At 43.1% G+C, this 144179-nt stretch overlaps 1 protein-coding gene across 1 annotated transcript; it reads left to right on the plus strand.

Moving 5' to 3' along the window:
- Window positions 1-2107: 2107 nt before the first annotated feature.
- On the plus strand, window positions 2108-72109 carry FAS (Fas cell surface death receptor). The gene is made up of 15 exons (XM_063433831.1): window positions 2108-2241; window positions 39542-39674; window positions 43304-43441; window positions 44098-44215; window positions 45728-45783; window positions 51438-51515; window positions 51627-51646; window positions 55702-55737; window positions 62072-62081; window positions 62320-62438; window positions 65782-65799; window positions 66330-66404; window positions 67708-67842; window positions 69852-69873; window positions 71666-72109. The coding sequence occupies exons 1-15, from the start codon at window positions 2209-2211 to the stop codon at window positions 71983-71985; spliced, it is 1311 nt and encodes a 436-aa protein (XP_063289901.1). The 5' UTR covers window positions 2108-2208; the 3' UTR covers window positions 71986-72109.
- The last annotated feature ends 72070 nt before the right edge of the window (window positions 72110-144179 follow it).

Here is a 144179-nt window from a genome sequence, read left to right on the forward strand (position 1 = left end):
GGAGAGCCTTATGTCGGGCATATTGCGGGATGTTTGCGTGAACGATTTTTTATTTTTTCGCCCCATCATATCAGCTGGGTGGGGGGTCGTTGTTTGCTGCTTTTGGAGCTTTTTTAAGGGGTTTTGTTTTCTATTATTTGGTTTCTTCGGCGGAGCTCCGTCTAAGCACGTCTTGCTTGCTGCTCAGTCAGCCACGCCCCCCTTTCTATTTTTTTTTTAATGTACACTACTGTTACACCAGATATGAGTTGCACTGGTGTGACACTGTGCCCTGGCAGGCCCTGAAACACACACGTGTGAAGGAAACTGACTGCTATTATTTCACAGTCAAATTTCTATTTTTTTTTTATGTACACTACTGTTACACCAGATATGAGTTGCACTGGTGTGACACTGTGCCCTGGCAGTCCCTGAAACGCACACGTGTGAAGGAAACTGACTGCTATTATATTACAGTCAAAAAAGTTTTCATTTTTATTTTAAATACAAGCTATTGTGACACCAGATATGAGTGGTGGCACTGGGCGAGTGGGCACAGTATACGCTGTGAGCCTGACACACACGCTGGCAGGCAGGCAACTGCAATTAAATTACACAGAAAAAAAAAACAGATGTTCTAGCCCTAAAAAGGGCTTTTTGGGGTGCTGTCCTTACAGCAGAGATCAGATGAGTCCTTCAGGACTGTAGTGGACACTGAATACACTAGCCTAGCAGCAGCTACACTGTCCCTCCTCTCACTAAGAATGCAGCTTCCGAATGAATCTAAAATGGATGCTGACCAGGAGGTGGGCGGGTCTGGGAGGGAGGGTCTGCTGCTGATTGGCTGGAATGTGTCTGCTGACTGTGAGGTACAGGGTCAAAGTTTACTCAATGATGACGAATAGGGGCGGACCGAACATCGCATATGTTCGCCGTCCTTGGCGAACGCGAACAAGCTATGTTCGCCAGGAACTATTCGCCAGCGAACTTTTCGGGACATCTCTACTCCCTACCACTTTACTCTTCAATACTGACAGAGTTATTCACTAAAGTGAGAGTTCAAAGTAAAATTCAAATGTAAGATCTAAGTAGCTGAACAGGAAAAACGTAAGCCAATTTGCTTTCAATTTACCTACTGTGGCCTTAAATTTTAAATCACTTAGAATTCTCACTTCAGTCAATGACCCTATAAGTTTTACACTAGAAATCATTATAGTTTGCATAAATAAATATTGCATTACTTTATCACTGCCAGTGATTACATCTAGACCCATAGCCGTACCTAATATTTGTTTCGCATAGTTTTACAGTGGAACTGTTTCTTACGCGATCTCAGTATTTTTATTTTTTTCAAAGTATCCTCCTTTCTAAAGTAACATATCCACTAAATAGTGGCATGTGCGGAACTACAAATGGAGGGCGTACGGCAGACAATATAAAAATAGCTTTATTCTATATCAGGGCTGCCCAAAAGGTAGATCCCCAGATGTTTTTAAACTACAGCTTCCATAATGTGTTGTCATTCTACAGGCATGCAAAGTATCATGGGAGTTGTAGTTCTACAACATCTGGGGGTCTTACTTTTTTGGGTACCCCTGTTTTCTACCATTCGTTTGGGCATATTTTCACAGAGGTGCTAAAGCATCTATTGCAAGCAGCGGGACATTGTTTTTTTTTTTTATAATTCCTGAAGGTGTTTATAAGAAAATATAATATGCGTGGATTTAAAGGTAGTTTTAATAAATATTGTATTAAAAAAAAAAAAAATTAAATGAATAAATAATTACATAAAAATAAAAATAATTTTTTTTTTCTCAGACCCATGCTGGAAATGTCCACCCTTAACTAGCAGTTTCAGCAAACTGAATCAGTGTGTGAGGAAGAAAAAAAAAATAGAAGCAATAGTTTAGTTTCAAGTTACATATTGAAATCACTAACTTTCTGCTAACCTGTAATAACCTGTAATAAAACTATTTTAGGTCAAATACCCCCAAACTCCTTCCCATCATGCCCTAGCTACCCATTTGCTTAGAAACCTCACAAACAACAAGTACATGCTAGCAAAGGTTTAAGATAGCTTAACTTCCTGGAAATTCCCTGTCATTTCATTTCTTGACAGTAGAGTAGACTCCTCCTTTGGGCCGAGACAAGAAGTGAAAAAAAACAACATTCTTTTTTCTGTTTGTCATGTACAGACATCATCGATGGAACTCTGCTAAAACGTAAAACATGAGGACTCTCTTGGTTATTCTTCTTACAGTGGTAAGTCCGTGTGATTGTTTTTGCTAACAGCTGTTTGTCACTGATGCTAAAAAGTTTATTGAAAATCAAGCCGATTCCAACTTTACATAACTTGTGAGAGACCGTCTGCCCTATAGTTGTTGCTGTGTTATGCAAACATTTAAAAAAAAAAAAAAAACTATGTATCCAAGCTGTCAAATACAACAAAGCATGCAAGTGAGACAGCCAAGAATACTAAACTAACAGGGTTACTGAGAGAAAACCCATCTCTTTAAGAAAGCTTATGGCCTCCCAGAGTAACCTCTACCTCACATACCTGTCTCTCGCTCTCTCCTAAAGGGCAACCCACCTTATTTGACTGGAAATTCCTGTCCTAATGTGTTTTACACCCCACCTCCTATAGCATGTAAACTCGATTGAGCAGGGTCCTCTTCAACCTATTGTTTCCGTAAGTTCTTTGTAATTGTCCTATTTATAGTTAAATCCCCCTCTCATAATATTGTAAAGCGCTACGGAATCTGTTGGCGCTATATAAATGGCAATAATAATAATAATAAAATTCTAAGTGAATTTCACGTTTATGGTGGACTTTGAATATGTACTTGTAGGGTTATTTGCTAAAATAATCAACTAACAGATCGTACGTGATACAGCAATATTACCTATATCTAGTCACACAAGTCAATATAAGTCACCTTAAAGTGTGTCCCTTAAATATGTAGCATTTATTTTGCATAAGATCTCGGATTCCCTGGCAATTCATGGAAACTAATACTTTGGTTTAGTAAGAAAAAAATGCAATATATACTATATATTGCAACGGTAGACACACTTGAGCATTCCAGATGCTGTGAACTACATCTCCCTTGATGCTTTGCCAGCTGTAAGAGCATTATGGGAGATGTAGTCAAAACATCTAGAGGGAACAACTGACTGAGAATGTGTGTGGCCTGTCTAGATAAAAACCCAAAAATTATACGTGCGTTAGTGTGTGTTCATATATATATATATAATATATTAACTATAAAAACAGTCTTTATTATTGAATGCAAAATGGTTACATATATTAATCTTTTGTGTGCATTATTGCTATTGCATGCTATTGCATACATTTATGTAAATGCTTTTTTTTTTGGGGGGGGGGGGGGGGGGCATTTCCTGGCTTACTTTGGTTGCTGTGGTCACACCCATTTTAAAACTTCTATGGTTAAATACCATGCTATATGACCAAATGTCTTGTTCTCATCTCACAGGGTTATTTTCTGAAGTGGAAATTGTCTTGAATTCTCTAGCAAACTCTAAATTTTAGGCCGATATAGCGGACATGTAAAAAAAAAAGTCTGCTTTGTCCCGACATGTCCCTGTTTAGTAAATAACTAGGGGTTTATTTGCTAAACAGGGAATAATGGTGAATTGAAAATAAAATTGCAAACAACTTAGGTTTAAGTAGGTTGTCAATGAACCAAACCCTGCTGTTTAGGAAGTCCATCCAGCTTATGTACCAGAAGCAATACTGAACAAGCTTCTCAAATATGGAAATCTTGTTAAATTTATCTTAATGCAGTTTAATGTGGTTGTTTTTTTTGTTTTGTTTTTTGTACATGATACTAGATAAACACGATGGGCGCGTATATGTACTTATCTCTGTTACAGATATAGCTTCTATTAATTTGGTTTGTGTTACTGTTTATAGTAAGGCCAAACACAGTTGATTGACGATGTGTTCCAAGAAGTTGTGCAGAATCTGAGACAGTTTTTTTTTTTCGGTGCAGGACTTTTTCATGTTTGCATTGTACTATCCAACTTTGACAGAGCTTTAGAGTGTATCAGCCATGCTAAATAGAATTTTATACTCTTTAAAAAAACAAACCATACAATACTACTCCATTAGAGAAAGCCATATTGGTGAAACGCGTAATGGTTATTTTATATTGTGTATTTTAAAGGAACACTATAGTCACCTAAATTACTTTAGCTAAATAAAGCAGTTTTAGTGTTTAGATAATTCCCCTGCAATTTCACTGCTCAATTCACTGTCATTTAGGAGTTAAATCACTTTGTTTCTGTTTATGCAGCCCTAGCCACACCTCCCCTGGCTATGATTGACACAGCCTGCATGGAAAAAAACTGATTTCACTTTTAAACAGATGTAATTTACCTTAAATAATTGTATCTCAATCTCTAAATTGAACTTTAATCACATACAGGAGGCTCTTGCAGGGTCTAGCAAGCTATTAACATAGCAGGGGATAAGAAAATCTTAATTAAACATAACTTGCAATAAAGAAAGCCTAAATAGGGCTCTCTTTACAGGAAGTGTTTATGGAAGGCTGTGCAAGTCACATGCAGGGAGGTGTGACTAGGGTTCATAAAAAAAGGGATTTAACTCCTAAATGGCAGAGGATTGCGAGGTGAGGCTGCAGGGGCATGTTCTTTACACCAAAACTGCTTCATTAGGCTAAAGTTGTTCAGGTTACTATAGTGCCCCTTTAAGATCAATTAAAAGTTTTTGGTTACTTACTGTGCCAATTCTCTTTTTATTGTATTTTTATGCACTTTTACTATTTTTACTTTCCTGGCTTTTTACTGTTGCCCCTGCACTTAAAGAAATCCCAGGTGGGGATCATACCACCAAGGCTTTACTAATAGAGGCAGTGTTTCTGCTCTATACTTGTAAGTATTATTGTAGTTACTTTTATCCAATTGAGAACACTATCGTCGCCTTTTTTTTAATCCCCTGTGGAGCCTTGGATGACCAGACGGTGTTGACAAACGCACTCCTTTCACATATCCTATAAGCAAGGATCATATCACTGCACGCCATTCACACTAGAGCTGGCCATAGCTCTTTTAAATGTGAGTTTTTCACCCCCTACTATTATTTTACCCTCTGAATTTTAGACATATTGCACTACTGGCTGCCCCGGTCTCCTTGTTTTTCATATAAACACCCTGAGACACTAGGACGCACCTACTTCTATTCAAAAGTCTACCCGTCTATATCCCATCATATATTGCTGCTCTAAGAGAGACTTTATTGGACTATTTTATTTTATTTATCTATTATTTTCTGTTGGCGCAGCCCTACCCCATTTCTCAATACTATAAATACATTTGTGCTAGCATATTTATAGTTTGAAAGAAAAACCTATTTAAAAATAGGTCTTTCTCCCACCTCTCATTCCATTTTTCTGCATAGACTATGACAAGGGAGAGCAGAAAATACCTCACACAGACAGACCTTCTGCTCTCCACATATAGTAACTACAGTGCATGCGCTGTGGTTGGTATGGACACTTTCTAGCGGATGCTCTTAGTGCTAACTAGGGAGCATAGGAACCGCATCACTCAGAACTGTCCCCAAGCAGGGCAAGTTATAGAAGAGAATGGGTGGGGTGTAAGCGGATTGGAGGTGGGTGTTAAAAGAAGATAAACTCCCACAAATCTAAGGACATGGCAGGGCTGGAACGGGGCAAGGGGATTATTTCTCTAAATTTTACATTAAATACATTTATTATTATATATCTATCTCTGTGTTATATGATGTATTCAATGTATTGGGGCAATTTATCCAAACTTTCCAAACAGGTTCACTTTAAAACGACATTTATGCATCCCATATCTCCCTTCAGACACTCTTCTTTTCTTCATTAGTTTCTCCCTCTGACAACCTCTCTTCCTTCCGAGTCTCTCTTTTTTTTTTTTTTTCTTTAAACTGGAGTTGTCATGATGCGTAAAGGGTCCTTTTAAGTGTGTGGATGCAGTTGTTTGTGTGTAGCGGATCAGTGTGTATTAATTTAGGAGCATATTGTATGTAATTAGAGTGTCATTCTGGGTGTGAAAACACTGCAGTAATGATATATTTATGAAGAATGAAAACCCTGGTTGGTTATGTATATGAACTTCACCTTGTCATTCTTGAAGTGTTTTAATTTTTATCGGTGGACCTGTAATGTTACAGGTTTTTTTTTTGCTGTCGAGAGTTATCATCTATAGAATAAGCCTAAATGTTGTGTTCGAAATGTTTATGTTGCGTGACCACTAGAGGTGACATGTCTACTCTTTTGCAGTAGCTTGCTTGTTGTTGTTTTTTGATTACATAATTGAAGACCTGTTGCATGAAACAGAAGATATTTTTGCAACGTGAAGAGTCAATTTGGTAAGAAAGACAGGAAGGAAATGAGGAAAAAAGTAAATAAATTCAGAAACATTAATTGACGGCTTCTCTACACATCCTGTGTGTTGGCTTCATTGTGTACTAATGCATTTGGGCGTATGTCAGCCTACAATGCCCTTTCAAATGCATAGGCAGCAAACCTTTGTTACTGTGTATGCAAATCTGACAGTGCTATTTATTAAATAAACATTCAGAGCACCAGAACCACTGTGACAGTAGTCAAACCTTTTGGTAATGGTATGACATCGTACCTGGGGTGCCCCGGCACTGATCCCTGTCTGAGCTAAGTCTGGCAGTGCAAGGTTTAGCCAGGGCCGGTGCAAGGACTTCTGTCTACACAGGCGAAGACACATTTTGCTGCCCCCAAAATTTATCTTCACCTGTCTGTCTAATATTCCCACTTTTGCCCTTCTTACCCATTTTTTTGCCCCTTTTGTGCAGTTTACTACCTTTTTCTCTTGTTTTCCCTTTTTGTATATTGTATCCCCTGTCTGGCATTCTTTTTGATGTGTTTTGTGTCTTCGTCCCACTTTTCTTTACCCCCTTGCGTCACACACTCACTCGCTCATACACATACACATACACACACTGACCGTTACACACATACTGCTTACACACACACACACTGCTTACACATACACACACACACACACAGTCTCTTACACACTTGCACTGCTTATACACACTCACTGGCTCTAACAGACACACACACACTGACCATTACACACATACTGCTTACACACACACACACACACACACAGTCTCTTACACACCTGCACTGCTTATACACACTCACTGGCTCTAACAGACACACACACACACACTGACCATTACACACATACTGCTTACACACAAACACACACAGTCTCTTACACACTTGCACTGCTTATACACACTCACTGGCTCTAACACACACACACACACACACACTGACCATTACACACATACTGCTTACACACACACACACACACTGCGTATGCACACTCACTGGTTCTAACAGACACACACAGTCTCTTACACACACTGCTAATACACAGTCACTGGCTGTAACACACAGTCTCTCACACACACACTAACTAACTCTTATACACACAGACACACACACACACTAACTCTTACACAGACACACACTGGCTCTAACACACACACACACTAACTCTTACATGCACACACTGGCTCTAACACACACTAACACATACTAACTCTTACACACACACACACACACACTGGCTCTCACACACACACTAACTCTTACACAGACACACACACTGGCTCTAACACACACACTAACTCTTACACAGACACACACTGGCTCTAACACACACACACTAACTCTTACACAGACACACACACTGGCTCTAACACACACACTAACTCTTACACACACTTACTGTTTCTTATAGTTGCTTATAGGTCCCGCTGCACTGTTGTAGCTTCCCTCCTCTCTCCACAGCAGTTGGCCGCCGGGATATGATGTCACATATCCCAGCAGCCTGTAGCTTAGGAAGATATTCGCCGCGGTCGCTCCTCGTTGTTCCGCCCCCTTTCCTCAGTGGCTGCAAGTTTCCTGGGCAGATTGCTGCAGAAATTGACCGGCGGGAGCGGAGTTCTCCGTGCTCCTGCCGGTCACTCAGACATTTTTGCACCCCTCGGGTCCGTGCGCCCTAAGGCGGCCGCTTGTGCCGCCTTATGGTAGCGCCGGCCCTGGGTTTAGCTCATTGGCTGAGAGCAATCAAGTGATTCATTGCACGACTTGGCTCAGAAGAGCTAACGGAAGCTCCTATCAGGAGCTTCTCTCTCTCAGCAAAAGGAGAGTAGCAGGGAGCAGAACCCCTCTGCCCCAAGTAAGAGGTCAAACAGTTACAAATCTATGACTACTTACATTGGGAACTCCTAGCCTTGTGTGCTGTAGTGGGTGCTTAAGTGGCTATAGTTCTTAACGCGTTCCGTTAAAGTGTGAATAGTCAAGAATTCAAAGTGAATTTCAAATTTTAGGCCACCATAGTTAAATTTAAAAATATAAACTCAATAAAACAAAGTTCTGTTTTCAATCTGTTTATTTTGGCCTTAACATTTTAATGAAATTGCTAATTTAATTGTAGTAAACTGAAATCCAAATGGCAACATTTAGTGTAAAAATACAACTGTGACTATAGCCAACCTGGAGAATGTTTCTCTTTCAAAGATTTTTGTCTACATTTTTTTTAACTTTCATTATTACATTATTAAAATTACACTCTAAATCTGCAAAAGATGAAGAAGTAAAATTAAAATCTGAATTTCTGCAAAAGTATGATTTTTCTTGTTCTTAACAAATAATGTTATGTGCTAACAATACATTCACTATTTCTTTTTAATTGCAAGGTTGCACTTTGTCTTTCATTTTATCCTATTTAATACTGTTTTTAACCAAGTTACTCATACCTCCTGTATTTAGGAGGAACAGTCCCTAGTTTGGGCCCTTCTTTTCTATCCTAATGTCCCTCTTTTCTAGGACTTCCATTGTTGGTGTCTGAGTGTATAACAGATTCACTCAGCAATAATACTCACAGTAATGTACCTTACTGTCTAAACACATTATAAATGTGTTTAAACATTAGTATGTCTGTGTAAATAATATATGTTATTCTTATTCTAGATTACATTTTAGTTGCAAAAACAATAACAAACAAAAGACAAACAAATTCAATAGGGCAAAGTCAGGCAACCCAAGGTCAAAATCCACACAGCAGAGGTACAGAAACGGCGAGGCAATCAAATGTCAGGTAACAGGTATTCAGTAAAACAAGTAACACGTAATAAGGAAGTAGCACAGAACAACTTAGCAATGAAGGCTCAGCTTGTCTAGGTTTAAATAGGGTGCCGATTTGAAAGCCCACCTACTTTGACAAGCTTCCATAACACCCTATTGGTGTATGGGGCTGTCTATCATCCGAGGTTGCCATGGGGAGTGACTGCCTCATAATATGTTCTGTGGCGTTGAACGGTCGTGCATGCCTCCCAGCGTCTATGGTTGCCTGGGAGACGCGACCGGAGTTCCTAGGTTGTGAACCGCCCCCTGCCATAGCGCATGTGTGCGTTCAGGCGGCTATGACCAAGAGATGCCGCCGGAATATTGAGAGAATGAAGGGAAGTCGTGACATTCCCCTATTGAAAACTGTCCATTTGTAGCTGACAGTTCGGCACATAGACTAAGGAGATTCACTCCCATTTACATTATAAAATTGTGCCATCATAAAACTCCGCCCCTTTGAATAATAGTAAAGATAATAATTAAAGTTTAACAGAATAGAGACCCCTTATCTATAGGGAGTTTAAATTGTATCTATAAATAACTAGAGTCTGAGGCAAACAGCCCTTGAAATGATACTGGATTCAATGATAGTTGAAGCAGTGGCGGCTTTAGACTTTATGAGGCCTTAGGCGAAAGTCAAACAAGAGGCCCCCACTAACACTCATAGTAAAAAAAAAAATATAGGGATTGCATCGTGTGTATAATGAGCTGCTGTTTACTCTCTTTATTCACTGTTGGGGTGAGTGTGGCACGGTTGAAGGAGAAAGTGTACCAGGGCGAGGGTAGGTGAGAGTGACAGGATGAGGGAGGGTTATGTGACAGGGTGAGTGTGGCATGTCTAGGCAGGATGAGTGACAGGATAGGAGAAGTTAATGTGATAGGGTGATTGTGGAAGAGCGAGGGCCGGTAATTGTGGTATGGATGGAGAGGGTGAGAGCAACAAGATTAGGAGAGGTTAATGTGAGCGAGGCTGGGTGAAGGGGGCATGACAGCATGTGGGGGGTGACAGTGTGGGGGTGGCTGTATGTGTGTGGAATTGTGACGGTGGGTAGGTGAGAGTGTGGGAGGCAGTGTTGAAAAGGGTGACAGTGTGTGCAGTGACAGTGTTGGGGGCTGACAATATGGGGTGCAAGTGTGTGAAAGGGTAACAGGGTGAGGGAGCAGTGTAGAGGAATGTGACAGTTTAGGGGGCAGGGTGTGAGTGGGTGATAGTGAGGAGGAAGATGACAGTGTGGGGTGGCAGTGTGGAGGATGGTGACAGTGTGTGACAGTGTGGGGGGTCAGGGTGTGTAACAGTGTGGGAGGGCAAGGTGTGTGGGACACAGTGTAGAGAGGGCAGGGTGTGCGACAGCATGAGGGGGCAGTGTGTACGACAGTGTAGGGGGGAAGGGTGTGTGACCGTGTGGGTGGCAAAGTGTGTGGAAGACAGTGGAGGTGGCATTTTGTGTGAGAAACTGTGTGGGGGCAGAGTGTGTGAGAGACAGTGTGTATGACAGTGTGGGATGATTGAGTCAGTGGAGGAGGCAGAATGTGTGGGAGACAGTGTGGGGGGCAGGGTATGTGATGGTCAGTGTGGGGGGCAGGGTATGTGGGGTGCAGTGTGGGGGTCAGGGTATGTGGTGTTCATTCTGGGGGGCAGGGTATTTGGTGGTCAATGTGGGGGACAGTTTCTGTGTTGGTCAGTGTGGGGGGCAGTGTATGTGGTGGTCAGTGTGGGGGTCAGGGTATATGGGGGACAGTGTGGGGGTGAGGGGATGTGGGGGGCAGTGTATGTGGTGGTCAGTGTGAGGGGCAGGGTATGTGGTTGTCAGTGTGGTCGTCAGTGTGGGGGCAGGGTATGTGGTTGTCAGTGTGGTCGTCAGTGTGGGTGGCAGTGTATGCGGTGGTCAGTGTTGGGGTAGGGTATGTGGTTGTGAGTGTGGGGGGCAGTGTATGTGGTGGTCAGTATGGGGGCAGTGTATGTGGTGGTCAGTGTGGGGGGCAGTGTATGTGGTGGTCAGTGTGGGGGGCAGGGCGTGTGAGGGCAGTGTATGTGGGGGCAGGGTATGTGGCTGGTAGGGAAACGTAGGTGCAGTGTACGTGGTGGGCAGGGCAGTGTGGGTGGCAGGGCAACATGGGTGCAGTGTGTGTGGGGGGCAGGGTATGTGGGTTGCAGGGCAGTGTGGGGGTGGGATGGCAGTGTTGGGGACAGGGCAGTGGGGGTGGGAGGGCAGTGTTGGGGCAGTGGAGGTGGGAGGGCAGTGTTGGGGCAGTGGAGGTGGGAGGGCAGTGTTAGGGCAGGGCAGTGGGGGGTGGGAGGGCAGTGATGGGGCAGTGGGGGTGGGAGGGCAGTGTTGGGGACAGGGCAGTGGGGGTGGGAGGGCAGTGTTGGGGGAGAGCAGTGGGGGTGGGAGGGCAGTGTTGGGGCAGTGGGGGTGGGAGGGCACTGTTGGGGCAGGGCAGTGGGGGGTGGGAGGGCAGTGTTGGGGCAGTGGGTTGGGAGGGCAGTGTTGAGGACAGGGCAGTGGGAGGGCAGTGTTGTAGCAGGGCAGTGGGGGGTGGGAGGGCAGTGTTGGGGGAGGGCAGTGTGAGGGCAGTGTTGAGGCAGGGCAGTGGGGGGTGGGAGGGCAGTGTTGAGGCAGTGGGGGTGGGGGGGCAGTGGGGTAGGGAGGGCAGTGGGAGGGCAGTGTTGGGGCAGGGCAGTGGGGGGTGGAAGGGCAGTGGGGGTGGGAGGGCAGTGTTGGGGCAGTGGTGGTGGGAGGGCAGTGTTGGAGCAGGGCAGTGGGGGGTGGGAGGGCAGTGTTGGGGCAGTGGGGTGGGAGGGCAGTGTTGGGGCAGTGGGGTGGGAGGGCAGTGTTGGGGCAGTGGGGTGGGAGGACAGTGTTGAGGACAGAGCAGTGGGAGGGCAGTGTTGGGGCAGGGCAGTGTTGGGGGAGGGCAGTGGGAGGGCAGGGCAGTGGGGTGGGAGGGCAGTGTTGGGGACAGGGCAGTGTTGGGGACAGGGCAGTGGGATGGCAGTGGGGGTGGGAGGGCAGTGTTGGGGCAGGGCAGTGGGGGTGGGAGGGCAGTGATGGGACAGGGCAGTGGGGGGTGGGAGGGCAGTGGAGGTGGGAGTGCAGTGTTGGGGCAGTGGGGTGGGAGGGCAGTGTTGGGGACAGGGCAGTGGGAGGGCAGTGTTGGGGCAGGGCAGTGTTGGGGGAGGGCAGTGGGAGGGCAGGGCAGTGGGGTGGGAGGGCAGTGTTGGGGACAGGGCAGTGGGGGTGGGAGGGCAGTGTTGGGGACAGGGCAGTGGGAGGGCAGTGGGGGTGGGAGGGCAGTGTTGAGGCAGGGCAGTGGGGGGTGGGAGGGCAGTGTTGTGGCAGTGGGGTAGGTAGGGCAGTATTGAGGACAGGGCAGTGGGAGGGCAGGGCAGTGGGGGTGGGAGGGCAGTGTTGGGGCAGGGCAGTGGGGGGTGGGAGGGCAGTGATGGGGCAGTGGGGTGGGAGGGCAGTGTTGGGGACAGGGCAGTGGGAGGGCAGTGTTGGGACAGGGCAGTGGGGGGTGGGAGAGCAGTGGAGGTGGGAGTGCAGTGTTGGGGCAGTGGGGTGGGAGGGCAGTGTTGGGGACAGGGCAGTGGGAGGGCAGTGTTGGGGCAGGGCAGTGGGGGGTGGGAGGGCAGTGTGTGTGGAGGCTGTGACAAGCCTCCACACAATTAAATACCTTATTTTTGACCCTGGTGGTCCGGTGGGATAACTGTTCCGTCTGCAGCTCCGCGAGAGCTGCAGACCTTGTTCTCGCGAGTGCCTATCAGAGCGTTGCCATGGTAACCCGCGGCAACGCTCTGTGTGCTCGCGAGAACCACATTTGATCTGCAGCTCTGCACTCGGCGGAGCTGCAGATCTGAGGGCAGACCATGTGGAGGGGCCACCCGGCGGCATACTGGGCAAGCCGCCGGGCCCCATCTCACTGTCGGATCCTCGGTCATGGACCGAAGATCCGACCGTTCAGTCTGCCCTAAGGCGAGTTAGGCGGCCGCGAGGCCCCAGCAAGCGCGAGGCCTTAGGCGGCCGCCTAAATCGCCTAATTAGAGAGCCGCCTCTGAGTTGAAGTGACCTAAACAAGTAATGTAAATCTGAATTGTTTTGACAGATTCTATAGCTTTTAGCATGATTGTATCAATATGCCGTGTGCTAACCACTGTGTCTTTATAGATGTAGTACAAGTGTCGTGTTCTTCAAAAATTTGAAATATGAGTTTTCAGTTTAGTGAGATTGTCTGTGCGATCTAGCAATGCTTCATTCATTAGCCATATACCCAATCCACGAGCCAGGTAGGAGATATTTAAAGACCCCGTAAGTGATGCGTGGTCCGACCCCGTAATTGGGCCTATGTTGACGTAGGAAACATTTGCAAGGGTTATTTTATCTATCAAGCAGAGATATATTCTGGAACATGTCACAAGAACTGGTGAATAACGCCATACATCATACTCGGCTTTCACAATCTAGTTAAAAGGCAGTGACATATCCCTTTTACCAGTGTTCCTGTTGGCACTGAAAAATAAAGACTAGATAAGTCACTGGATACATTGTAAAGTATTATAAAACTGCTGTTAATTTGTATCCATTTCTCTGGATATTCTCTACTGATTAAAGGAACAATATTGTCACCTAAATTCCCAGATTTTACTAGTAACATGACGTAAAGTCATGATTTTATTAAAGACACGGAGGCGAGTATTATGCATAACTCTTTCTTTATTTCCTCAGCAGCAAAGATAGAGGAATATAAATATTGTCAAAATGAAAGAAAAAACTGAACAGGCATAACAGTCAGCCAATCACATAACAGAGGAAGTAGCTATATAAGTCCTGTGTCTCCCACAATCCCCCTCTTTCTTGCGAAAACCGAAGACCAGGTAAGATAACGATGTCCCACTTGATCCAAACAGGAAACGGGAAACAATACGAAAACTTCAAGCTAAAAAAGATAGAAAAATATGGTAATTTCCAAACTCAAAACTGTAGACTTACCAAACATAACCGTGAGGAGCCATACAAAAAACTGTATTCTGAAATAGAAAATATATAAAATAGGATCCAGCATAAAATGGTCAAGATCATCCAAAACATGATGCAAATACATGATATAAATACATGATATAAATACAGACCTAATTGAAAAACATACCTGAATAGCACCGAAGCATCTCATTTCCCAGAATCCACACCGGGAGGGTGGGCGGGAATAATACTCGCCTCCGTGTCTTTAATAAAATCATGACTTTACGTCATGTTACTAGTAAAATCTGGGAATTTTATTAAAGACACGGAGGCTCATATTATGCAAGTTCAAAGCTGTGCCACTACTCGAGATGCGATGTGTTCAATTGGTCTGAAATAGAAATCTCGAAAGGTCGATTCCCTGGACCAGTCCGCCGCTCGCATAATGTCTTCTAGACGACATCCGACTGAGGATGCTTTCGAAGCCATCGCGCCCCGCACAGAATGAGGCGTCTATACCTGCAGAAGATAGTAGCCAACGCACCCAACGTGCCAGAGTAGGTGTCGAAACTGGCCGGTGAGGTGACTTAAAAGATAAGAACAAATCATGTAGATCAGCGGAGCGAAGGGAATGTGTAGCATCCAGATAAACTTTGACGCAATCCACTGGGCAGAGTGCCGGACAACCAGAAAACCTCGGGTAAGTAAACGACTTGGATGCAGACTTCGTCCTCCTGGATATGTCAAAAGTAACACCTTCTGGGGTGAATGCAACGGCGTCCCAATCCAGGGCCCTGACGTCAGAGACCCTCTTGCAAGAGATCAAACAGAGTAACATCACCAGCTTGGATGACAACCGTTTCAAAGTCAATTCATGGTTAGGGTACCATGATGAGAGGAACTGCAACATCACGTTGACATCCCAAAAGGCAGAGAAACGAGGCCGAGGAGGACGTGCAAGGCGAATGCCCTTGAGAAGGCGACATACGAAAGGATGTCTGCCGACAGGGGAACCATCCAAACCCCTGTGTCCGGCCGAAATAGCCGAGCGAGACAGGTTGATCGTGCGGTACGCCTTGCCCGAGTCAAACAGGAACGTGAGGAACTCCAGGATCAGATGTAGAGGGGCAGATACGGGATCCACTGCCCGTTCCATGCACCAACCAGACCACGATCTCCATGAAGCTCGATAAGCCGTTCGCGTGCCTGGGGCCCAGGCGTTATCGAGGAGCAGGAGAGTTGTTTGCGGAACGTCTGAGACAACCCAAGGTCCCCTGAAAGGAACCATGCTATCAGGGGCAACTGGTGTTGCATCACCAGGTCGTGTGAGTTCCCATCCGGATCCAGAAGGAGGTCCTGGAAGACTGGTATCAACCGAGGGAAATCTATTGACAACTCCATCAAGCGAGGGAACCATGGTCGAGATCTCCAGAGAGGGGTGACCAACGCCACACGACAGTCGTGGCGAACCAGTTTCGAGATCGTGCGTGCGATCATGTTGAACGGGGGAAAGGCGTACAGGTGACCCTGCGGCCAGTCTTGGAGAAAGGCATCTGTCGCCGCCGCCGCCGGGTCCGGCCTCCAACTGTAGAACTTCGGCAGTTGAGTGTTCAGCCGAGATGCGAACAGATCCATCTGGAATTTTCCCCACAACATGTCCAGGCCCTGGAACACTGAAGCGTGTAAATGCCAGTCGCCAGAGTCTCTTAAGTGTCTGGAATTCCAATCCGCTCCCGAATTGTCCAGACCCGGAATGTGTTCCGCCGTCACTGAGACGTTGTTGTAGAGGCAGAACTGCCAGAAATCTTTCGCTAGAATCGCTAACATTTTGGACTTCGTGCCGCCCAGGTGATTTATGTAACGGACCGCCGACACGTTGTCCATCTTGAGCAGAACGCAGCAATTCGCCCGCCCTGGGGTAAGGCTGCGTATCGCGAATGCCCCTGCCAGAAGTTCCAAGCAGTTGATGTGTAACGACTTCTCCACGTCGGACCATCTGCCTCCTGTGGAAACGTCTCCACAACGAGCGCCCCAGCAGTGCAAGCTGGCATCGGACTCTATCACTACGTCCGGGACGGAGCCGAAAATGGCTCTCCCGTTCCACGCCTCCATGTGTGCCAACCACCATTCTAACTCGTCTCTGGATTCCGCGTCCAAGCGTATCCGGGATTCGTAGGAGTGGCCCAGTCGAAGGTGTGAACCTTTGAGCCGTTGGAGGGCTCTGTAATGTAGTGGGCCCGGGAAGATCGCCTGAATAGAGGCTGCGAGGAGGCCAATAATTCTCGCCAATTGTCTTACTGACAAGTCCGAGACACGAAGAGCCCTCCGGATTTCCTTCCGAATGGCCTTCATCTTGGAATCCGGTAGAAATAAAAACTGTTGGACGGAATCCACTTTGAAGCCCAGGAATTCTATCGACTGGGCGGGGGTCAGGACCGATTTGTCCCAATTGATCAGAAATCCCAAACCTTGTAAAAGGTCGGTCGTCCATTCTAAGTGTAGTAGGAGGTCCGCCCTTGACTGGGACAAGATCAGAATGTCGTCCAGGTAAATAATGAGGCGGACCCCTCGGGTTCGGAGGAATGCCACTACCGGCTTCAAGAGCTTGGTGAAGCACCAAGGAGCCGAAGAGAGACCAAAAGGCAGGCAGGTGAAGCGCCATCGTCGGCCATGCCAAGTGAAATGCAGGTAGTCCCTGCAGTCCGCAGCAATGGGAACCGTGAAGTAAGCGTCCTTCAGGTCCAGTTTGGCCAGCCAGTCCGACTGGCGTAGAAGGTCTCTGAGGCAGTGTATGCCTTCCATCTGGAAATGTTGGTAACGCAGGAAAGCATTGAGAGGGCGAAGATTTATCACGGGGCGAACTCCGCCCCCTTTCTTTGGTACTAGGAACAAGTTGCTCGTAAAGCCTCTTGCGGCGAACGGCAGTTCCTCTATTGCGCCCTTGGACAACATTTCCACGACTTCCGCGGAAATCATCTCGTCCTGATCTGGTGGAAGAGACAGTTCTCTGGGGGGACAAAACTGGACAGGCATAGAAACGAACTCTAGGCGATATCCCCTTACACACTGTAGTACCCAAGCATCTGATGTCAGTGCCACCCACCTGTGGTAAAACAAGGCTAACCTCCCCGCTACCTGAACCTGAGCGGGAGGGGAAGAAGGGGTACTCACCGTAAGGACGTCTGGTTGGAGCGCCACTGCGGGGGTATCTGGAGCCCCAAGCCCTGCCTCTGGCTGGGAAGAAGGTGGGTGCTCTCGGGTCTTGGAAGCCTCGTGACGGAAAAAAGGAACCTCTGGGTGCTCGGAACGAGCCTCTGTAACCGCGGCCAGGCGGACGGTTCCTGCTACGCCCGGCCCCTCCAAAAACCTTGGGCGCGAACATGCGCTTCATGTTCGCTTGCGCCTTATCAATTGCGGTAAAGGTCTTCACATAGGAGCCCATGTCTTTGAAGGGGCCCCAGAGTATCCAGGATCTTGTCCTGGCACCCTTTCAGGGAGTGGTCAAGGCCCTTCTTGGGCTTCCAGCCCGACTTATTGAGAAATTGGGCAATTTGGGGATCAATATCCGGGGTTTTGCCGGCGGCGCCGGGGAGGGAAGGCCTCGGGCATTCGGCGTGCAGTTTATTGCGGCCTTCTTTAGAGAGCGGGGTGCGAATACGCTTAGCCACGTATTGGGCAATATGGTCTGGGGGAACCCACTCAGCGGACCTGGGGTGCCGCAAGTCGTCAGGGTCGAACAGGGGGTTACCCTGCGGGTCAAGAATCGCCTTGGTATCCCCAGAGGCGTCTAATAAGTGGCCACTGGCCTTGGCAGAGGAGCCCGAGGGGGTCACGCCCGTAAGGGGCAAATCCTCGCCAGATTCACCTTCGTCAAAGGAGTCATATCCCATATGGTCGGACTCATCCTCCACACTCCGGTCGGTATCCGACCCATCATCTAGGGCTCTGGCCCTTTTCCATAGTCTAGCCTTTTTAGCCCGGCCAGGGGCTCTTTTGCGCGTGGGGTGCGCGCTATCAGTGACCGCTTCCTGCGTGTCATTCATGGCAGGTAGCACCTGCATCGAGGAGTGGGAGCCGACATTTTTGGATTTGGCCTTAGCCTTACGTGCCCCAGGCACTGTCTGGGCAGGGGAAGGGGACCCCCCACCCCGGGAAGTTGGGGTGGTTACTGCAGGTACAACCATAGAGTGCAGGGAGTGGGTAAATGAGGAGGAGACAGCCCCCATGGCCGAGGCAATAGCCTTCTGCAGGGAGGAAGCCATAGTGGCTTCAAGCAATGCTTGAAATTCCTGAGAGGCCATAGCACTCTCAGTAGTCTCCATGGTAAAGTCCCTTGAGGGATCTGTAGGCCCATCATCCCTATCCTGCATGCTGGCTATAGTTTGTAAGAGCAAACTTTAGACTAACGAAATGGGGCAGGAGAGAACTAAAAAGGGTTGAGTAACCCACAGAGAAAAAGCAATAAGAAATAGTCAGACCGTTAGTGTGCCCGGGAGGGATCGAGGCGACCGACTGCACGGCAACTAGGAGGCAGACCGCATGGAGGTCCGTCCAAAATGGCCGCCGCACGCGAGGGAAGTGCTCGCGGCCGTGCACCCGTCGGGGGAAGGGGCGCGTGCACTCTGCCCGCGCGGTAAGACCGTGGGCGGGCAGGGAAGTGCACGTAGCCGCGGTCGTGAAGCAAGGATCGGCCGCGGCAAAAATCACTGTTTGCACCCGCGAGGGAGCAAGGGAAAGGCAGGGAGAGAAAAAATCTCCCGGTAAAGGGGAAAAACCCCCAGGGATCCCCAAGGCACACTAAGAGCACAACAAATAAAAACGATGCATATACATTTAAACAAGGGATGCATCAATAAACACAACACCAAAGTAAAATCAGTAAATGGCAATAATAACAAGAAATACCACAATCAAAGTACAACAAGTAAGAGAGCTAAACATGGATACTTAGCTGTCTGAGGAAGCAGCAAAGAAAGAGGAGGATTGTGGGAGACACAGGACTTATATAGCTACTTCCTCTGTTATGTGATTGGCTGACTGTTATGCCTGTTCAGTTTTTTCTTTCATTTTGACAATATTTATATTCCTCTATCTTTGCTGCTGAGGAAATAAAGAAAGAGTTATGCATAATATGAGCCTCCGTGTCTTTAATAAAATTACTATAGCTAAATAAAGCAGTTTTAGTGTATAGCTCATTCCCCTGCAATTTCACTGCTCAATTCACTGTCATTTAGGAGTTAAATCACTTTGTTTCTGTTTATGCAGCCCTAGCCACACCTCCCCTGGCTATGATTGACAGAGCCTGCATGAAATAAAAACTGGTTTCACTTTCAAACAGATGTAATTTACCTTAAAGGACCACTCTAGGCACTCAGACCACTTCAGCTTAATGAGGTGGTCTGGGTGCCAGGTCCCTCTAGGATTAACCCTTTTTTTTTTTTATAAACATAGCAGTTTCAGAGAAACTGCTATGTTTATACTGAGGGTTAATCCAGCCTCCAAAACCTCTAGTGGCTGTCTCATTGACAGCCGCTAGAGGCGCTTGCGTGCTTCTCACTGTGAAAATCACAGTGAGAAGACACCAGCATGCATAGGAAAGCATTGTAAATGCTTTCCTATGTGACCGGCTGAATGCGCGCGCGGCTCCTGCTGCGCATGCACATTTAGCCGATGACGTCGTGAGGAAGGAGGAGAGGAGCAGGAAAGCTCCCCGCCCGACGCTGGAGAAAGGTAAGATTTTAACCCCTTCCTCTCTCCAGAGCCCGGCGGGAGGGGGTCCCTGAGGGTGGGGGCACCCTTAGGGCACTATAGAAAACGAGTATGTTTTCCTGGCACTATAGTGGTCCTTTAAATAATTGTATCTCAATCTCTAAATTGAACTTTAATCACATACAGGAGGCTCTTGCAAGGTCTAGCAAGCTATTAACATAGCAGGGGATAAGAAAATCTTAATTAAACAGAACTTGCAATAAAGAAGGCCTAAATAGGGCTCTCTTTACAGGAAGTGTTTATGGAAGGCTGTGCAAGTCACATGCAAGGAGGTGTGACTAGGGTTCATAAACAAAGGGATTTAACTCCTAAATGGCAGTGAATTGAGCAGTGAGGCTGCAGAGGCATGTTCTATACACCAAAACTTCTTCATTAAGCTAAAGTTGTTCAGGTGACTATAGTGTCCCTTTAATTACTCTGAAGTGTCAATTTTGTTCATTTCATTACCAGTTGTTGAATCCCGTTCCTGGGATTATATGTTTTTTAAGTGTATTATACAGGGTTCAAACCCAGGGCAGGGCTGGTACTATCCGCACTGACCAACTCTTTGTTTGGTATACTCGCCATAAAATGTTTTTTACAAGTGGATTTATGAATTTCAAATGTAAAGTTCAAAATAGCTGAACTGGTAAAATTCTCCAAGTCAGCTGTGCTTCTAGTTTAGCTATTTTGGGCTCTAATTTGGAATGCACTTTGCCTGCTTGACAATTTTCACTTCAGTGAATAACATCTCAGCGAATTGGTCTGGGTGAAGTGCCCCTGTCCTCTTAACCTTTCAATGTTTTTGAGAAACTGCAATGTTTACATTACAGAGTTAACTGCTCCTCTAATAGCTGTTATACTGATAGCCATTAGATGCACGTCCATGACACAGACCAAGTAAAACTGGGTCACGTAACATGGAAGGCTCATATGAAAGCATTGATTGTTTGCCGCAAATGCACATTACGTCCCCAGTGCTGTGAGAAGCATTTGATTGGACCCCACCCGAGGAGGCCTTGCCTGCTTCGTGATGGTTCCTTGGGAGGAGGGCTGAGAGTGCAGAGGGAGCCTTGGAACAAAGTTCGGAGCTCAAAACAAAGTTAGTTAAAAAAAAAAAAAGGTTGAGTACCGTGCGGAGGGGGCAGGACACACCTAATAGAGATACAGTTACCTTGTTTAAAAGCAGTCATTGTTACAGTTGACCTTTTAACAGAATGTTGCTGTGACTATCTAAAATGGAATTCATCTTCCCCAAATACTGTAACTACTGCTTCCTTGAAAGGGGACACAAGTGAATGTTTACTGCAATTATGAAAAAAAGGTGTACAAAACCAAATACAATAGAATGCTCCTAATGTCAGATTTGTTAAAGTTGAAAATTATGAAAAAAAATCCAGGGGACCCAGTCTAGAATATTCACTTTCTGCCAGATGGTCTTGCTCCTCATAGTAGTTGAATATTTTGTGAATACCTGTAAAGAGACAGAGAGAAAAGAACAATGGTGCAGTTAGCAGTATATTGTAGTACTTGGAGGAAACATAACAGCACTGTGTGAATACCCACTCACATGTAATGGAGCTTCAAACCAATGGAGCACAAACTTAGTGTGCATTAGTATAATCCCCACTTATGGGTACATGTGTTTCATGTGTGACTTTGGTGGTATTCAGTGATGGTTATATAATAATACACAAGGGAGGGAGAGAGGAAAAAAAAGTGCATTAATGTGATATTGTAATTTTTAAGTGAATAATAAATCAGATAACAAATGCACTCACAAAGGCAGAGCTTACATCGTTGTAGTGTCAGTTTTCTTCATACTGAGAAATTATGCAAATGTTTACTATGGTTTCCTGTGTGGCATTGCATTCATTGATGCCTGTAACTATATTGTGTGAATAAGAAAATATGAAATTGTGAAGAGCCATCTTTGCTAAGCATGTTTTATTACGGTTTAGCTCTGTAGTTTTTATTTTATAGGTTTGTACTAGATTTTTACGTTTGGCGGAAAAAATAAATAAAAATAGGGAACACTGTGCATACGCCCTGTGTGTACAGGGGTGTGGTAACCCAATTCACTTGTCCCTCATGACAAGCTACTTGTCCTGACCTACAAAATAATTTTAATTAGAAATATTAATAATTTTAATTAGATATACCGAGAGCGGCTCTTCCCGTTTCCTCCCTCATAGTGTGCTGGCAGTGTGTAGTGTTTCTGGCTTTGTTTAGTATGTGTGTAATAGGTGTGTGTGGTGTGTGCAAGCTGTGTGTAATGTGGTGTGGACTGTGTGTAACGTGTGAGGGCTGCTGAGCTATTTGTATGTAAGGGTGTTCTTTGTATTGCCCCACTCCTGCTTACCTGTATTACAGGAAGGGGGAGCTGTAACCCCTGGTAGAGCAGCACAGACTAAGCGTTTTGTGGGAGCCTGTAGTTTGCAGCTCCATCGGGTGCAAAGCACAGTAATGGCTCCCTCACATTCCAGTGCTCATTAGAAAGTGCAGGTTTGTGAGGGAGCTATTACTGTGCGTTGCACCGAATAAAGGTTCAAACCACACTCTTCAGAGAAACTGCTATGTTTACATTTGGGGTTAAGCCAGCCCCTAGTGGCTGTCTTCCGGACAGCCACTAGAGGTGCATCTTCAACGCTGGAGGCATATTATGCCTCCATTGCGCAGAGCGTCCATAGGAAAGCATTGAGAAATGCTTTCCTATGGACACTTTGAATGCGCGCGCAGCACTTGCTGCGCATACGCATTCGGCTCCTGTGACGTCGGCAGGGGGAGGAGAGGAGAGGTCACCAGCGCCGAGGGAGCCCGGCGCTGGAATAAGGTAGGTAAGCTGTTGAAGGGGTTTTATCCCCTTCAGCACCACGGGAGGGGGACCCTGAGGGTGGGGGCACCCTCAGGGCACTATAGTGTCAGGAAAACCGCTTTGTTTTCCTGACACTATAGTGATCCTTTAATAATAATTTATGGAACTAAAATGTAATTTAGAATAACAAAAATGTATCTTATTTACACAGGCTAATTTCTAATCTAATTTATTATAGTTTAAAGGTGCCTTACTGTCAGTAGTATTGTTGTGGAGCTCTGTTAAACACTTAGACACACCAACAATAATGGAGCTGCTAGAAAAAAGGGACATTGGGATAGAAAAGGGGGACAGAGGTATTTGGACTTAACTTAGAGACTGTCCCTCATGAAAAAGGACATTTGGGAAGTATGCACACTCATAGCTAGTACAAAAAATACCAAAACGGCAATCTACAATACAACAATGAGAATAGACATAGGGCAATATTGTTTGCAAAAGTTATGGGTTAATGGATAAGAATGATTTGCACTCACAAACCCAATTTGATTGTAGGCATATCACTAGAATCAATGTAGCGACTTCAGGACCTTGGAACCTCAGTAGCATGCATAGGAAGAATAGAAAATAATAATAGTGCAGAGTATCTCAGTAAAAAATATACATTTTATTAATATCACACTTACAGGAACGAAGTGTCAAATAGGCACATCAGGTGGAAACACTTTGATCCGAAATCCACAAGAACAGAACAGCCAAATAAAACAACATAAAAAAAAAATAAAATATAAAAAAAATATATAAATAGCTAAATACTCTGTACACTAAAAAAAAGAGTATTTAGCTATTTATATATTTTTTTTTTTATGTTGTTTTATTTGGCTGTTCTGTTCTTGTGGATTTCGGATCAAAGTGTTTCCACCTGATGTGCCTATTTGACACTTCGTTCCTGTAAGTGTGATATTAATAAAATGTATATTTTTTACTGAGATACTCTGCACTATTATTATTTTCTATTCTTCCTATGCATGCTACTGAGGTTCCAAGGTCCTGAAGTCGCTACATTGATTCTAGTGATATGCCTACAATCAAATTGGGTTTGTGAGTGCAAATCATTCTTATCCATTAACCCATAACTTTTGAAAACAATATTGCCCTATGTCTATTCTCATTGTTGTATTGTAGATTGCCGTTTTGGTATTTTTTGTATTTGCTATGAGGACATGAGAGGAGTCCTTTCATCTACAATACTTTCTAATTAAGGGTAATTTTTGTGTGTTCTCCCTCACTTATTACCCACTGTGTGTGTTTTGATCTGCACACAGGTGTATTTGCATTTATCTGTTGTATATTCTTTCTGTTTTTTACACTCATAGCTAGACATATCCATCTCCCTCCCAGCACAGGTAGCATGGCTGAGTTCTTGTAGAGCTTTCCTGCTCGGTGTGAACGGACAATGTCAAGTGGCAACCTTCGACTTCAGAATGCTGGAATTGCAGTAAAGAGGCTAGCTCGAGGATAAAGAGATAGAGAGATACCAGTTATTAATTAAGTTGTACTCCAAAATGTTTTCAGAAGAAAAGAAAAATGCCTCATCATTTAATTGCCTCCATAAAATGAATTGCCAGGGTCCTGGAACGGACTTTCCCTTTTCTTAGTAGAGGTCATTTACATGCAGAATACTCCTTGACACATCTAGTTGATCTTGGAACAAAAACACAATTGTTTTTTTCCAGAAATAATTTTTTGTGTTGAAGAAAATGTATCTACTAGAACTACACTACAAAATAGAAGGGAATCTCCGCTGACTAATTTAGAGATTACATTTCTGTTTTGTTAAACGAAGCATAGTTAGATCTGCAGTGCATTAATCCTATTTTGGAAATTACATTTTTTTAAGGGACTTTTTATAGTCCGTTATAAAATGTTTTGCTTATTCTAGATAGTAAATAGCATTTTGGTGTAAACTTTCACAGTTCTAAAAAGCAACCCCCCTCCCCTCATCCCACACTAACCTGGCAGGATGTAATATGTCAGTCTGTAAATGTTTATATTCTTAGTATTTGGGGCCTATTCATTCCCCAAAATGCCAAAAGATTAATTACAAATACTTATCAATAAAACTAAAGTACTCGTGATATCCAGATTTTATTTTCTACTGAATATTTTAATTTATTTTTGTCTTTGTATGCTAAATTTCCTGACTTCCCTTTGAAGGACTGGGAGACAAGGTTATGTGGTATATTTATTATTTTATACCCATTCATATTTTAGCAAAAGGATGACTTGATTAAAAAAATAAAAAATAAATCTGAGATTCTGTAAATTTTTATAATGTTAAAATTATTAGAATGTACGTACTGTCTACACATCTCAACCTGAATGGATGTGACCAGCTTACAGTACTGACCTTAGCCGTCCTAATGTCATGATTTGGGAACCTAACACGCTAACAGGTCACAGAAAGTAAAGGGTGCAATACCGGTCCTTAGAATGGCCGGGTTAAGCACACTAAGAATAGCCAGGAGACAAGCCAAGTAAAGGGAGCCAGAAAACAGGACAACGAGAAACAAGCCGAGGTCAAAGGAATGGAGAATACAGGAAAATCGGAATAACAAGCCAAATAATCGGTAACCAGAGAGAAAACTGCAATACAGGTATCACAAGACCACAACAGGGCACTGAGAGACAGGAAAGGTAAGTATATAAATCCTGTGCTTAATTCTGATTGGATAACTTCCAATCAGAATTAACAATCACACGTGGGAGATATTTACACCTCCCACTGTGATTATGGTACTGTGGCTTTAACGCCGGGTCACGTGACTGACTGACCCCGGCGTTCGCATAAATGCGCGGGCTCCCAGCGTGCAGCGTTATACATGCAGCCGCTGGGAGGCGAGGAGGAGGACGCATAAAGCTGTGAGGACGCCGCTCGTCGACAGGTAGGGGAAGGGGAGACCGCAGGCGGCAAAGGACTGAGGGTGAGTGCTGCAAGTGGATTGCAGCCTCCCCTCACAGCCGCCCGCAGAGCCCTAACACCTTAGCTCTACTTGTCAATCTCTTCCATCCACATTGGACAAAAGAAGGATTGATAATGTGGACGTGTTAATTCAGCATTATCCTTGCAGTTGATGAGGGGCGGTCCTTGGGTGCAATGGAGAGACCTAGTTTTTTCAAACCATTCCTAAATAATATTACATAAAAACCAGAGAGTGGCTCCCAGAGACTTTCGGTAACGTTACCACTACATTGATCTGTAGTGGGTCCTGTAATTTGTTTTCCTAAAAGGTCGATGGATTATAGAACGTATACACCTATAATTCACCCTTGTTCTGAAACACGCCAGCCTGTGTATAAATCTCCAATACCTGTTGCTGTTAGTATCCTTTACTTTCCAATATAAGTTAAATGGTGTCTAAAGTGAGAATTCCAGGTGAATTAAAAGTGAATTTCAAATTTAATTTAACGTAATAGTGAAACTGGAAACAATCACCTGTGCTTTCCAATCAGCTACTGTGGCCTCAATTGTGAAGTTCACTTTGAATTCTGACTTTATTGAGTAACCCTCATCATGATATAATTAAAGTTGGTATTTACAGAAGTGTCTTTATATATTCATTAGTTTTTGTATTCTCTCCTGCTATTCCCATGGGGTAAAAATCTTTTTTAAGATTTATTTTGCCGTAAACTACACATAAAAAAAAAAGCTATCATTTATTACAACATTCGAAAACGGATGTTAAAACAAATACAATGTCATTTTATTGCCACATGTATTTTATGACAATTTTAAGCAAAGTTCTATGTAATTATGATTTTAACAATATTACAATAAAAGAGAATGTTTATATCATTATTGTGAACCTGATTAAAAAGTTACATTTATTTTTGTAAAGTTTTAAGAAAACAAAAAAGGCAGAACCCTTTCCGTCCAGGTCTGTCTCGTTTTACGCAGAGCCAAAGGACAAAACCCTCCCGCCCGCGCCACCCCCACCCAACCCTTCCCCCGCCACCCCCACCCAACCCTTCCCCCGCCTTCTAAATACACACACATTCGCTGACAGATACGCATACACTAGCTAACAGAAACACACACTCGCTAACAGACACACACACACACTAACAGACACACACACACACACACACTAACAGACATACATACACACACACTAACAGACATACATACACACACACACTAACAGACATACATACACACACACACACACTAACAAACACACACACACACACACACACACACACACACTAACAGACACACACACACACACACACACACACTAACAGACACACACACACTAACAGACACACACACACACACACACACACACACACACACTAACAGACATACATACACACACACACTAACAGACATACATACACACACACACACACACACTAACAAACACACACACACACACACACACACTAACAGACACACACACACACACACACACACACACACACACACACACACACACACTAACAGACACACACACACACACACACTAACAGACACACACACACACACACACTAACAGACACACACACACTAACAGACACACACACACACACTCACATATTTAACACATATTTGTTTTTTAAATGTAACCCCCCCAGCCTCCTTACCTTTGGAAATGCTGGGGGGGTTCTCTTCCTCCCTGGTGGTCCAGTGGCTGCTGGGGGGGCAGCGTTGGCGGGCGGGCGGCTGGCGAAGGAGCACTTCCCCTGAGCTGTCTGCTCAGCTCCCTCGCGCGTCGCAGAGTGAGGCTGGGAGCCGGAATATGATGTCATATTCCGGCTCCCAGCCTCACTCTGCGACGCGCGAGGGAGCTGAGCAGACAGCTCAGAGGAAGTGCTCCCTCGCCAGCCGCCCACCAGCGCCGCCCGCCCAGCCCAGTAGCCCGCCGGCATGTCTGTTAGCCGCAAGGCTAACAAGACATTTGCCTTGGGCATTTGGGGGCGGATTTTTTTGCCGCCCCCTGGAAAATGCCGCCCAAGGCAAATGCCTTGTTTGCCTCGCGGCTAATACGCCCCTGACTGGCCTGCCTCCTTTATCTCCTCCAACTAGTGTCCAGATTTTCGGACTGCCGAAGTTGGGAGGTATGGCAAATTAAGTTACAAAAGGGTAATTTTGTGTGTAGAGCACAGTTCTTTGATAGCGATAAAATGTAATATTAACAAAATCATACATTTTACTTTAATTTTTTTTTTCAATTTAAATTTTATTGAAATATTGTTTTCTTTAAACATCTTTGTCAGAGTATGAGTAAGGTAAGTAAACATTTGTCATGCAACAACACATTTGACATTGCATGACTTATAGATATGTCATAGGAAACATGGCTTAGAGCATAGTATGTCCCAGAGGATAGTGTTCTGAGGGTCACAGTCTCTTGTGGGCACTCGGTCTGTTAGATATCCTGCAGATCTTTTTCACGTCCCATTCCTTGTCAGAATGCGAGTGCTCCTTTGTGTTCTCATGTGCTGTCGGCTGTATCTCCATGGGTTCTGTTGCTTCCTGGTGTTTAGCTAGCAGCCCAAGGGTTTGGAGAAGTGTCTGTGGGTCTTCAGTGGAGGAAAGGGTTAGAGTGTCTTTCCCCCGGGGTACCACCAATGAGCCCCCCGCATCCCAGCGGTATTTGATAGCATTATCTCGTAGTCGTTTGGCTACCTGTGTCAGTTTTTTCTTCTCCACAAGGACTTGGAAGGGTAGGTCGCAGTAGATCTCAACTGAGCGTCCCTCAAGCCTCACTGTGCCCATCTCTCTGGAGCGTTTCATTATCACGCTGCGTGTGGTTATGTCTCTGGTCACTGCGATGATATCCCTAGGTGCTGTTTCTGGGGCTGTCGCTGATTTCCGTATTCGGAAGGTTGCTTTTATGTGGGGGGTTTCTGGGTTATCTGTTGTGCCCATGGAGGCTATCAGCCTCTTCACAGTTGGGAGTAGAGCCTCGTCTCCTACCTCCTCAGGCACTCCTCTAAGACGTATGTTCCGTCGGCGGTGCCTGGATTCCAAGCTGAGCACCGTTTTCTGCAGCTGTTGGACCTGATTTGTGAGTCCTTCTAGCTGGCTTTTGGTATGGCTATTTTGCAGGTCTCTGGAGACTTCCCTCTCCTCCACCTCCTGTACTCTCCTGCGGATGTTGCCAATTTCGTTCTGGGTCTGCTGTATGTCAGCCTTCCAGATCCGCTGCATGGCCGCAAGGAGTCTTTTTATATCTCCCTTTGTTGAGGGAGAAGAGTCATCTTCTGTCATGCCTTAATTATGGTATCCTCTTACTTCCGGGTTCCACGGAGCTTAGCCACACCCCCTTATGACACGGTCTCCTTACTTAATGCGACCGCACCAGCTGATAGACGCTGGATTATTGAACTACGTTCCGTACTCACGAACCGGCTACAAACTTCGTTGTGAAAGCCATCTGTTACCGGACCGGACTGGAAGACTCTTCACGTTCCCTTCACCTCTCCTCATCCACGACTAAAGCTGAACTCTTCACATATCTCATTTGATATAACCGCCTCTGAGGAGAACTCGGGAACCTGTTTTCTAATTGCCGGAAGCTAAGTAAAACCTCTGTGATAAGAATTACATATCAAAAGCCTTTTTTGCCTGTTACCAACGTTTTACTATAAACCAACCCAGCTACAGCTATCTTCAACTTATCCACTATTCAAGTTAGCTGCACCTGCCTTGCTTCAGATAAATTCTATGGAACAACTATTGTAATTGCTTATCACCTAACTTGTTAACTCACTTGCTGACTCTAATTGATTCAGAACCTGCTAAATACAACCGTCTATTATTTAAAGCTACAGTGCCTGTAATTCTGGACTTAAGAAACCGTTTATTAATTAAAGCTACAGTGCCTGTAATTCTGGACTTAAGCAACCGTTTATTAGTTAAAGCTACAGTGCCTGTAATTCTGGACTTAAGCAATCGTTTATTATTTAAAGCTACAGTGCCTGTAATTCTGGACTTAAGAAACCGTTTATTATTTAAAGCTACAGTGCCTGTAATTCTGGACTCAAGTCACTATATCTTCTAATTGTTAAAATAAATATTCAAGCAATAAGAAATCTGCAGTTGTGTTCCTTCATAACAAATGTTTAAACGTGACATCTTCTGATTCTGAGGCTGACGTTGCTCCGCCCGGGTCCAGCGAGGCAGGGGATTCTCTCTCTGCCTGACGTCATAATCTGGCTCCCGGCATCAGCAGACAGCGCGCAAGGGAGCAGAGCAGACAGGTTAGAGCTCCCTCGCCGCCTCTCATTAGAACACTGCCGCCTGCCGCACTGAAGCCCCACTGGACCCCAGGGACAGATCCATGCCAGCTCTCCAGGTAGGGAGGCTGGGTGGATATTATTAATAATTTGTGTATGTGTGTATGTGTATTTGTCTGTGAGTGTGTGTCTGTGTTTGTCTGTGAGTGTGTGTCTGTGTATGTTTTTGTTTGTGAGGGTGTGTCTGTGTATGTGTTTGTCTGTGAGTGTGTGTCTGTGTCTGTGTTTGTCTGTGAGTGTGTGTGTCTGTGTTTGTCTGTGAGTGTGTGTATGTGTCTGTGTGTGAGTGTGTGTCTGTAAGTGTGTGTGTGTGTGTGTGTGTCTTTGAATGATTGTATGAATGTGTGTCTGTCAGTGTATGAGTGTGTTTTGTCAGTGTGAGTGTCTATCAGTGTGTGTTTGTGAGTGTCTGTCAAATCAGTGAGAGTATGTTTGTGATTGAGTGTGTGTCTGTCAATGAATGAGTGTGAGTCTGTGTCTGTCAGTGACGTCTGTGTGTTTGTCATTGACTGTGTGTGGCTGTTAGTGTGTTTACACCACTGAGTGTAGCGTGGCGGAGCGGAGCGCAGTACAGGAGCTTCTGTTTCCTGTACCTGGCCAGACTGACAGGAAGGGCTCACTGAGAGAGGACTTCCTGTCAGTCCAGCCAGGTACAGAAAACTGAAGCTCCTGTAGAGGATCTGCTCCACAATGCTACAAGACAGGTAGGAGGCACACCAGGAAGGGGAGTGTGACCGCTATGAGGGTGGGGGGTGCACCAAGGGACAGGGAGGGGAGAGAAACACCAAGGGACAGGGAAAAGAAGGGGGAGGGGAGAGGAACACTAAGGTACGGGGAAGAGGGAGGGGCTGGTTAGGAGGCACATAGGTGAAGATGTTAATTTTAGAGGGAGGGGGGCGCGGAAAAATGCATCTTCGCCTATGTACCCAAAAATCCTTGCACCGGCCCTGTCTAAAACTACACTATTTTACATTGCTGGGCTTAGGGGGACTGGGGCACTGCACCCAGACCACTTCAATGAGTGGTCTAGTTACCTATAAAGACCCTTTAAATTTTAGACTTAGTGGCCAGTTTATTTCAAATTTATTTTTATTTTTTTTATTTTTTATAATTCTTTGTTTTTGACGTGCATGAGAGGAACAGGCTTTCTCACTATGCCACAACAGCAAAAGTAAGACAAGTGATGACCGTAAGTTTAACAGCATAGGCATATGAAAGGACTGTGCAAATTTGTTTTTTTGTGTGTAAATCAAGAGTGGTACACGGTTAAAACAGTTATTAAATAAGAAAGATAACAGTAAGATCCTATAGTTAGTTCTAAATAGGTTGGTATCCCAGGTTTAAGATACCGTGATGAAGGTATAAGAGTTATCTCGTGATAATAGAGCAGAGTCAAAGCATCTATAGTTCTACGATCGGTGTGTGATTTGAGTTCTGCTGTCTCTTGTAGAGATCTTGCCACAGAGGGCTGCAATTGCTTGCTGTGGGTCTATGTATGGGTTGGGGGGTGTTGTGTGGGTATGGAAGTCAGGTAAAGGTGCGGTCCACAGTTCAATACAGTTCAATACATCACCCAGTAATAAAAGACCGTAGGCACATCCGCGTGTCACAGACGTGTATCCCGGCGGTATCAGAGCTTTATGCCCAGTGTGAGGGCAGCTCGACTAGACTAGGCTCACTGTCCGTCGGTACGTAGGTCTACACCTCTAGTGCCTTGGTCTGTCAGGGAGTGAGTCGGGCTTGGTGAGGGGAAGGGGGGTGGTCACCTGCACTTCAGTCTGGGGTGTGGGTGGAATCTCGTCCGTAGCAGTCCTCTGGCAGACCTAGAGTTGAAAGTAGCATCTCCGCTCCCTGTAGGTCTGTTACTGTGTATGTCGCATTGTTCCGCTGGACTTGCAGAGCCCTTGGTGTGCGCCATCTGTATGCTATGCCGCTCTTCCTTAAAAGCCCTGTGAATGGTTGGAGGGATCGCCGCCATTGTAGGGTGTCCCCGGATAGGTCAGCATAGAAGGTAAGGGCTGAATTCTCGAAAACATATGGTGTTTTTCCTTCGAGGGTCGCTTGGACCGCTGCCCTGTCAGCGCCCGTGCGGAATTTCACCACAACGTCTCCTGAGGCGGAGGCTGGGGCTCTCCGCGGTTTAGGGACCCGGAAAACCGCCTCAATGGTAGCATTCCTGGCCTGTTTCGGCGTTAGAAGCGCTCCGATGAACCTCCGCGTTAGATGCGGGAGTTCCTCCGCTGGGATATCATTTGGGACGCCCCTTATTTTCATGTTGTTGCGGCGTCTGAGGTCTTCAAGAGCTGCGAATCGTTGGTCAGTGGTCTCTTGGTGTTTTTAAGTGTCTGCACTTCTGTCCGGTGCTCCTTTATGACCTGTGCCTATTTGTCCAACAAGGCCTCCAGCACCCCAATGCGGCCAACCAGACCTGTCAAGTCCGTGCGTAGATGGGCCACGTCGGCCTGCAATACTCTCTGAAAGTCACCTAACATGGATCGCAATGTGTCTGTGGTAACTGGGTCGGGTGGCCCCTTTTTGGGGTTGGCTGCGTAATGGGGCAAAGATACTGCCAGTGCAGTCCTCCAGGCTCAGGTTGTCCGAGGAGTCTCTATATTCAGTGAGGTCAGCGGCCATTTGGGCCCATGTGCCCCTTGCGCCTGCCGGAATAAACTGGCCTGTTTTGGGTTTGTCCGGTCTCTGTATTTTAGTTTTTCTCCCCATATCCCCAGTGGGTCCGTAGGGTAGCCTTGCAGCAGTTTGTTGTTGTGGAAAAACGGGTTTTGAAGCAGTATGTACCGAGAGCCCATCTATGTGCGTCTGTCTCATTTGCTTGCTAGGCTCCGCCTCTTTATTTCAAAATTTGAATAATTTGGCTGGTAAATAAATACAGTAAGGTTTTCATGTGTTGACTGCCTGTTTCCAAAGTTTAGGCCAGTATAGCACAATTGATATCCAACTCGGGTATTTTGATCAGAATATTACGAGTTGGATCTCAGCTCGCTTCAGGTGACAATGAACTAAATTTGACAAGCAAATATAACACTGAAGACAAACTTGACTATTAGTACATTGTAGTATTGGTTAATCTCCATGTAACCATGTTTCATAATTACAATACATTGTACCTGAATACTGCCTATGTAACTCATGTTAACTTTTATTTCAAATTAAAATATATATATATATATATATATATATATATATATATATATATATATATATATATATAAAAAACAACAACTTTAAAACTAAAAATCCAAGTAATGAGAAAGGAAGTGACGGGCATCTTCTCTGTACCTGCTTGGCTATTTTAATGTAATCAGTCCTCTTTGAGTCTCATTAGTGAGATGTTGCATATACCTCTCTGGACACAGTGAAGAATAAGGTCCATGTTTGGATTAGGAAAAAATGAACAATGCTAAGGTAGTACCCCTTTAAAGGGGGTAGTTTCCAAGCAAACTGGTAAGGTGTAAAAGAGAACACTGATCTTGAATGAGCATTACCTAGGGCTTGGTTAAAGTCAATAGGAAAAATAATTGAATACAAAAATACTAGTAATTAATGATAGATAGAGGTAAAAGGAGAAAAGAGATGCTAGCCAATAGGAACACGATACCAAATCCCTACATCAACAGTGCTACATATAAACGTTATTCACTGTTATGTAGAAGGGATACAGTTGGGACCAGTGTTGCAATAAAGTAGCTTCTAAGCTCTGTAATAAGCTGTCTTAGGTGCATAGGTAAGTCGTAGTACTACCTGTTAATATTGGACAGGTTAATGCAATAATCTCCATGAAATTCAATTTAAGCAAGTATGAAAGTCTATCTATCAAAAAAACACAGAATAGTAGAGGGAACAGCATAAAAAATTAGGAAGAATACTATAGAAGCAGTAGTAGGAAGGGAGTATCATATAGATACAAAAGAAACAGTGGACAAAGCACTAATAATGTCTGATCACGATGATCTAATGAAATGCTGCTATATGTACAACTGTATTCTAAATAATGCCCTATATTCTGCTAATAAACACCTTCGTGGGTGTTCTACACTAAGAAGGCTGCCTAACTGCTGTTCCTCTATTGGTATTACTCTAAACTAAGACGACCTAAAGATTATAAAGTTATAGTAACCAAAAGTGAAAAGAAAAAGATTCCCATTAGTGCGTGGTGATGTGCACGGTGAAGTGCCAGGGTGAGGTGAATGGGAATCACGCTGAGACCCGACGCGCGTTTCGAAGGATGAGACTCCTTCGTCAGGGGCTGAAATTTGCCGCCCAAACCTCCCACGGTATTTGAATGTTGGTTGACCTATCACAGGTAAGGTCCTGATGTCATCAGCGTATCTGCTTAATGTGGGCGGAGCTAAATGTCCGTTTACATCAGATGACTGACGGGATTCTCTTCGGTGAGGGGACTGCCTCTTTGTTCTACTAGATATGCATGTATGTTTATAGTGTATCAAAATTCATTAAAAGAAGTAACATTATACAGCTGCTTAGGTTGTAAAGATCCCTAAGGTAACTGTTCTAAATGAATATGATTATTACCCCCAGCATATTATGAAGAGTAGTAGTACTGCATTAAAGTAGGGGGAGGGGATAAGAGTCGAGGGGCAAAGATGTATATGTAAAAGAAATAAGGGGACTTTTAATGTCCCCTAGATATAGTGTATTAAGTGAACCACTATAACTTAAAAAGTCCTATTAAGGACAAAGAAAATAATTAACTAGTCGTAAAGCTAACTAGGATATAATTGATGGACTAATTATATGTGTTCGAAATAATATATTATTGAGAGACTTCTAAATGAATGGAGAGTATGAAAAACCTTCGCTATGTCCCCTAGGGGACAAGGTTTTTTTTGGGCGGTAGATCCAATAGCATTCGCGTCTCCTTAGACGTTGATCCCAATTGCCTTTCCTTTGGTCAGGTTTAATTAGTTCAATACCTGAAAATTTGAGGACAGTAGCGTCTCCATTATGAACTGTTTTAACATGTCTGGAAACCGATGTTTCTATATTCCTTGCTGTTTTCCCTGAGTTTATATGTTCAAGAATTCGTTTTTTAAACGGCCTGAAGGTTTTGCCCACATACATGACGTGACATTGGCAAGTAATTAGGTAGATCACTCCTTTGGAGTTACAGTTAAAAAACGAAAGGGGTTTGAAATTTTCTGTGTTGATGCTGTTACTGAAATTTTTTGAATTGGTGCTTATGTATCTGCAGGCTTTACACCTACCACATCTGTAGGTACCTTTGATTTTGTCTGACAACCAATGTGTTGGTGGTTTATTAGGTTGAAAATGACTATGTACCAACATATCTTTTAGGCTACTACCCCTCCTAGCTGTTAAGGGTACATATGAGGGAAGAACATCTCTAAGATGTGTATCTTGTTTCAGTAGAGGCCAGAAGCGGGTCATAATGGCTCTGACCTGGTCCCAACCGGTATCAAAGGTGTCAATGCATATGAGTTGTTTCTGACCCTCTTCTTTTGATATTCTAGAGGGGACTGTATTTTCACTTAGTAAACTTGCCTGTTCGGTTATTAGAGCCCTATGATATGCCCTCTTCAGGCATTTATTGGGGTATCCTTTGGACCTAAACATTTGGCGTAGTTGTTTTGCTTGTAATTTGAAGTCTTCGATGTCCGAGCAGTTCCGTCTTAGACGCAGGTATTGGCCTGTGGGTATTCCCCTTTTCTGCTGGGTTGGATGATGGCTTCTCCAATTCAGAAGGTTATTTGTAGCTGTACTTTTTCTGAATAGATTGGTTTTGATGGTGCCTTGTAGTTTTGGAGATACAGTGAGGTCGAGGAAACTTAGTGAGGGGGTACCAATTTCTGCTGTGAATTTGAGATTCAAATCATTAAAATTCAGGCTGTGTGTAAATTGCCTGAATTGGTCCCCTGACCCAGTCCAGATAATTATAATATCATCGATATATCTTTTCCAAAGATAAATGTACTGGGTCAGGGGATTTTTTGGGGGGGATGTGAATACCACTTGTTCTTCCCACCATCCCAGGTGCAGGTTTGCATATGAGGATGCACAAGATGTCCCCATAGCAGTCCCCTGCACCTGGTGGTAGTACACCCCGTCAAATAGAAAAAAATTATGGGTTAAGACAAATCTTAAAAATTCAAATACCAAGTCACTGTGTTTGTCTAAAGATGTCCCTCTCTTCCTCAAGAAGTGCTCAGTGTGCTTGATTCCCAAACAATGTGGTATCGAGCTATATAGAGATTCAACATCTAAACTGCAGATGATGGAGTTATCTGGCAATTTAGTTTGGGTCAGGACTGATAACGTTTGCTTGGTGTCTCTTAGGTATGAGGGGAGCTTTGTCACCAGTGGTTTCAAGATGTAGTCCAGGTATATGCTGACATTTTGGGTCATGTTGTTGTTACCTGAGACAATCGGTTTGCCTGTCAAGACCCTCTGTTGTTTGTGGATCTTGGGCAGACTATAGAAAGTAGAGATGCGAGGGTTAGTGATGGCCATAAAATTAAATTCATCCATTGAAATTATTTTTTTGTGGGGTCTTGTTTCAAAGTTTTATAAGTCGTATGATCCATGAGAATTTGTTTGTTCATCTGTACATATTTCGGGGTGTCCATGATAACAATATTCCCATCTTTGTCTGAAGGTTTTATGGTTATTGTCTGATTCTCTTTTAATGCCTTCAAGGCTTTATATTCCAATGCTGTTAAATTCTAGTTTGGTTTATAGCTTGTTTCGCTTGGTGAGATTTTTTCTATCTCCTCACAAACCAACTCTACAAAAGTTTCTACATATTTTGAATCTCCTAGTTTTGGGCAGTAGTGACTTTTATTTTTAAGGTTGGTAAAAGGGTATTTTAATCCCTCCATATTATCGTTCTCTTCCAACAATTCTACTAGGATCTTAGTCATGTGGTAATCTTTGAGTTCCAAGCCCAGGTTTTTCGCTTTTTTCTATGCAGAATAAGTTTTCTAGCAAAAAGATGGATATCTTTAACCCAAGTGAATTTGTCAAAACGTGGTGTAGGAATGAAGGACAGACCTTTAGCTAGGAGGTCTAATTCTGATTGTGTAGGGTTATACTCAGATAAGTTGACAATTTGTCTGTCCTCTAGAAGCGATTATTTCTGTTGTATTGTTTTTTTGGGTCTCGGTCTCAGAAAAGGGCGGTTTTCCCCCTGTGGACGGTCTAAAAAAGTTACTCCTCTCTTTAGGATCCCTCTATTGATTTCACTAGAGGTGGAGGGGGTTGCTATTGCGTCAGTGTCGGAGCCGCTAGATTCATATTCTGATGTTGATACCTGATCGCTATCAACCCTTCTTTTTCTATTATTAAACCTTTGATAGATATTACCAGTTTTGAAGTCCTTATGGTCCCTTAAAATTTTTAAATGCTTCCTCTGTTTTATTATGCTTTGATATTTTTCTAAATTTGTTTGGAGTTTATTTGCATTGGGGCCAAAGGCTGGGTCTGTTTTATGTTGTTGAATTTTTTCTACTTCGCTGTCTATTTTTTTCTCAAGCTCTGCTAATTTCTTATTCTCGAATTTACATATAATTTGCATAAAGCGTATTGAACATTGCCCAGCTGCTTACCCTCTTTTACATCAAGGTCCAATAAAAGGCTTCTCATAGAGTAGCCTTTGATTGGACTCTTTTACTGACTCAGAATGTAGGAGCATACTCTGAACTGGCAGAGGGAGGGTTAGAGGAAGAGAATGGAGAAAGAGGGAGGGCGTCAATTTGAAAAATGACAAGCAGGAAGGAGGGAGGGGCGACGAGTTTTCCTGTGCAGGCTCTGTCGGCAGTTTGCAGTGCATGCTGATGACAGATTTTTTCATACACAGAATTGACATTAGGCTGCCTGGAACAGGGTTCTAGGCTACCTAAGTCACGTATGCCGGGGATGCAACCAGCCTCCAGGCACAAAATTAAAAAGGGCTCCTTATGTGCTGTTTTAAGCTAAAACACTGCACTTCTAGGCTCCTACCACCACGACCACTTCAAAAAGCAGAAGTGGCCATGGTGGTTTTAGTAATCCTTTAAGCGAGTGTATGTAAGCAAAAACATACTTAGACTATGTGCTGAGAATAGAAAAAAAAAGTGGCTTGCCCTAACTGTGGGTGACACAGGCACAGGGTAGCTCCTGAGATAAACTCAAACAACTTTAACCGATTAACCGATCAGATGACAGTTTGCTGCTGTCATTAATTAATTTATAATGAGTAAATGTGCAATCCACTGCAGAGCTTGGGTCATAGTATAAAAATGTAAAACGAGAGTTGAACATTTGGCTACTTCTTTATGTCCAAAAATATAGAATATTACAAGTGAAGATTTAAAATGGGTGGGTTCTAGACTTACCAAATTGAGTTTGACTCTGCTCCTGACCTTGCAGGTGTAGTACAGTCCATAGAAAAACATTTGTCAATAATTTAGTAGATAGATAGAGTTCGTTTAACCCCTTAGGGACACATGACATGTGTGACATGTCATGATTCCTTTTTATTCCAGAAGTTTGGTCATTAAGGGGTTAACCTCATGTAGTGAAACTCTGACGGAACGAAACATCATGCAACGCTAATTATCATAGGTGTGCAGTACTTATGGTATAGGAAACGTCGGTTTAGTCGCTATACACAGAGTTGTAAAAAGAAAAACAAAAATCATTTTGTCAAGCTGTGACTATAGCCGAGTTGGATAATTTTTCCAAATTAGCACTTTTTGTCCAGATTTTGAAGCTTGGTTTTCAATTTATTAGGGAATAACCCCTTGACTGAGGTACAGTAATGTGACTCTCAAATGGAATCTTATAATGCCATCTAGTGGACAAAACACTAACACACAAAATAATATAAGACAATCATGAAAGACCATGCACAGGAATTGGAGATGTCCCCTGTAATAGATATATATGTGATGAGGAGCAGAAAAACACTGGAGGTGGATACATTACTCTTCTGTACTTATAATTAGGACCATTTTTAATGAAACCTTTCAGTGCAGTGCACAGTAAATGCAGTCAGTCCAGTCCTATCTCAATCTGTGAGCATAAGCATCAGACTACCCTAACTACTACATTACAACTTATGGTAGTTCTAATGGTGCAATGGAAATACATTCCCTATATTTAGGACTCTCCTTTTCTGCTAGTGTCATGATTGATTATGTAAACTCCTCACTAAATCAATATCCATCCAAAACATTTTTTACACTCTGTGATTTTGTGAGAAACTCATATTTTAGCAGACATTTTTTACGTGATAAAATTCTTTTTTTAAAAGGGTATATTAAAATATATACATATATATATATATATATATATATATATATATATATATATATATATATATATATATATATATATATATATAAATTCTCTCTTTAATATACCATGTGCAAAGCTTGTGTAATCCCCCCCACCCCAAAATAAATAAATAAAAAATGATATATTACATACGTTTCATATAACACAATAAACTATCTTTTTTAATAATCAAGTATTTGCATTTTTAGGTTGTTGAATGTAGTCTTGGAACAGGCCTGCAAAACATCAGAATAAATACTTTATCTCGAAATAAAAGAGAACAGGATTGTGGTCCTGGAAAATACTCTATAGAAGAGCGCTGCTGCGTGAACTGTGATGCTGGTAAGTTGTGACTATATGTATTTTTGTATGTTTTCATAGTTTGCTAAATACTTTCTAAATTATCTGTTAGCATCTATAAATAATACACATCAATAATAGTAGCTACTTACAAAGAACAGCAATGGGCACACAATGCCACTACAATACTCCAATCTTTTCATGGTCGACCTAGAAACTAGATCCCTATATACATTAATCCACAAACCATATTATTATTATTACCATTACTTAGAAAACATCAGAATATGGACAGAAGGAGAAGAAAGCCTTAGTCTTCCATAAATTATTTCATTTATCCCACCCATCAATAAACCTCAAAATGAACCTCAAAACACAATGTGATCTTCCTGGACTTCACCAAAACTGTCAACCAATGGCATTCTTCATTCATCTGTGTACAGTATATCCACAGACAGGTACAGCTTCCTCTACAATGCCAGTTTCCATCCCAATCACACAAATCAAGGTATTTTCTACAACCAGGCTATCAGATATCACTGCATTTACTCTGACACTGGAGACAGACGAACACTGTCATCAAAACAAAGACTTCTCCAATACAAAGATAAGCAAAACAAAACAAGAACCCTGCTGGTAATTACCTGCAACCCAACTCTAGAAGTATATAAAATTATTGAAGGCCTACAGCCGTTAATCTCAGAGGACCCAGGAATCAAATATTTTCTCATTTCCCTATTCTACAATTCAAAAAGCCACCTAACCAGAGACGAAGATTGGTCCTCAGCAAACTGACCCCAAAAACAGGAGCTCACATAGACTGGCACTTTATGATGCAACAAATCCGTCTGTAAACTGTGCCACCATATATGTGGCAATAACACAGAAAGATACAACATTAAGTCATCATATTACTGTCACATGTTCATCCTCACCTTGTGGTGTCTGTGAGGATAACTACCTTCCTGGCATTGGTGGAGATGCTGGTCGGCGGTCCTGTGCCGGTGTATCTGGCTCTGGCATGCTGAAAGACGCCGGCCGCTGCGGATCCATACCAATTTGTAGCCCCACGTCCGCCCATGGTATTGACGACGTCAGCGTGCGTGTAATGTCACGCAAAGGATGCGCACGCACGTTCTGGTGTTAAATGCCAGATACAGCCAATCGGGTTTAAGGGAGACTTATTTAAACTCCTTTCTTGCCTTCCCTCATTGCCCTGTCGTGGTTTCCCTTAGTGGTTGTCCGAGAGTGTGTTCCTGAGCGTTTATTTCTGGTTACTGACTTTGGCTTAGATTTGACTTCCCTGTATTCTGGTATCCTTGACTTTTGACTTTCCCTCATAGTTGTGTCTCATTCTGTGTCCCCGACCTCGGCAAGTATTCGGACTATTCTCTGGTATGTTAAGTCCGGCCATTCTAAGGCCCGGTAAGACATTACCTTTTAGTCCTAGGTGTGATACAGTTCTGTGTGCTGGATTATTTGTAATCCTGACATTACGACATGGCCATAGATAATGCAGAACAATTACCCAGACTGATAACTCCATCCAAAACCTCAAGATTAAAGTACTTAGAGGAAATTTCAAAGACTCTCACTAAGAGAAGACGTTTGAGATGGTAAGCTATTGTACTGTGGTTGGTACGTTAGTAAGGCCGACATTTATGTCGATAATGTCCTCTTCCGTAGCACGTACCCTGTCAGTGGTGTTTTGCATGTCAGTGCAAATTCAGTACTGCAAATTCAGCCGCAAGTAACTTATGGAAATCATGCAGTAAGACCTTAAGGTCATGCTTAATCGCGGGGGTCGTGGAGTTTCAATGATCAAGAGAATGGAGAGGAATTAGCTACACGGGAGGATCTTATTAATGTACTCAAGGCAGCTGGGGCCTTAGTCACCAAGAAAACAATTGGTAACACACTACGCTGTGAAGGACTGAAATCCTGCAGCGCCCACAAGGTCCCGCTTCTCAAGGACATGTACAGGCACATGTACAGGCCTGTCTGAAGTTTGCCAATGAACATCTAAATGAGTCAGTGGAGAACTGGGTGAAAGTTTTGTGGTCAGATGAGACCAAAATCGAGCTCTTTGGCATCAACTCAACTCTCATAAAAAAATAAAAAAAATAAGAACTTTTTTCATGAAAAATGTTTTTCCGTTTTTATTAGGAACTTGAAATTAATTTAAATCTAGAGAATAAGAATTTTTCTCCTTATATTGTAGAATGTATCATCTATTGGAAAGTGCTATTAAGTAGGTTTTATGTTAACAAAAGCAAATAGATTATTTTCAATTGATTCATTTTCCCTATTTGCAAGTATGTTTTTTAAGTAAGATGCCAGTCACAAAGATGGCGTCTGAACACAATAAAGTCCGGGTTGAAGGACACAATACGAATCAAACCGGGATGACGTCATTGACGCAAGTCAGGTGGACGGACCCGGAAGTGACATCACAACATGGAAGCGATTTGGACTTTTACCCGCGAAAATTTAAAGCAATGGATGTATTTAAAGAGATTCAATCGGCTTGTATGTTATGCACCTTAGAAGAAGACGGAAGTCGAAACGCGTTGTGCTTTGCATTTTTATATACTATTTGTTTTAAAAGTATTTCTAATAAATTCCTTTATACTTAACCACTTGGTCGTTTGAGCTGTGGTGTGGTGTGACCGGAGAAACACTGGGAGGCGGCTGGAGCTGATCTCACTGGATTGTACAGTATACAGGAGATTTGAGGAGCCTATACAGTCAGAGCCTGCTAAAATAGGCTCTGCATACCGTGAGTGACCCAATACCTAAATTGCTCATATCCATTTCATCATACAGTATTATGCTATGTGCATTTTGTTTGTTTTTTCTAGATTGATTCAGTAGACTGCTGAAGAATCTATTGATATACAGATATAAGTATATTATGTTTGTATAGCACCCCCCTTGTATATTTTCTCTCTTCAACTCTCCGTGTTTGGAGGAGGAGGAATGCTGCCTATGACCCCAAGAACCCTATCCCCACTGTCAAACATGGAGGTGGAAACATAATGCTTTAGGGGTGTTTTTCTGCTAAGGGGACAGGACAACTGCACCGCATCAAAGTGATGATGGACAGGGCCATGTACTGTCAAATCTTGGGTGAAAATGGGTCGTGGATGGGTATTCCAGCATGGCAGTGACCCAAAACACACAGCCAAGGCAACAATGGAGTGGCTCAAAAGAAGCATATTAAGGTCCTGGAGTGGCCTAGTTGTCTCCAGACCTTAATCCCATAGAACATCTGTGGAGGGAGCTGAAGGTTCGAGTTGCCAAACGTCCGCCTCAAAACCTTAATGGCTTGGAGAGGATCTGCAAAGAGGAGTGGGACTAAATCCCTCCTGAGGTGTGTGCAAACCTGGTGGCCAACTACATGAAATGTCTGACCTCTGTGATTGCCAACAAAAGGTTTTGCCACCAAATATGATGTTGACATGCAAATCAATGTATTGATTTATTTTTTTTTTTAAATTCTGTCTCTCACTGTTAAAATACACCTACCATTAAAATCATAAACTGATCATTTCTTTGTCAGTGGCCAAACATTCAAAATCAGCAGGGGATCAAATATTTTTTTCCCTCACTGTACATATTTTCAACTTTTTTTTTTTTTAATATTGGTTTTGCTTTTTTTTTGTTTGTAGGTGAATTTGTAGAACATTATTGTAATGAGGAAAATGGGAAATCAACCTGTAAGCCATGTGTTGAAGGGAAAGAGTATATGGCCCAACCAAGTGGTTATACTGAATGTATAAGGTGTACGACCTGTGATGCTGGTCATGGTAAGTGATGAGTTAAGGAAAAGCTGATTAGTGAGTTTTGTTAAAAATACTAAATCCATCTAAAAACACTATGGTGGGCAACAAGAATCTTTATTGTTACAAAGGTCATCGATGCACCTGTGTGAATCATGATTTTAGCAAACTTCTCATCTCCGAGAACAGGGGTTGGCAACCTTCGGTACGCCAGATGTTGTGAAAAGCAAAGTATTCCACATGGAGTGCCAAATAATGCCTAACCCTGTCCTAGAGAATCACTTAAGTATTAACAACCATAATAGACTCCAAGGAATTTTCAAAGTAGTGTATTACGTCTTTAATCCATCATATTGCATAAAGTAAGGAAGGAGTACCCCTCATCCACCCCAACAGAGAGTCCCTGTTTCTATAGAGTTTTCCTATCACAGCCCAGTTGTTAAATAGGACAGATAGCTATTTATGAATGAATGTTGCGAATAATCTATGTGTATTATCATACAAATCTTGATGAATTTTCAGACAAATCCTGAAGGGTAGGGATAGAGAAAAAGTTCTATCAAACTCTGAGGTTAAACACAGGTGTGTCTGTAAATATTCTGAATAACATTGGGTTGTAGATATGTTTGAATACCAATGAATTATTAGAACATTTGAATTTGTATAATTTCTATTGATTTCAGGTCAGACTGAGAGTTCTCCCTGCACGGTCACACAGAACGCAAAATGCAAATGCCAAGAGAATTTTTTTTGTAATAAAACTCAACATATGTCATGCACAAAGTGTCTGCATTGTACAAAGTAAGTACAACAGTCTTATAGTAGTAAATAAATTAAATAAGATACTGCACAATATAGGTGTTTATGCAGACCTATTGACTGGCAAATTAAAGGCACACCCCTCACCCATAGAGCACGTCATTTTGCTGAATTGCTATATGGCTTTGGAGTATCCCTTTAAAATTTCCATTTCTAAAAGTGCCAAATTCATTGTGAAATTAGCACTCATATTTCAAAATAAAAATGCCTCCCCAGTTGTCAAACAAACAGCTGGGAAGATTCACTTCCTACTGCAGTAAGTAGTAGGCATGTCCTAATATAGCACACCTGCCTTCCAAGCTTGCCCACAAAGAATTTCCCAGAGGTGCAATCGCAGGGTGATCGTCAAGTCAATTCTTGTGGCATCTATCCCCCCCTCCTCTCCTGTAGCTGACCTTCTTGTAGCATGGCCGAAATGCTGCTAGAGGATCTTCTGTATCTTTTACCCAGACTGATAGGAAGCATTGAGAACTTAGAGCGCATCAAGCGCAGCGCCCCACCTATCACACATTTCACATAGAGATTTGTTGAATCTCTATGTATAGCGGTAAAACGACACCGCGCATGTGCTTTGTGTGATTGTGTGCGCATCACAGAGAGGCGACCGTGAGGACATTGAACGTCATTTAAACCACTTTTAGTCTGGTAAGAATCCGGAAACAGTGTCTAGCGGCTGTCTGAGAGACAGGAACTAGAGGTGGGATTATCCCTCTAATCAAAACACAACGGTTTCTCCAAAACGGCAGTGTTTTGACTAACAGGGCTGAGGGGAGAGAGGCAAGGCAACTAGACCACTCCAATTGGCAGAAGTTGTTTGGGTGCCTGGAGTGTCCCTTTAAGAGTCAAACTTAGAAGATAGAGCATAGAGCGTAGAGCATTTGAATGATACTCTCTAAATGCCACCTAACGTGATGCAGAAGGCTAAAATTCTGTTGGAAATAAGCTGTAGCTGCTCTTTATGTCAATGGTAATCACCCCAATACCCTGTCTGGAAAATTGGTGTGTCAGCCTGGCATGAAGCAAACCAGGCCTACAATCTCCCGGACGTTCCTCTAGACTGCAAACTGCACAGAAGCTAGTGCATCTAATGTCTAGATTACCATTTAAATGGAGGGAGAACAAACACAATAAAATATGATACAAGAGAATACTGAGAACAGGCAATTTGAATAGCTTGCCCTTCAGTGGATCTCCGCTCAGTTGGCAAGCTGGTTTTAGCTCATGCACCTTATTTTAGATAGATTGATACCTAGATATCCCCTGTTGTGAACAGGACTTAAGCCAACTCGCACCTAAACACCAGGATGTCCAATAGCATCCTAAGCACATTGAAGCCCACAATTGTTTAGGACAACATGAAAACTCCTAAGGATGCTTAAGGTTTACGCAACACACTCTACCTCTGTGTATTTATGTTTATCTAGTAGTTACTGGCATTTATATATATATACAATCTCAGGACATGTTATTGACTACAACACATTTATTTTATAGATGCGAGCATGGCGATGCTGAAGCATGTACACAAGAAAAAGACACTATATGTAAAGGTAACCACATAAATCTGACTAATTGTTAAAACTGATGCAAGAAATTTGCACTTTGTTCTAATGGGGATAAAAGTTAAGTCTTGGCCCTTTGTTAAGATGTTGAATAATAATAATAATAACAAAGTATTACTAAGTAAGTATTCTACTAATGATGCATTAGCCCACTGAGCTATCTAACACAGGTAAAGAACAGTGAGAACAAGCAATAATTAATTGTCCCTCAATTAGGTTATGACGCAAACCAGTTTTAGGGTACAAATTCCATTTATATAACCTGTACCCAAAGGCATTCTTAATGTATTTGTCCACTCCTAGCACAGATGAATCACTAAAAAGGCTTGGCTCCTGAATAGTTTTCCCATGGACAGGGGAGGGCTGGCAGCCTTAGGCCTGGGGGGCAAAACCAGTCAAGTGGCCCATTGCGCCACCAAATCAGTTCACCATCCATGCCCACCTTTTTCTGGTTTTATAACGGATATTGATGTTATGCTAATCAGTAGCTCTTTGCCATACCCGCTCCTTCACGGCTCTGACTTTCAATGTTGTCAGAGCAGAGAATCTCTGAGCCTGTGCTCTGACTCACTAACTGAGCGCCGGAACCACGAGGGAGAGGATATGATCTGACTGCACCTACTGCTTGTGCGCACCAGTGGACCACCAGCGAATCGTTTAAATTAAATATGCTGGTGTACCCAACTTGTGAGCTGTGTTGGCCGCCGGGCGCCTCTGTTGTCATGGCACCCTGCGTGACCGCACAGCTTGCCCACCCCAACGGCTGGCCCTGCTGACACACACTGATGTTACTACTTAGACATCCCTCAATATTAATACAGAGATGAGCGTAAACACCAATAAACTGTGGAAACAGAGCTGATCCCCCCAAATTTATAAAGGTATGCTTAGAGGATTTATTCAAGATTAAATCATGCCTCCTTCACTCTCCCCCATGCGCTGCTCTGTAGGCTGGGAGGAAGTGAAGAGTAATCACAGTCTCCCAGCACAACGCCACCTGTGGCTGCATGGGGAACAGCTGTTTAATGTAAGGCTTGCAGGACGGCCATCTGCCGCAGAACCTCTTTGTTTCCGTCTCTGCAAAGGGCTCCAGGCATTGCTTGTTGTGAGTGTGAGCCACTGTAAATTAGGGGCAGAGAGCAGAGGGCACTTGCACTGCGGTCAAGACGGGTCTGGGCAGGAGGAGAGTGCAGTGCAATCAGTGAACTCCCCTCCTGTGGGTCAACAGTAGACTGGTGCACCAGCCCAGGATCAGAGCCGGTGCAATGATTTTTGCCGCCCTAGACAAAATATAAATTTGCCGCCCCCCCCCCATGTGACATCACAATGCCCCACCCATATGATCTGCCATATGAACTAACGCCAGTGCTGCACACAGTGTGTGTTTACATTAAAAAGCCTGCAGGGACCAGCTATAGACACCAGAACCACTTCATTAAGCTATAGTGTCCCTTTAATGTGAGGTAAATTATAGATTAGTGTCACTAATAATATACTAGATTGCCTACTTACAATTAGATGAGGATGATGATGGGCTGCAGTTAGGCTCCACTGGTCTGGTGTAGAACAGGACCTCTGGAGGCTGTTTGCAACTGTGGTCACAAAATTCAACGTTCTGGGAGAATTGGAAGCAGCTCCATTTTTTGGGGGCCTCTTACACAGCTCAAGGTCTGGGCCCCAGTGCCTGACGGTGAGTATGCCCATAAGGCCCACTCATAAGTCCACTTATATGTTCCACCCACCCATGAGCTCGCTCACAGGGAGTGGAGTGTGTAGGGGATGTGTTATGTGTTATCTAATATGTGTGCTTATGGTATGTAGTGTATAGGGATACCAGTTTGTGCAGGTGATGCAGTGTGTTTGTGTGTAAAGGAAGCAGTGTGTATTTGTGTATAAGGGATGTATTATGTGTTTCTGTTTGTGTGTGAGGGATGCATTGTGTGAATCTGTGTTTCTATGCATAAGGGATGCAAGGTGTGTGTCTGTATGTGTGTGCATTGAGTGTAAGAGATGCATTGTGTTTCTGTGTGTATGTAAGAAAAACAGTGTGTGTGTTTGCATGTGTGTGTAAGGGTTTGCATTGTATGTTTCTGTGTATGTGTGCAAATGATGCATTGTCTTTGTGTGTAAGGGTTGCATTGTGTGTGTGTGTAATGGATGCATTGTGTGTTTCTCTGTGTGTAAGGGAAGCATGTTCAGTTTCTGTGTATGTATAGGGATGCATTGTGTGTTTCTGTGTATGTATAGGGATGCATTGTGTGTTTCTGTGTATGTATAGGGGTGCTTGTGTGTTTCTGTGTATGTATAGGGATGCATTGTGTGTGTGTGTGTGTGTGTGTGTGTGTGTGTGTGCGTAGTGTTAAAGAGCTCCATGTCTTGCCCCCTGTCCTATAGAGCTGTCCCTTCTGTCCCTTAGAGCTCTCCCCTGCCCCTTAGTGGTCTCTCCTCTCCCCCACCCTCCCCTAGCGGTCTCTTCTCACACTCACCCACCCTCCCTGTGCTCTTCTCATCCCCCCTCCACCCTCCCTGTGTTCTTCTCACTCCTCCCTCTGTGTGTTCTCACCCCCCCATGTGTTCTTCTTACCCCCCCTCCTCCCTGTGTTCTTCTTACTCCCCCCTTGTTCTTCTTACCCCCTTCTTATTACTCCCCCCTTCTTCTTACCCCCCTTCTTCTTCTTAACCCTCCTACTTCTTCTTACCCCCTCTTCTTCTTCTTACCCCCCTTCTTCTTCTTACCCCCTTCTTCTTCTTACCCCCCTTCTTCTTCTTACTCCCCCTCTTCTTCTTACTCTCCCTTCTTCTTCTTACCCCCCTCTTCTTCTTACCCCCTTCTTCTAATTACTCCCCACTCTTGTTCTTACTCCCCCTCTTCTTACTCCCCCCTCCCCTCTTCTTACTCCCCCCTTCTTCTTACTCTCCCCCCCTCTTCTTACTCTCCCCCTCCCCTCTTCTTACTCTCCCCCCTCCCCTCTTCTTACTCTCCCCCCTCCCCTCTTCTTACTCTCCCCCCTCCCCTCTTCTTACTCTCCCCCTCCCCTCTTCTTACTCTCCCCCCTCCCCTCTTCTTACTCTCCCCCTCCCCTCTTCTTACTCTCCCCCTCCCCTCTTTTTACTCTCCCCCTTCCCTCTTTTTACTCTCCCCCTTCCCTCTTTTTACTCTCCCCCCCTCTTTTCACTCTCCCCCCTCCCCTCTTTTTACTCTCCCCCCTTCCCCTCTTTTTACTCTCCCCCCTTCCCCTCTTTTTACTCTCCCCCCCTTCCCCTATTTTTACTCTCCCCCCCCTTCCCCTATTTTTACTCTCCCCCCCTTCCCCTATTTTTACTCTCCCCCCCCTTCCCCTATTTTTACTCTCCCCCCCTTCCCCTATTTTTACTCTCCCCCCCTTCCCCTATTTTTACTCTCCACCCCCTTCCCCTCTTTTTACTCTCCACCCCTTCCCCTCTTTTTACTCTCCACCCCCTTCCCCTCTTTTTACTCTCCACCCCCTTCCCCTCTTCTTACTCTCTCCCCCCCCTTCTTCTTACCCCCTCCCCTGTAGGTGGCCGAGCTGCACTCCAGTCCGCGGTCCCGGCCGGAGTGATAGGAAAGTGCTCAGTGTGCACCTTCCTGTCAGTCCGGCCAGGTACAGGAAACAGAAACTCCTGTTCCGCGCGGAACAGGAGTTTCTGTTTCCTGTACCCGGCCGGACTGACAGGAAGTGCACACTCAGTGTGCACCTTCCCATCACTCCGGCCGGGACCGCGGACCGGAGTGCAGCTCGGCCACCTACAGGGGAGGGGACTGAGGGAAAAGCAGCTGCAGCCGTCTGAGCGCTCTTTACAGAGCGCTCGGCGGCTGCAGCATTTAAAGGGCCGGCCCGCCGCGGCCGTTCCTAAAATATTTTCGGGCGGCCTGGGGGGCAATTGCCTCCCTGCCCCCCGGCCCAGCCCGCCCCTGCCCATGGATACCATTTGGATGAGCCTACCTGGTGCATGTATGAGACTTGGACATGTTGAACAAAATTTAATTTCAGGAAATTTTTTTGGGCTGAACTGAACAATCCCGCTGTGTACAAGTCTAGTGAAAAATTATTAATCTGTACTTAAAGAGAAACTCCAGTGCCAGGAAAACGATCCGTTTTCCTGGCACTGGAGGGTCCCTCTCCCTCCCACCCCCCAATACCCAGTTACTGAAGGGGTGAAAACCCCTTCAGTCACTTACCTGAGGCAGCGACGATGTCCCTCGCCGCTGTCTCCTCCTCCGTGATGCTCTTCCTACTGTCTCTGTCGGCCGGTGGGCGAGACTGATCCCGCCCACCGGCCGAGGAGACCTAATGCGCATGCGCGGCAATGCCGCTCATGCGCATTACGTCTCCCCATAGGAAAGCATTAAAAATGCTTTCCTATGGGGATTTGAGCAACGCTGGAGGTCCTCACACAGTGAGTTAACCCTGCAAGGTAATTATTGCAGTTTATAAAAAACTGCAATAATTACACTTGCAGGATTAGGAGTAGTGGGAGTTGGCACCCAGACCACTCCAATGAGCAGAAGTGGTCTGGGTACCTGGAGTGTCCCTTTAAGTATGCCTTCGGGTACAGGTTATATAAATGGAATGTGTGCCCTAAAACTTGTTTGCGTCCTAACTTAATTGAGGGGCAATTAATTATTGCTTGTTCTCATTGTTCTTTGCCTGCGTAGGAGCTTCCAATAGCTCTCCTGACCTAAATCCTACCATGCAGGGCTGATTGCTCTTAGCTTATGAGCTAAACCCTGCACCACCAAGCTTAACTCTGAGAGCTTCCGAATGTCCATAGGAAGTAGTGGAGGCGGAGATCGGTGTATGGTGAAACCATTCTAAAATGGTTTGATTCCTTACAGTTGGAGGAGGGGAACCAGGGCACTCCTGGCACCATATTCACCACAGTGCACTATAGTGGTTATGGTGCTTGGAGTGTTCCTTTTTTTGTTTTATAATTTATTTCATAGATCTTTCCCTTGGTGTAAAGATACACACATAAATACAACATATGCAAAATACAAGGTGTGTAGGTAACATCAGAAAAATGCCCAAACGTTCATTATGAAGGGCAGCACAGCTGTACATTTATTAGTAGACACACCAAAGCAGTAACAGTTCAAAGCAAAAATATATATACGCTAAAAACCAGACTACATACCAAGAATGTATGAGGACAAACAATCTATAGAGGAGAGACTTGGATACTAAACAAACCTCCCCCAACGTTTCGGTGTACTGCCTTTCTCAAGTGAGGACCCTGTGCACTATCCCAAATCCCTGTGCACATTTCAATAACTGGAGGTTTTTAGTATCACTCAACAAACAAAAAGCAAATGACAAATTAGTGCTCTGATACCAGCTTCATCTGTCACTAAATTCTGAACATACAGTCATTCAACCGCACAGGCCATATGCTAGCTTTCCCCCCCCTCATTGTTTTTGTTTACCGTTATAATAAGTCATGTCAGAATACACATTGCTTAACTATATGGGGCTGTTTGATTTCTATTAATAGAAAGACTATTTTGTGAAGTCTTTGTGAACTTTTATCAGATGATGTCATAGTTAGAATGACTTAACATTAATGTATACAATGATGTGCTACTTATATAAATGAATGTTTTATGCATTTCTTCTTCCCAGACAACAGATCACATATCGCTGCAGTAGTAATTTTGTGCATAATTGGAGTTCTCATCACTCTGACATGTGTATATTTATGTGAGTATGGTGTCAATTTATTGTTTTCTAATTAGGGGTTCTTTTTTATTTAAAAATAAAAAATGGAACACATATAATTATGCTTGTTTTTTTCTCTCTCTTTTTTTTTAGGGAAAGATAGAATCTTAATGGTAAGTACAGTAAAGTCTGTATAAGAACATCTAACAAAATAAAAAAAAATAAAAGGTTTAAAAGTAGGTGCTACTATCACCTTGGGTAGACCACCCAACCACACACAAAACATAGTGACTGTAATAGGTTAACAATACTATTGAGAGCACACTTGATAATTATATGTATAAAAATTCATATAATAACCATATAAATTTGCAGTGAAAACACACTCTAAGAGTTTATGTAAAAAACATTACTTTAATGAGAGGGTAGTGGATGCATGGAATAGCCTTCCAGCTGAAGCGGTAGAGGTTAACACAGTAAAGGAGTGGTACAGGCATAAGGCTATCCTAACTTTTAAATAAGGCCAGGGACTAATGAAAGTATTTAGAAAACTGGGCAGACTAGATGGGCCGAATGGTTCTTATCTACCGTCACATTCCATGTTTCTATGTAACACACATGCAATTTTTACCATAAACTTGATATACAACCTAAAATATAAACAGAAAGTAGACCATAGTGTAATCTGTATAAATTGATATGAAGCAAATATATAGGGATGCACCAACATTTTTGGCCGAAAACGGGTAAAATTTGCCGAAATTAAAAATAAAAAAATGTATTTTTAAAAATATTTTTTATTTTTGTAGTGCATAGTTTAACATACATGCTTGCATTAACAATTCGGTTGATTCTATATCACAATGAAAGATAGTAATGATAACATGAAAAGTCAAGAATACTGCACTTGGGACAGGGGGAAGGGAGGGAAGAAGAGCACTATGGGACAGGGGAGGGGGGGAGAGCACTATGGAACATTATCCTCACCTCTGCCCTGACTGCTGCAGCTCCACTCTAAACATACACCTCGAAGAGGACAGGCCCCCAACCGTGGCACACTAAATCAACTAACTTCCTGCAAATATGTTCCCATTGTGCTGAACGCTGCTGGAGGAAGTCTCGCACCCAGTCAGACTTTTTCCATTATAGAGTCACATTGCATTCATACAGCGCAGTCCTCGCCAAACAGTCATACTTTTCCGCTCTCAATAGTTCATGCTCCAGCAATCCCAGGGGTCTCTTTGATACCTCTTCTTCGCCCTGCTGTAGCTACCCCTTAAACTAATCTTACAGCTGATAGATTTGCATGCTACTTTACAAACAAGATTAAACAACTAAGGAAAGAATTCTCCTCACATTGCTCCTCTCTTTCTGAACCACACGTAGATCATGCCTTTCTTACCCTTCAGACTTTCTCCCACGCTACTGAACAAGAGTTGGCTTCACTTCTCCTTTCCTCTTGCCCCACCACTTGCCCACTTGATCCTGTCCCACCTCACCTCATCAGATCTCTCTCCCCTTGTCTTGTGCCTTCCTTAACATATATTTTTAACTGCTATCTCTCTTCTGGCGTTGTCCCTGCTGCCCTTAAACATGCCACTGTAGTACCCATCCTGAAAAGAAATAATATCTTGACCTGCCCTCCCCTTCTAACTATCGTCCCATATCCCTGCTCCCTTTTTCTTCAAAGCTTCTGGAAAGACTTGTCTTTACCCGTCTGGCTGACTTCCTCAATTCCAACCCTCTCCAATCTAGCTTCCGCCCCCTCCACTCTACTGAGACTGCTCTTATCAAAGTTGCTAACAACCTAATCACAGCTAAATCCAAAGGCAACTACTCTATACTAATTCTTCTTGACCTCTCTGCGCCCATTGACACTGTTGATCATGTTCGCCTTCTTCAAACACTCTGTCTCTGTAAACCACTGTGTTCTCATGGTTTTCCTCCTATCTCTCCCAACGCTCATTCAGTGTCTCCTTTTCTAATGATACCTACTCCCTTTGTCCTGTCTCGGTTGGAGTCCCCCAAGGCTCTGTGCTTGGTCCCCTTCTATTTTCTCTTTACACTGCCTCTCTTGGCAAACTCATTACCTCATTTGGATTCCACTACCACCTGTACACTGATGACACCCAGATATATCTCTCCTCCCGGGACCTCTCCCCTGCAACATGTCTCTGCTTATCTTTCTTCTATTTCTGACTGGATGTCCTCCCGCTTTCTGAAACTCAGTCTCTCTAAAACTGAACTTCTTGTCTTCTTCTTCCTAGTACTGATCCTCCTCGTTCTCTCTCCCTTCAAATTAGTGGTACCCACATCAGTCTATCCTTGCAAGCACGCTGTCTTGGCATTATACTTGATTCTGGCCTCACCTTTGAGCCTCACATCCAGTCTGTTACCAAATCCTGTAGATTCCACCTTAAAAACATAGCCGCATCCGCCCTTTTCTTACACAAGATACTACTAAGAACCTTGTCCATGCTCTAGTAATCTCGCGTATGGATTATTGTAACCCTCTCCTAATTGGGCTTCCCAAAAGCCGTATTGCCCCGCTACAGTCTGTAATGAATACTGCCGCCAGACTGATTTTCCTCTGCAGTTGGTCCTCTCACACCTCACCCCTCTGTCATTCCTTACATTGGCTTCCTGTATCCTACAGGAATACATTTAAAGTATTAAACAATTCTAGCCCCTCCTACATCTCTGCACTGATTCATAGGCATGCCCCTTGTTGGTCTCTATGCTCTGCCCATTACCTTCTCCTGTCCGTTGCTCGCACACGTAAAGCCAACTCACGCTTGCAGGACTTCTCACGGGCGGCTCCCTTCCTATGGAATAGCCTACCTACTGCCATCAGACTCTCTCCTAGTCTTCAATCGTTTAAGAAGTGCCTTAAAACCCTTTATCAAAGCTTATGGCCTCCCAGACTAACCTCTACCTCACATACCTGTCTCTTGCTCTCTCCTAAAGGGCAGCACTCTACTCTCTCCTCCAGCTCTGCTTCACTCCCACCCTATTTGATTGATATTTCCTGTCCTAATGTGTTTTACACCCCACCTCCTATAGTCTGTAAGCTCGTTTGAGCAAGGTCCTCTTCAACCTATCGTTCCTGTAAGTTTTCTTGTAATTGTCCTATTTATAGTTAATTCCCCCCTCTCATAATATTGTAAAGTGCTACGGAATCTGTTGGCGCTATATAAATGGTAATAATAATGTGTGTGTGATATTTTACCTTTAAGATCAGGAGGACACAGCTGAAAAAAAGTAAATAAATAAGTTATTCACATTTGCAAAACCCATCTGAGATGCAATTTCATACATCGTGCCTTAGAACTAAGGTTGTTTTTTGCAAAACTAAAAAAAAAAAGAAGTTTTGCAGGACTTCTCACGGGCGGCTCCCTTCCTATGGAATAGCCTGCCTACCACCATCAGACATGGATTCTTCAATCTTTTAAGAAGTGCATTAAAACCTCTTTTCAGGAAGATTTATGACATCCCAGAGTAACATCTACCTTGCTCTCTCCTAAAGGGCAGCACTCTACTCTTCTCCAGCTCTGCTTCACTCCCACCCTTTTTGATTGCTCTCTCCTGTCCTATTGTGTTTTTTACCCCACCTCCTATAGACTGTAAGCTCGTTTGAGCAGGGTCCTCTTTAACCTATCATTCCTGTAAGATTTTTGTAAGTGTCTTATTTATCAGTAAATCCCCCCCTTTTATAATATTGTAAAGTGCTATGGAATCGGTTGGCACTATATAAATGCCAATAATAATACTAATAATCAAGGCATACCATTTGAAAGAGAAGAAAACATGGGGGCTGTATCACGGAGGGTATTTTGAATCGTTTCATCAAAGGTTTCTGCTGAATGTAATAGTATTTTTTTCACACATATATTGAATTGTAAAGTTGAATTTCACAGGCCTTGTGTTCCTATAATATTTAAAAAATTGAGATTTGTATTCTGCTGCATCTCCAGGGTACATCAATACACGGGCACCTTAGTGATTCACTTGTCCCTTAGCTTATTTTCCAGTGATTATTGAAGCAGATCTATCAGTGTCACCATACTGTCCAACATCAAACTTTGACTCTACTTCCTAGTAAATGGCATGTGATTGCTGTGGTATCATGCATTGGGCAGTGTCAGTATTATATTTTTCTTTTGTTTATAAATATAAATCAAATAAATAAATATAATTAAATGTATCTCTTTCTTATATTCATTTACAGATTTGCAGAAATAAATCGAGACAACCAGAGATAAGGGTAAGTTAACTATAATTTCATCTTCATAGTTTTAAGTAGACATAACGTTTCTTGAAATAAGGTGGCTGAGAATGATATCCACTTTAGGATAACATTAAAGGACCACTCTAGTGCCAGGAAAGCATACTCGTTTTCCTGGCACTAGAGTGCCCTGAGGGTGCCCCCACCCTCAGGGACCCCCTCCCGCCCGGCTCTGGAAAGGGGAAAAGGGTTAAAACTTACCTTTTTCCAGCGCTGGGCGGGGAGCTCTCCTCCTCCTCTCCGCCTCCGTTCCTCCCCGTCGGCTGAATGCGCACGCGCGGCAAGAGCTGCGCGCGCATTCAGCCGGTCACATAGGAAAGCATTCATAATGCTTTCCTATGGACGCTTGCGTGCTCTCACTGTGATTTTCACAGTGAGAATCACGCAAGCGCCTCTAGCGGCTGTCAGTGAGACAGCCACTAGAGGATTAGGGGGAAGGCTTCTCTGAAACTGCTATGTTTATAAAAAAATTAGTTAACCCTAGCTGGACCTGGCACCCAGACCACTTCATTAAGCTGAAGTGGTCTGGGTGCCTAGAGTGGTCCTTTAAATATAAAGGAAATAATCCTGAATAATTGATAAAACATAGTAAGAATCTTTAATTAAAAGTCTATAAAATGTTTCAGGTCTCCAAACAGTTAACTGTTTTCGAGATCTATTTTCAAATACTTAAACTATCCAGTATCACAATATTTATTTAAGCAGTTAAGCCTAGCTCTGGAAGCTGTGGGGGTTATCATGGAATACTCTAACAAGATCAGGGGCGTGAAGATGGTAATGATGAGTGTCATCATAACCCTTCCATTGGACTAGGTATTTCAACCATATCTCTTTTGTGTTGATGGTCATATTCCACCTGATTGTCTGGAATCATCAGAGAAGGTTTTAAGAGAGAGAGAAACATAAAACACTGGCTGTATTTTTAAAGTATGTGGGAGTTTAAATTTGAAAGTAACTTTGTTAATCTTGTTTAGTGTAGAGGTAAGGACCTATATAGGTATTAGATTAATTTTTAGAGGGGGTTTGTAATTAGAATTGTTTAGTGGACAGAATTATTTTTTCACCAGCATTATATGTAGGTTTCTCCTGGTGTTAAGATTTGAGTATGTTTTTGTATGAAACTTGTGCTTTATAAAGACGAGCTTTAAGGATTCCTATATTATCTTTGATATTGGCAAGACAGGATTGTAGACAAGGATTAGAGATATCTTCAATTTGAGGGGAAGAAATTTTGGATCATATTTGTAATTGGAGCAAAAATGACTAATTAGAAAGATAACAGGTCTTACCTTCAGATGGAGTATGTCAACTATGAAATCTAGGAATTGACAAGGTAAGCAACATTTGATGCTGCATGCTCCCTGAGTGACCTGGTATGCTCTTGGTACACTGGGAAGCATGCAGCCTCGCCATTGTAGATGTGCTGCCTCTAGGGATGCTGTGTGTTGCGACAGTGCCACATGTCTCCCTCGGAGTGCAGGGACCCTTAGGGGGAGGACCGGAATAACCCCCACAGGTCCAAATGAGTGGGAAATGGGGCATCAGCTCCATTGTGCTTTGAGTCAGCGGGAATTGAGCCGGGAAATCGCCCACCTCTCCATACCACAGCGCCCATCAGGTTTTGTTCTTGATCGGCAACTATCACTATCAGTTTCCTCCCCCCCATTTCAAAACATTTTTAACAGTCATATGCTGTTGATTGACTTTTGAGAAAATAAGAATATTGTCGAAATATATGACTATGTATATGTCAAGAATGTCTCGAAAGACAACATGGATAAAATGCTGGAAAGGAGCAGCGGTATTACAGAGTCCGAATGGCAGTAAGTGTCCATATCGAGTGGGGAAAGTAGTTTTCCATTCATCACCCTTTTAGAATCCTTAATAAATTGTAGGCTCCTTTCAAATCAAGTTTAGTTAAAATAGAGGCTTTTTTTTTAATCCTTTCCAATATTTCAGTGAAGATAGATGAGGGTTATGTTGTTTAATATACAATAATCAGTAAAAGGTTTTATAGATCCATCTTTATTTGGTTAAAAACAAAAAAACAAAAAAAACTAGCTACAGCAGGAAAATTAAATTGACGAAAAAGAATTAAAGTTATATTGTCGAAGGGTTTTCAGTTTGGGTTCCACTATTGAGTAGATATGCCATAGGGTATCTTAGAATAGAATCTTCCACTAAGTTAATCTCACAATTATATGGACGGTTTGGTGGTAAGTGTGAGGCCTGTGTTTCATTAAATACATCAAGCTATTCTTTGTAATTGGATGTGTCTTGGCCACCATCTTAGATGTTCGCCTTTAAGGTACCAAAACTAGAACCCAGACAGATGTGAGCGCATCTGCAGCCCGCTCGTATCAATCTCTAAGCGGTGGGACTGCGGCCATGAGTGCTGCGATCACAGAGGGCGGGCATGTGTGCTCAGAGCGCTCTGGGAGCTGGACACTGGGTGCTGCTTTCACAAGCAGCATAGCGTGCAGCATAGACCGCAAACGGTCTAAGAGTGGAGTAGCCTGGTCGCTTAAATACACGTGCGACTGTATTACTGATAAAAGGAGCGTGGGGCAAGGTTCCGATCCCGGCCGGGTCCCTTGGCCTTACGGCTGTCGGCCTCGGTGGTTTTGTATTTAAATTAATATTCTAAGGTTTTGTACATTTTTCATTGATGAAGCAATTACTTGCCCCTGAATCCAAAACTGCATTACTAGTAAGCGGTACTGAATTAATATGCATTAATAGTGTGGTGAGAGAGGTGAGTAATACGTTTTTTCATCTTACCCATATGAATCTTCCTTGAAATGGAACATCTGGGGAGCAGGTGATTTGAAGAAACACAATATAGACACAAGTCTTCTTCTTACTTTCTGCTCTTCAGATAATGTTCCCTTGAAAGAACCACCTTCCATAGAAAGGAAGATGTTTTTTTGTTATAATAGATGTGGCAGTATACCCTCCCGAAGATGGGTTTCTACCACCTGTGGTCGCTCCTTCCTAATTGTGATAGCTCCAGAGTGCTTTTAGCTGCCAGTGATTATAGGTATTACTGAAGGGGTAACCGCAGTATCACTTAAAGACGAGCCGAGGCTAAGTGAAGGGTGAAGAAGAACTGTTTATTCCCAGCCAAATGGCTCACATTTATACAGAGTCTGGTACAGTAGACACACCCACAACACACCTACAAACACACCCATAAACACACCCACAATATGTCCACAAAATGCATTGTCATCGTGACTCAGCAAAAACAGTAACAAATATGAAAAACCATAAAAACACATATTTCCCACATAGGAACTCCCACAGTCTTTATATCCCTGGATAGCCTGGTTCTGAGTGCCCAATATATCTGAAAATTGCTCAGAGTCATTCCATGAGATATCAGAGGATCATCATCTAAATTGTGTATAATAATCTTCAATATTATTTCTACCTCAAAAGACACTGTGTAATCAGCCATTAGCAGTAGTGATGTCGCGAACATGAAATTTTCCGTTCGCGAACTTCCGCAAATGTTCACGAACGGGCGAACCTGGCGAACCGCCATAGACTTCAATAGGCAGGCGAATTTTAAAACTCACAGGGACTCTTTCTGGCCACAATAGTAATGGAAATGTTGTTTCAAGGGGACTAACACCTGGACTGTGGCATGCCAGAGGGGGATCCATGGCAAAACTCCCATGGAAAATTACATAGTTGATGCAGAGTCTGGTTTTAATCCATAAAGGGCATAAATCACCTAACATTCCTAAATTGTTTGGAATAACGTGTTTTAAAACATAAGGTATGATGTTGTATCGATCAGGTAGTGTAAGGGTTACGCCCGCTTCACAGTGACAGACCAAACTCCCCGTTTAACGCACCGCAAACAACCGCAAACAGTCCATTTGCACAACCGCAAACTCCCCATTTGCACAAGGTTGGATACCAAGCTAGCCATGTCCCGTTCCTTGTCCTCACTGATGTCATTGAAGGTCTCTTCCTCCACCCAGCCACGTACAACACCAAGGGTCCCCGAAAGGTGGCAACAAGCCCCCTGTATTTTTTTTTTTAAATTTACACTACTGTTACACCAGATAATGTATAATGGGGGGATAATGTATAATAAACACAGGTTACTGGCTATGGGATGATAATGTATAATAAACACAGGTTACTGGTTGTGGGGGGATAATGTATAATAAACACAGGTTACTGGCTATGGGATGATAATGTATAATAAACACAGGTTACTGGTTGTGGGGGGATAATGTATAATAAGCACAGGTTACTGGCTATGGGGGGATATTGTATAATAAACACAGGTTACTGGCTATGGGGAGGATAATGTAAAATAAACACAGGTTACTGGCTATGGGATGATAATGTATAATAAACACAGGTTACTGGTTGTGGGGGGATAATGTATAATAAGCACAGGTTACTGGCTATGGGAGGATAATGTATAATAAACACAGGTTACTGGCTATGGGATGATAATGTATAATAAACACAGGTTTCTGGCTATGGGAGGGATAATGTATAATAAACACAGGTTACTGGCTATGGGGGGATAATGTATAATAAACACAGGTTACTGGCTATGGGGAGGATAATGTATAATAAACACAGGTTACTGGCTATGGGAGGATAATGTATAATAAACACAGGTTACTGGCTATGGGGGGATAATGTATAATAAACACAGGTTACTGGCTATGGGGGAGATAATGTATAATAAGCACAGGTTACTGGCTATGGGGGGGTAATGTATAATAAACACAGGTTACTGGCTATGGGAGGATAATGTATAATAAACACATGTTACTGGCTATGGGGGGATAATGTATAATAAACACAGGTTACTGGCTATGGGATGATAATGTATAATAAACACAGGTTACTGGCTATGGGGGAGATAATGTATAATAAGCACAGGTTACTGGCTGTGGGGGGTAATGTATAATAAACACAGGTTACTGGTTATGGGAGGATAATGTATAATAAACACAGGTTACTGGCTATGGGAGGATAATGTATAATAAACACAGGTTACTGGCTATGGGAGGATAATGTATAATAAACACAGGTTACTGGCTATGGGGGGATAATGTATAATAAACACAGGTTACTGGCTATGGGAGGGATAATGTATAATAAACACAGGTTACTGGCTATGGGATGATAATGTATAATAAACACAGGTTACTGGTTGTGGGGGGATAATGTATAATAAGCACAGGTCACTGGCTATGGGGAGGATAATGTAAAATAAACACAGGTTACTGGTTGTGGGGGGGGATAATGTATAATAAACACAGGTTACTGGTTGTGGGGGGATAATGTATAATAAACACAGGTTACTGGCTATGGGGGAGATAATGTATAATAAGCACAGGTTACTGGCTATGGGAGGATAATGTATAATAAACACAGGTTACTGGCTATGCTAGGATAATGTATAATAAACACAGGTTACTGGCTATGGGAGGATAATGTATAATAAACACAGGTTACTGGCTATGGGGGATAATGTATAATAAACACAAGCTACTGGCTATGGGGGATAATGTATAATAAACACAGGTTACTGGCTATGGAGGATAATGTATAATATAAACACACAAAAAAAATAATAATACAAAAAAAAAATGTATGCAGCTTCAGAATTAATCTAAATTGTATGCTGTCTAGGAGGTGGAAGGGTCTGGGAGGGAGGGTCTGCTGGTAATTGGCTGGAATGTGTCTGCTGACTGTGAGGTACAGGGTCAAAGTTTACTCCATGATGACGAATAGGGGGCGGACCAAACATCGCATATGTTCGCCGTCCGTGGCGAACACGCTATGTTCGCCAGGAACTATTCACCAGCGAACCGTTTGGGACATCACTATTTAGCAGTATTTACTTTATTACGGTCTTCGATTAATTTTGATAATTCAGATACAAAACGTTTCAAGAGAGGATAATCAAATTGTTTTCTTTAATCTGCTAAAACGCTCATCTGAATGAGGGAAATTATAGTTTCGACTTTTATATCATCATTTAAAAGAGTACTTGGTTTTAAAGGAAACGGTTTACATTCATTCAATAAAATTCAAAATGTTTTGAATATTTTTGTAGGAATGGAAAGATCTTGATAAGGAATAAATCTGGTTATGTAGATTATTTTGTCTACTGTGTAAATAATTTTAAGGACAGATTTAATTGAGTAGGATCCATATTTAATTTAAAAAGGTAAAGTTTGGCCTGTTAATCTGTTGTGTTTTCTTTTTGCCCTTTTTATTATAAATCTAAATCAAATATAATGCATCTCTTTCTTTAATTTATTCACAGAAATTCACAAGTAAGGAGGATTCAGAATCAAAGGCAAGTTAACAATAATTTTACCTTTACTTTTCTGTAGGCATAACTTTTCCACAGACTTGAAATAAGATGGCGGAAAATTATATCCACCTCAGAACAACAATAAATGTAAAGCAGATAGTACTGAATAATTAAAGGAAGGTGCGTTTCTAGAGGATGTAGTGTAATGGTGAAGGCCACTGGAACAACCCAAACCAGAGTCTCTCTTTTCTGTTCAGAGGTAGAATACGTGGATGAGGAGATGGGGGCAGTGCAAGGGGGATCCTCAAAGTTTGAGCAGAGCCATGAAAGATCCTTGAATTTTGTCAAGTATGAAACAAGACATAAAAACAAAAGGGTAAATATGTAGTGTAATGGGTTGGATACTGGTCAGGAATAAAGAAAATAAGTAAACTTAAAGTATGTAGAGCTTTAAGTAAGTTTGGAATCACAAATCGGAAGGTATTTGTATACAAATCTAAATTCACATTTTTAGAGTAAAAAGATGACTCCAGGTAAATAGCATGAGGGGGTAGATTCCTCACTCTTGGATAAATAGATGGTAGAGATCCTCACCATGATGATAAATGTGAAGCAAAAACAAGTAGGTCTGTGCTCAATCCTCAAAGCACAGGTGGTATGTTCCCCACCAAGGAGTTTGATGTCCAGATGTTAGGAACAGAAGAGGGTGGTCTAGGAGTATATAAGGAGTTTGATGTCCAGATGTCAGAAACATAACAGGGTGGTCCAGGAGTATATAAGAAATACTATATTTATTAGGAGTATATAACAAGTACATGAAACACAGTACAATATAACACCAACGCGTTTCACCACATAAAATGTGCTTAACCCCTTAAGGACACATGCCATGTGTGACATGTCATGATTCCCTTTTATTCCAGAAGATTGGTCCTTAAGGGGTTGATTAAAGTATTACAGGGTCCTGTGTACAAACTGTATAAATAGCAGACCTGAAATTCAAATTTCACGGTCATGTGGAATCATAGTCCTATGACCGTGAAACAATTAGCATAATGGATTGCTAAAAAAAACTGTATAAAACAAGAGAAGATAAAAGCAGGGTCTTACTGTCTTCAAATTTATGAAACATTTGTGTTATTAGAAACAAATATATATGCAGAAAAGCTAGATGTAAGGGATGGGAGGATGGACAATATGGCTCATGTCACTGATCATGCGATGGGCGAGGCCGCTATGTGCACATTAAATAAAATGATATAACCAGGAAAGGTAGAGGGAAGGAAGGGGAAATGCCTGTGACAAACTGCCATTTGCCACTGGGCATTGGAGAGGACTGATCGCTAGCCTCCTGCCCTGCGACTATGGCCCTGGGATGTATTGCCCTTTAAGAACTGAATTTGGGCATAATGGATTTTTGTATGCTGTTCCTGGCCCTTTAAATACTTTGGAGCAGTGTTACAACTTTTAAACTGGCACTTCGAATGCATTTCGAACGCCATTCGACAAATGAACACGTGGCTGCGGCCATTTTAACTAATTCGAATGCGGTCAGCGGTGTGTGCAGCCAAATCTATGGAACTGTTTGCGGCTACCCAATTGCACGAACACCGCTGACCCGTACCTTCTTCGACACCGCGGCTGGAGACTAAGTCCGGTTCGAAGATTCGAATGCTCGTTTGAATAGGACTTAGTCAATTTCTCGGTGTAAAATAGACCGACCGCACAGCCCAAATCCATGGAACTGTTTTGGGCAGGAAAATGTGCTTGCAGTTGGTCACAAAGGACTTCCAGCTAACTCTTTAACCCCTGGATGGAATTGGCTGAATTTTGGACATGTTTGTAAGTAAAGTGTGCTGATTAATAATATGTGACTTTTTTTTATTAATATTGGATGTATAGTTTTGGAGTTATAAAAATGCATAAAAATTTATACGTTTTAGCTTGGAGATAATTGAGTAGATACAGTAAGAAACTCCATTATCTCCCAAGCAGAGGGGAGGGAATCTGTGGGATGTAACCGTTATCTGGTTGGTTAATGCCTAATTGCCTGTGGGCGTCTCCCTTGCAGGGGAGCACTGCATAAAAGCAGAGTACCTGCCATTAAACTTGAGATCTTCTTGACCCTCAATACGTAGCCTTGTCTCGTTATTGGAGGGAACTGCTATATCACACTGGGGATTGCTATGCTCTGCATACTCCCTTGAGCTTTAATCACTTAGCTCTTGTTCCTGATACGCTCTCCTGGAGGAGAGGTCTTCCCCACACGGTCCTGGGAGACAGAAGCTGATTCCAGGGTGGACGGAAGACGGCGCGGCTCCAGTTAAGCTACGGCGGTTGTGGAGTCTGCGGTGGTTGTGGTCCTCGGCACAAGCTAGGAAGCGTCCATCAATGGAAGGTGTCCGTTACAGTGCCTAAACGCTAAAACAAAATCGAGCTGTGGGAGGAGAAAACTAGCTCTCCACATGTAAAACAAAATGGCGCTGCATCAACAAAATGGTGCAAGTGTCAAAGCCACAGTCACATGACTAACTGAAATGTGGGTTGGAAGAGTAACATATAAAAAGGAGGACCAAAATTCGAAGACCCTTCATGGTTCTGTTTCAGGTTTGAGGATCCCACTTGGCAATGCTCCCTTCACTTAGTCCTGAATAATTGATAAAACAAAAGGAGAATCTTTAAAAAAAAAAAAAAATCTACGAAACAATCCAGATCTTTAGCAGTTAACGGTTAAGTGTTTGAGAGAACCATTTTCAAATCCTTTAAGGACCACTATAGTGCCAGGAAAACAAACTCGGTTTCCTGGCAGTATAGTGTTAATAGGTCCCCCCCACCCTCTGGGTCCCACTCCCGCCAGGCTGAACTGGGAGGAAGGGGTTAAATTCTTACCTTTCTCCAGCGCCGGGCTCCCTCCGGGACTCTCCCCGTCATCGGCTGAATGCATTTGCGCGGCCAGAGCCGTGAAAATCACAGTGAGAAGCACGGAAGCACCTCTAGCGGCTGTCAATGAGACAGCCACTAGAGGCTGGATTAACCCATATGTAAACATTGCAGTTTCTCTGAAACTGCTATGTTTAGAGCAGGCAGGGTTAACCCTAGATGGACCTGGCACCCAGACCACTTCATTAAGCTGAAGTGGTCTGGGTGCCTATAGTGGTCCTTTAAACAATCAGGTTTGGAAACATTATTTCAAGCAGTTAAAAGAGAGGGGAATTCTAAAGGCACAATCCATTTAGCAGTCTGAGTAGTACACAGTAGATCAGTCCAAGATTGAAGGGTGGGTGAGAGAATCCTTTAAGCCTGATCGGTCTGATAACAGTAATTGAAGTAAGAATTTAGGGAAACCCTGAAAGCGAAGGTTAAACAACTAGTTGGTTCAAATGCGATAAGTAGTATAAATCAAACATTCTTGTGAAGTTAGTCTTTTTTATCTGACAAAGTATTGGGGCCCTTAAATTAACTTCCTAGATATAGGACACAGAATCATGACACTCGGGAGCATTAGTGAGGAGTTCGGCAGTCATCGAGGCTCGCAGTTATCGGCAATTTTGGAAGGGTATCAAAATGACAGACATGTACAGGGTAAATCCACCGTCAAGATGGAGTTAATGTACTTTACAACATTTAATAGTTTCATGAATAAACCCCACTTTCATATATACTCTGTCATTACTGTTTGTGTAGTTTGCATAAAATCATACCATTCTTTTTTTCTACAGGTGGAATTTTTCAGTGAGGTATGTGAGATTTGTGAAGTATAAATCTACACCTATAATAATTATTGCTTTCTGTAAATATATAGATTTGTTTAATTAATCTGTGTTTTTATTGAGGCCTTTTAATAGTACAGAATAGAGAATCAGGAGTTATGTAGATTATACAATACAGTTAAACAGCAAACGTCATGGCACAATGCAGAATACGCCAAGATAAGTGTACCTCATTTTTTTTTTAAAGTACTATAACAAAAAGAAGCAAGCTAGTCATACAAGTTTAAATCACAGTTTAGATAATACAAGCATGAGAAACCACCAAATAAAACAAATTAGACTGTAGCAGCCAGGTCAACCCACATATTAGAGATGCTACTTAACAAGCTAAGATTACTTGAATAAAATAGCCACTAGTACTTGACCTTAACTCAGGAAATATAAGGAAATAACACTGCGTGATTTAAGTAAAGAGAAAATAGATGGTTGCGTACACAAGATAATACATTCAAGTTTGATTATTCTTGTGATTATTTTTTTGGTTTTGTTTCTTGCAGTCTGAAGTAAATGGCCCAGTGAACGGCACAAATGAATCCAATATGAACGCTAATGGAGTCACAAACACAATGCAGGTAAATCATCAACATAATCAGCACTTAAAGGGTTAGTCCAAAACTCTGATAGACAGCCACTAGAGGAGGAGTTAACCCTAGCAGGTAATTATTGCAGTTTATTAAAAACTGCAATAATTACCTGCTCAGGGTTAAGGGTGCTGGGATACTGCACCCAGACCACTTAAATGAGCTGAAGTGGTCTGGGTGCCCATAGTGTCCTTTTAAGCAAGGGCATGTGAAGAGTAGTAAAAAAAATAATCTATTTTTTTTATAAATCAATGAACCTATTTCATAGACATGGGCCTGGAGCTGCAGCTCCATCAGCCTCTATGCTAATCCGGCCCTGCTTGCAGACACTGCCTGCAAAAAATGGAGAAGCAAACAACGTCTACATCCAGATGAAACCAGTAGTGGGATTAAAAAATTATAGTTCTGACTTTTCAACTCCACAGGGCCGGCCCAAGACATTGTGCTGCCTGGTCCAAGACTCCATTCCGCCCACCTCCCCTGTATGTATGTGTATATATATATATATATATACACACACACACACACATGCTATTAATGCAATGAACGGTAAATACAAAAATTAGGTATAACAAAAAGTGCTGTGTACTAGCACTAAATATTCCCTAAATAATTTAAAGTGCTTATGACTCAATTTATTGGTAAGCTGCTCAAACACTGTGTACTATCTTTCCCAAATACACACAAAACAAATTATAAACCAGACAGTGTAGCGCTAATATAAGTAAAGATATGGATACTGGAGAGCGGGCAACAGAATTAATATACCGGATAGTATCTTGTCCTTTTTTAAAGAGGTTATATACCTTTAAGAGAATAAATGTATACAATAGTATGAAATCTTATAAACCAGGATAATATACAAGCGTGACAAGAAAAAAACACAAATTTCTGAGCTATACGCCTAGCTCAAGTATATGAGGCGTGCAAGTCCATTAGGGCGACCCTCCCCTTCTTATATTTCGGGTCCTCCTAGAGTTATCCTGTATATATCAAGGATGACACATATGGTGCAATATTGTAGTGTGCTCTGTATCCCTTTAAAAATATATAAATGTATATTCTTCATTTGAACCCAATCCGTGTCTCTGTTCTCCTCCATTCCATCCATGTCTCTGTTCTCCATTCCATCCATGTCACTGTTCTCTTCCCTTCCATCCATGTCTCTGTTGTCTTCCCTTCTATCCATGTCTCTGTTCCTCTCCCTTCCATCCATGTCTTTGTTCCTCGCCCTTCCATCCATGTCTCTGTTCTCCTTTCCATCAATGTCTCTGTTCTCTTCCCTTCCATGCAGATCTCGGTTCTCTTCCCTTCCATGCAGATCTCTGTTCTCTTCCTGTCCATGCAGGTCTCTGTTCTCTTCCTGTCCATGAAGGTCTATGTTCTCTTCGCTTCCATGCAGGACTCTGTTCTCTTCCCTTACATGCAGGTCTCTGTTCTCTTCCCTTCCATCCATGTCTCTTTTCCCCTACCTTCCATCCATGTCTCTGTTCCTCTCCCTTCCATCCATGTCTCTGTTCCCCTACCTTCCATCCGTGTCTGTGTTCCCCTCCCTTCCATCCATGTCTCTGTTCTTCTCCCTTCCATCCATGTCTCTGTTCCTTTCTCTTCCATCCATGTCTCTGTTCCTCTCCCTTCCACCCATGTCTCTGTTCCCCTACCTTCCATCCGTTTCTGTGTTCCCCTACCTTCCATCATTGTCTCTGTTCCCCTCCCTTCCATCCATGTCTCTGTTCCTCTACCTTCCATCCATGTCTCTGTTCTTCTCCCTTCCATGTCTCTCCCCCCCTTCCATCCATGTCTCTGTTCTTCTCCCTTCCATGTCTCTCCTCCTTCCATCCATGTCTCTGTTTCTCTCCCTTCCATCCATGTCTCTGTTCCTCTCCGTTCCATGTCTCCCATCCCCTTACATTCATGTCTCCCTCCTACTTCCATGACCACTACGATAAGTGTCCTCCTACCCCTTCCATCCATATCTCTGTTCCACTCCTTTCCATGTCTACCTCCCTCCTTCCATCCATGTCTCTCCTCTCTTCTATCCATGTCCCCCTACCCTTTCCATTCATGTCTCTCCCCCTTTCCACCCATGTCCCCTACTCATTTCAGTAATGTCCCCCTTACCATTCCATTCATGTCCCCTACCCATTCCATTCATGTCCCCTACCCATTCCATTCATGCCCCCCTAATCAGTGGTGTATTTTGGATTTGTGCTGCCCCAGGCACGACTAAATTCGGGCACCCCAAAATCTAAATCCCCCCCCCCAATTCGTGTCAAGGCCACTTTTTTGACTGACAGACACATGCCCTCATTGATACATGCACTGATATACACTCACTGACAGATAAACAGTAATTGGCACACACATACAGTCATTGGCACACACTGTTTAACCAACACACACTTTCACTGACAGACACACACTGACAGGCACACACTCTCAGATACACATACAATGACATACACCCCCCCCCCCCCCCCCCCAGAAAGTGCTGCCCTAGGCAAATCCCTTGTTTGCCTTGTGGTAAATACATCCCTGCCCCTAACCATTCCATTCATGCCCCCTACCCATTCCATCCATGTCCCCCTCCGCTCTCGTCCCCCTCCCCTCCCCTCCCTGTCCGATTTCCCTTCCTTTCATGTCTCCCTTCCATCCATGTCCCCCTTCCCATTCCATCCATGTCCCCCTTCCCATTCTATCCATGTCCATGTCCCCCTACCCATTCCATCCATGTCCCCTTACCCCTTTCATGCAGGCCCACTAGATTAAGGTAGCACCGGCTCTGCCGCCTACAGATAGATGGCCCCCTCTCCCTGCTGTTTTACCTGTCATGGCAGGGTAGGGGTGACCACCATATCCGGCAGTGCGCAGTGCCTATTTCACACTAAGCGCCTGTAGGCCGGTTCAACAAACTTGGTAAATGTTAGAAACAGGTTCGCTCAAACTGGCTAAATCTCACCACTGGACTTAATATATACAAAGAATAACTAAGTGCTGGGTGAGTATTAGCCCCGACACATAACTACAAATAATTCTTGATGTGCAGTGTTACAGGCAGAAAAACTGCACATTAAGACTCATACCACCATGGTAAAAGCAGAAGTGGTCATGGTGGTTGGAGTAACAAATAAACAGAGTTCTTAAAATATAATATTATGTAATTATTTTTCTAATGGAACTGCCATTGGGAAGCGGCACCTTTAGACTTTGAAATGGCTAGTGACTCCTTGCATGTATGATCTATAACTGCCAGAAATTGACTCATAGCTTACACAGAAGGCTTGACCCTACTGTGCTTTTCAATGAAAACGTTTTCTTTTTTTTAGTTTTTTCTTTCGTTTTGCAAAAAACAACCTTAGTTCTAAGGCACAATGTATGAAATTGCATCCCAGATGGGTTTTGCAAATGTGAATAACTTATTTATTTACTTTGTTTCAGCTGTGTCCTCCTGATCTTAAAGGTAAAATATCACACACACATTATTATTACCATTTATATAGCGCCAACAGATTCCGTAGCGCTTAACAATATTACGAGAGGGGGGAATTAACTATAAATAGGACAATTACAAGAAAACTTACAGGAACAATAGGTTGAAGAGGACCTTGCTCAAACGAGCTTACAGACTATAGAAGGTGGGGTGTAAAACACATTAGGACAGGAAATATCAATCAAATAGGGTGGGAGTGAAGCAGAGCTGGAGGAGAGAGTAGAGTGCTGCCCTTTAGGAGAGAGCAAGAGACAGGCTCAGGGGTGGTGAAGATTGACACAGGAGTGTGTATGAGTACATACATTATATATATATATACACACACACACACACACACACACACTCCTGTGTCGATCTTCATCTGTGATTCCTGTGGGAAAAGCAAGTCTTATGGCTTGACTGGTGTGCAGAGTCAATGCGATGTTAAACAAAAATCTCCTGTGTCGATCTTCAACCCCCCACAGACAGCATCCGGCTTCTGAAATTTCAGTTTCTGGAAGAGCGGAGTGCCTTTGGGCAGGAAAGTGCTGATATATAGTTAATACAATGTTAAACAAAAATCTGCACACCAGTCAAGCCATAAGACTTGCTTTTCCCACAGGAATCACAAATTTGCAGTGATGTTACTATCGCAAAGGATTCTGGGTGGGCATGTGCAAATTAGTCCAACAAAGAATCACATTGTTGCCTCATTCCATTTTAAACATGGATTCCATTGAGTCTGTGTTTGCTGTATACAACAGCTTTGAAACACAACTTAGAAAAAGATGCAAAGCCAGTGAACCTCTCATGGACAGCTGTTTCATTGTTAAAGCGGCATGGTCATGCCAAACTTCCCCTACTTTAATTGCTTCCGCCATGTCCTCCCCGCTAGTTAATAGATCCCTACCATGAGGCCATTTGTTAGAGGGAGGCTATATATATATATATATATATATATATATATGTGTGTATGTATATATATATATGAGCTGGTAGGCAGAACCGTAGTTGTGGGAGGGGTTACCCAGGCCTATAAAATCACAGGCCTCCCCTCTGGGCTCAGAACGACTGTTTCAGCCCACCCACTGTTTCTTTATTAAAGGACCACTATAGTGCCAGAAAAAAAAACTAGTTTTTCTTGCATTATAGTGTTAATAGGTCCCCCCCCACCCTCATGGCCGCCCTCCTGCCGGGCTCTAGGGGGAGGAACGGGTTAAACGCTTACCTTTCTCCAGCGCCGGGTTCCCTCGGTGATGGGAACTCTCCTCCCTCTTCTGACTAATGCGCATGCGCGGCAAGACCCGCACGCACATTCAATAAGTCCATAGGAAAGCATTTCTCAATGCTTTCCTATGGAAGCAAGTGTCTTCTCACTGTGAAAATCACAGTGAGAAGCGTTTTTAGCGGCTGTCAATGCGACAGCCACTAGAGGCTGGATTAACCCTAATGTAAACATAGCAGTTTCTTTGAGACTGCTATGTTTACAGCTGCAGGATAAACCCTAGATGGACCTGGCACCCAGACCACTTCATTGAGCTGAAGTGGTCTGGGTGCCTATAGTGGTCCTTTAAGCTATTCAGTTGGTGGGCCCTCTTTTTACAGGCCTAGTTTTACAAGCCTACACACACACACACACACACACACACACACACACATATAATGTACATGACAATTAAGTTGTTATAGTGAGAGGACCTGAATATTTTTTTAATGTTGCAGTGTAGATCGATCAAGAAAAGAAAGCTACAGTGAATATGGGAACAATTTTCCTGATTATTAAATATGTGTTTTTTTCTGCATTTAGATATTGATTTACAACCATTTCTAGCGGTTTTCGCTGATCAAATGCAATTAAAGGATGTACTTTATTGCGTAAGAACATTGTCAAAGCAGTCCAGTAAAATTGAAGATATTAATAGCAATTCTAATGCTGGAGAAAAGAAATACCAGTTACTGAAGTTATGGTATTTTGAACATGGAATAACGGGAGCATTTAAAGTACTACTTGAAACACTTGCTAATCACGGAAACACACGTACTGCTGAAGTACTTATACAAACTGTGAAGGAACAAAATAAATTACCAGTTGCAGCACAATAGGGATGTAACCGCTGGAAAGAGGAGATAAGATGCGTTACATTTGCATAATCTATTCCGTTTTGTTTTACAAACGATTTTATGAAATTACATCGTTTAGTATTAATAAAATATATTTTTTTAAACTTTTTTCTTTTACTAATTATACTACGCTATATCTCTCCTGTCTTTCATTTATAGGTGTAATCTTTTTGAAAAAAATAATCATTATTATATCTATATTTAAGTGTCATCGAGGCTGGAATATCTCCAAGGAACATGCGATACAGGTCCTTATGGTGGCTGGGTTCAAGAGTATAAAACACAGTCTGTAAAACAGACAGAGTAGGGGGTTGGCAATTTAAGGGGAACAAGCCCTTTCATACCTTTTTGACTTTGGTGCCAATGTCAGGCTCACTGATGCTGATTCAGAGTCTTGACAATACTGCTATTGAGTAGCTGTGGACTCCAGCTTGTTTCGGCCTGGTGTATTCCCACAGCAAGAGAAGCGGACAAACTCATTATCTGGGTCTACCCAGTCACTCTTGTAGCCACTCTAAGCTCCATGCTCCCCAAGCCAAAGCTCACCTTTACTCGCTCCTGTGCGAGCTCTGTGAAGGCGGCTCATGGGCAGTCACTCCAAAATGGCTGACGAGCATGAGATCAATGCTTCTGTCAGAGGCTGGGAAACAGATTTATGGCTTTCCACTCCCTCTGTTAGTAGTTCTGGAAGAAATAGAGGGAGTGGAGGAGACCATCTATGCTGCCTGCTCCTGTTTATCAAACTACAGACAAAGCTTCTGCTCAGAGATACCCTCTTAGGTGGGGAACCAAGTATGTTCAAGCGTCCGAGCACAGTCAACGTATCTGGGTGACACCTTCAAGCCTAGGATCTGGAGAGGCTTCTTTCTGATGGAGTAGAGGGAGGCCTGTGGTCATTGGGTTCTAGTTCACGTGCAAGCCTGGGGCTAGAGAGATGCTGCACACTATGCCATACTGGAAATCTCAAACTCACCTCTGCTTCTGTCTGGACTGTGTCTGACCACTATGGGCATTGACTGAGAGCACACATTCCGGGGGGACACTGGATAAGAAAGAATATTTAGGATATAGCATCTTATTTTTTCTGATGCCATCGCTATTATCTAGCTGCTGATTGCTATTATACTCTATTCTCCTTGCCTGAGCTCCCTTATCCATTATTGCTTACCTTTACCAGATAAACTAATTGAGCACTGTTTATAAGCTACTTGGTGGTTTTATTTTCTTGCATTACTCCTTGCAGAGTGAGTTACCATTCTATGTAGGAGGTGTGTTACCTTCCTTAGGCCTCCACTTATAATACACAAGTATGAGATAGGGAATTAAAAACCGGGCAGTGGAGAGATCACAGTTCATCCCCCGTGCTCCCACCCATATCCAGCGGGTACACTTGCTAATAACAAACAGAGATTCGTGGCACAGGGTCTTTTTGCTCTCGCATGTTGACTTTGGGTGGGGACTTCATATGAAATAATGGGGGGTGGGCAGATCACTGCCACCCGTGGCTAGAAGTTGGGGGCTATGACCCAGGGGTTTCAATGTCCTTTCCCAGCCCCAACACATTTACCGCATGGGTTGTGGCAAGTAATTTAATAATAAACTGCGGCACCTAAGTCCCCCCCACATTTCCCTCATTGGTTTGGGAGCTCTTAAATGTACTATGACCTTGCGGAACCGGAACCCGATAATATCATCTTCTTCCTCTCTTTCTATATTAAATTCAGGTAGGGGTCAATGACCCATACCGCTGGGAAACGTTAAATGTAGTGTTTTTTAATGGTTAATGTTCAAGTGCTGATATATATAGGCATGTTTTGTCATTACATAATTTGTAATATGGGAAAAAAAAGTTACAATAAATACTCGAATAAATAAATTCAGGTAGGAATGGGGTGTGACATTAGGCCTGTTAAATTATTAGCGCCACTCATCGACTATGAGTGGGGTAGGAGGGGGTCATTATTACTGACACCCACCTGCTGATCATGGGTAGAGGCAGATCGACACTAAGCCACCCCATGTTTAATATTATTTAATTGGCCCCAGTAGGTTTTCACTCAACGTTTTAATGTAATAAGCTGGCCATGGGTGGGGGCACAGTGGGTTGGTCTGTGGTCTGTGATCTGTCCACCACCCATTATTTTGTTTCTCACTTGCGGCATAACACCTCCGTTGCAATAAGGTGGGGTCAAATTGACCCCATAGGCTTTTATCTAATTTCTTTTTTAATGACTAACATCATACATTTAACACTGTGCCTATTCTGTACATTTAATTTGATGGAAAATGGAGACATACAAAAAGCTGAGGTTGCGGGTGAACTTGCCAGATGCACCACATGACCATTTATCAGCCAAGAAGAGATCCTAAGAAATTAATGTCCTTAATTGAATCACTTTTTTACTCCTAAGGATTTCTACATGCTGCAAGTCTGCAGTTTTAATGGACTTTCCATGAACATTAAGAGGTGATAACATGATGGATCTGTTAGTTGAGGACAGGTAAAAAAAAAACCAAGGGGCTAGGGAGATGAGAAGTAATGATACACTTACCCGCCCTCCATTCAATTACTACATACAAACTGTATTCCTAAACACTGCCACACACAAAAAATACCTATATTAACTCAAACTTTGGCATATACTACTCCCCTGACACTGCTCTGGACAATGGCGTATTAACACGCCGCAACGCACGTGGAGCTATTGGTTGTTCTTCACCCTTTTCACCTGGTAGCACTAATATGACTAGCTTAGTTTAAAATTGATTGATTTTTATACTAGTAAGGGAGAGTGGTTTAGGTAGGCATTAGTGGCTAGTCCACTGTGCCTAGGTAATTTAGGGTCAGACTCTTGAGTTATTGTGATTGTGAGATTTTGGGGCCCCTCCACTCACCCTGGTACCTTTTACCTCTGGATCTACCTGCTTTATGTATATTTGCTGCTGGGGCAGTGCTCAGCTTAAGTTTGGATCGCTCTTACTATCTATTGAGTAGTTTTGCCTCTGGGACTCGTCTATATATTTTTGTCTCTCCCTTTGTTTTTACGTTACCCATTCATCCTTTAAAGGTAGGGCTTCCTTCCCCTTTTTTCTGTCACTCTCCTCTTTAGGACTGCCTCAGTCCTCTACAGTTTATATTAATTATTTTTTATGGTTATTTCACAGCCACAGGGAGAGTGACACTGGGCTCCTCTGTAGCTAATCCTCTAGCCCCCTGTATCTCTCTGGGGCTCCTGGATCAGACCCTATCCATTTACTTATAATCTATCTGATGATACACTTACCTTCCATTCAAATACTACATACAAACTGTATTCCTAAAAACTGCCACACACAAAAATACCATCTTATATTAACTCAAACTTTGTCATATCCTCCCCTACATTCACACATACTGAGACTACACACAATACAATGAGCTTTCACACCATATACACGGTTATATAAAAATGTATGTAATATATATATATAAAACCATTATCAATTCAACAAAAATTGTCTCTTTACCTTATATTAATCAGTTGGTTGATAAATGATTAAAGCAAAATAAAAAATATCTATGTATTGCATTTGTGGATCCACTAGAGCCCAGTAGAGGGCAATGCAAGCTTATCCAACACGACCAACCAAACAATCAACTACGAAACAAGGTAACCATTCTACAGTGCAAGAATGACCAAACTTTTATTTAAATGTATTTATTAAAATGTGTTTAAATTGATTAAAACTATTTTAAACATTATATTTGTGAAATGTTACATCCACTTATTCAACAAATTTAGTTTCAGGAGGCATTACAGAATTACAGACTGTGACAACCCAGACAGTCTACCTGCAGCAAATCCCACCGATCCTCCATGACACGGTGATCACATGATTTGCATCAGCAGATTACATGATTGCCTGTCGGGGGACTGCCTGGGTTGTCAGGCAGATCCCCCAACATATAATTAATAAAATGCACTTAAGGAAAAAACACATTTAAATATACAGGTGATACTCAAAAAATTAGAATATTGTGCAAAACTTAATTTATTTCAGTAATGCAACATAAAAGGGGAAACTAATATATGAGATAGACGCATTACATGCAAAGCAAGATAGTTCAAGCTGTGATTTGTCATAAGTGCGATGATTATGGCTTACAGCTCATGAAAACCGCAAATCCACAATCTCCGTAAATTAGAATATTGTGAAAAGGATCACAGTGTCCCACTCTAATCAGCTAAGTAAGCCATAACACCTGCAAATGGTTTCTGAGCCTTTAAATGGTCTCTCAGTCTGGTTCAGTAGGAATCACAATCATGGGGAAGACTGCTGACCTGACAGTTGTGCAGAAAACCATCATTGACACCCTCTATAAGGAGGGAAAGCCTCAAAAGGTAATTGCGATGTTCCCAAAGTGCGGTATCAAAGCACATTAATAGAAAGTTGTGTGGAAGAAAAAGGTGCACAAGCACCAGGGATGACCGCAGCCTGGAGAGGATTGTCAGGAAAAGGCCATTCAAATGTGTTGGGGACTTTCACAAGGAGTGGACTGAGGCTGGAGTCAGTGCATCAAGAGCCACCACACACAGATGAATCCTGGACATGGGCTTCAGATGTCGTATTCCTCTTGTCAAGCCGCGCCTGATCAACAAACACCATCGGAAGTGTCTTACTTTAGCTAAAGAAAAACAGACCTGGTCCTCTTTTCTGATGAGAGCAACTTTTGTATCTCATTTGGAAACCAAGGACCTAGAGTCTGGAGGAAGAATGGAGAGGCACACACTGCAAGATGCTTGAAGTCCAGTGTGAAGTTTCCACAGTCTGTGTTGATTTGGGGAGCCATGTCATTTGCTGGTGTTGATCCACTGTGCTTCAAAAAGTCCAGGGTCAACGCAGCCGTCTACCAGGAGATTTTAGAGCACTTCATGCTTCCTTCCGCAGATGAGCTTTTTTGGGGATGCTGACTTCATTTTCCAGCAGGACTTGGCACCTGCCCACACTGCCAAAAGCACCAAAGCCTGGTTCAATGACTGTGGGATTACTGTGTTTGAATGGCCAGCAAACTCGCCTGACCTGAACCCCATAGAGAATCTGTGGGGCATTGCCAAGAGAAAGATGAGAGACATGAGACCAAACAATGCAGAAGAGCTAAAGACCGCTATTGAAGCATCCTGGTCTTCCATAACACCTCAGCAGTGCCCAGGGACGGACTGACAGTGGTTTGGGCCCCCGGGCAAAATTAGGATCCGGGCCCCCTGCAGATCAATATATGTGCTGGTGTAGATGTACCGTTTATTTGATTGTATGTGCATGTAACGTGAATGTATGCTTCTGTGTGTACATGCACTGTGAACCCTGGTGTAATTATATATGTATGTCTTTGTGTGTCGTGTCAGGATATGTGGAATTAGAGTTTATTTAAAGGGAAACTATAGTGCTAGGAAAACAAGTTGTTTTCCTGGCACTATAGTTACCCACAGATAAAAAAAAAAAACCTTCTGTCACTTGCCTGAATCCAGCGCTGATGTCGCTCGGTGCTGGTTCAGGCGCTGCACTCGCATTAGGACTTCCCACATAGTAAAGCATTGTATAAAGCTTTCCTATGGGGTTTTGTATGAAGCTAGATGTCCTCATGCATAGCGTAAGGACGTCCAGCGTCACTTAGGTGACCAAAAGTTGCCTAGCGAAGCAAAAGTCTCTAGTGGCTGTCTGGTAGACAGCCACTAGAGATGGAGTTAACCCTGAAAGGTAATTATTGTAGTTTCTCAAAAACTGCAAAAATTGCCATTGCAGGTTTAAGGAACCTGGGAAACTGCACTCAGACCACTTCAATGAGCTGAAATGGTCTGGATGTCTATAGTATTCATTTAAATATATTTAAATGGATAAAAAGACCCCACAATCAAAAATGGGGCTGTAGCGTGTGCAGGGGACATGGGGGATAAACGCTGCAGTGGATGCCAGGGGCATAGAAGCTGTAGTGTTTATAGGGACTTTAGTGGGGACAGGGAGTGATAGAGCCTATAGTGGGGGTAGGGGTAATAGAGGCTATTGTGGATGTAGGGGAGGGATAGGGGCTGTGGTAAGTGCAGAGATCAATAGATGCAGTAGTGGGTGTAGGGGAAATGGTCTGTAGTTTGTGCATGGGGTTCATTGGGCTTTAGTTGATGCAGGGAATATAGGGGCTGTAGTGAATATAACAGTTGTAGGGTGTGCGGGGATTTTAGGGGCTGTAGCGTGTAGGGATGCTGAAGGGGCAGAAGGGCTGTAGGGGATAGAGGGGCTGCGGGGGGTAGACGGTCTGTATGAGGTAAGGGTCTGTAGGGGATGCAGATATTTTAAGGGCTGTAAGAGGTGCAGGTATTTTAAGGGCTCTAGAGAGTAGAGAGGCTGTAGGAGGTTTATAGACTGTAGGGGGGCTGCAGTGGTTAGAAGGGCTGCAGGGTTTAGTATGACTGCAGGGGATAGAAGGGCTGCAGGGGGTAGAGGAGTTATAGGGGCTGCACGGGAGTTGTAGGGGCTGCAGGGTGTAGAGGAGCTGCAGGCGGTAGAAGGGCTGTAGGGGGTAGAGGGGTTATAGGGGCTGCAGTGCTTAGAATGGGTTCAGGGGGGCTACAGGGAATAGAGGTGTTATAGGGGCTGCAGGGGTTAGAATGGGTCAAAGGGGTAGGTGGGCTACAGGGGATAGAGGGGTTATAGGGGCTGCAGGGATTAGAATGGGTCCATGGGGTAGGTGGGCTACAGGGGATAGAGGGGTTATAGGGGCTGCAGGGATTAGAATGGGTCCAGGGGGTAGGTGGGCTACAGGGGATAGAGGGGTTATAGGGGCTGCAGGGATTAGAATGGGTCCAGGGGGTAGGTGGGCTACAGGGGATAGAGGGATAATAGGGGCTGCAGGGATTAGAATGGGTCCAGGGGGTAGGTGGGCTACAGGGGATAGAGGGGTTATAGGGGCTGCAGGGGTGAGAATGGGTCCAGGGGGTAGGTGGGCTGCAGGGGGTAGAGGGGCTGTAGGGGTTAGAAGGGGAAGGGGGATGATTATATTAATCTGTTTATTTTCCCTTACCTGTGACATGCTGTATCCCATACTGCTTGCTGTCTGTAACAGTGCAAAGGCAGCTCCGCACAGCTCAGTGAACTTATGACACATGAGGTCATTTCCTGCTTAATGAGCAGTACGGAGCTGCCTGATCTGTTACAGACAGCTCTCGTGCTGTTTATATTTCAGGCACACTGAGAGGCAGCTTATTGGGGTCTTTGGAAAGACCCCATTAGCTGTCTCTCGGTGTGCCCTGCTGGGACCGGCAAAGGGGAGATTGTATTTTGTAACAGGGGCCCGCGGAGTGCCGTGCGGGCCCCTTGCTGTGTACAGGCTGGCTGGGGAGATGTTTAACTCCCCAGCCCAGCTGTTACTTCACTACAGAGCGGGCGGGCCCCCCAGAGCCTCGGGCCCTCGGTCCATGACCGATTTGCCCGAGTGCTCAGTCCGCCCCTGGCAGTGCCACAGGCTGATAGCTTCCATGCCACGCCGCATTGAGGTAGTCATTTCTACAAAAGGGGCCCAAACCAAGTACTGAGTCCATATGCATGCTTATACTTTTCAGAGGTCTGATATTGTTCTATGTACACTCCTTGTTTTATTAATTGCATGTAATATTGTAATTTACTGAGATTGTGGATTTGGGGTTTTCATGAGCTGTAAGCCATAATCATCGCACTTATGACAAATCACGGCTTGAACTATCTTGCTTTGCATGTAATGCGTCTATCTCATATATTAGTTTCCCCTTTTATGTTGCATTACTGAAATAAATGAACTTTTGCACAATATTCAAATTTTTCGAGTATCATGACATGTCACACACGTCATGTGTCCTTAAGGGGTTAAAGAAAATTAATGTAAATAAAGCTCTGGGGTATTCACCCACGAGTACTTAAGGAACTATGTGGGGAAATACGTGAACCTCTGTATTTAATTTTTCAAGATTATTTTGTTTCAGGTATTGTACTGGAGGACTGGAGAAAGGCAGGTGTTGTTCCTATATTTAAAAAGGGTTCGAAATCCTTGCCTGGAAATTATAGACCTGTGAGCTTAACTTCTGTGACTGGGAAAATATTTGAAGGGCTATTAAGGGATAATATTCAGGAATTCATTGGGAAGAACTGTGTTATTAGCAATAATCAGCATGGTTTTATGAAACATAGGTCATGTCAAACTAACCTAATTGCATTCTACGAAAAAGTAAGTAGACGTATAGATCAGGGTGTTGCAGTGGATGTGATCTACTTGGGTTTGGCCAAGGCATTTGATACGGTTCCTCACAATAGCTTAGTCTTCAAACTAAAAGAAATTGATCTAGATGAATATTCTTGTTGTTGGGGAGAACATTGGCTCAAGGATAGAGTACAACGAGTTGTCATTAATGGTAAATGTTCAGGTTTGACAAAAGTGGTAAGTGGTGTCCCTCAGGGTTCTGTTTTGGGACCGCTTTTATTTAACATGTTTATAAATGTTTTTAAAATAGGCATTGAAAGCCATGTATCAGTGTTTGCAGATGACACAAAACTTTGTAAAGTAAAAAAAAAGGGGGCAGGATATTGCTTTGCTGCAGAGGGATTTGGATAGATTGGGGGACTGGGCACTAAAATGGCAGATTAAATTTAACGTAGAGAAATGCAAAGTTATGCACTTTGGGGTTAAGAATGCACAATCAATTTACACCCTAAATGGTAGTGAATTAGGGATAACCACACACGAGAAGGATTTGGGAATTGTTATAGACAACAAATTAAACAGCAATATGCAATGTGAATCTGCAGTTGCTAAGGCCAGTAAGGTTTTGTCATGTATAAATAGAGGCATACATTCTCGGGATGAAAATATAATTTTGCCTCTTTATAAATCGCTGGTGAATATGCTGTGAAATTTTGGGCACCTGTTCTAAAAAAAAGATATAATGGCACTAGAAAAAGTGCAGAGACAAGCTACAAAATTGATAAAAGGAATGGAGCATTTTAGTTACGAAGAAAGTTGTAAAGCATTTTTTTAATCTGTTTAGTTTGGAAAAACGGCTCCTGATAGGGGATATGATAACATTATACAAATATATTCAAGGCCAGTACAAACCTTTATCTGGAAATCTATTCATAAACAGGGCTATACATAAGACATGAGGTCACACATTTAGGCTGAAAGAAAAGGTTTTTTTTACAATAAGAGCAATAAGGATATGGAATTCTCTACCTGAAGAGGTGGTTTTGTCAGAGTCTATACTCTATATGTTAATACTGCATTTGGATAAATACTTACAAAAACATAACATACAGGGATATAATTTTTAATTAGTGGGGTAGTAGCTGTTTGATCCAAGGAGACATCTGACTGCTATTTTGGGGTCAAGAAGGAATTTTTTCCTAGTTTGTTGCAAAATTGGAAGCGCTTCAGACTAGGTTTTTTGCCTTCTTTTGGATCAACAGCAAAAACATATGTGAGGAAGGCTGAACTTGATGGACACAAGTCTCTTTTCAGCTATGTAACTAACTATGTAATTTGTGCCAGTAAGAATCCCAGAATTTCTCAGACAATTCTTTAAAAAATCAGGGAGAAATGGAGGCCTAAGATTTCCTGATGTATATACGCTTCACAAAGCTTGTATGCTATCCCATTATTTAGCCTGGGATAAAAGCAACAATAATAATAACAAATGGAAACGAATTGAAACCCAAGAGTCTAGAGCAGACTTTCTTTACAACTGTTTCTGGATAGATAGGAGATGCCTATTAGATAAAATTACAAAAAAATCTAATTATAAAGGCGACTGAATACCTTTAAAACCATAAGGAAAATAATTTAACCAAATAAATGGAATTACTTTATCTTCTCCATTAGACCTATTGGAAATTAATGTTAGCGATTTGGACCTGAGAAGTTGGAGAAGTGGTATTAGTCAGCTCTCGAATACCTACTCAACCTAGTTAACACTTATTACAGCATACTTATTCTCTAGCCCCAGGTGAGGTATTCACATACCTGAGAGTTAAAAATGACTTATCTACTAAGCAAATATTAGATCACAACGATATCACTGACTTCCTAGCGAATCACAACCACCAGAAAAGAATATCCCGCTCAGTAAAGTTTCTCAGCATTAATGATACCTTTACGAAAGAGTCTCCCATTTTGAAATGGGAATTAGACTTAAAGAAAACATTTGAGGTACACTCTTGGAAACAGAGTATTAAACAGTTTTAAAAGGCCATTCATTGTGTAAATTTGATTTAGTTTCATTTTAAAATACTATATAGGTGGCACATGGTCCCAACAAAACTAAATAAAATGTATAATGACCATCCAGACCAATGCGGGAGATGCGGTAACGCAAAGGGATCCCATTTCCACATTTGGTGGGAATGTTCGCGATTGGAAAAAAAAAAAAACCTAACGAGACTCCTTTCCCAAATTTTGGGAATAGAGATACTATTGTTTCCGCTGTCTTTTCTCTTTTGCTTAAATCTTCCCCACACGAATAAACTTTCACTTTCCCTGACGATTCACATTATGCAGGCAATAAAAATATGCATGGTCAGTAATTGGAAAAAGCAAGGGCACCAACTGGCTTCATGTAAAAAAAATATGGGAAAAATGATTAATATCTCCAAACACTGATATGATTCAGATTTTTTTTAAATAAGAATTTCAGAATATTTACCAAAGGCTATTTATGCCCACCACCGCTTCACCCCACATAAGAATGAATGTTGTTTGTAGTTTGAATGTGGGTTGAATGAACCTGCTTTTCATACTGTTGTGAAAACAAGCAAACTATTATAGTGATCACCTCAATCAAAGTGTAAAAAAACTCCAGTGAGGTTCAAAGTGAGGAGGAATAAAAATGCTTACTCCTACTATGGATCTTCAAAACCAATCGTAGCCACATGTAGCATCACAGATATCCAAATTTAAAATAGCAAATCTTCTTTTTAATCACTTCAGATACATAAAATCTAGTATAGACATCAACATAAGGCCTCTACAAGTGGTCAGAACGGCACGTAGATAGGTCTTAGAGACCTCCAGAAAATGCACAACATTTTTTACATATGTTTATTTTTTAAAATGATTTTATTCTCCTTTTCTTTAAAAATTAGAGAACACAGAAACATGGAGACAGACATGCATATGCCTCTATATAGAAATAAAAAAACACACTCTCTGGCTACAAAGACCACGACAGGGCAAGGAAGTGATGTCAATGGGACATATAAATAATGACATAGTTTTGGTGTATAGATCATGCCCCTGCGGTCTCACTGTTCAATTCTCTGCTATTTAGGAGTTAATTCCTTTAGCTTATGCAGCCCTAGTCACGCCTCCCTGCATATGACTTACACAGCCTTCATAAACCCTTCCTATAAAGTGAGATTGGATGTTTACAGTTCCTTTATTGCACAGTATGCTTAATTTAGAATTTCTTAATTCCTAATCTGTTATTAGTCCTCTAGAGACTGCAGGATCCTTCTGTGTGTGATTAAAGTCCAATTTACAGAACATTGGATAAAAACTTCTAAAGTATAAGGCCGTTCTGTCTCTGCTCCCCCTCCCTCGCGCGCAGCTTAATGAGACCGGGGCCGGAATATGACGTCATATTCCTGCCCTGGTCTCTTTCTAGCGCGCGTGGGAGGGGGAGCAGAGACAGAACAGCCTGCTCCCCCAGAAGAGCCTGCTCCCTCAGCGGCCGCAAGAAGAGCTTCCCCTGCGGCCGCCATTCAAGTTGTCCCTGCAGCCGCAGGTCACCCCAGCCCCAGGTGCCGACGGCCCACCGGGAAATTTCCCGGTATCCCGGTGGGCCAGTCCGGCCCTGTGTGTATATAGGAGTCTGGTTATGGTGTACTATGTGTAAGTAGGGGCTGTAGTTTGAGCACATGCTCATGTATAGGAGCTTTTGAGATTGAGTGTGCTGAGAGGGCATGTAAAGTGTGTGCGTGTGCATCTAGAGGCTGTAATGTGAGTATGTGTATTGGGAGTGTATGTGTATTGAGATTCGGTGTGTAATGGGGTGAAGTATCTATTTATGTATGTGCGGGTGAATGGATGTGGGGGATGAAGTATGTATGTGGGGGATGAAGTGTGTGAGAGGTGCACTGTGTGTGTATGCAAAGGTGTATTCTGTGTGGGTGGGAGTGTACTGCATGTGGGGGGCTCACTGTCTGTGAGGGTGTACTATGTTCAGGGCGGTGTAAAGAGTCGGATAGGAAAGGGCTTTACAAATTTTACTGTAATTGTTTTATTCCCCTTTCACTGATGTTACCTTGCAGGGAGGGAGTGGCACAATCAGATCCGTGGTGGTTGAGAAGGCTGCCTATCCATCGGGTACGGGGGAAGTCACAAGATGAGAGGCATCTCTCTTGGAGCTCAATCACTAACACAGACTGAGCCATACACATACACAGACTGACCCACATACACACACACAGCCCCCCGCACACAGACTGACCCATACACAAACACAGAGTGACCCCCCTACATTCGCAGACTGACCCCCCCACATTCACAGACAACCACACACACACAGACACTTACCAGCAGCTATAAATCAGGAAATATAAATACATTTATTCTATTATATATTTTACTTTTCTTGTGGTGGGTGCTTAAGTAAGATATTACTGTAAGGAATGCATCAGACAGCACTAAATACTGATCGTTTGTATAAGTTTTGGTTAGCCACATCCTGTGATATTACATATCCTATATATTCAAAATTAATTCCAAACAATTGTTAAGTGGTAGCAAATGTATATAAACATTGTATTTTAAAATAAGGACCTACAAGTATTTAAGGTTTTACTTTAAGAAAGTAAAGCCTTTAATTTAAGAAGCGTATTTTCTTTTGTATACACTTGAATTCTTTATTCATTTTGCAAATAAAGCCATTACCACATATGTTTATTAGCCACATCCTGTGATATTACCCATTCTATGGGTTTTAATCGTTATTCCATAGAATTTTCCCCTCCCCATTCTAAGTTCTTGTAATTAAAGGTATTCTGGTAAATTCTCTTATCTATACAAAGTAGATAAACCCAATAAGATATATGAATATCAAGAGTAAAATTGTATTGTTGTAAAGTTGGAAGCCTTTACTTTCTCTCGATGTACTTTTAGAATATAATAATCAGATTTCTTTTAGATAAATAGATGAAAAGGTGAATTTTCTATGTAATTGTAATTTTCTTAAATACCATTTCAACTGTGGGATATGGGGTACAATCAATAAAAAACAAACCAAACCGCCCCCTTCCCCCACAAATTGTGTTGTTAGCGAATAACCATTGTGTACAAATGCTACTTTAACCCTTTGACTTACAGTATGAACTAGGGATGTGCATGGGGAAAATATTCGGTTCGGCATTCCAAAATACGGGACTTCGGCAATTCTGAACTTCGTGACTTCGGCACCTCGGATTGCTTCGGCACTTCAACACCTCAGAACTTCAGCAACTTCGGAACTTCTCTTGCAGCCGCTAAATTGGTCTTTCAGCCAAATGTACTAATACTAAGTAAAAATTACTTAGTGTTGTAAATTCTGCCCCTACTCACTATATCGCGAGTAGGGGCATGTCTATTAAACAGATTTAAAAAAAAATAAAAAAAATGGGACCCATTCCCCCCCCCCACCCCTGAGCGGCAGGGGGGGGCCCTAAAGAATAATAAGGGGGGGGAGGGACCTATTGGCCTCCCCCCGGCCCCTACTCCTGAGTGGTGGATGGGGGCCCTAAATTAAAATAATGAGGGGGGACCTATAGTCGAGTAGGGGCCCTAAATCAGAAAAACTGGATGGGGGGGACCTATTGTCCTCCCCCCGGCCCCCACCCCTGAGCGGTGGGTGGGAGGCCTAAATAAAAATGTAACCCCCCCAGGTGACTAGGGGTCCCTAAACTACTAGTCACCCCCCTCACAAAAAAATTAACCCCTACCTACCCCCCTCACCCTAAAAATAATGAGGGGGGACCAAAAACTAGGTACCTGCAAAGAAAAAAAAATTACCATTTGAGGTCTTCTTTTTTCAAAAATCTTCTTTCAGCCCAAAAAAAGGCCAAATAAAAATCCATAATAACCGTTGCACTTTGAAAAAAAAAAAACCAGAGCGCAAAAAAATAATTCCATCTTTACCCATGGAGGGCTCTGCGCAGACTGAGCTCCGCAGGGCGGGGCAAGGCTTACAAAGACTTCCCCCTGCCCTGCAATTAGCCATCCAATCAGAGTGCTCTGAAAGCTAAATGAAGAGACTGACAGGTAAGTCTCTACATTTACCTGTCACAGCACTCTGATTGGTTAGCTTGAAATCCAGCCAGAGTGCTCTGTGTCATTTTACACAGCGTGGGAAAGTTCTTTTGAATTTTCCCACGCTGTGTAATTTGACTTATAACTCTCTGATTGGTTACAATAGGTAACCACCTTATTGGTATTTAGGGCCCCCACTCGTCGCTCCTGGGTGGGGGCCAGGGGGGAGGACAATAGGTCCCCCCCTTATTCTAATTTACGGCCCCCACCAACCGCTCAGAGGTGGGGGACAGAGGGAGGACAATAGGTCCCCCCCTTATTCTAATTTAGGGCCCCCACCCGCCTCTCAGGGGTGGGGGCTGGGGGGGAGGACAATAGGTCACCCCCTTATTTTACTTTCGGGCCCCCACCCACCGCTCAGGGGTGGGGGCCAGGAGGAAGGACAATAGGTCCCCCCCCCTTATTCTAATTTAGGGCCCCCATCCGCCGCTCAGGGGTGGCAATAGGTCCCCCCTTCAGATTAGAAGCCCCCACTCGCGCGGCTCGGGAGGGGGGACACATGTTTTTTTTACAGTGAGCAGCCACAGGCATACAGTGGTATTAAATACTCCCCACATGTAGGATATTACTGGACAATTGGAGGTGTCTTCACAAGATTCTTTACACCATCTCAGACAAACGTCAGCATATAAAATATATAAAAGAGGGGAAAAAACAAACCCAATGGTGCAATAACTTTTGTAATACTGCAACAACAGACAACACTGAGGTCCTAAGGGTGCCAACTTACAATTTGAAGAGCTATGACCAGCTCTGAGTAAAACAGCATACAGTGGTATTTAAACTCCCCACGTGTAGGATATTCCTCTAGTGATGCTTGCAGTGCTGGTCTTATGAAAATAAAATCACAAGAGAGGGCCCATAGCGTTTTCCATTTTTAAAATAACAGTAGAATAAAAAGAAACGTACTTACAGTGTTCAGAGCAGCCACACTGCTCTATGAACCAAGTGTAGGTGGAATAATCGCCACCAGGGATTTCTTTTGAAGTACTGGATCTTGTTAAAAATGATAAAAATCAGCCAGGACAAAACAGCATCATATAAAGTAAACGTACTAACCAAAGGTAAGTGGTAGTCACAAAATACTTTAATTAAAACAGAGTAAAATTACACACGATATATATATATATATATATATATATATATATCTATATAATAACTATATATATATATATATATATATATATATATATTGTGTTTTATATATGTAAAATAGTTAATTAAAAATTTACAAATGTAAAAATATTTTTTTAAAACAATGATATACATGTAATTTTATTCAAACTGTATTCTGATATTAATATATATATATACTTGGGATGAAATTATACATTTATGTATCTATGTATATATATATATATATATATATATATATATATATATATATATATATAAATAAATAAATAAATAAAATAATGAAATATACATATTTCCATGTACATAATTACATAAATAATTTCATAAATATACACGTAGACTTCAAATATATATATATATAAATTCTATGTGCATATTTATGTAACATTTTTACATAATTAAGTCATTTTATTGATTGCAATATGGGGGTCCGAATATTAATATTTGTGTTCAGCAAAGTCTCCCAAGTATAACAATACCCCCAATGTACAAGTTTTATTGTGTTTTTGAGAAGTTATTGGGTCAAATATAAGGCGTGATTTTCAACTTTTTCACGTTGAAATTTGCCAGATTGGTTATGTTGCCTTTGAGATCGTATGGTAGCCCAGGAATGAGAATGACCCCCATGATGACAACCCAAGGTATTGCAAATGGGGTATGTTCAGACTTTTTTTAGTAGCCACTTAGTCACAAACACTGGCCAAAGTTAGCATTCATAATGTTTTTTTTTGCATTTTTAACACACAAACAAATATAAATGTTAATTTTGTCCAGTGTTTCTGACTAAGTGGCTACTAAAAAAGACTGGACATACCCCATATTGAATACCCTGGGTTGTCCACTTTAAAGAAATATGTACATGTGAGGTATGATTCAGAGATTTATGACGGATAACAGTGTTACAATATCACTATTGATACATTTTAAAAATATATATTTTGAAACAGCAATGTCCTACTTATACTTATAGCCTTATAACTTGCAAAAAAAAAAAAGCTAAGAACATGTTAACATTGGGTATTTCTAAACTGAGGACAAAATTTAGAAACCATTCAGCATGGGTGTTTTATGGCTGTTGTAGATGCGTAACAGATTTTGGGGGTCAAAGTTAGAAAAAGTGTGTTTTTTAATTTTTTCATCATATTTTCATACAATGTTTTTATAGTAAATTATATGATATGATGTAAATAATGGTATCTTTAGAAAGACCACTTGATGGCGAGAAAACGGTATATATTATGTGTGGGTACAGTAAATGAGTAAGAGGAAAATTACAGCTAAATACAAACACAGCAGAAATGTAAAAACAGCCCTGGTCCTTAACGGTAAGAAAATTGGAAAACGGTCTGGTCACGAAGGGGTTAAGCTGTGGGTTAAATGTTTATAAATTGGAGAGTGATTTGCAGTTTTTATGATGGTTACACAGTATCCATAAGCAGAGTGTAAGGGGAATAACATTCATTGCAGGAAGAATTACTCAAAACATTTTACAACTAATTTGAGGGGAACGCACAGTTAAATTGAACAAACCAGCATCACAAAGCAGGATATGCGAAAAAAAACACAAATGCCTCTGGGCCCCCTTTTCTGTTCTTTTTTTGCACCAAAGGTGGACAGATTAATGTAAAGTAATATTGTTATTACTTTTTAACATTGCTTTAATATTTTAAAAATAAAGGCAATACTTTTTTGCAGAATCCTATAATTATTAAACGTAATAACCTGTTTATGTGTGCTATAATCCTACACTGAATGACGCAAGACCTTATATTTAAAGATAAAAATGCCCATTTGTAAACATTTTAAAAAAACAAACAAGAACAAATACAATTTGTTTTGATGTAGAATTATGTTACGCTAAATTGGCTTTTTTTCCAATTAATCCTATAGTGTTCTAAAAAGGTTACAGTATGTGAGTAGTGTTGTCGCGAACCCGGAATTTTCGGTTCGCGAACGGCGAACGCGAACTTCCGCAAATGTTCGCGAACCGGCGAACCGCGCGAACCGCCATTGACTTCAATGGGCAGGCGAATTTTAAAAACAACAGGGACTCTTTCTGGCCACAATAGTGATGGAAAAGTTGTTTCAAGGGGACTAACACCTGGACTGTGGCATGCCAGAGGGGGATCCATGGCAAAACTCCCATGGAAAATTGCACAGTTGATGCAGAGTCTGCTTTTAATCCATAAAGGGCAGAAATCACCTAACATTGACACCTGTCCTCAAAGCCCAGCCCTGATACACACTGACACAGAGCAGAATAGAGACTGTTCCCCCTACATAGGGTCACTTGGCAGATATGGATTGACACCTGTCCTCAAAACCCCTGATACACACTGACACAGAGCAGAATAGAGACTGTTCCCCCTACATAGGGTCACTTGGCAGATATGGATTGACACCTGTCCTCAAAACCCCTGATACACACTGACACAGAGCAGAATAGGGACTGTTCCCCCTACATAGGGTCACTTGGCAGATATGGATTGACACCTATCCTAATGATCCCTGATACACACTGACACAGAGAAGAATAGAGACTGTTCCCCCTACATAGGGTCACTTGGCAGATATGGATTGACACCTGTCCTCAAAACCCCTGATACACACTGACACAGAGCAGAATAGAGACTGTTCCCTGTCCACAGAGACCATGATACACACTGACACAGAGCAGAATAGAGACTGTTCACCGTCCACAGAGACCATGATACACACTGACACAGAGCAGAATAGAGACTGTTCCCCCTACATAGGGTCACTTGGCAGATATGGATTGACACCTATCCTAATGATCCCTGATACACACTGACACAGAGCAGAATAGAGACTGTTCCCCCTACATAGGGTCACTTGGCAGATATGGATTGACACCTATCCTAATGATCCCTGATACACACTGACACAGAGCAGAATAGAGACTGTTCACCGTCCACAGAGACCATGATACACACTGACACAGAGCAGAATAGAGACTGTTCCCCCTACATAGGGTCACTTGGCAGATATGGATTGACACCTATCCTAGTGATCCCTGATACACACTGACACAGAGCAGAATAGAGACTGTTCCCCCTACACAATGGCGGATCCAGAGCCTGATCTCGGGAGGGGCACTTGTAGATTATTTAAAAAAAATAATCCTGGCACAATAACCACTACAGCTCAGTGTAGTAGTTATGGTGCCAGTAGTGCCAGGATCCCACCTCAGAGTAAGTAGTCATACCGTTTAAGAACAGTTTGACAACTTACCTGGGGTCTGCTGGGATATAGGGCATAGGAGAAGTGGTGTGTGTTAGGGGTGAAGTGTGTGTGAAAGGTGCAGTGTGTGTGTGTGAGCGGTGAAGTGAGTGTGAGTGCGTAAGGGTGACAGTGTGTGTATGGGGGCACTGTATGAATGTGTGGGGCAGTGTGTGTATGGGGGGGTCGTGTGTGTGTGTTTGGGGCAATGTGTGTATGGGGCAGCAGTTTGTGTAGGGCACTGTGTGTGTATGGGTGTGCAGTGTGCGGGGCAGTGTGTGCATGGGGACAGTGTTGTATGGGGACAGTGTTTGTGGGACAGTGTTTGTGGGACAGTGTTGTATGGGGACAGTGTTTGTGGGGCAGTGTGTGTATGGGGGCAGTGTATGTGGGGGCAGTGTTTGTATGTGGACAGTGTGTGTATGGGGTCAGTGTGTGTAGTGTTTGTATGTGGGGCAGTGTGTGTATGGGGTCAGTGTGTAAGGGGGAAGTGTGTGTAGTGTGTATGGGGCAGTGTTTGTGGGGCAGTGTGTGTATGGGGACAGTGTGTGTATGGGGACAGTGTGTGTATGGGGTCAGTGTGTGTATGGGGTCAGTGTGTGTAGTGTCTGTATGGGGTCAGTGTGTGTATGTGGGGCAGTGTGTGTAGTGTTTGTAGTGTGTGTATGGGGGCAGTGTGTGTATGGGGTCAGTGTGTGTATGGGGTCAGTGTGTGTATGGGGTCAGTGTGTGTATGGGGTCAGTGTGTGTATGGGGGCAGTGTGTGTATGGGGGCAGTGTGTGTAGTGTGTGTATAGTGTGTATGTGGGGGAGGGGAGGAGGGAAGGGGCGCTTTTTTAATAAAAAAAAAATGTATTTAATAAAATATATTTATGCCCCCCCTCCCTTCTTACCTTTATTGAGGAGGAGGGGGGACATTTCTGGATCCCTGGTGGTCCCAGTGGGGAATCCCTGGTGGTCCAGTGGTTCCAGTGAACTCTAGCCCGCGCTCCAGGGCTAGAGTTCACTCTCGCGAGATTTGGAGCGTTGCCGTGGTAACCGCGGCAACGCTCCAAATCTCGCGAGAGGAGGACCCGGAGGAGCTGCTGGTAACAGCTCCCGGGTCCTCTCTCCCTCCCTCCCCTGCCGGCTGTCAGCACAGTGCCTGCAGACCGGGGAGGGAGATCACTGATCACTCTCCCCGATCCGCAGGCACATTGCAGGGCTGGCGCTTGGGCAATGCCAGCCCTGCACTAGCCGGCAGGGGGGAATCTCGAGGGGGGCAATTGCCCCGTTGCCCCCCCCCTGGATCCGCCAATGCCCCTACATAGGGTCACTTGGCAGATATGGATTGACACCTATCCTAATGATCCCTGATACACACTGACACAGAGCAGAATAGAGACTGTTCCCCCTACATAGGGTCACTTGGCAGATATGGATTGACACCTATCCTAATGATCCCTGATACACACTGACACAGAGCAGAATAGAGACTGTTCCCCCTACATAGGGTCACTTGGCAGATATGGATTGACACCTATCCTAATGATCCCTGATACACACTGACACAGAGCAGAATAGAGACTGTTCCCCCTACATAGGGTCACTTGGCAGATATGGATTGACACCTGTCCTCAAAACCCCTGATACACACTGACACAGAGCAGAATAGAGACTGTTCCCCCTACATAGGGTCACTTGGCAGATATGGATTGACAAATCCCTGACAAACAGCTACCACATGCAAGGAAGGCAGCAGGGGGCGCAAATGACCCACTCCCGACGCGGGAAGGTAGTGACGACAAATAACAATACAGGACTCTTTAGAGGCCCTGTAATTGTAATCAGTCCACTTGAAATCCTTTAACTTTGATCAATTGGAGGGAAGTCTGGTGCAGAGCCACTGACCCATGCGCAGGGCCAGCCTTAGGCCTTTGGGCGCCCTGTGCAAGAAATCTTCCCGACGCGGGAAGGTAGTGACGACAAATAACAATACAGGACTCTTTAGAGGCCCTGTAATTGTAATCAGTCCACTTGAAATCCTTTAACTTTGATCAATTGGAGGGAAGTCTGGTGCAGAGCCACTGACCCATGCGCAGGGCCAGCCTTAGGCCTTTGGGCGCCCTGTGCAAGAAATCTTCCCGACGCGGGAAGGTAGTGACGACAAATAACAATACAGGACTCTTTAGAGGCCCTGTAATTGTAATCAGTCCACTTGCACCAGTGGGGCTAAAAATTAGGCATGTACACATGCCTGAAAAATTTGGTATTGTTGCAGCCGCTGCTGTAGCAGCGGCCAGAAAAATTGATGTTTGTTTCACAGGCAGAAAGTGCCCTAAAACATGGCGGCTTGAACCCTAGTTGGTGGCGGATAAGTCACGCAAGTCAAACGTCATTCAGAGCTAAAATACAGCAGTGGACCATTTTTAGCCCAAGGCAGCTCATCTCATCAGGCCTTTTTTAAGCGAATGTATCGCCCAGTGTCAGTCCCTTCGGGATCCATCCCTCATTCATCTTAATAAAGGTGAGGTAATCTAGACTTTTTTGACCTAGGCGACTTCTCTTCTCAGTGACAATACCTCCTGCTGCACTGAAGGTCCTTTCTGACAGGACACTTGAAGCGGTGCAAGCCAGAAGTTCTATCGCAAATTGGGTCAAGCCTGCACACCCAGTAGTCAAGGGGTTCATCGCTCCTCAGAGTGTCGATATCTGCAGTTAAGGCGAGGTAGTCTGCTACCTGTCGGTCGAGTCGCTCTCTGAGGGTGGATCCCGAAGGGCTGTGGCGATGCATAGGACTTAAAAAGGTCCGCATGTCCTCCATCAACAACACGTCTTTAAAGCGTCCTGTCCTTGCCGGCGTGGTCGTGGGAGGAGGAGGAGGAGGATGACTTCCACCTCTCCCCCTGTTAGATTCCCGTTGTGCTGTGATATCACCCTTATACGCTGTGTAAAGCATACTTTTTAATTTATTAATTTATTTAGCACCCCGGTCATACAAATATTCATTAACAGCTTTTTCTTGTTGGAGCAGGCGGTCGAACATTAGGAGTGTTGAATTCCAACGTGTAGGGCTCACTGGCATGTTGTTTCGCCGCTGGATATCGGCAAAGTGAGCCATGGCCGTGTAGGAACGCCTGAAATGACCACACACCTTCCTGGCCTGCTTCAGGACATCCTGTAAGCCTGTGTACTTATGCACAAAGCGTTGTACGATCAGATTACACACAGTTGCTGCGGAGTCAGCCACTTTTCCACCTGTGCGTTCAGGGCGGACAGGAGTGCTTGTCCGGTGTGACTCTCTGCTTTCAAGCAAGTCAAACCCAAGACGGCGTGACACTGCCGTATCCGGGATGTGGAATAGTACCTGGGGAGCTGGGGGGGTGCCGTTGATGTGGAGCAAGAAGCAGCGGCACAAGAGGACTCAGCCGAGGAGGTTATGGAAGAGGATGGAGTAGGAGGAGTAGAGGAGGTGGCAGCAGGACTGCCTGCAATTCGTGGCGGTGTCACCAACTCCTCTGCAATGCCACACATTCCTTGCTTGTCAGCCGTCAGCAGGTTTACCCAATGCGCAGTGTAGGTGATATACCTGTCCTGACCATGCTTTGCAGACCAGGTATCAGTGGTCAGATGGACCCTTGCCCCAACACTGTGTGCCAGACATGCCATGACTTCCTTTTGCACAATCGAGTACAAGTTGGGGATTGCCTTTTGTGAAAAGAAATTCCGGCCGGGTACCTTCCACTGCGGTGTCCCAATAGCTACAAATTTTTTGAACGCCTCAGACTCAACCAGATTGTATGGTAAAAGCTGGCGGGCTAATAGTTCGGACAAGCCAGCTGTCAGACGCTGGGCAAGGGGGTGACTTGGTGACATTGGCTTCTTACGCTCAAACATGTCCTTGACAGACACATGACTGTGGGCAGATGAGCGGGAACTGCTCAAGGCGGGAGACGGAGTGGCGGATGGTTGAGAGGGGGCAAGAAGGACAGCAGTGGTTGACGTGGCTGAAGATGCTGGACCAGGAGGAGGATGGCGGCTTAGAGTAGGCGTGCTGCTTGTACTCATGTGTTGATCCCATAGGCGTTTGTGATGTGAGATCATGTGCCTACGCAAAGCAGTTGTACCTAGGTTGGTGTTGGACCTCCCACGACTCAGTTTCCTTTGGCACAGGTTGCAAATGGCATCGCTGTTGTCAGAGGCAGACACACAAAAAAAATGCCACACTGCTGAGCTCTGCAATGACGGCATTCTGGTGGTGGACACAGCATGCGTTGATTGGCGTGCTGTCGGGCTGACCCCGGGTGCCGATGCATGCTGTCTGACTGTGCCACTAGCTCCTTGCGACGACCCCCCCCCTGCTTCCAACTGGTCTCCTCCTCCTCCTCTCTGTCTCCCCATCTGAACTTTCGCCCTGTTCTTCTTCTCTTCTAGTGGGCACCCACGTGACATCCATGGACGCATCGTCATCATCAACCGCTTCGCTTGTATCTGACAACTCAGAAAAGGAAGCAGCAGCGGGTACAACATCATCATCATCACACCGTACCTCCATGTGTTTAATGCTGCCTGCCTGAGACATATCCCTGTTATCTACATCCTCTAGCAATAATGGTTGCGCATCACTCATTTCTTCAAACGGGTGTGTGAATAACTCCTCTGACATACCAAGTAAAGCGGCTGTGGTGCTAGTTTTGGTGGTGGCGGCAGGCGGGTGAGTGCTATCTTGAGAGGTGCCTGAAGCTAAGCTGGAGGAGGATGGTGCGTCAAGGTTCCGAGCGGAGGCTGTACAAGATTGGGTGTCCTGTGTTAGCCAGTCAACTAAGTCCTCAGAACTTTTCAAGTTCAGGGTACGTGGCTTCTGAAAACTGGGCATTATTCTAGGGCAAAAGGGAATCACAGCACCACGACCACGACGGCCCCTGCGGGGTGGCCTGCCTCTGCCTGTCATTTTTTTGGGATTTGTGGTACTATGCGTGCAAGCTACTGTGAGACCAGATATGATTGGCAATGTGCACTGGAACAGTTCTGCAGAGCACACACTGTAGGCCTGAGACACCCGCTTGAAGACAAGTAACTGCTATTCAATCTATAACAGTGAAAAACAAATTTTGTTTTTAAAAGCACGCTATAGAGACACCAGATATGATTGGCAATGTGCACTGGAACAGTTCTGCAGAGCACACACTGTAGGCCTGAGACACCCGCTTGAAGACAAGTAACTGCTATTCAATCTATAACAGTGAAAAACAAATTTTGGTTGTAAAAGCACGCTATAGAGACACAAGATATGAGTGGTGGCACTGGGCTAGTGGGCACAGTATCCAATGTGAACCTCACACCGAAGCTGGCAGGCAGGCAACTGCTCTTCTATTACAGTGGAAACAAAATTTTGGTTGTAAAAGCACGCTATAGAGACACCAGATATGATTGGCAACTGTCAAAGCACGCTGGCACAGGTCTGCAGAGCACACGCTGAAGTAGGCCTGAAACACAGACGCTTGCAGACAACTAACTGCTCTTCTATTACAGTGAAAAAAAAATATTTCTTTTAAATCGAAAGCTTAACCAATTGTTAAAACAGATATGAGTGGTGGCACTGGGCAAATAGGCACAGTATCCAATGTGAACCTCACACAGAAGCTGGCAGGCAGGCAGGCAACTGCTCTTCTATTACAGTGGAAACAAAATTTTGGTTGTAAAAGCACGCTAAAGAGACACCAGATATGATTGGCAACTGTCAAAGCACGCTGGCACAGGTCTGCAGAGCACACGCTGAAGTAGGCCTGAAACACAGACGCTTGCAGACAACTAACTGCTCTTCTATTACAGTGAAAAGAAATGTATTTCTTTTAAATCGAAAGCTTAACCAATTGTTAAAACAGATATGAGTGGTGGCACTGGGCACATAGGCACAGTATCCAATGTGAACCTCACACAGAAGCTGTCAGGCAGGCAACTGCTCTTCTATTACAGTGGAAACAAAATTTTGGTTGTAAAAGCACGCTATAGAGACACCAGATATGATTGGCAACTGTCAAAGCACGCTGGCACAGGTCTGCAGAGCACACGCTGAAGTAGGCCTGAAACACAGACGCTTGCAGACAACTAACTGCTCTTCTATTACAGTGAAAAAAAATAATTTATTTTAAATGTAAAGCTTAACCTATTGTTAAAACATATATGAGTGGTGGCACTGGGCAAATAGGCACAGTATCCAATGTGAACCTCACACAGAAGCTGGCAGGCAGGCAACTGCTCTTCTATTACAGTGAAAAAAAAATATTTATTTTAAATGTAAAGCTTAACCTATTGTTAAAACAGATATGAGTGGTGGCACTGGGCAAATAGGCACAGTATCCAATGTGAACCTCACACAGAAGCTGGCAGGCAGGCAACTGCTCTTCTATTACAGTGAAAACAAATTATTTATTTTAAATGTAAAGCTTAACCTATTGTTAAAACAGATATGAGTGGTGGCACTGGGCAAATAGGCACAGTATCCAATGTGAACCTCACACAGAAGCTGGCAGGCAGGCACCTGCAATTACATTACACAGGAAAAAAAAAAAAAAAAGCAGCCTGATGTTATAGCCCTAAAAAGGGCTATTTGGGGTGCTGTCCTTACAGCAGAGATCAGATGAGTCCTTCAGGATTGTAGTGGACACTGAATACCCTAGCCTAGCTATCAATTTCCCTATCTAATCAGCAGCAGCTAAACTTTCCCTCCTCTCACTAAGCATGCATCTTCCGAATGAATCGAAAATGGATGCTGGGAGGGAGGTGGGAGGGTGTGGAAGGGAGGGTGTGCTGCTGATTGGCTGTAATGTGTCTGCTGACCGAGAGGCACAGGGTCAAAGTTTGCCCAATGATGACGAATAGGGGGCGGATCGAACTGCGCATGTGTCCGCCCGCCGCGGCGAACGCGAACACGCTAATTTCGCCAGGAACTGTTCGCCGGCGGACAGTTCGGTACATCACTATATGTGAGTAAGCATATTGGACTAACCGTAATAAGACCTAGTACCAAGGTATTAGTCTGGGGTCTGGATACCAAGCTAGACCCGTTTCACCCTTTTAATGTTTAGAGTGAAGGAGAAACCCCAAACTGGTAACCTGTTTACTGCCATATGGGATTTAAACCCTTTGATTAGTAGAAAGAATGCCCCATGTATTACACAGAAAAGTTGCTTCTTTCCCACAGAGTATAGTTTGACCATAAACGAAATATTTTTTCTCTCAGTTCCATGAACTATGATAAAGCCTATATATTCTATATTTTCGAAGACAGTGAATTATCATTTACTCGACTGTAGAGGAGACCAGATACTGAGAGTGAAATATATCTTGGTCAAATCAATAGCAGAAACCGTCAGAATACTAACTTAAGTCTACATGGCGAGTGCTTGCATTTTCCAATTCCCTAGTAGCCATTTATTACACCCAGAAGTAGACCTGTGCATTTGGTTTCAAACAAATTTTGAATTTGTTTGAATTTTAGGTAAATCAACGATTTGTCCAAAATGCTAACTCCGAAACACTATAGGAATCAATTTGAAAACAAATTAAACAACGAACAGACTAAACTGTTTAATTTGATTTATGATTAAAATTCCTGTCCATGGCAAAAACCTCCCCCCACCCGTCCCCCCACAAAAAAAAAAAAATCTCTTCAATGAGATAATTGAGAAGCATTGGACAGCTGGGATTGTGTATGCGAGCATGCTTACAGCTCCAGTACAAAAGCTACAAAAGAGATCCCTCGTTGTTACATCCAGGTATGGAATAGCGACAACCTGGGTTTATTCACTAAACAATGTTGATTTGAAAAATTCTCCAAAAGAACTTGCATATTCAAACAAAAATAGAGCATACGCTCAACTAGGGTTTCCCTTGAGGAAGGTTGTGTGCCGAAACATTGGGACTTCGTAATCTCCAGCTCTGGGTTAGTATACCCAATGATACACTATCTGGGTTTATGCATTGAGCACTTTGTTTGCCTATGTCTATCTGGCTATTTATGTGGTGAATACTTTGCATGTTTGCACTTTGCTATTTATGTATGTTAGATATTAAATCATGTGAATAAAAATCTTTCTGTACCTAGTGTGCTTTGGGTTTATTCTTTATCCAACAGAACTAGTCACTAATAATACGGGACTCAATTTTGGAATTCATCATACATGCATTTTGTAGGATGAAAATAAGATAAAATAGTATCCAGAGGTCAGTTTTAATGGGTAACAATGTGAACTTCGGAGATAAAGACAGACATTACCGTGGTTTTCATATTAAAAAATGTAATTTACATCAGTGATAAGGGATTTTTTTGATATAAATCTAAAAATAAGGCAGCTGCAAATGTACTGTCTCCAGCTAAGCTCTTCCAGCTCTTGTAAATTAAAATATAATTTCCAGTTTTAATAGGATCTTGAATATTTTTTTGAAGATTAGTAATGTAAGATTTATTGAGGCTACTTCCCACATTATAACAGGAATGGACACAAAATGTCCAAGTCCACATCTTATTTCATAACATGCCCGCCAAAAATAGTGCTCACTGAGGGGAAAGCTGACAGAGTATAAGCAGAACACAGAATGAAAGGTGCCAACTAGTGATGTACCGAACTGTTCACTGGCGAATAGTTCCCGGCGAACATAGCGTGTTCGCATTCGCCACGGCGGGCGAACACATGCGCGGTTCGATCCGCCCCCTATTCATCATCATTGAGTAAACTTTGACCCTGTGCCTCACAGTCAGCAGACACATTCCAGCCAATCAGCAGCAGACCCTCCCTTCCAGACCCTCCCACCTCCTGTACAGCATCCATTTTAGATTCTTAGATAGAGGAGGGAAAGTGTAGCTGCTGCTCATTTGATAGGGAAATGGATGGCTAGGCTAGTGTATTCAGTGTCCACTACAGTCCTGAAGGACTCATCTGATCTCTGCTGTAAGGACAGCACCCCAAAAAGCCCTTTTTAGGGCTAGAACATCAGTCCTGTGTAATCTAATTGCAGTTGCCTGCCTGCCAGCTTCTGTGTCAGGCTCACAGTGGATACTGTGCCCACTTGCCCAGTGCCACCACTCATATCTGGTGTCACAATAGCTTGCATTTAAAAACAAAAAACATTTTTTCACTGTAATAGATTGAATAGCAGTTAGTTGTCTGCAAGCGTCTGTGTGTCAGGCCAACAGCGTGTACTCTGCCAACCTCTGCCAGTGCACAGTGCCACTCATATCTGGTGTCACAATAGTGTGCATTTAAAAACCCCAAAACTTTTTTTCACTGTAATAGATTGAATAGTAGTTAGTTGTCTGCAAGCGTCTGTGTGTCAGGCCAACCGCGTGTACTCTGCCAACCTCTGCCAGTGCACAGTGCCGCTCATATCTGGTGTCACAATAGCGTGCATTTAAAAACCCCAAAACTTTTTTCACTGTTATAGATTGAATAGCAGTTAGTTGTCTTCAAGCGGGTGTGTCAGGCCTACAGCGTGTATTCTGCCAACCTCTGCCAGTGCACAGTGCCACTCATATCTGGTGTCACAATAGCATGCATTTAAAAAAAATATATTTTCACTGTAATAGATTGAATAGCAGTTAGTTGTCTGCAAGCGTCTGTGTGTCAGGCCAACAGCGTGTACTCTGCAAACCTCTGCCAGTGCACAGTGCCACTCATATCTGGTGTCACAATAGCGTGCATTTAAAAACCCCAAAACTTTTTTTACTGTTATTGATTGAATAGCAGTTAGTTGTCTTCAAGCGTGTGTGTCAGGCCTACAGCGTGTACTCTGCCAACCTCTGCAAGTGCACATTGCCACTCATATCTGGTGTCACAATAGCGCGCATTTAAAAACAAAAACATTTTTTTTTCAATGTAATAGATTGAATAGCAGTCAGTTGTCTGCAAGCGTCTGTGTGTCAGGCAAACAGCGTGTACTCTGCCAACCTCTGCCACTGCACAGTGCCACTCATATCTGGTGACACAATAGCGTGCATTTAAAAACAAAAACATTTTTTTTTCAATGTAATAGATTGAATAGCAGTCAGTTGTCTGCAAGCGTCTGTGTGTCAGGCAAACAGCGTGTACTCTGCCAACCTCTGCCACTGCACAGTGCCACTCATATCTGGCCTCACAGTAGCTTTCACGCATAGTACCACTAATCCAAAAAAAATGACAGGCAGAGGCAGGCCACCCCGCAGGGGCCGTCGTGGTCGTGGTGCTGTGATTCCCTTTTGCCCTAGAATAATGCCCAGTTTTCAGAGGCTACGTACCCTGAACTTGAAAAGTTCTGAGGACATAGTTGACTGGCTAACACAGGACACCCAATCTTCTACAGCTTCCGCTCGGAACCTTGACACACTATCCTCCTCCAGCTTAGCTTCGGGCACCTCTCAAGATACCCCTGCTTACCTGTCATCGATGATCATGGAAGTTCCCCCCCCACCTCACCCTTTATTATTTCATATTATCTAGGTGGACCCTCTTTTTTACAGGTCTAACCTCACGTCGGTTTCTGCACACCTCAACCGACTTTTGCTCTTATTAAATTACATAATATCACAACCATACGTTCCTCTAATGTGCTGGCAGGTCTCTTAAATTGCAATCAATAAAATTACTTAATTATGTAAATAGATTACGTAAATATGGACGTAGAATTTAAATATATATACTTGAATCTTCATTTATATTTTTGAAATTATTTATGTAATTATGTATCTATATCTATATATATATTTCATATTATTTTTAGTTATATAAACATAGATAGAATGACACATATATATATATATATATATATATATGTGGTAAAACAAAAAGGAGGAAGAGTCTGCGCTAATTCAATTAAGCAGCAACCCTAAAAGGGAGATCCCTCGGGAAACCCTTTATTGAAAACAAGAAAATGCAAGAATGGGGGTCAAGGGCTGCGCTTGAACAAAATAAGTAAAAAGTGTATAAAAATATATATAGATAAAATAAGCAATAATAATAAAATCAAGTAAAGTTCATCCGGATGTATAGAAAAATAAATATAAATGAAATAGAAACAGTCTCACTGGTGTGTAATGATACGGTAATAATCCTCAAGTGTTGCTCCGTCCGTATGGTAGGTAGTCCATATATGTGAAAATAAAAGAGAAAAGAAAAAGCTGCCAATGGTGAAATATTGTATGTCCAGATGTGGTATATATTCAAAGGAAATGTATTTCACTCACATTTGTTGGAGCTTTAGCCAGCTCTAGGAGAAAAGACACTTAGTGGTTTGATCCCCACTATCGGATGTACTTAGATGGTTGGTCCGTCTATCCGGCTTGGGATTCCTGTAGTGTAGGCTAGGACCTACTCAGATATGCGTTGTTCTTTAATGCTGGGGAGATAGGTCCGCCTTTCCGGTATTGGATGGTAGATGTCCACGGAATATATATAAAACAGCAAATAGTGCTCTCAGTGTGAACAACAAGGTAATATATTTAAGAGAGTTATACTTACAAGAATAGAGCAGACAGGTACTGCTCTATTGCCACAGCGCTGGTGGAATTATCCCCACCTAAGGATTTCTTTTGACGGGATACACTCCGAATAAAAAATAAAAAATAGAAGGATAAAAAGTAATAATAAAACTATAGTATGATAATATAAAAATATATATAAAAAATATATAAAAAATGCCAGGAGTAGAAAAAGTGTATAAAATACAATAAAAATAAGTATACAATTGGTCCTAGTATAAAAGGTAACCAAAAATAACTTTTATTGATTAAAATACACTTATTAAAACCATTTACGCGTTTCACCTTTGGGGTTTTCTCAAAATTTTGAGAAAACCCCAAAGGTGAAACGCGTAAATGGTTTTAATAAGTGTATTTTAATCAATAAAAGTTATTTTTGGTTACCTTTTATACTAGGACCAATTGTATACTTATTTTTATTGTATTTTATACACTTTTTCTACTCCTGGCATTTTTTATATATTTTTTATATATATTTTTATATTATCATACTATAGTTTTATTATTACTTTTTATCCTTCTATTTTTTATTTTTTATTCGGAGTGTATCCCGTCAAAAGAAATCCTTAGGTGGGGATAATTCCACCAGCGCTGTGGCAATAGAGCAGTACCTGTCTGCTCTATTCTTGTAAGTATAACTCTTTTAAATATATTACCTTGTTGTTCACACTGAGAGCACTATTTGCTGTTTTATATATATTCCGTGGACATCTACCATCCAATACCGGAAAGGCGGACCTATCTCCCCAGCATTAAAGAACAACGCATATCTGAGTAGGTCCTAGCCTACACTACAGGAATCCCAAGCCGGATAGATGGACCAACCATCTAAGTACATCCGATAGTGGGGATCAAACCACTAAGTGTCTTTTCTCCTAGAGCTGGCTAAAGCTCCAACAAATGTGAGTGAAATACATTTCCTTTGAATATATACCACATCTGGACATACAATATTTCACCATTGGCAGCTTTTTCTTTTCTCTTTTATTTTCACATATATGGACTACCTACCATACGGACGGAGCAACACTTGAGGATTATTACCGTATCATTACACACCAGTGAGACTGTTTCTATTTCATTTATATTTATTTTTCTATACATCCGGATGAACTTTACTTGATTTTATTATTATTGCTTATTTTATCTATATATATTTTTATACACTTTTTACTTCTTTTGTTCAAGCGCAGCCCTTGACCCCCATTCTTGCATATATATATATATGTATTTTGATATAAATGTATATATATTAATATCAAAATACAGTTAGAATAAAATTACATACATATATTTTTTAATATATATATATATATATATATATATATATATATATATATATATATATATAAAAAGATCGAAGGTAGGAAAAGCACTCCAAGGACTTCTTTCAATGTAGAAAATAAGTAAATTTTATTCGGCAACTGCCATAAAAACTCAACGTTTCAGTCCTGTGTCAGGACTTTCGTCAGGATAACAGTGCATTGTACTAGTGACAGAATATATAGCAAAGTTAAACAGTTCTAATCCAATTAAAATCAAAATACAGTACATACGATACAGCTGAGACTTACCCCTCACCCTGTGTAACGAACTGCCTGGGCGCCAGAAAATCGCGGGCAAAATTGATTCCATTCCAAGTATTCTGCAGCTGTACGAATTGCTGCTGTGCTGACCACGCGTCGGCCGTTCCCATGGTTACCGGCTAGGCCGCGAATTAGCGTGCGTTTGCATATTGTCATGGCAACCAGCCGATCGTAGAATGATCGGTTTGAAAGACAGTTCCGTACACAGGATGCAGGGGATAGAGCATGTGTATTATTGGAGGACCTAAAGTCACTAGCCTATGACATAACGTGATAAAGTATAAGTGGCATGTAACAACATTTGCATAGTAGTAAGGCAAATACGCCGTGTCCATACTGCTTAGTGGTATGGGTAAAGACATGCTAGGGGTCTTAGGTTAAGTGCTAGTGGATGATGCAGATTAGATCCTAGTGGGTGAGAAGACAATCTTATGTAGCCACACTGATATTTATACGACTATACACACAAGAATTTACACAGGCCTCAATGAGAAATACACTTTGGGTATTTTCCTCTGACTGGACACTATGGCGGTTTTGGTCTGCGATAGACTTTATGTATATAGTTGTGTAAATTCTTGTGTGTATAGTCGTATAAATATCAGTGTGGCTACATAAGATTGTCTTCTCACCCACTAGGATCTAATCTGCATCATCCACTAGCACTTAACCTAAGACCCCTAGCATGTCTTTACCCATACCACTAAGCAGTATGGACACGGCGTATTTGCCTTACTACTATGCAAATGTTGTTACATGCCACTTATACTTTATCACGTTATGTCATAGGCTAGTGACTTTAGGTCCTCCAATAATACACATGCTCTATCCCCTGCATCCTGTGTACGGAACTGTCTTTCAAACCGATCATTCTACGATCGGCTGGTTGCCATGACAATATGCAAACGCACGCTAATTCGCGGCCTAGCCGGTAACCATGGGAACGGCCGACGCGTGGTCAGCACAGCAGCAATTCGTACAGCTGCAGAATACTTGGAATGGAATCAATTTTGCCCGCGATTTTCTGGCGCCCAGGCAGTTCGTTACACAGGGTGAGGGGTAAGTCTCAGCTGTATCGTATGCACTGTATTTTGATTTTAATTGGATTAGAACTGTTTAACTTTGCTATATATTCTGTCACTAGTACAATGCACTGTTATCCTGACGAAAGTCCTGACACAGGACTGAAACGTTGAGTTTTTATGGCAGTTGCCGAATAAAATTTACTTATTTTCTACATTGAAAGAAGTCCTTGGAGTGCTTTTCCTACCTTCGATCTTTATAAAATTTGCTGACAAGCACCGGGCTATACCTACATCCTTACAGGAGTGCAAGCATTGGACAATTTTATATATATATATATATATATATATATATAAATCAAAAAAATACCGGCACTCCAAGGGTTTACAGTAAGATTTCTTCTTTATTCCACAATCATTATCGACGTTTCAGCTCCTTCATGGAGCTTTCATCAGGATACAAATGACATACTAAAAAACACAAGCTTATATAGGACATCATAATCAGGTAATTACTTACGCGTCCAGGTGGTACTCATTCACCGCCGCCGCCGCCGAGCGTGTCCTAGTCGCATCCACGCTAAAGTTACTTCCGGGTTTCAGCCCATGTGATAGAGGAGAGAGTGGATTGGCCCGGCGCACAACGTTTCCGGGCCAACCAGAGAAGCTCAATTCTCATTGGTTATTCCCACGTGTACTGGCGCCTTAGAGGGACAAACTTCACTATATTATCATTCCTTCTACTTTATTAGCACGTTGTGATGGCAACCGGAACGCGGTCGGACGAAACAGCATGAAGGGAGCACCTGGAGACATGAGGGGAGAGATCAAAATGCACAGTGTATTTTGTAATAAAATAAAAAACTAAGATCAGTGAAATATTACAATGTGTCAGCTTTACATATTTAAGGGAGAAACAACCTCCAGTTACCTATAATAGGGTTAGTGTGAAAATGATTACAGTTGTTAAAAAAAAAAAAAAAAAAAATGAATTAAACTCCAAAACAGGAATTATTATAAATATCAAAGCACTTTAGTGTTAAACTAAGTATAGTAAATGTGTTCTAAATATGACTCATAAAATGCTTTGATATTTATAATAATTCCTGTTTTGGAGTTTAATTAATTTATTTTTTTTCATTTTGTAACAACTGTTATCATTTTCACGCTAATCTTACTGTAAACCCTTGAGTGCCGGTATTCTTTTGATTTATTATTTGGCCACCAGAGCACCAGGTATCAATGTTCTTGTTAAGTTGGAGTGCAGGAATTTTCTATAGTTGTATCTATATATATATATATATATATATACATACATACATACAATACATCAGCGGTTTCCAAAGTGTGGGTTGCGACCCACTGGTGGGTCGCAGGCGATTCCCAGTGGGTCGCGCTAACGCACACATCCAGGACCGCCAGGGACTCGGGCCCACCGGGCTCCCTCCAATAAGTCTGCCCAGCACCTCCGTTCTGCAGCTCCGCTGGGTGCAGAGCTGCAGACTGTGTGATAGAAGTCTCGCGAGCACCCAGAGCGTTAACATGGCAACACTGGGAGCTCGCAAGACTTTTTCTTTACATGGTCTGCAGCTCTGCACCCGACGGAGTTGCAGACCGGAGAGTTACCCCACTGGACCACCTGGGAGGACACTGGACCACCAGGGAATTTAATAACGGTAGGACACAGCCCGCACATCCTGCCTCGCCTCCCCCCAATACAACCCCTTCACTCCCTGCCCCTCCTGCACACACTGTAACCCCTTCACTCCCTGCCCCCCCACACTGTATTCCCTACTCTCCCTGCCCTCCCCACACTGTAACCCCTACTCTCCCTGCCCTCCCCACACTGTAACACCTTCTCTCCCTGCCCTCTCCACACTGTAACACCTTCTCTCCCTGCCCTCCCCACACTGTAACCCCTTCTCTCCCTGTCCTCCCCACACTGTAACCCCTTTGCTCCCTGCCCCCCCCCACTGTAACCTCTTCTCTCCCTGCCCCCCACACTGTAACCCCTTCTCCTCCTGCCCCTCCACTGTAACTCTCTCTCTCCCTGCCCCCCACTGTAGCTTTTTCTCCCCTACCCCCACACTGTAACCCTTTCTCCCCATGCCCGCCAACTGTAACCCTTTCTCACCCTGCCCTCACACTGTTACCAGCACACACACACACACTGCCTCCCACACTGTCACCCTCACCTCCTGTCTCTGCATGTGTAACTGTGTGCCCTTTTGTGTCAGTATGTGTGTGTATTTGTGTCCACGTGTGTCTGTGTGCATTGTGTGTCAGTGTGTATCTGTGTACATGAGTGTCTGTGTGTGGGAAACTAGGTGTCATTGTGTGTGTGTGTGTGTCTGTGTGTATCGCTGTGTCAGTGTGTATTTGTGTGTCTGTGTGTGTCTCTGCATGTCTGTGTGTCTACACTGCACACATACTCCATACAAAAACATGCTTACATTCAAACACACATTGTGTATATGTATATTTTATATACACAATATACACACACTGCATCCACTACACACGCACTGCAATCAAACGCAAACATTACATACAAACACACCCCTGCATTAAAACACTAACATTATATACAAACACCCCTTTATTCAAACACCAATACTACAAACAAAAAGCACACCTGCATTTAAAGTCCTACACTACCAGGGCCGGACTGGGGATACAAAGCAGCCCTGGAAAAAAAATGTATGCCAGCCCCATAAGTCACTGCGCCATATATTGTCGCGTGTAATATGTAAGGCAATGTCTTGCCATGACAGATGATTGAGTAATATATATATATATATACATATATATATATATATATGCATGTCCCTACAGGCTTTTCAACGCAAACACTGACTTTTCGGAGAAAAGGCAGTGTCTACATTGCTTCAAAGTGACACCGCTAGTGACAGTCACTCAGACTGTCACTAGAGGTGCTTCCTGTGTCAGTGCACCTACATTCATGGCCTCCACACTCTGTAGGTGCTGAACGTTCCCCATAGAGATACATTGATTTAGTGCATCTCTATGAGCAAATGCTGATTGGTGTAACGTTTTGCAGCCAATCCAATGGCAAATCATTGGATTGGCTGAGATCATCAAGCTTGATGATCTCAGCCATAGAGGCAGGGTCAGTCGAGGGGAGACCAGCACGCTGCGTGGAGAAAAAAAAGGTGAGCAAAAACACTTTTTAAACACACATATACACCATGACAGACACAGAAACACACATATACCATGACAGATACACACCCCATGACAGACACACACACCATGACACAGACAGACACACCATGACGGGTGCCCCAGCGGCCGCCAGCAGACCCAGGTGTCTGCCCGGCCCCAGGTGCCGACGGCACACCGGGAATTTTCCCGGTATCCCGGTGGGCCAGTCCGGCCCTGTACACTACATACAAACACCTCTGCATTCAGACGCAAACATTACAAACAAGTACACCACTACATTCCAATGGCAACAGTACATACAAATACACCCATACATGCACACATATACTTAATACACAAACATGCCTACATTCAAATGCTCAAACACTGCTCACAAATATAACCCTGCAACGATGCGCAAATGATAGATCCCCAGCTGGCATAGCATTGTTGAAGTTCTCCGACATATTGAGATCTACCTTTTGGCCACACTTGCACTAAAAGGGGGCCCAAAAAACATAATTGCACCAGGGCCCTCTCTAAATTCGTTCCACCACTGGGATAATCAACGTGAGGTGCCTGGATGAAAGAGCAGGACACAGCACTACGGATTCTGGGTCTGTGAGTAAGCAGTTGTATGCCTCTAAAACTGATTACCATGATGTGCCAAGTTTCTGCCTCTAAAACTCCATGATATGTCAAAATGATGCCTCTAAAACTGCCATAATATGCATCTGAAGCTGATTGCCATGGTGTGCCAATTGTATGCTTTTAAAACTGATTGCCATGGTGTGCCAATTTTATGCATCTGACTGTTTGCCATGGTGTGCCAATGTTATGCCTCTGAAGCTGATTGCCATGATGTGCCAAGTTTATGCAACTAAAAGTGATTGCCATGATACGCCAAGTTTATGTATTTAAAGCTGCCATGATGTTCCAATTGTATGCCTCTAAAATTGATTGCCATAGTGTGCCAATGTTATGCCTCTAAAGTTGGTTGCCATGGTGTGCCAATTGTAAGTCTCTAAAACTGATTGCCATGCTGGGCCAATTTTATGTACCTAAAGTTGCCATGATGTGCCAAGTTTATACATCTAAAACTGATTGCCATGATGTACCAATTTTATGCATCTAAAGCTGCCATAATGTTCCAATTGTATGCCTGTAAAGCTGATTGCCATGGTGTGCCAATTGTATGCATCTAAAGTGGATTGCCATGGTGTGCCAATTGTATGCATCTAAAACGGATTGCTATAGTGTGCCAATTGTTTGCCTCCAGATCTGTTTGCCATGGTGTGCCAATTTTATACCTCTAAAAGTAATTGTCATGGTGTCCCAATTGTGTGCATCTAAAGTGGATTGCTATAGTGTGCCAATTGTATGCCTCTAAAGCTGATTACCATGATGTGCCAACTGTATGCCTCTAAAGCGGATTGCCATGGTGTTCACTTTTTAAAATACCCACTGTCTCGAAAAATTACCATTTTGAAAAGTGGGTCTCGGCCCATAAAAGTTTGGGAAGCCCCACACACATACACACACTCGTATACATATACACACACACACGTGTAATTTTACTCTAAGTGTATTTTTTAATATATGTATATATTAATAAATACATTTAGTATGACGTTATATACAAGACACACACACATATATATATATATATATATATATATATACACACACACATTATATAGATATAATATATGTATCATATATACACATATATAATTATATATATATATATATATATATATATATATATATATATATATATATATATATATGTGTACCAACATATTTCTTTCCATTTTACACATGTAGGGAGACTGCCTGTCAGTTAAGGCAGTCCACCCTGCAAGCAGCAGTATGGATGCCTATTGCGGCCATGTGACTTTCAGAGCGATCATGTGGCCCGCGGGGGGCTAATTTCCCAAGGGGGGGCTGTGTGGGCGGTCAGTCCGTCCCCCCAGACCGCAAGCAACACTGATCGCCAGCGGGGGAACGACGGCGATCGGGTAAGTATTAAGAAATACCACAGATGTACTAGGTACGTCCGAGGTCCTTAAGGACCGTTTTTGATGGATTTAGCTAGTACGTCCGCTGTTTGGAAGGGGTTAAATAAATAATTTATCTATTATCTTACCTCATAAAAGTGAAAAATGAATAGTGGTTAAAAATATCTCTGCACTTTCGCAATTACTGGAAGCGATACCCAGAAACTCCTGATACCCATGCATGTCAGAAAAACTTGGCTTCAATACAAAGGATTTCCTACCATTGTTTTTAAAATAGAAAATTCAAGTTTAATTACAGAGAAGTATTACAAATTCCAGTAAAGATTTTAAAACAATGAAGTGGTAATTTGGCAATTTATCAAATCAATTTCCAATTTTTATTTGTCTTGTTTCCAAAATACAAAGGCAAAACGAGGTTACGTGATTTTTGTAAGTACTAAACCTACAACAAAATATAGTTTGGAAATAATTTTGCAGGAGTGAATAAAAAGGTAAACTAAGAGCCTAACTCTCAATGGATACTTTTTCTAGTCTATGTAAAGCGCTTTGGAATAGTGTACTGTATAAGAAGTGTTAAGTAAATAAATGCCAGAAACAATGGTAGACTATTACAAATCAGTTGAAATAAAAGTCACTGGTGAGACAGGATACACTAAAATTGGGACTGTCATGCTAAAAATTAGGGACAGTTAGGAGGCTCTCCATAGCAGTGTATAATAAACAGGTATGTCCCATCCTATAGCAATAAAAGATTAAAAAAGGGGGGGCGCTATACCTTTAAAATACTATGTAATGTGCACCTGAAAAGTGCAACACAGTGAAAAGTGTCAGTGCAATGCACAATATAGTGCCAGCAATACAAAATCACTAAGTTAAATAAGTGTGCAAATTGACAAGTGCATTCGGTGATAAGTCTACTAGAGAAAATTACTAATAATCTCCTAAAATTGGAGTATCACAATATTCCTTTCAGGGATATGTAGGAACATAATGCATAAAAGACAAAAAAGGGAAAACATTTATAGTATATAGTATAATATTGTATAGTATAAAATAGTAAATAAATAGATGAAATGACACAAGGAGAGAGCAGTAAAAATCTGATCTAACTTTTCTGGCTTTGGTCTTAGGTACATGACTGGATATTGGCAGGTAACCAGGACGGCAGCTGAATACGAAAGTATGCTTTATTTCCACATGAGTTAAAACTTGTCATGTATGTGATAGAGTTCTTTATCCCTTATTGAAGTTCATACTATGGGAGGGGAGGGGGAGGGGAACACACAGATGGGCCTGGGGTGAGAAATACAAAGGGGCTGGGGGTGAAAGAGACACAGAGGGGCTGGAGAAGAGGAAAATTAGACACAGGGGGGCTGGTGGTGAAAGAGAAACACACAAAGGGGCTGGGAGAGAAGGAGACACACAAAGGGGATGAGGGGAGTAAGACACACAAAGGGGGGTGTAAGAGATACACAAGGAAGGTGTAAGAAACACGATAGGGGTAATACATTTTAAAAAGGGGATAAGAAACAAAAGGTGGGTTAAGGGGCACACAGATGAAGATACTTTTGGGTGGGTAGGTAGGCGGGGTGTGCCAAAATCCTCTTCGCCTATGTACCCGAAAATTCTTGCACCGGCCCTGTTGGGAATAGCTGAGATTACTAATGTCTATTCTTGTAGTTAATAGTTCTGTGAGACCCCTACTGTTTATATTTTAAAGCACTATTTTTAATCTCAATATCATGTTCAGCCTCCCTACACATACATATCAAAACAGGGCCGGACTGGGAAATAATTCAGCTCTGGCATTTTAAGTCACAGCAGCCCACTGAGAAGGGGACAGGGCCAGAGAAGGGGTGTTTTGTCATCACCAATGACAACAACACCCCTTCTCAAAGTGAGCATGTTGGTTCAACGTTATTCCACGGCAGTCCATACACAGAGCGCTGCTGAAGAGCTTTTGCATGAGAAAAGGGCCCTGTATTTGTTCTGCGCAGTGCAAGCAAATTGTGTTTGCTTGTGACTTGTCTCTGGTGTGTGTAGGGCTTGGAAAGTGTAAGTGTTTAGGGAATGTAATGTTTGTTTGCTTACAGGGGATCTAGAGTGTGTAAGTAAATAATGTAGTGTGTGTAGGTGATGCAGGGTGTGCCCATAAGGGATCTATTGTGTGTGTAGGTGATTGTTTGTGTATGTGTGGACCCAGAAAGTGTATGGGATATTTAATGTATTTAATGTATGTGTATAGAGGATTCATAGTGTGTGTGTGAAATGTAATGTTTGTATGGGTGCAGTTTGTGTGTGAGGGTAGTGCAGGCTGTTTGTGAGGGGTGCAGTGTGTGTGGACTGTGGTGTGCGTGGAGAGTGTGTATAGGAGATTGATTTAGTGTGTGTATATAGTGGATTCAGTATGTATTGGTTCTAGTATATACACAGTATCTCACAAACGTGAGTACACCCCCTTACATTTTTGTAAATATTTTATATCTTAGTAAGTAGTAAGTGTACAGCTTGTATAACAGTGTAAAATTGATGTGCCCTCAAAATAACTCAACACACAGCCATTATTGTCTACACGCCTTAGTGGAAATTTCCTAATTGGGCCCAATTAGCCATTTTCCCTCCCCAGTGTCATGTGACTCATTAGCGTTACAAGGTCTCAGGTGTGAATGGGGAGCAGGTGTGTTAAATTTGGTGTTATCGCTCTCACACCCTCTCATACTGGTCACTGGAAGTTCAGCATGGCACCTCATGGCAAAGAACTCTCTGAGGATCTGAAAAAAATAATTGCTGCTCTACTTAAAGATGACCTAGGCTATAAGAAGATTGCCAAGACCCTGAAACTGAGCTGCAGCATGGTGGGCAAGAACATACAGCGGTTTTACAGGGCAGGTTCCACTCAGAACAGGCCTCGCAATGGTCGACCAAAGAAGTTGAGTGCATGTGCTCAGCGTCATATACAGAGGTTATTTTGGGGAAATAGACATATGAGTGCTGCCAGCATTGCTGCATAGGTTGAAGGGGTGGGGGGACAGGCTGTCAGTGCTCAGACCATACGCCGCACACTGCATCAAATTGGTCTGCATGGCTGTCGTCACGGCCACCACCAAAACTTTTGGGGCCCCTAACTCAGCTCAGGGTCTGGACCCTCCCAGGTAGCCCGCCTCCAAGCCCGCCCACAGGGACAGCCTCCAAATCCCGCCCACAGGAATACACACACACACACACACACATTGATACAAAAGGACACAGATACATACACAAAGATACATACTAACACACACACATGCATATAGGCATATATACTGACACACACATACTGAGACATACACACATATACAGACACACAGGCATCCATAATGACAGACAGACACATACTAACATACACACAGACATACATATATACATTCATACAGACATACATGCATACAGACATACATGCATACAGACACTGACATCCATACACACATTCGTAATGACATACATTCATGCTGACATACATTGATACTGGCATACATACATGTGTACTGACATACATGCATACAGACACTGACATCCATACACACATACATACATACACACAGACATGCATTCATAATGACATGCAGACATACATTCATACGGACATACATATATACATACATAGACATACATTCATGCATACTGACGTACATGCATACACACAGACATACATTCATACTGACATACACACACAGACATACATTCATAATGACATACATTGATACTGGCATACATAGATACACATATATATATATATATATATATATATATACATACACACATACAGACATACATACATTAATGGAAAGTAATCTTGCACTCCATGAAGTAAAAGTTACTTGCCTGGTGCTTGTCAAGCAAAAATTTAGAAAATTGTAGAGATGATAGCACTCTCAGGACTCCAATATAAGATTTAACTTTTAATAGCTTACAGGATAAAAAATCGACGTTTCAGTCTGCTATGCACAGACTTTCATCAGGACTAATATATACAGTACAAATACACACTTATATACAAATAAGAGAACAAGCAATTAACTTACCCACCACCGGAATTAACTCCCACTCCCTGTCTGTCCGGTCCGAAAAAACGCGCGGATTCTGCCTTGGGTCACGTGTGCGTACGTGACGTCATCACGTGTGCGTACGTGACGTCATCACGTGACGTCGGCGTCATTACCACGTCACGTGATCGGCCGGGCTGCAGCCTAATTGGGAGGGTGTTGCTATGCGACCACTGTGTTCATAGCAACTAAAAACAAACAACAACATTGCTGGAAAGACTTTAAACGTTATATGTCTAACGGGCAGGGGAGGGCTGGCAGCCTTAGGCCTGGGGGGCAAAACCAGTCAAGTGGCCCATTGCGCCACCAAATCAGTTCACCATCCATGCCCACCTTTTCCTGGTTTTATAACGGATATTGATGTTATGCTAATCCGTAGCTCTTTGCCATACCCGCTCCTTCACGGCTCTGACTTTCAATGTTGTCAGAGCACAGGCTGAGAATCTCTGAGCCTGTGCTCTGACTCACTAACTGAGCGCCGGAACCACGAGGGAGAGGATATGATCTGACTGCACCTACTGCTGGTGCACACCAGTGGACCACCAGCGAATCGTTTAAATTAAATATGCTGGTGTACCCAACTTGTGAGCTGTGTTGGCCGCCGGGTGCCTCTGTTGTCATGGCACCCTGCGTGACCGCACAGCTTGCCCACCCCAACGGCTGGCCCTGCTGACACACACTGACGTTACTACTTAGACATCCCTCAATATTAATACAGACATCAGAGTAAACACCAATAAACTGTGGAAACAGAGCTGATCCCCCCCAAATTTATAAAGGTTTGCTTAGAGGATTTATTGTAAGATTAAATCATGCCTCCTCCTCTCTCTCCTCCATGCGCTGCTCTGTAGGCTGTGAGGAAGTGAAGAGTAATCACAGTCTCCCAGCACAACGCCACCTTTGGCTGCATGGGGAACAGCTGTTTAATGTAATGCTTGCAGGACGGCCAGATGCCGCAGAACCTCTTTGTTTCCGTCTCTGCAAAGGGCTCCAGGCACTGCTTGTTGTGAGTGTGAGCCACTGTAAATTAGGGGCAGAGGGCACTTGCACTGCGGTCAAGACGGGTCTGGGCAGGAGGAGAGTGCAGTGCAATCAGTGAACTCCCCTCCTGTGGGTCACCAGTAGACTGGTGCACCTGCCCAGGATCAGAGCCGGTGCAAGGATTTTTGCCGCCCTAGACAAAATATAAATTTGCCGCCCCCCCATGTGACATCACAATGCCCCACCCATATGATCTGCCATATGAACTAACGCCAGTGCTGCACACAGTGTGTGTTTACATTAAAAAGCCTGCAGGGAGCAGCTATAGACACCACAACCACTTCATTAAGCTATAGTGTCCCTTTAATGTGAGGTAAATTATAGATTAGTGTCACTAATAATATACTAGATTGCCTACTTACAATTAGATGAGGATGATGATGAGCTGCAGTTTGGCTCCACTGGTCTGGTGTAGAGCAGGATCTCTGGAGGTTGTTTGCAACTGTGGTCACAAAATTCAATGTTCTGGGAGAATTAGAAGCAGCTCCATTTTTTGGGGGCCTCTTACACAGCTCAAGGTCTGGGCCCCAGGGCCTGACAGTGGGTATGCCCATAAGGCCCACTCATAAGTCCACTTATATGTTCCACCCACCCATGAGTTCGCTCACAGGGAGTGGAGTGTGTAGGGGATGTGTTATGAGTTATTGTAGAGGATCTAATATGTGGGCTTATGGTATGTAGTTTATAGGGATACCAGTTTGTGCAGGTGATGCAGTGTGTTTGTGTGTAGTGGAAGCAGTGTGTATTTGTGTATAAGGGATGTATATGTGTTTCTGGTTGTGTGTAAGGGATGCATTGTGTGAATCTGTGTTTGTATACATAAGGGATGCAAGGTGTGTGTCTGTATGTGTGTGCATTGAGTGTAAGAGATGCATTGTGTTTCTGTGTGTATGTAAGAAAAGCAGTGTGTGTGTGTTTGCATTGTCTGTTTCTGTGTATGTGTGCAAAGGATGCATTGTCTTTGTGTGGGGGTTGCATTGTGTGTGTGTGTAATGGATGCATTGTGTGTTTCTCTGTGTGTAAGGGAAGCATGTTGTGTTTCTGTGTATGTATAGGGATGCATTGTGTGTTTCTGTGTATGTATAGGGATGCATTGTGTGTGTGTGTGTGTGTGTGTGTGCGCATAGTGTGAAAGAGCTCCTTGTCTTGCCCCCTGTCCTATAGAGCTGTCCCTTCTGTCCCTTAGAGCTTCTTAACCCTCCTACTTCTTCTTACTCCCCCTTCTTCTTCTTACCCCCTCTTCTTCTTACCCCCTCTTCTTCTTACACCCCCCCTTCTTCTTACCCCCTTCTTCTTACTCCCCCTTCTTCTTCTTACTCCCCCTTCTTCTTCTTCTTACTCCCCCTTCTTCTTACCCCCCTCTTTTTCTTATCTCCCCTCCTTCTTACTCCCCCTCTCCCTCCCCCCTCTTTTTCTTATCTCCCCTCCTTCTTAATTCCCCCTCTTCTTCTTACTCCCCCTTCTTCTTCTTCTTACTCCCCCCTATTTTTATTACTCCCCCTTCTTCTTACCCCCTTCTTTTTCTTATCTCCCCTCCTTCTTACTCCCCCCTCCCCTCTTCTTATTCCCCTCCCCCTCTTCTTCCCCCTTTTTCTTATCTCCCCTCCTTCTTACTGCCCCCTCTTCTTACTCCCCCCTCCTCTCTTCTTACTCCCCCTCCCCTCTTCTTACTCCCCCCTCCCCTCTTCTTACTCCCCCCTCCCCTCTTCTTACTCCCCCCTCCCCTCTTCTTACTCCCCCTCCCCTCTTCTTACTCCCCCTCCCTCTCCTTACTCCCCCTCCCTCTCCCCCTCTTCTTACTCTCCCCCTCCCCTCCCCTCCTCTTACTCCCCCCTCCCCTCTTACTCTCCCCCTCTTCTTAGGGGGAGTAAGAAGAGGGGAGGGGGGAGTAAGAAGAGGGGAGGGGGGAGTAAGAAGAGGGGAGGGGGGAGTAAGAAGAGGTTCTTACTCCCCCTCCCCTCTTCTTACTCCCCCCTCCCCTCTTCTTACTCCCCCTCCCTCTCCTTACTCCCCCTCCCTCTCCCCCTCTTCTTACTCTCCCCCTCCCCTCCCCTCCTCTTACTCCCCCCTCCCCTCTTACTCTCCCCCTCATCTTACTCTCCCCCCTCCCCTCCCCTCTTCTTACTCCCCCCTCCCCTCTTCTTATTCCCCCACCTCCCCTCTTACTCCCCCCTCCCCTCTTCTTATTCCCCCACCTCCCCTCTTACTCCCCCCTCCCCTCTTCTTATTCCCCCACCTCCCCTCTTACTCCCCCCTCCCCTCTTCTTATTCCCCCACCTCCCCTCTTCTTATTCCCCCCTCCCCTCTTCTTATTCCCCCTTCCCCTCTTCTTATTCCCCCCTCTCCCCTCTTCTTATTCCCCCCCTCCCCTCTTCTTATTCCCCCCCTCCCCTCTTCTTATTCCTCCCTCTCCCCTCTTCTTATTCCCCTCCCCCTCTTCTTCCCCCTTTTTCTTATCTCCCCTCCTTCTTACTGCCCCCTCTTCTTACTCCACCCTCCTCTCTTCTTACTCCCCCTCCCTTCTTCTTACTCCCCCTCCCCTCTTCTTACTCCCCCTCCCATCTTCTTACTCCCCCTCCCTCTCCTTACTCCCCCTCCCTCTCCCCCTCTCCTTACTCCCCCTCCCTCTCCTTACTCCCCCTCCCTCTCCCCCTCTTCTTACTCTCCCCCTCCCCTCCTCTTACTCCCCCCTCCCCTCTTACTCTCCCCTCTTCTTACCCCCCCTCCCCTCTTCTTATTCCCCCACCTCCCCTCTTACTCCCCCTCCCCTCTTCTTATTCCCCCACCTCCCTTCTTCTTATTCCCCCCTCCCCTCTTCTTATTCCCCCCCTCCCCTCTTCTTATTCCCCCCTCTCCCCTCTTCTTATTCCCCCCTCTCCCCTCTTCTTATTCCCCCCTCTCCCCTCTTCTTATTCCCCCCTCCCTCTTCTTATTCCCCCCTCTCCCCTCTTCTTATTCGCCCCCCTCTCCCCTCTTCTTATCCCCCCTCTTTTTATCCCCCCCTCTCCCCTCTTCTTATTTCCCCCCCGCTTTCCCTCTTCTTACTCCCCCCCTCCCCCTCTTCTTCTTACCCCCTCCCCTGTAGCGTGGCCGAGCTGCTTTCCGGTCCGCGGTGCCCGGCCGGAGTGATGGGAAGGTGCACGCTCAGTGTGCACTTCCGGTCAGTCCGGCCGGTTACAGGAAACAGAAACTCCGCGCGGAACAGGAATTTCTGTTTCCTGTAACCGGCCGGACTGACAGGAAGATGCACACTGTGCACCTTCCTATCACTCCGGCCGGGCACCGCGGACCGGAAAGCAGCTCGGCCACGCTACAGGGGAGGGGAGGGAGGAAAAAGCTGCTGCAGCCGTCTGAGGCTCTTTACAGAGCGCTCGGCGGCTGCAGCATTTAAAGGGCCGGCCCGCCACGGCCGGTCCTAAAAGAATTCCGGGCGGCCTGGGGGGCAATTGCCTCCCTGCCCCCCGGCCCAGCCCGCCCCTGCTAACGGGCATACCCCAGATAATCTGCACTGGCGAAAAGGGTATTATATCTACAGACTTTAACAAGATATGTACATTAAAGCCCAAATGTGCAGGCAAAGCATGTATAACCATGTAATCAAAACCCCAACACGAAACAGGCATCTAAATCTAAATAGAGGGAAAATAAAAGGCCAACAGAATGATAACAACTAAAGCATAATTATCCTGATTAGACATAGAAAGCACATATCATGAGTACTGCCTATGTAAATTACCGCTAAATAGATAGCATCAATTTTCTCCCAACGACACCCCTCAGTGTTTACATAAACCTATTTCAGTACACTACTCAGGGAGAGAGCCCCTTACAAAATCGGGGATAGCTCCTAAGTGTAGAACCACTAGTCAGGGATGATGGGTGAGCGCCTATCCCCCTGGGTGGGCACAACCTCCCATACTATTAACGCCGTATAGGCAAGATAAACAAAATAAACAAAATAACTACTAGAATAAAAACCTATAGGGCATACACGGGACTATACCGAGTGCATACAAATTATGTACACTTACAATCAACACCCTCCTATAAAACAGGGAAGGTAAGCATATCAGGTTGTAGGGAAATGCTATTTCACACACAGTACTATGTACAGAAATACCAGGGAAGCGGTGCATACCCCATAGTGCGGGGGAGTTAGGGTGTCTGCCTATCCCCCAGGGTGGGCATCGCCATCCCCACTCTACCTCCACAGGGTAAGAAGGTGCACAAAAAATACCAAGAGAGATAAATGATAAATGTAGATAATGAAACCAAATGATATCCCAGGCGCCAAAGTGGAAAGCCCGGGTAGCCCAAGGCTCCCCCACTTCCATGGCACAGGTCCTATGGACAAAAAAGCCTAAGGTATCAAGTTGGTCTAATACGATGTAATGGACCCTCAACATAACCTACATGTCACCACATGCTGAGTAATAGAGATGGTGCCATAACCCGTAGGGTGGGCACCAGCCTCCCACAACAGACAGTATCAGGGTGAGTATATTCAAAAAAAGGTTATATCATAAAAAGGCAGACAGTGAATACTTCTCATTCAACCCATTAGGGTGGACAGTTTGAAGAGTCCTGATCCAATATAGTTCCCTCTGCAGGAGCATCTTCTTGCGGTCACCACCCCTTCTAGGCATAGGAACGTGATCGATGGCCATCAGTTTCATAGATGGGAGAGTATGGCCTAATTCGAGGAAATGTTTGGCAACCGGTAGATCGGACTTCTTATCCCTATATGCCGTCCTGATGCTCGATATGTGATTACGTATCCTTTCTCTCAAGGGTAGATCGGTCTTTCCGATGTAAGTCAACCCACACGGACACATTAACCTATAGACCACAAAATCCCTGGTGCACGTCAGACGGTGCTGTATTCGATAGCTGATACCTGTGTGTGGATGGGTAAATGTTTTCCCAGGGATCATGTGCCCACAGGTTACACAACCCAGGCAACGATAGCATCCCAGGTTCTGCGACATTTTATCTTTCAAATAGCAGTGTGTGGGGTCAGTCTTCACTAATAGATCCTTCAGGTTTTTATTTCTTTTATAGCAGATCATTGGTGGTTGTTTGAAAATGTCCGGTAGAGTAGTATCATTCTTTAGTATTCTCCAGTTGTCACAGATGATTTCCCTGAATTTTGATGATGATGTGGTATAAGTAGTGGGGAAGACCAATCTCTTGGGCTGTGCTGTGGACAGTGAGGGATCCACAGTTGTGAGGCACCTATTGAGTGCTTTGTGTAGCACATAACTGCTGTATCCCCGCTCCTGAAACTTGTTCCACATACCCTTAAGTTGTTCTTGAGCATTATTGAAATCAGAGTTGTTACGCAGTACCCGGAGAAATTGTGAATATGGCAATGACTGTTTTAATGCTGTCGGGTGGAAGATGTTGGCCTGTAGTAGCGTGTTGCGATCTGTGGGTTTGGAGTACAGTGTATAGATTAGGCTGGAGTCCATGCGCGTTATTCTGACATCCAGGAAATCTACTGTAGATTCATCCACCACCGCTGTAAGTTCTATATTGGGCGTGCATAGGTTAATCTGTGCAATCATCCGTTCCACTTCTATTACATCCCCCCTGACTAGCATAAAGATGTCGTCAATATACCGGACATATAATAGGATGCGTTCTTTATATGGTTCCAAGATGTAGTTGGTCTCAAACTTGAACATATAGCCATTTGCATACCTGGGTGCCATCGCAGCACCCATGGATGTACCTGCAATCTGTCTATACCACTCAGATTCAAATCTGAAATAGTTTTGAGACAGCACGATGTCTAGTATTTCCAATGTGAATTCTATTGGAGGACCACTGTAGTGTGCGGATACTGCTAGAATTGATCTCATTGCTTCAATCCCTTCTTGGTGCGGTATTACTGTGTATAAACTCTTTACGTCACAAGTCACTAGGACTATAGGTCCAGAGGGTAACAGCATGTCAGACAATCGCTTGATGAAGCTTGGAGTGTCTTTAATACACGTCGGAAGATGTTCTATGGTCTCCTTGAATAAGTGGTCCAACCACTTTGCCAATGGTTCCAATACGCCCCCTATTGCAGACACAATGGGGCGTCCAGGGGGTATTTCTTTATTCTTATGCACTTTGGGCAGTGTATATAACACTGGGGTTCTGGGTGCTGTTGATTGCAGGTACGTGAATAGTTCCATGGAGATGTAATTAGCGTGTAGGCCTCGCACCAGACAGGTTTCAATCAAACGGATAACCTGTTCTGTGGGGTCTTTTTGCAGCTTCAAATAGGTAGATTGATCTGAGAGTTGTCCCAAAATTTCGGAGCGGTAGTCAGAATAGTTTTGAATGGGGCTGTAAAACGGTAAATACCTTTAGTTTCCTGTTGGTCCGGTGGGCAGCTTTCCAGCACCGTGTGTGGGGGCGGAGCTTGTGGGCGGGAGGCGGAGCTTCAGTTTGGGGGCGGGGCATGCAGCCGAAATGATGCAGACTGTGCAGGGAGCTGCTGGCAGCTACACCAGCCCCCAGCTCCTCCCTCCCCTCGGACTGACAGGCTTGCACAGTCCGAGGGGAGGATTTATTATAATAATCATTAGGGCTGTCAGCCCGGCCCCAGCTTAATGCGGCCCACCGGGAAATTTCCCGGTATCCCGGTGGGCCAGTCCGGCCCTGCCAGTGAGGGAGATCTTTGACTGGCAGGGAGGATCCTCTGATCTCTACTTTTGGCCTTGGCCCATGGCCATCGCGAGCTACCGAGCATTTGCTCAGTTTGCCAAATGGCCATGCATGGCCTGCATCACAAATAACATCCCCACCATTGCCATACTGCATACAGCCTCCTTACATACATGCAATTATTACAATTACTTATATAGCACTAACATATTCTTCAGTGCTGTACAATAGGTAAAACAAGACAAATAAACAATTCCAAACCCAACACATTGACAGAGGAACAGAATGTTGCAAGCAGCATCCCATACACGCAACCCCACAAGTAGCCTCCAAACACATGTGCTTTAAAGCTACTTGTATGGTTCCACATGTAGGGGACGCTGCTTGTCACCAGCAAGCAGAGAGGAAGCATGTCATTTTGCTTTATTTATTTCTTTAGAATAATGGGGATGGGGGGCAGCAAGGGTTACTCCATCCAGAAACAGTGTTTGTATTAAAAGTAAATCTGACTCTGTTTGAGGGGCCTTGCATAATATCTGTGTGAGAGCTGCAAAAAGAAGGGGGAGAAGAGTAGCAATAGCCAAAAAAATCGTGGAGGGGTCCTTGATCTCATATTGCCCTCGGGCACTGTGAATTGCCATTCTGCCCCTGCATTTCTTTTACGCTTGTCTGAACAGAGTCTTCACCACACTATGCTTCCTATGATGCAAACCTTCCTGTTGTGACTACCTTTCCTCTACCTTACCTCTCCTCTATTGTGTAGCACTGCGTAATGTGTTTGCATTTAAAGAAAATTCTAATCTCAAGAGCGAGCCAGATCAAGTAGTTTTTCCACTGAAAATGAACTATTCTGCAGCCAGCATGTCTGACATTCCAGCAGACCTTGCACTTCCTTAGCTCTCACGGAACTGCTATACTACAAATGTAAAATATTAATAATGTAATGCCAAGATTCCACAGACTGATCCTAACCCAGTGTCAAAGAGAATCAAACATAAGAAGGGGGTATAAAATTTGAATACATGTGTATGTGGGGGCCTAATCTTTCCACGCACATCGAGTGTATGGGCACCACAGTTAATGAATGTAGAGAATTTACCTTTCATTTTCTACAACTGCACTCTACCCTCTTATTTTGGAAGTTAAGATTTATAGCACCTTGAGCTGCTGAGGATGATATACATCTATTCGGGGAGGTTAGGGTTTTGTTATAGTACATGATTGTGAAGTCATTTAAAAGTTCTGATATAGCATGGTGTCCCCTACATTCATTATTTCTGCTTCATAAGAAACCTGAGACTAGGATTCACTTTTATCACTTTTTTTTTATTGAAAATGTGCGGGCGTGACAGTATAGTTAGGTCCAAGTAATAGGTTTGTCACAGTAGGTTTTTGAAACGCTTTTATCTCATTCACCAAGGATTGAATTGAGATATAAGAAGGATAGTACATTTCTATAAGAGCACGTTCTTAATTAACTTCAAGGTCATATAGGATCTGCAGGTATCAATTTCTGAACTTTTCTTTTCTGCTCCCCTATTTTTTTTTTTTCAGCAAAAGCCTTCTCTCAGGTTGACAGTTAAAGGACCACTCTAGTGCCAGGAAAACATACTCGTTTTCCTGGCACTAGAGTGCCCTGAGGGTGCCCCCTCCCGCCCGGCTCTGGAAAGGGGTAAAAACTTACCTTTTTCCAGCGGTGGGCGGAGAGCTCTCCTCCCCCGATCCTCCTCTTCTCCTCCCCGTCGGCTGAATGCGCACGCGCGGCAAGAGCTGCGCGCGCATTCAGCCGGTCACATAGGAAAGCATTCATAATGCTTTCCTATGGACGCTTGCGTGCTCTCACTGTGATTTTCACAGTGAGAATCACGCAAGCGCCTCTAGCGGCTGTCAGTGAGACAGCCACTAGAGGAAATAGGGGGAAGGCTTAACCCATTCACAAACATAGCAGATTTCTCTGAAACTGCTATGTTTATGAAAAAATGGGTTAACCCTAGAAGGACCTGGCACCCAGACCACTTCATTAAGCTGAAGTGGTCTGGGTGCCTAGAGTGGTCCTTTAATGATTACAAGACTCATCTGCTGTTAACCCTTTTCATTAGATACAGAGTTGCAATTTGATGATACAATTAGGATATATTTGTGAAATCATACCATTAAACAAAAAAAACAGCACACTTACTGCTTTTGTTAGCACTGTGGATCTAACAGAAGAGAAAGAAAGCCTCACTGGCCATTGGACTTACAGCCGTGGTCGTGTTTCTGCCCCAATAATAAAAGTGCAGATTTTGATTGTGACTCACACAGCCTGCATGAAAAAACATTATCCCAAATCATACTCCCTTTAGAAGCAAGTTGTATCTCCTTAATTTTGAAAGGAAATTCTAAATTAAAACACACTGTGTAATAAAGGAAGTTTAAACAGTAGATCTTTAGGAAGGCTGTGTAAGTCACAGGTAAGGGCTCAATAAACAAAGTGATTTAAATTCCAAATGGCAGAGAATTTAGCAGTGAGACTTTTTTTGGTGCATAAAGTGTCCCTGGTGCCAACAGCCCATGACTGCCCTGTAGACAGGCCTGTGTTTTAGTGCAGGATTTTTGCTGCTCAATAAGGATTAATTGACAAGAACAGGTGGCTGTTGGACAGCCAATAAGGAGGATTTGTGCAATTTCTAATAGGATTGAATGAGATTTTTGGCCAAACAACCATAAAACATATTTTTCTAGCAGCAAAAGAGGGCCATATTAAGTGGGGAGGAGAGGGGAACTGAAGCAGTAATAATTTTACAACATGACAGGAGGCTCTATATTTTGCATAATCTCTCTTTACTAGCTTCACAGCAGCAAAGAAACACATAGAAAAAAGAAACAATCACAAGAAAGTAGAATGTACATGAGGTATAGTGACCTAAGCACTTCCTCTTTCTTTGCTGCTCCATAAAGCAGACAGGTCAGAGTATTCCTCTATTAATTTATGTTTCTATTGGCTCTTTTAAAGTTGTTTCTGTATTATTTTTTATATTCTTTGCTGTTTGTTCTTGCTGTGCTTCTGTACGTTTATGCTATTTATTGTGTTTCTACCTAATTCTTGGTTTCTGCCCTCTCCCCTCCTTGCTCTCATTTCTCTGGGGTTTGAGGGGCTTCTGGATCTTACTGGGGTTGCATGATAATGTTGAATTAGGCCATTTATATAAGCTGTTAATAGGGATTTCATCCATAACCTTGTATTAACTATTAGAGCATGGATTAGTGCTCTCTGTCCGGACTGTGGCCTGCACTCAAAGGGTGAGCCGCCTACTATATATTTTACTGCACTGTGCTACTGAGTGGAGACCTGCTGTTGCAGCATCTGTTAACTGTTGGACAGGATTTCCAGGGCATACTGCCTAAAGCACTATCTTCCATAACCTTGAATTAACTGTTTGAGCAGATTAGTGCGCTCAGTCAGAGCTGGTGCCAGCACTCAAGGGTTCATACCCTATGCACCTGGGTTGAACCCCACCTTCTATATATTTTACTACACTGTGCTACTGAATGGAGGCATGCTGCTACAGCCTCTGTTAACTGCTGGACAAGATTTCCAGGACATACTGCTTAAAGGAATATCTCCCATAAGCTTGAATTAACTGTTTGAGCACAGATTAGTGCTCTCTGTCAGGGCTGTGGCCAGCACTTAAGGTGTGAGGCTCTTAAGGGTGAGGCCCCTACTATATGTGTGCTGCTGAGTGGAGGCATGCTTTTGCAGCCTCTGTTTACTGGGTGAGCCCGTGTTTATTTTATTTGGCCACTGTTAAGATTACAATTTTACAAGATTATTCAGTGAGCATTGCCTGCTACTATTGTAGTCCTGTCTGTTTGCCCTGCATCCTTCAATTGCCTCCTAAATTGTGCCTTCTACAAGGGTGTTCCATATCATGAATGTAGGAACTGCTGGTGGACCCAAGCCCAATGCGAAAAAAAGGGGGCTCAGGGGCACCAAGGAAGATTCTATGAGTTTACTTATGTTTGAAAATAAAAACACCTTTATTATAGGGTACACATTCCCCAAACGAAATAAAGGAAACTTATAAATGAAGCTAACACATCTAAAAAAATATATATAAATCGAGGGAGGTAGTAATATATATCAATGAGACAGGAGAGAGTGATCAAGTACCTAAGACCCTTAAACCAGGGGTAACTTATGTATCTAAGAGGTCTGTGCAAAATATAGACACAGCTTGTTGGGGGCTAGAGAAAAAGCCCTTAGAAGAAATAGTATATACAACTATAACGTTATCAACACTCGATACATTTAGGTAATAAGACTAAGAACATTGTATCAATTGTGTCCAGGACTAGAAAAGTCTTGTTGGATTAATTGCTCAATGTTTTAGTTGTTGGTATCTAGCTCGACTAGCGTGTAACACCACTGTAGTGCCCATTAGAGATCATCAGTCTTATACTGGTGCCAAAAATACACCATAAAGACACACTATTGCTCTTGACTACAGAGTTATTCAACCTGTATCTGCAGATTTGTGTAGAATTATCTACAGACGGGGAAAAAAACCAAGTTGCTTAATACAAGGTTGTCTATCCGCTAGAAATCTTATGCAGGTATCATTAGTTCTTATGCAGGCATAATTAAACTATTGTCTTTCCAGCTTGACTAGCGTGTAACCCCACTGTCGTTCTGATTAGAGATAATAAGTCTTACATTAGTACCAAGAAAGCACCATACAGACACACTATTATTCTTAACCAAAGGGCTATTAAACCTATATCTGCAAATCTGTGTAGAATTATCTACAGACGGGGTCAAAAACCCCAAGTTGCTTAATAAAAGGTTGTCTGTCCGCTGGAAATCTTATGCCGGTATCAATAGAACTAATGCAGGCATTATTGAACTATTAACTCTCCAGGGGATTGCAGCACACCCTAGGAATAGTTGCGCTCACACTGGTACTTATGAAGCCAAAGTGCTAAATAGTAGTGCTGAACCTGAAAGAACACGGCCACGAAAATCGAAGACCAGAATCACTCTTAAACTGATATAATCGTCAGACTCCTACATACTCATCTACCTCCCCCCACCTGGTGAACACACACAAAAGTGCTCGGTGATAATTAAAAAAGCATTAACCTAACGCACGTTTCGGCGCTATGCAAGCGCCTTTCTCAAAGGTAAAGGAGACACTGCCGTCGGCTCGTTTTTATAACACATTACTTTCGTCAGGTAGCCAATCGGTGGGCGCCCCTATTGGGATACTCTCGCGCCAGAATTCTGATGGGCGGTCTATGTGTTGTAGTTCCGCCTATCCACGTCTTTGTGGGCGTGTGTGAGACTATCGCCCATGTGATCCGAAATTAGCATAACCTAAAAAGGTACATGGGGACGAAATATTTGTGTAGTACATTGTCTCGATCCTAGAGATCGATCTTAGCCGCTAATTACTACCCCAACAGATTATAGAGAGGGAGTATACGGGTATTGTTGTCCTTTTGCCCTGCTGTACCAACATTTATGTCTTCAAGTTTTCCCATGTTCCAGGGAACAATATGCTTTCTCGAATGTGGATATGATTAGGGTGCAGTTTACTCTATTAGTGGTAGATAAGAAATCCTAAAAGAGATACTACTAGGGCATACAATAACATACGATGTACATCTCCCGATATAGAGATTAATAGACTTAAGGAGGATATGATATTAAGTTCGGTCGAGGTGTATAGCGGTACCAGAAGCCATCACCATATATGGTTTGAATAGTTCTGTTATCCTCATCTCAGACTCTTATTGTTAGGATAGTATATCTCCAACTTATATGGTCTGTATCTGTATTATTCTTGGTGATCATCATTGGTCCATATGCCTCCATTATTAAGTGATGGGAAGTAAATGTACTGGGCTAGTGTCACTTTATGAGTTAGCTTTATGTTAAATAATAGAACCCTGTTGTATCTTAGGTGTTACATGGGTCAAGGGTAAACAAATTCTTATATACATATATACATATTAATTTACAGCAATGGATTTATAAGGGTCATTAGCTAATGAAGGGTGTAAATGTGAAGCCCTCATTAAGTCCTTTTGGAGACAGGGTATCCAGTTTATGGATCCAGTAGCACTCCCTTCTTTTGAGTGCCTGGTCCAGATCACCCCCTCTCCTACCCATAAGAACCTGCTCAATGCCCGCAAATTTAATGCAGCGGGGTGTGTCACTGTGGTGAGATCTCACATGTCTGGCTACTGGAGTGTCTCTATTTGTTGTCACTGAATGTACGTGTTCCATGATTCTTTTCTTGAATGGGCGTATGGTTTTACCGACATACTTCAACCCGCATTTGCATGTTAGAAGGTATACCATTCCTGACGTATTACAGTTAAAAAACTGTTTTATGGGGATAGTGGTGGTGGCAGTTGAGTCCATGATCGTTTTGGACCCCTTAGCAATAAAGCTGCACGCGACACACCTCCCACACTGATATGTGCCTTGCACCGTAAGCCAATTTTTTGATGTTTGTCTAGATGTGGATAGATGGCTGGGTACCAGTATGTCTTTTATATTTTTCCCCCTTCTGGCCGTGACCGATACTCTAGAGGGGATAATGTCCCTTAGGTGTGGATCTTGTGTCAAGAGTGGCCAGAATCTGCTTAGGATCTTTTTTGCTTCCTCCCAGGCGGCATCATAGGTAGCTATACACCTAATTTGTTTGTCTGTGTCCTTCTTACTTTTCTGTAAAAGAGTTTCTCGGTCACTTTCCAGTGCCCTTTGGTAGGCTTGTTTGAGGCATCTTATAGGGTACCCTCGTTCCCTGAATCTTTCCCTCAGTACCTTGGCTTTAGTCTTGAAATCATCCGTTGATGAACAATTTCTTCTCAGCCTGAGGTATTGTCCCACTGGGATACCTCTTTTCAGAGGGATCGGATGATAACTCTCCCATCTGAGCATATTATTTGTGGAAGTGGGTTTACGGAAGAGGGTAGTGTTGATCTTCAAGGATTTAGTTATTGAGAATGTACAGTCAAGGAAGTTGAGGGCTTGATCACCAAATTCCATGGTGAATTTCAAGTTTATTTTGTTTACATTTAATGTTGTTACAAAGTCCTCAAAGCATTGCTTGGTACCTGTCCATATCACTAGAATATCATCTATGTAACGTTTCCATGCATAGATGAAGTCTGTATATTGTGAGTTTTGTACAGAGAATACCACCTCCTTCTCCCACCAACCCAGGTGCAGGTTGGCATATGCCGGGGCACAAGATGTCCCCATAGCAGTCCCCTGCACCTGGTGGTAGTACTTATCCTTGAATATGAAAAAGTTGTGAGTCAATATGAATCTCAAGAGATTAAGTACAAACTTGGTATGGGTGTCATGTTCGGGACCCCTTTTTTCCAGGAAATAGCCTACATGGTCTAGCCCACTTGAGTGTGGGATAGATGAATATAGGCTCTCTACGTCCAGACTGCAGAGTATAGACCCTCTTGGTACAGTCAATGATTGCAGATATTTCAGGGTATCCTTTGTGTCCTTGAGATAGGAGGGTAAGGTTTCTACATATGGTCGTAGGATTTTGTCTACGTATATGCTTCCCTTACTGGTCAGATTGTTCGAGCCTGAAACGATAGGTCTAGCAGTGAGTGTTACATATTGTTTGTGAATCTTGGGAAGTCCATAGAAGGTTGAAGTTGTTGGATACTTTATAAAGATGCTACAGTGTTCCTCTTTTGTCAGGATACCATCATCATACGCTTGGTCAAGGAGTTGCTTATACTCCATTTGATATTTGGTTGATGGGTCATTGGAGAGTACTCTGTAGGTCTTCTTGTCTAGGAGAATGTTTTCTATTGTCTGTATGTAATGTGGTTTATTCATTACCACAATATTGCCGCCTTTATCCGCTGGCTTAATGATGATGTTCTCATTCTCTTTTAGGCTGCAGAGTGCCCTCCATTCTGTCCTGGATAGGTTCCCTTTGGGTTGCATCGTGAGCATATCTGTATTGATTGTTTTTATCAAATTTGTGGTAGATTCTACAAACATATCGATATTTTTGTATTCCCTTAGGTTGGGGGTAAATTTGCTTCTGGGTCGCAGGTTTGTATAGGGGGTGGATATGGTGGTATCGTCATTCTCTTCTAGTAGGGTAACCAGTTCCTGTAGGCATTGGTACTCCCTTAGGTTAAAGCCTAATTCTTTCGCCTTTTTTTCATCTTTGATTTTAAAGAATTTGTGTAGGGCTAGTCTCCTGCCGAACAGATTGACATCTTTTATCCATTCAAAATGATTGAATGGAGGGATCGGCACAAAAGACAGTCCTCTCAACAGTACTTCTGTTTGGGTAGAGGTAAGGGCGATATCTGACAGGTTAACTATTCTCATATCCTTTTTTAGTATCTCCTGCGTGCCCTTCCCCTGTTTCTTGTCAATCTGTAGTTTTGTGTTTCCCCCTCTCGGGGGGGCTGCCCTAAAAAAGTCACGCCTTTTTTGAGGATTCCTTTATTGCCCTGTTGTCTCCTATTGCCACTGGTGGAAGGGGTTGGTTCGCTGTCTGTGTCAGACGTTTCGTATTCAGATGTTTCATAGTTGTCAGAGTCCATCCGTATAGTTTTTTTGAAGCGTCTATACACATTGCCTTTTTTATAATCATCATTATCACGGATGAATTTCCCGTGTTTACGGCTTTTTATATTGCCCTGATATTTCCTCAGATTTTGTTCTAATCTCTGTTCCTGTGTGCTAAAGGAGGGATCATCTTTGCAGCTTTGTATATCCTCTATAGCGGTCTTTACTTTTTCATTGACCGTTTTTAATCTAGCTGCCTCAAATCTTTGCAGGATATCCATGAATTTCTTAGAACAAGTATCAGCCGCTTCCTCCCATTCTTTTAATAGGGCCGGGTCATCCATTTCTATATTTGGTGTGGTCTGTATTCTTAGTCCCCTCGGTATCATGGACTTACTTTGATATTTTTGTAAAGAGGTTATTTCCCACCCCAGCCTTATCTGTTGTTTACACATATTCGATAAGTTCCTGAATTTTGAGTTTATATTGTCATGTTCAGGCAGGTATGTTACATCTTTATCTGAAAAGACTGATTCCACATCTGTGCACCATTGATTCGGTTCTTTGAGTTGAGACAAAAAGTTTGCCATTGCCATATATCATGTACTTAGGAGTTGACACACTGTAGTGGTATTGAAACCTCTATTGGATAGAACGAGTAGTTATAATTGTAAAGAAATAAGCTCCCTGATCAAACAGGGTCTTATTGTGTGTCCATAGAATCTTATGTAGGGGTTAACCCTTAATATCGAAATGAATGTAGGAACTGCTGGTGGACCCAAGCCCAATGCGAAAAAAAGGGGGCTCAGGGGCACCAAGGAAGATTCTATGAGTTTACTTATGTTTGAAAATAAAAACACCTTTATTATAGGGTACACATTCCCCAAACGAAATAAAGGAAACTTATAAATGAAGCTAACACATCTAAAAAAATATATATAAATCGAGGGAGGTAGTAATATATATCAATGAGACAGGAGAGAGTGATCAAGTACCTAAGACCCTTAAACCAGGGGTAACTTATGTATCTAAGAGGTCTGTGCAAAATATAGACACAGCTTGTTGGGGGCTAGAGAAAAAGCCCTTAGAAGAAATAGTATATACAACTATAACGTTATCAACACTCGATACATTTAGGTAATAAGACTAAGAACATTGTATCAATTGTGTCCAGGACTAGAAAAGTCTTGTTGGATTAATTGCTCAATGTTTTAGTTGTTGGTATCTAGCTCGACTAGCGTGTAACACCACTGTAGTGCCCATTAGAGATCATCAGTCTTATACTGGTGCCAAAAATACACCATAAAGACACACTATTGCTCTTGACTACAGAGTTATTCAACCTGTATCTGCAGATTTGTGTAGAATTATCTACAGACGGGGAAAAAAACCAAGTTGCTTAATACAAGGTTGTCTATCCGCTAGAAATCTTATGCAGGTATCATTAGTTCTTATGCAGGCATAATTAAACTATTGTCTTTCCAGCTTGACTAGCGTGTAACCCCACTGTCGTTCTGATTAGAGATAATAAGTCTTACATTAGTACCAAGAAAGCACCATACAGACACACTATTATTCTTAACCAAAGGGCTATTAAACCTATATCTGCAAATCTGTGTAGAATTATCTACAGACGGGGTCAAAAACCCCAAGTTGCTTAATAAAAGGTTGTCTGTCCGCTGGAAATCTTATGCCGGTATCAATAGAACTAATGCAGGCATTATTGAACTATTAACTCTCCAGGGGATTGCAGCACACCCTAGGAATAGTTGCGCTCACACTGGTACTTATGAAGCCAAAGTGCTAAATAGTAGTGCTGAACCTGAAAGAACACGGCCACGAAAATCGAAGACCAGAATCACTCTTAAACTGATATAATCGTCAGACTCCTACATACTCATCTACCTCCCCCCACCTGGTGAACACACACAAAAGTGCTCGGTGATAATTAAAAAAGCATTAACCTAACGCACGTTTCGGCGCTATGCAAGCGCCTTTCTCAAAGGTAAAGGAGACACTGCCGTCGGCTCGTTTTTATAACACATTACTTTCGTCAGGTAGCCAATCGGTGGGCGCCCCTATTGGGATACTCTCGCGCCAGAATTCTGATGGGCGGTCTATGTGTTGTAGTTCCGCCTATCCACGTCTTTGTGGGCGTGTGTGAGACTATCGCCCATGTGATCCGAAATTAGCATAACCTAAAAAGGTACATGGGGACGAAATATTTGTGTAGTACATTGTCTCGATCCTAGAGATCGATCTTAGCCGCTAATTACTACCCCAACAGATTATAGAGAGGGAGTATACGGGTATTGTTGTCCTTTTGCCCTGCTGTACCAACATTTATGTCTTCAAGTTTTCCCATGTTCCAGGGAACAATATGCTTTCTCGAATGTGGATATGATTAGGGTGCAGTTTACTCTATTAGTGGTAGATAAGAAATCCTAAAAGAGATACTACTAGGGCATACAATAACATACGATGTACATCTCCCGATATAGAGATTAATAGACTTAAGGAGGATATGATATTAAGTTCGGTCGAGGTGTATAGCGGTACCAGAAGCCATCACCATATATGGTTTGAATAGTTCTGTTATCCTCATCTCAGACTCTTATTGTTAGGATAGTATATCTCCAACTTATATGGTCTGTATCTGTATTATTCTTGGTGATCATCATTGGTCCATATGCCTCCATTATTAAGTGATGGGAAGTAAATGTACTGGGCTAGTGTCACTTTATGAGTTAGCTTTATGTTAAATAATAGAACCCTGTTGTATCTTAGGTGTTACATGGGTCAAGGGTAAACAAATTCTTATATACATATATACATATTAATTTACAGCAATGGATTTATAAGGGTCATTAGCTAATGAAGGGTGTAAATGTGAAGCCCTCATTAAGTCCTTTTGGAGACAGGGTATCCAGTTTATGGATCCAGTAGCACTCCCTTCTTTTGAGTGCCTGGTCCAGATCACCCCCTCTCCTACCCATAAGAACCTGCTCAATGCCCGCAAATTTAATGCAGCGGGGTGTGACCGAACTTAATATCATATCCTCCTTAAGTCTATTAATCTCTATATCGGGAGATGTACATCGTATGTTATTGTATGCCCTAGTAGTATCTCTTTTAGGATTTCTTATCTACCACTAATAGAGTAAACTGCACCCTAATCATATCCACATTCGAGAAAGCATATTGTTCCCTGGAACATGGGAAAACTTGAAGACATAAATGTTGGTACAGCAGGGCAAAAGGACAACAATACCCGTATACTCCCTCTCTATAATCTGTTGGGGTAGTAATTAGCGGCTAAGATCGATCTCTAGGATCGAGACAATGTACTACACAAATATTTCGTCCCCATGTACCTTTTTAGGTTATGCTAATTTCGGATCACATGGGCGATAGTCTCACACACGCCCACAAAGACGTGGATAGGCGGAACTACAACACATAGACCGCCCATCAGAATTCTGGCGCGAGAGTATCCCAATAGGGGCGCCCACCGATTGGCTACCTGACGAAAGTAATGTGTTATAAAAACGAGCCGACGGCAGTGTCTCCTTTACCTTTGAGAAAGGCGCTTGCATAGCGCCGAAACGTGCGTTAGGTTAATGCTTTTTTAATTATCACCGAGCACTTTTGTGTGTGTTCACCAGGTGGGGGGAGGTAGATGAGTATGTAGGAGTCTGACGATTATATCAGTTTAAGAGTGATTCTGGTCTTCGATTTTCGTGGCCGTGTTCTTTCAGGTTCAGCACTACTATTTAGCACTTTGGCTTCATAAGTACCAGTGTGAGCGCAACTATTCCTAGGGTGTGCTGCAATCCCCTGGAGAGTTAATAGTTCAATAATGCCTGCATTAGTTCTATTGATACCGGCATAAGATTTCCAGCGGACAGACAACCTTTTATTAAGCAACTTGGGGTTTTTGACCCCGTCTGTAGATAATTCTACACAGATTTGCAGATATAGGTTTAATAGCCCTTTGGTTAAGAATAATAGTGTGTCTGTATGGTGCTTTCTTGGTACTAATGTAAGACTTATTATCTCTAATCAGAACGACAGTGGGGTTACACGCTAGTCAAGCTGGAAAGACAATAGTTTAATTATGCCTGCATAAGAACTAATGATACCTGCATAAGATTTCTAGCGGATAGACAACCTTGTATTAAGCAACTTGGTTTTTTTCCCCGTCTGTAGATAATTCTACACAAATCTGCAGATACAGGTTGAATAACTCTGTAGTCAAGAGCAATAGTGTGTCTTTATGGTGTATTTTTGGCACCAGTATAAGACTGATGATCTCTAATGGGCACTACAGTGGTGTTACACGCTAGTCGAGCTAGATACCAACAACTAAAACATTGAGCAATTAATCCAACAAGACTTTTCTAGTCCTGGACACAATTGATACAATGTTCTTAGTCTTATTACCTAAATGTATCGAGTGTTGATAACGTTATAGTTGTATATACTATTTCTTCTAAGGGCTTTTTCTCTAGCCCCCAACAAGCTGTGTCTATATTTTGCACAGACCTCTTAGATACATAAGTTACCCCTGGTTTAAGGGTCTTAGGTACTTGATCACTCTCTCCTGTCTCATTGATATATATTACTACCTCCCTCGATTTATATATATTTTTTTAGATGTGTTAGCTTCATTTATAAGTTTCCTTTATTTCGTTTGGGGAATGTGTACCCTATAATAAAGGTGTTTTTATTTTCAAACATAAGTAAACTCATAGAATCTTCCTTGGTGCCCCTGAGCCCCCTTTTTTTCGCATTGGGCTTGGGTCCACCAGCAGTTCCTACATTCATTTCGATATTAAGGGTTAACCCCTACATAAGATTCTATGGACACACAATAAGACCCTGTTTGATCAGGGAGCTTATTTCTTTACAATTATAACTACTCGTTCTATCCAATAGAGGTTTCAATACCACTACAGTGTGTCAACTCCTAAGTACATGATATATGGCAATGGCAAACTTTTTGTCTCAACTCAAAGAACCGAATCAATGGTGCACAGATGTGGAATCAGTCTTTTCAGATAAAGATGTAACATACCTGCCTGAACATGACAATATAAACTCAAAATTCAGGAACTTATCGAATATGTGTAAACAACAGATAAGGCTGGGGTGGGAAATAACCTCTTTACAAAAATATCAAAGTAAGTCCATGATACCGAGGGGACTAAGAATACAGACCACACCAAATATAGAAATGGATGACCCGGCCCTATTAAAAGAATGGGAGGAAGCGGCTGATACTTGTTCTAAGAAATTCATGGATATCCTGCAAAGATTTGAGGCAGCTAGATTAAAAACGGTCAATGAAAAAGTAAAGACCGCTATAGAGGATATACAAAGCTGCAAAGATGATCCCTCCTTTAGCACACAGGAACAGAGATTAGAACAAAATCTGAGGAAATATCAGGGCAATATAAAAAGCCGTAAACACGGGAAATTCATCCGTGATAATGATGATTATAAAAAAGGCAATGTGTATAGACGCTTCAAAAAAACTATACGGATGGACTCTGACAACTATGAAACATCTGAATACGAAACGTCTGACACAGACAGCGAACCAACCCCTTCCACCAGTGGCAATAGGAGACAACAGGGCAATAAAGGAATCCTCAAAAAAGGCGTGACTTTTTTAGGGCAGCCCCCCCGAGAGGGGGAAACACAAAACTACAGATTGACAAGAAACAGGGGAAGGGCACGCAGGAGATACTAAAAAAGGATATGAGAATAGTTAACCTGTCAGATATCGCCCTTACCTCTACCCAAACAGAAGTACTGTTGAGAGGACTGTCTTTTGTGCCGATCCCTCCATTCAATCATTTTGAATGGATAAAAGATGTCAATCTGTTCGGCAGGAGACTAGCCCTACACAAATTCTTTAAAATCAAAGATGAAAAAAAGGCGAAAGAATTAGGCTTTAACCTAAGGGAGTACCAATGCCTACAGGAACTGGTTACCCTACTAGAAGAGAATGACGATACCACCATATCCACCCCCTATACAAACCTGCGACCCAGAAGCAAATTTACCCCCAACCTAAGGGAATACAAAAATATCGATATGTTTGTAGAATCTACCACAAATTTGATAAAAACAATCAATACAGATATGCTCACGATGCAACCCAAAGGGAACCTATCCAGGACAGAATGGAGGGCACTCTGCAGCCTAAAAGAGAATGAGAACATCATCATTAAGCCAGCGGATAAAGGCGGCAATATTGTGGTAATGAATAAACCACATTACATACAGACAATAGAAAACATTCTCCTAGACAAGAAGACCTACAGAGTACTCTCCAATGACCCATCAACCAAATATCAAATGGAGTATAAGCAACTCCTTGACCAAGCGTATGATGATGGTATCCTGACAAAAGAGGAACACTGTAGCATCTTTATAAAGTATCCAACAACTTCAACCTTCTATGGACTTCCCAAGATTCACAAACAATATGTAACACTCACTGCTAGACCTATCGTTTCAGGCTCGAACAATCTGACCAGTAAGGGAAGCATATACGTAGACAAAATCCTACGACCATATGTAGAAACCTTACCCTCCTATCTCAAGGACACAAAGGATACCCTGAAATATCTGCAATCATTGACTGTACCAAGAGGGTCTATACTCTGCAGTCTGGACGTAGAGAGCCTATATTCATCTATCCCACACTCAAGTGGGCTAGACCATGTAGGCTATTTCCTGGAAAAAAGGGGTCCCGAACATGACACCCATACCAAGTTTGTACTTAATCTCTTGAGATTCATATTGACTCACAACTTTTTCATATTCAAGGATAAGTACTACCACCAGGTGCAGGGGACTGCTATGGGGACATCTTGTGCCCCGGCATATGCCAACCTGCACCTGGGTTGGTGGGAGAAGGAGGTGGTATTCTCTGTACAAAACTCACAATATACAGACTTCATCTATGCATGGAAACGTTACATAGATGATATTCTAGTGATATGGACAGGTACCAAGCAATGCTTTGAGGACTTTGTAACAACATTAAATGTAAACAAAATAAACTTGAAATTCACCATGGAATTTGGTGATCAAGCCCTCAACTTCCTTGACTGTACATTCTCAATAACTAAATCCTTGAAGATCAACACTACCCTCTTCCGTAAACCCACTTCCACAAATAATATGCTCAGATGGGAGAGTTATCATCCGATCCCTCTGAAAAGAGGTATCCCAGTGGGACAATACCTCAGGCTGAGAAGAAATTGTTCATCAACGGATGATTTCAAGACTAAAGCCAAGGTACTGAGGGAAAGATTCAGGGAACGAGGGTACCCTATAAGATGCCTCAAACAAGCCTACCAAAGGGCACTGGAAAGTGACCGAGAAACTCTTTTACAGAAAAGTAAGAAGGACACAGACAAACAAATTAGGTGTATAGCTACCTATGATGCCGGCTGGGAGGAAGCAAAAAAGATCCTAAGCAGATTCTGGCCACTCTTGACACAAGATCCACACCTAAGGGACATTATCCCCTCTAGAGTATCGGTCACGGCCAGAAGGGGGAAAAATATAAAAGACATACTGGTACCCAGCCATCTATCCACATCTAGACAAACATCAAAAAATTGGCTTACGGTGCAAGGCACATATCAGTGTGGGAGGTGTGTCGCGTGCAGCTTTATTGCTAAGGGGTCCAAAACGATCATGGACTCAACTGCCACCACCACTATCCCCATAAAACAGTTTTTTAACTGTAATACGTCAGGAATGGTATACCTTCTAACATGCAAATGCGGGTTGAAGTATGTCGGTAAAACCATACGCCCATTCAAGAAAAGAATCATGGAACACGTACATTCAGTGACAACAAATAGAGACACTCCAGTAGCCAGACATGTGAGATCTCACCACAGTGACACACCCCGCTGCATTAAATTTGCGGGCATTGAGCAGGTTCTTATGGGTAGGAGAGGGGGTGATCTGGACCAGGCACTCAAAAGAAGGGAGTGCTACTGGATCCATAAACTGGATACCCTGTCTCCAAAAGGACTTAATGAGGGCTTCACATTTACACCCTTCATTAGCTAATGACCCTTATAAATCCATTGCTGTAAATTAATATGTATATATGTATATAAGAATTTGTTTACCCTTGACCCATGTAACACCTAAGATACAACAGGGTTCTATTATTTAACATAAAGCTAACTCATAAAGTGACACTAGCCCAGTACATTTACTTCCCATCACTTAATAATGGAGGCATATGGACCAATGATGATCACCAAGAATAATACAGATACAGACCATATAAGTTGGAGATATACTATCCTAACAATAAGAGTCTGAGATGAGGATAACAGAACTATTCAAACCATATATGGTGATGGCTTCTGGTACCGCTATACACCTCGACCGAACTTAATATCATATCCTCCTTAAGTCTATTAATCTCTATATCGGGAGATGTACATCGTATGTTATTGTATGCCCTAGTAGTATCTCTTTTAGGATTTCTTATCTACCACTAATAGAGTAAACTGCACCCTAATCATATCCACATTCGAGAAAGCATATTGTTCCCTGGAACATGGGAAAACTTGAAGACATAAATGTTGGTACAGCAGGGCAAAAGGACAACAATACCCGTATACTCCCTCTCTATAATCTGTTGGGGTAGTAATTACCGGCTAAGATCGATCTCTAGGATCGAGACAATGTACTACACAAATATTTCGTCCCCATGTACCTTTTTAGGTTATGCTAATTTCGGATCACATGGGCGATAGTCTCACACACGCCCACAAAGACGTGGATAGGCGGAACTACAACACATAGACCGCCCATCAGAATTCTGGCGCGAGAGTATCCCAATAGGGGCGCCCACCGATTGGCTACCTGACAAAAGTAATGTGTTATAAAAACGAGCCGACGGCAGTGTCTCCTTTACCTTTGAGAAAGGCGCTTGCATAGCGCCGAAACGTGCGTTAGGTTAATGCTTTTTTAATTATCACCGAGCACTTTTGTGTGTGTTCACCAGGTGGGGGGAGGTAGATGAGTATGTAGGAGTCTGACGATTATATCAGTTTAAGAGTGATTCTGGTCTTCGATTTTCGTGGCCGTGTTCTTTCAGGTTCAGCACTACTATTTAGCACTTTGGCTTCATAAGTACCAGTGTGAGCGCAACTATTCCTAGGGTGTGCTGCAATCCCCTGGAGAGTTAATAGTTCAATAATGCCTGCATTAGTTCTATTGATACCGGCATAAGATTTCCAGCGGACAGACAACCTTTTATTAAGCAACTTGGGGTTTTTGACCCCGTCTGTAGATAATTCTACACAGATTTGCAGATATAGGTTTAATAGCCCTTTGGTTAAGAATAATAGTGTGTCTGTATGGTGCTTTCTTGGTACTAATGTAAGACTTATTATCTCTAATCAGAACGACAGTGGGGTTACACGCTAGTCAAGCTGGAAAGACAATAGTTTAATTATGCCTGCATAAGAACTAATGATACCTGCATAAGATTTCTAGCGGATAGACAACCTTGTATTAAGCAACTTGGTTTTTTTCCCCGTCTGTAGATAATTCTACACAAATCTGCAGATACAGGTTGAATAACTCTGTAGTCAAGAGCAATAGTGTGTCTTTATGGTGTATTTTTGGCACCAGTATAAGACTGATGATCTCTAATGGGCACTACAGTGGTGTTACACGCTAGTCGAGCTAGATACCAACAACTAAAACATTGAGCAATTAATCCAACAAGACTTTTCTAGTCCTGGACACAATTGATACAATGTTCTTAGTCTTATTACCTAAATGTATCGAGTGTTGATAACGTTATAGTTGTATATACTATTTCTTCTAAGGGCTTTTTCTCTAGCCCCCAACAAGCTGTGTCTATATTTTGCACAGACCTCTTAGATACATAAGTTACCCCTGGTTTAAGGGTCTTAGGTACTTGATCACTCTCTCCTGTCTCATTGATATATATTACTACCTCCCTCGATTTATATATATTTTTTTAGATGTGTTAGCTTCATTTATAAGTTTCCTTTATTTCGTTTGGGGAATGTGTACCCTATAATAAAGGTGTTTTTATTTTCAAACATAAGTAAACTCATAGAATCTTCCTTGGTGCCCCTGAGCCCCCTTTTTTTCGCATTGGGCTTGGGTCCACCAGCAGTTCCTACATTCATTTCGATATTAAGGGTTAACCCCTACATAAGATTCTATGGACACACAATAAGACCCTGTTTGATCAGGGAGCTTATTTCTTTACAATTATAACTGTTCCATATCATGATAAATCTACCGGTCTACTTTTTTCGTGAGCCCCAATTCTGTGTCACACGAGTTGCCACTATGGAAGATTCCCTGGCTAATCCTATGGAATTTCAGGCCATGATACAAGCAGCGGTGGTGGCATTCATGGAGAAAACACTCTCAAATGTGCTGACAGAAGGGCCGGTCCCCTCACCAATACCAGCCACTAGACGAGCCTACTATTGGGCGGACTCTGATGCTTTGGATGTCTCCGCTAAGGGGTCTTTCCATCACAGCAAGCATCACTGGAATGGCAAAGGCACTAGACCTTTATGGTCCAAGAACAAAGCCTCCGCTAAACGCAGTAGGCCGACTCAGGCACCTGTCTTAACCCCATGGATAGACCCTCCTCAGGCGAGGACCGCGACCTACCCCATTATCTGTCCATCCTGGACAAAAGGCACGTGGAGGCGTCAGGTTCTGATGACGATTGGGGTTCAGAATCCACATATGGCTCCACATTCATATGCAAGATTTTTCTAGGTGTTCCCCAGATTGCTAAGAGTGACAGTGATGGTGGCCATTGCATTCTACTGCCCATGAAGACATGGAAGCGATCCTGGATCCTACTGGTCAATAGCTGTTTAACCCACAAAACACCCGTTAGCCTCTCCCGAACACCTGGCCAACTTCATGCACCTGTGGCTTTGCTAGCCTCTGGACAAATATGTCCGTAACTGCTTGCGGTCGGACTGCCCATGCCCTTCCCTTTCCAGACAGAATAACACACGAATATTGTTCAGCGGATGATAGTCATGACCATGGGTGGCCGCGACCTCGCAAGGGAGTCAGGAGAGGAATCAGAGGTGCCCAAGACAATTTGCTGGACACTATTGGCCGCATCTCAAGGATAAAATACCTGACGATATCATCACTGTCCGTGAATAGACTCACGATATCCTTGAATGGTCACAGAGATGTTTCTGTTTTATTGGAAACACCAATGTTTGCCTCTCCTCTGAGAAGTGCATAGCAGCACTCTTCCATATGTACTGAAAGTTGGCGGATCTGGGCGCCAAAACATTGGGACCCCTGCACAAGGCAGGCTCTTCAAGGAGGCATTCCCGAGAGAGCTTATTACACACTTTCCTCATCAAGATCCAAACCTCCATGAGGAAGATGTTCTGTGGTAACCTTTCGAGGGGGGTGTTCACCCGTGCCCCTCCACACACTCGCACAGATCGTGGGCTACTGTCCTCCTCCATCCATGTTCTCACACCTTTAGAGGGATCACCAGACTTCAGCGTTCTTCAATTGGCTGCCGGATCCAGAGTGCACAATGGAGGATGCATTCCTGCAGGCTGGGCCTCCCCTGGGGGCGTACACTTTTCCATCTTTCACAATGATTGTGAGAGTTCTCCATCACCTCTGTGTTCAGTGAGTAACACCCCACTGTGACGGAGTCTACCTTGGTTTCCGGACCTTCAGGGACTGTCCTGTGAGGATCTCCTCCTCCTGCCTTCATACCCAACGCTTCTCACGCTACCACATCCTTTTTACCCGAAGTGGGTGGGAGACAACCCTTCTGGTACTCAGAGCGATCGGACTGAAGACACGGAACGCACAGATGCGCTAGATTCTGTTTTTCCTCAGGTAAGCATCTCTATGGTATTATAGAGACCTAGAAACCCACACCTAATCCTGGAGGGTTGGCTCACCCTGGTGGCCTGGACTCTTTATGGGGTTTTTAGCAGATCAGCGGACTATCGCAGGCTGCTAGGGACCTCTTATGGTTCTTTTGGGCCCCAGGGATGCAACAATGCTACCTCTCCATCTGGGCATTCCTGGTCTGGTTGGTGTTTGGAACGGAACCTCGATCTATTAATGTGGTAAGTTTAGCCAGTTCAATGGCCCATGTCCCGGTCTGGGGACTACTGGTGGGCAAGTATCCTCTTGTGTGCCAATTACCCAGTGACATCCACCTGCAGCTTATGAAATGTGGAGATTGTTCCCTGTTTTTTAAGGGGAGTTGGCATCTATGACGGACTTTCTCTCTGTCTGTTATCGGCCAATTTTACGTTATGCTTGGTCTAGTGTCTTTCCATCATGTATCGGATGTTCGGGCATTCAACGTGGATGGTTTTTCCTTTTTCCCTGATGGGTTTATGGTCCATGTCTCTCATCGCATTGTTCTGATTCTTCCTTGGCCTTCTATTCCTTTCTCAGCATTAAAATTGCAAAATATGAAGCTCCTGTCATGTTGTAAAATTGAAGATTATACTAGCTTTAGTGTACTGTATGTGAAGGATAGCATAAAATCTAACCTAATAAAGGTTAGTGAGACGAACATAGAGTCAGTTTGGGTTGCGTTAGAATTTAGAAAATAACACATTAATTCGTGTAGGTGTGATTTACAGGTCCCCTGGACAAATAGAAGAGTTAGATAATCTACTAGTTGAGGAAATAGCTAAAATGACAATGAAGAGCAAAGTTATTATCATGGGTGACTTTAATCTTCCGGATGTGTACTGGAAAACCAAAACAGATGCTTGTGCCAGGAGCACATATATTCTAAACTCCCTGCTGGGATTATCTCTAAAACAAGTTGTTGAAGAACCAACTCATAAGGAGGCCATACTAGATTTAGTGGTAACAAATTTAGTATCAGATATTACTGTATGTGAAAGTTTAGGATCTAGTGATCAGTCGGTGGGGTTTAACATAAGAAAAGTGACTGAGTCACACCACACAAAAACTTTTAGATTTTAGAAAAACATACTTTTCTAAAATTAGAATATGCATAAACGAGTCCTTATCAGACTGGAGCATTTTAAATTGAGTCCAGGAGAAATTGGATTATTTAAAGTTTCACTACTGAAAGCAACAGAAAATTCCATTAGGCTTGTCAGGAAGAGACTAACAATTAAAAAACAATTGTGGTAAAAGTGGCAAAAATAGTAAAAAACAAAAGGTTAGCATTTAGTAATTAAACCCAGAGTGAGGAAGATAGACAGATCTATAAGATTAGGCAGAAAGAAGCAAAGCAAGTTATAAGATCCTCCAAAGCACACACAGAAGAAAGAATAGCACAGTCAGTAAAAAAAAAGGGGGAGAAAACATTTTTTAGAAACATAAATGAGGAAAGGAAAGTAAAACAAGGATTAGTCAGATTTAAAAAAAGGAAGATATGTAGGATAAAGAGGATAAAGGCCTAGTTGACTGCCTCAATTAATATTTTTGTTCAGTATTTACAGCTGAAAATGAAGGAGAGGGGCCTCAGTTAAGAAAAAGGACAAATGGGTCATTTGTTACATGTGAGTTTACAGAGGAAGAGGTTCTATTTCAATTGTCAAAAGTAAAGACAAATAAGGCAATGGGATCTGATGGAATACACCCAAAGTTATTAAAAGAACTTGGTGGTGTACTAGCAAAACCCTTTACGGATTTAGTTAACCAATCATTGTTAACAGGGGAAGTCCCAGAAGACTGGAAATTAACGAATGTTGTACCCATTCACAGAAAGGTAGTAGGGAGGTGTCGGGCAACTATAGGCTAGTAAGCCTTACT

The sequence above is a fragment of the Pelobates fuscus genome, chromosome 10, assembly GCF_036172605.1.
Source record: "Pelobates fuscus isolate aPelFus1 chromosome 10, aPelFus1.pri, whole genome shotgun sequence".
Taxonomy (NCBI): Eukaryota; Metazoa; Chordata; class Amphibia; order Anura; family Pelobatidae; genus Pelobates; species Pelobates fuscus.

Coding starts and splice junctions, on each gene's coding strand:
- FAS (XM_063433831.1), top strand. CDS start 2,209: ATGAGGACTCTCTTGGTTATTCTTCTTACAGTG. Junction 39,675..43,303: donor CTGCGTGAACTGTGATGCTG/GTAAGTTGTGAC, acceptor TTTTGTTTGTAG/GTGAATTTGTAGAACATTAT. Junction 67,843..69,851: donor TTCTCTTCCCTTACATGCAG/GTCTCTGTTCTC, acceptor ACTTTGTTTCAG/CTGTGTCCTCCTGATCTTAA.